Source organism: Spermophilus citellus, assembly GCF_964194105.1.
Source record: "Spermophilus citellus genome assembly, chromosome: 6".
Classification (NCBI taxonomy): Eukaryota; Metazoa; Chordata; class Mammalia; order Rodentia; family Sciuridae; genus Spermophilus; species Spermophilus citellus.
In genome coordinates this window covers 111,242,305-111,386,483 of record NC_138187.1, presented here as the reverse complement: position 1 = coordinate 111,386,483, position 144,179 = coordinate 111,242,305, and the positions used below count along the sequence as shown (strand labels likewise).

Genomic DNA, 144,179 nt, shown 5'->3' with positions numbered 1-144,179 from the left:
TTTTAAAGGATACCTAATATTTAAACACTATCAGGGAACATTTCGGGTCCAAATTCTATATCCTAATTTACAGCTAGTTGTTCAGAAGCAGAGGCAAAAATAACCTGGAGCTTGTGATTGGCATCTGAGGTGAGGAGGGGGCAATATTGGGGACTGAGTCCTCAATCTGTGGGATCTGACACTGTCTCCAGGTAAATAGTGTCAGACTTGAACCAGATTAGAGAATACTGAATTGGTGTCTTCTGCAGAATTGATTGCTTGCTGGTGGAGAGAAATGCCCAAACCTTGTGAAGTTGCAGAGGGATCTGTACTGTTGAGTCTGAGTTGGAGTTAGTGTCTTCTTCCATATAATCACACTGGGCAAAGTCCAAGATGAGATAGGTGCTTCTCTGGAGCACAATCTGGCAGGTTAAGAGATAGTGGGCTCCTTTGTAGTCGGCCCAAGGGACTGTGTAAGATCCTGCCATTGGCCAGCCACAACAGGGCCATCAGCTGGGCTCAGATGTTTCTCCAGAAGAATTCATCATTGGGTCCTGTTGTCATTTCCAGTTTGACAGAGCAGCCCCAGCAGATGGAGGGGCAGAGCCAGGCTGGCTTGCAAATAAGCCTCACTTTTGCTATTAATAGTTATACCCTGATCTATGCAGCCCTGGCGTCCTGCTGGTTAGGCTGTGCTGAATGGTGCCAAGCACACTCATTTAGGAGTCCAAATACTTGGGCTGCAGTCCACCCCTCCGGCTTGCAGCCATTGATGGGCTGGTCCATCTTTCAGGTAGAGGCAGATAGATACAATGAGTCTCCCCTTCCTTTGATACCACCTTTAAAGGTCAAGAACTAAAATTGCCTCCTTCCTGCTGCTCCCCCACACCCACTTTCCTCCAGCTATTAGAGCTTTGGGTAAGGTGTAAGACATCTGAAGTTGTTGAATAACAAGCGGTTATTATATTTGTCAACTCCATGTCTGCAGAGTACTTTAAGGTAATAATAAAGACAGCAATAATAATTTTTCATGGAGAGCTTTTGCTTTTAGGGCATTGCTACCCCTCTTATGTCGTTTATAAACTGTCAGATGATTCTACTAAACAACCATAAGTATTTATGGGGAAAAGAAACTAGCAGTCCTGGAGTATTATTTAACCATAGGCAGTGGGCTGGTTCTTCACACCTGGTGTCAGGATTCAGGGAGAGAAAATATTCTTGTCTCATCAAGTTGTGTACTTTTTTTCTTTTTTTGCAACGAAGAAGATAAATGAATTGATTCAAATTAAAGTCACTTGCCCAGGGCACACCTGTAGAATCCCCTATGCCCATGGTTCTGACCTCAAGCTGGGTGACATCTGAGGAAGCATTTATAAAAACAGGGAATAAATAATTGAAGAGTAATTTTCACCTTTGAATCTTTTGAAGGACCTTGAGGAAGCTCCAATTTATAATTCCAGTTGTTCACACAGTCACTCCATTTTTTTTTAAAGAGAGAGAGAATTTTTTTAATATTTATTTTTTTTAGTTTTCAGTGGACACAACATCTTTGTATGTGGTGTTGAGGATCGAACCCGGGCCGCATGCATGCCAGGCAAGCGCGCTACCGCTTGAGCCACATCCCCAGCCCCGTCACTCCATTTTCACCTCCTAACTCCACTCTTTCTGGTCTCTCCAGAACCCTGAATTTATCACCTGCCCCCAAACTTCCTCCTTTATTGGCCCAAGCACTGTTTCTTCCCCTCTTCTCTCTTGTATATTCTTCTTAATAATTTTCTTGAGAATTTTATACTTATTAGAATAGGTCTCTCGATCTTAATTATGCCATAGATCACTCTTGGGCATATGTCAAAAAGAAAGTATAAGGCTGGCAAGGTGGTACTCACCTGTAATCCCAGTGACTTGGGCGGGAGGCTAAGGCAGAAGGGTTACAAGTTTGAGATCCACTGCAGCAATTATGAGTCCTTTCCTCAAAATAAAAATATAGTGTTGGGGATGTAGCTCAGTGGTAAAGCATTCTTGAGCTAAATCACCAATTTTAAGATTTTTATTTTTAATTTGTGTGTGTGTGTGTGTGTGTGGGGGGGTTGGTTGCTGGGGATCAAACCCAGGACCTTGTTTATGCAAGACAGTGCTCTACCCCTGAGCTATATCCTCAGCCCTGTATTTATTTCTTTTTTTTTTTAAAGAGAGAGTGAGAGAGGGGAGAGAGAGAGAGAGACAGAGAGAATTTTTAATATTTTTATTTTTTAGTTCTCGGCGGACACAACATCTTTGTTGGTATGTGGTGCTGAGGATCGAACCCGGGCCGCACGCATGCCAGGCGAGCGCGCTACTGCTTGAGCCACATCCCCAGCCCTGTATTTATTTCTTATATACCCCACCCACAGTTTTTGTTTTTATTTTATTATTATTATTTTTTTAGGTGCTGGGGATGGTACCCAGAGCCACAGGCATGCTAGGCAAACATACAACCCTTGAGCTACACTCCCAGCTTTGTGAGATCATTTTGATGTCAGGGTTCAGCCTCCACCTTGCTTAAGAAATATAATAATTGCCATGCTTACTGAAAGCCTGTATGTCCACATCTCCATGACCACATCTCCATTCTTTCTGCTCTATGGGAGCTACTTCATAGAATTTTGTGTTTATCATTCCCTTGTTTTTTCTTTCACTGATTTAGATTTATTAATTAGTAAAATATGAACCAAAGAGGATGAATGTTTTTCCAGGAAACATATGAAAAGGTGATTATGCTTTATGCTAGGGTACACAAACAAGAAGCCTAGGATCTTTGAATTTCAAAATCATAAAATTTAGCATGTAAACATCCTTAGTAAAGTGATATTTATCCTTAACAACTGGCAAATTGTGGCATTAGATAAAAGCTGATCTTAATTTTTTTAAAAAAAATGTTTTCTTTGGCAGATAACTGATAGACTGAGGAAAATTTTAAAATAAAAACAAGCATCACAATTTCTAACTTAAATTGACTTATGAATTTCAGATTATGAGTATTTAAGAGCTTAATGGAGAATTCAAAGCGTACCTCAAACTTTTTTCAAAATCTGTTTGATTCCTAAATTTTCATTTTGCAGTCCAAATAATGAAAGTTCAGATAGAGAGGTAAGGGTTTCAAAGGCGATGCAATTAAGAAAAGGGGTATGGCAGAAACCAGGACACAGCTGGTTATGACAAGTGTTGGCTTGGTTTGAACAAAGGTAACTTATAAGAAAATAAAAGGCAGCTGAGGTAGAAAACAGATTAATCAAGGTTTTACTCTACTGTCAGTATGTTTCTGTCAGAATCTAGTTTCATAGTATTTCTAAATGAAATCACATTTCACTCATTTACTGATACAATCAAACTTAAAGAAAGAAATCATGAATGTAATGCATTCCACTATTGTCAGGTATGTAAGAAATAAATAAATAAGAAAGAAATCATGAAGCCTTTTTTATTTCTCACTCTCATAAAGATGTACCAACTATATATCTAAAACAAAAACACTGTATTAGATAACAATTTTCTATGACAACCAAGTACAAGCACAGCATTAAGTGTAAATTGTACCTAAGGGATAACATAATTAAATTCAGGATGTTTTGGGGAGAAAGAGGTTTTAGTAAAAACTGGCAAGAAAAATTCTGATGACATGACACACACACATCAGTGATAATAGTATCCAGTCCTATATGCAATAGTATTTATTTTTTATTAGCAATTATAAGACAAATCTTTTATATATGCTTGAAGATTTTATTTTTACCTAACAGGCTAAAAATTCTTATGACTTAAAATTTTATCTTACAGCAACACCATAAGTCTAAAACCTCTTTTTTTATATTATTTCTTTTTAGTTATACATGACATTAGAATTCATTTTGACATAATTATACAAGTATGAAATAGATTTTTTTTTCTAATTCAGACTACTTCTCCTTCCCCTTCCTCTTCCTACCTCCTATTCCCTTTATAATTTTCTTGTTTTTTTTGTATAGGTTATCAAATATATACCTTGTGCAATATATTGCTTAGTTTTATTTTTGTACTGCTCCATCAATAGAACTGTATCCTATATATTCTTCTGTGACTTATATTTTTGTTGTTTCATTTTGACAGCTTTATTGAGATATAACTCACAGATCACACATTCCCCTCATTTAATGTGTACATTTTATTGGTTTTTAGTATATTCACAAATATCTGCATCCATCACTGCAATTTTAGAACCTTCCCATCACTTCCAAATAGAAACTCCAGTCATGTGTCTCTTATCCTGCCAGCCATCCCCAGCCCTAAGCAACCACTAAACAACTTCGTGTTTCTATGGATTCTGGTCTTTGAGGTGAATGGAATCATATGATATGTGGCCTTTTGTCACTGATTGCTTTGACTTGGCATGATGTGTTTAAGGTTCACGCACATTTCAGCATGTATTGGTACACATTCCTTCTTGTCTCTGAGTAATATTTCATAGAATGGATATGCCACATTTTGTTGATTCATTTGGATGTTGGTGGAAACTTGCTTTTTGAATTTAACATTATGAGAGAGTCATCTATGCAAACATGTGTGGCTGGCTATTCATTTCCATCCAATCCTGTGTACACTGTGCACACGAAATGCATGATTGATTTTTCTGTTGATGGACATTGTTGGTCTGTTTTCTGTTGCCCATAGCAGCACCACAAACTGGGTAGGTTTTAAGGAAAAGAGGTTTATTTTGGCTTGTGGTTCTGGAGGTCCAAAGTTGAGGGGATGCATCTAGCGATATCAAATAACTTTGTTATTTGATATAAAATAATTTTGTGATTTTATTGCTGGCAAATGCCCCCTTCCTTCCTTCCTTCCTTCCTTCCTTCCTTCCTTCCTTCCTTCCTTCCTTCCTTCCCTGAGCATAAAGGAACATAAGTTCTGTTCTTGTTTATTCTATGAACTGGACTGAATGTCTAATTCAGGGAATTCACAGGGAGGGAAAAGAAAAGGAGATGAGGTGGTGGTGTGGCTTTCAGCCAAAGCCTGGAGAGCCAAAGCCTGGAAGGAGCTGAAACAGAGGACACTCACCTGCTCTACTGAGCGTGGGTATGAGTTGGGCTCCACCTGCCTGGACACTGGGGTCTGCAATGCAGTTGACATCACCAAATCCACTCTGAACACAGACTGGGCTGTGGGTCATGGGAAATTCAAATAGAAGCCAGCCTCTCACTCTTAGAATGTTTACTTTCATTTTATATAGTTTACAATAAAGAAAGCTGGAATGTGGTCTCAAGGGTTATTTGCCTGAGTCCTGAGCCCTAGTCCCTTTGTGGTTCCTTACTCTGGCTCCTCTGTGACATTTGGCCTTAAAGCTTCCAAGAAAGGGGGCCAATCATTATGGCTCTTTCTTGCAGAACTTGAGCTGATTGTGGGTTTTCTCCTTCTGACCTGTGAGATGTCCTGGAGTCCTTCATGGTGGGACAACCACAACTGCTTTCTGGAGGGTGTTGTGTTCTCTGTCTCCTGGGTTGTTCCTGTCCTTTTCCTTTTAGTCAATGTTTGTGTGTGTGTGTGTGTGTGTGTGTGTGTGTGTGTGTTAAGTGGGGATTAAACCCAGGGGTGCTTTACCTTTGAGCCACATCACCAGCTGTATTTATTTTTATTATTATTTTTTTAAAAATTTTGAGACAGGGTCTCCACTAAGTTGTCCAGGCTGGCCTTGAAGTTGGGATTTTCTTGCCTCAGCCTACCAAGTAGCTGGGATTGCACGTATGCACCACTACGTCTGGCCCTTTCGGTCACTTCTACTGGTTCCACAGCTGGTTAAGGACTGAAGGAAGATGATTTTTTGGTTGACTTGCCCCTTTCTCACTCTTTTCTTCACTCCCACCCCTATCCCGACTTTTACCCATCCTGGTGCAGAGATAGAAATTCCTCTTGCAGAGAGTTCTGTTCTTTTGTTTCTTCCTTCCTTCTCCACACCCCATCCCCCAGCTTGTGGTCACTCAGTCCAGTAGCATAATGTTGGGAGGGATAGAATGGGGCTGGTGAATGGTCATCATACAGACACCAAGGTTGACTGCCTCCGTTACATCTCTTCTGCTGATTTGGATAGAGTTTTTCTCAAACAAACAAGTGGTCCTCACCCTTGTACACTTGTGGCTGGAGGTATTGAACATGGCCTCTGCCCTGATGCTGTGAACCACTTAGGAGAGCCACGTTGATCTCTTATATCTACACATGAGCACACACACACACACACACACACACACACACACACACACACAGAGAGAGAGAGAGAGAGAGAGAGAGGGAGAGAGAAAACAAAGGACTAGCTGGCCCTGGGGGTTGTGGTGGGTGCCTTTTCCTCCTCTTCCTGCAGACTGACTTAACCTCTCTTTGGCTGTCAATCTCCATTTCCCAGGGCCTATCTGGGCTGTCTTCCTTGGTTCCTTTTCAGATTCCTGCAGCAGTACAGGAAGTCTAGTGTTAGTCTCAGGCTCATACTCTCCATAGAGTACCGTGCACTTGGCTAGCAATTTCAGGTTCTCTTTAGGGAAGTGGGGAGAGGGACTTAGTGAGGATGCCTTCCATTCATTTGGGACAGGATTTCTTCAAATCCAGACCCTTTGATCTCGGGTTGTGATGTCACATGTCTATAGGGACCACCATTCTCATAGAGCCATGTCCTTTCCTCCCTGATCCCTGTTGTGTAGCATCTCCTCCTCCCACCATGGCTAAACAGTGTGAAAGCAGAGCCTAGATGTGTCTTTGCTCCTCATTGCATCTTTGTAGTGCCAGTCACCTAGAGGCTCTCCACTAAAATTTGTTCAATGAATGAAGAAATGAAATTCTTTTGTGAATACCAGAGAGGTTCTTGCAGTTACCTGTGTTTTATTTATTTATTTTTTAATTTAAAAAAATTTAAAAATTTGTTCTAATTAGTTATTCATGACAGTAGAATACATTTTGATGCATCATACATAAATGAAGTATAACTTCTCAATTCATCTGGTTGAACAGGATGTAGAGTTACTCTGCTTGTGTTATCATATATGTACATAGGGTAATAAAGTCCGATTCATTCTACTATCCTTCTTACCCCCATACCCTCTCCCCTCTCTTCACTCCCCTCTGTCTAGTCCAAAATACCTCTATTCTTCACATGCACCTTACTGTGAATAAGCATCCACATGTCAGAGAAAACATTCTGCCTTTGGTTCTTTGGGATTGGCTTATTTTGCTTAGCATGATATTCTCCAGCTCCATCCATTTACCTGCAAATGCCATGATTTCACTTTTCTTTAAGGCTGAGTAATATTCCATTGTGTATATATACCACATTTTATTTATCCATTCATCTGTTGAAGGGTGGGCACCTAGTTTGGCTCCATAATTTAGCTATTGTGAACTGAGCTGCTATAAACATTGATATGGCTGGGTCACTGTAGTATGCTGACTTTAAATCTTTTGTTACCTGTATTTTTTTTTTTAAAGAGAGAGAGAGAGAGAGAGAGAGAGAGAGAGAATTTTAATATTTATTTTTTAGTTATCGGTGGACACACCATCTTTGTTGGTATGTGGTGCTGAGGATCGAACCCGGGCCGCACGCATGCCAGACGAGCGCGCTACCACTTGAGCCACATCCCCAGCCCCTGTTACCTGTATTTTAATGAGTCCAAATCTACATCTCCTGAAGGAAGATGTGGAATAAGAAGAAATGTTCTGTTTAACTCTCCCTTGAAGCTGCCTGGGAACTGCCTTAGTGGAATAGTTACTGATATCTACCCATTCTGTTTCACTTATAACATGGGGCAAATGGATATTAAAAAAAAAAAAAAAAAAAGGAAAGTCACTCTGCTTCCCTTGTTTTAGATGTATAGCAGGAGCTGTTTTCATTAGCTTTTTTGGTCACTGTGAACAAAAAACCTGACAAGTTTCTTTTGGCTCATGGTTTTAGAGATCCAGTCCATGGTTGGCCAACTCTGGGCCTGAGGTGAAGCAGACATCATGGCGGAAGGGTGTGGCAGAGGAAAGCATCTCAGTACATGATGACCAGGAAACAGAGGGGACTCTGTTCACTAGGGACAAAATAAAAACCCAAAGTCACCCCCGGTGACCTGTCTTCCCACAACTTACCTGCCTATAGTTACCACCCAGTCAAACCATATCAGTGGATTAATCCACTGGTTAGTTTATACCTTATGATCTCATCATTTCACCTCTAAAAATGCATGATTGTCTCACACATGAGCTTTTTTGGGGGACACCTCATATCTAAATCATAACAGGAGCTAATGCTGCCCAGAATTCTTGAGTTGAAAGGAAATGTTAAAACAGTGGAACAAATGTAAGGTAATGGTGTATTAAAGTTCTGGTGGACTCCTTCACTTAAGCAGACTTTTATTTTTTAAAAAATCAGTGTTGGGCTGGAGTTGTGGCTCAGTGGTAGAGTGCTCGCCTAGCGTATGCGAGGTGCTGGGTTTGGTCTTCAGCAGCACATAAAAAAGTAAATAAAATAAAGGTATTATGTCCAACTACAATTAAAAAAATAAAAAAAAAATCAGTGTTAAGGTCCAGATGGACTAGGGAAAGATTATTTATTTTACAAGAATATCTTCACTTAGCAAATAAAATTGACAGAGTGGCTCAAACAGTAATCTCTTCTAGCACTTTAAAAATGCAATGAGGGATTGGGAGTAGTTTAGTTGTGGAGTGCTTGCCTAGCATGCACCAGGTCCTGGATTCCATCCCCAGTGTGTATATATATATATATATATATATATATATATATATATATATATCACACACACACACACACACACACACATGCAATGCAATTTATAATTAAATATTTTCTAAATTTAGAAATGATTATTGTAAGATCGTATCTAATCAGGTCAATTGGGTGTGTGGGGGTATGTGTGGAGCTGTTCTTGAACAGGCTTTTGCTTCTCTTGAAAATTAAATCTGAAGGAGCCACAGACTTGGTCTGACACACCTAGACCTTCTGGCTCATCTGTCAGAGCCTGATATATCTGCAAAATGGGCACAATATAATTATCTTACAGCATCACCAGGCAGATATAATGGTGGTGGGCTGAACTATAGCCTCTGAAAATATCAAATCCTAATCCCTGGAAACTTCAAATTTTACTTTGTTTGGATAAAGAATCTTTGCTGGTGTGATTAAGTTAAAGATCCTGAGATGGGGAGATTATCCTGGATTACCCAGATAAACCCTGAATGTAATCACCTGTGTCCTCATAAGAGGAAAGCAGAGGAAGATTTGATCACAAATGGGACAAGGGGATGTGAAGATGGAGCTCAAAGAGATTTGAAGATTCTGGCTTGGGGACTGGGAGTGTGGCTCAGCAGTAGACCACATACTTACCATGTGTGAGGCCCCAAATTTAATCCCCAGCACAAAAAAAGAATTACTTTATTTATTTTTAAATAAAAGAAGATTTTAATAAATGAAATCAAAGAAGATTCCAGCCTTGATAGTTAGAGTGGTGTGGCCACAAGCCCAGGAATGCTGGTTTGTGGATTCTTTTTTAGAGCTTCTGGAGGAAGCACAGCCCTGCAGGCTCCTAGACTTTGGCTTAGGGTTACTGACTACAGACGTCTGGTTTCCAGAGTTAGTTTATATATACATATATATTTGGTACCAGGAATTGAACTCAGGGGCACGTGACCACTAAGTCACACCCCCAGCCCTATTTTATATTTTATTTAGAGACAGCATCTCACTAAGTTGCTTAGTGCCTTCCTTTTGCTGAGGCTGGCTTTGAATTCGCAATCCCCTGTCTCCAGAGACCGGATGACAGGCACACCACCGCACCTGGCTAAACTTCTGTTATTTCTGGCAATTTGTGATAGTAGCCATGGGAAATGTTACATAATATGAAAATCAAATAGCACATTGCTGGACAGAGGAGGTGTTTAGGAAGCCAGCAGATCTGTTTGACTACTCTACTCACTTGGCATGTGCTTTGGTAAATTACTTTATCTCACCCTAAGCCTTAGTTTTATTCATATGTAGAATGGGAATGTTAGCAATGGCTTCAAAGACTTCTTGTGAGGATTAGATGAGAAAGTGTAAAGTGCTTAGGATAGAGCAGATCTTCCAGTGTTGGTACTATGGATATTCTGGACCAGATCATTCTTTATTGAAGGGGGTTGTGCTGGACACTCCAGGATGTTTAGCAGCATTCTTGGCCTTTGCCTATTCAATCCCAGAAGTATTCCTCACTGTTCTGGTGGTGCTAGTAAAATAAATAAAGAAAGAAATAATAAATAAATAACTCATTCCAGAAATTTCTACCTGTTCCCTAAGGGAAAAATTGCTCCTAGCTAAGAACCACTAGTAATAGAGCCTGGCTCATGGAAGGTACTTAACAGATAGTAACTATTGTTATTTACAGAATGAATGGGTTGTTCAGGGAAGCAGTAGACCACAGTGTTTGGGTTCTGGCCTCAGGTTGCCTGGATTCCAATCCAAGCTCTACCACTTACCAGCTCTGTGACGCCAGACACATTATTTAACTCCTCTGTGTCTCCAGTTACTCATGTGGAAAAGAAAATATATAATAAAACCTACTCCATAGGGTTATTGTAAGCCTTAGATGAGATGATCTTGGTAAAGCATTTTGGATAGAATCTTCCATACCGTAAGCCTTGATCGTGCGGACTGTTATTGCTACCATTATTTACTCTTTCTGTATAAGTAACTGAGAATCAGAAAGGTGACCACTGCTGAGGCCTACAGTCTTAGGTGGCCACGCCACCCTCCCTCAGCTTACCTTCCATCCAGCTCTGCAGGAAGTCTGTCCAGATTGTCTCCTGTCTTAGCAGCTTCTCATGGCCATTCGTATTTAATTGCAATCTCTGTGTTTAGAAAGAATTCCCACAGTGGGCAGAATTTGTTCATACCATTAGTTTCATTCTGGCCTCGCCACCCCAGACCAAGTGGCATGGTTCCATCCTCTACAGAGATAGAGCACGGCTGGAGGGAGGTCCTATCCTCCAGGTCTCTCATACAGAGGTGGCTGTGAGGATGCTTGGGGCCAGACACATGGGCCAGGGAGGCCAGAATACCATGTTCAACAATAGGGGTAAGGATATGCAGGATCCTTTATGGGGTGATGACCCAGACACCACACATAAGCTGGGAACTTAGTACCTGCTATTTGCTGCTTCAGAACAAAGCAGGAGCTCAGGCATGAAAACATGGAAGGTACCCACAGTCCATAGACTAAAGGGATTGCAAGCAGAGTCATGAGGGGCTTGGCATGTACTTGGAGATGTTGTAAACCCACTTTAGGGGACTGTTTATTCAGGATCATATTTGCCAGCATAAAACAATAGTACATGTATTAGTCAGCTTTGTATTACTATAATTAAATAACTGAGGCAATTAACTTATACAGAGAAAATTTTTATTTAGCTCATGATTTTGGAGGTTCTCGTACAAGATTTGGGTGAACCTATTGTTTCGAGCCCCTATCAAGGGTGACACATTGTGGCAGGAGTGCATGATAAAGCAGATTGACTGTATCAGGAGCCAGAAGGCCAGGAGAGAGGAAGACAAGGGGGGGTCCCACAATCCTTTTTGTGGGCACAACCCTATGACTTCCCATTGGACCCTACTTCTCCAAGGTTCTACACCCTCCAAAGAGCACTACTCCTCTATACTAACTTTTAGCATAGGGTCCTTTGGAGACACTTGTCCAAACTACAGCAGTACACAAAATAACAGAAGCTTACATGTGTTTATTTCTCTCTTATTTATTGGGAAAGCAGACCTGAGTGAGGTAGCCCAAGGTTGATAGGCTGCACGCTCTAACGCGAGCCCTAATGCAAAGCACCAGGACAAAGGAAGAGATGGAGATGGGGGCATACCTCCTCTTAAGTCCTGCCCAGCACTTCTGCTCATTTCTCATGGACCATTGTGTAGTCATGAGGCCACACATAACTTTAAGACTTTGGGAATGGAGCTACTATCTAAAAGTATCAATAGACACCCTAAATAGAAATCAGAATTCTTACTGAGAAGAAGAGGAGAATGGGTTAGTTGGGATAGGCACTACAAAGAGGTCTTGTCACAGGGGGTTTGGTAAGTTTTCCAAGAAGGAGGTAGTTTCCACAAGTACTATGATTTCACAGAAAAATTCCACAGTCCAAATTTGTAAGCCAAAGGAGGTATATTTAGAAGGTAATATTTAGCAGGTAATAGAAGGGATTAAGTAAAGTGATTAGCTGCTGTTAAAAATTCCTTTAGAAATCAAATCCTTTCCCATCTAATCTTAAATCCAAATCAGATTAATAACCTATCCAAGTATCTCGTCCTTAACATTAACCCTGATTTCAGTCATGATTCAACAATAACCCCTAATCTAACCCCTAATACAGGTGCATGCCTGTAATCCCAGCAGCTGGGATGGCTGAGGCAGGAGGATTTTGAGTTTAAAGCCAGCCTCAGCAGTTTAGCAAGGCCCTAAGCAATGCAATGAGACCCTGTCTCTAAATAAAATATTAAAAGAGTTGGGGATGTAGCTCAGTGGTTATGTACCCCTTGGTTCAATCCCTGGTAATAACCACCACCACCACAACATAACCAAAGCAATCAAATAAACAAAAAAACAGAACCCACCTAATCTTAACCTTAAATTCATGCTGCCTGGTGGGCCTGGGTCCTGAAAGATCAGGTGTGGTTATGTATAATCCCTCTGACATTAATCTCATTGTGCCAAGGCAAAATCCTCAGATCTGATACCTATCTTAATCTCAAACCTAAACATTACCCTAACCCCAGCTCTAATCCTAACACTAACCCTGATAACTGCAACCGAATCCTTGCTTCCTCTAACCCAAATCCTGATCTTAACTTGTTGCAACCATAATCCCTATGTTAGTCAGCTTTCTATTGCTGTGACAAAATATCTGAGATAAATTACTTACAAGGAGGAAAGATTTATTTTGTCTCACAGTTTTACAGGTTTCAGTCAGTCCATTCTCACTTGGCCCTGTTGCTTTGAGCCAGTAGAACACCATGCTGGGAACATGTGGTGGAGGAGGCTGTTCATCTCATAGAAACCAAGAAACAAAGAGATAGGAGTGGCCAGGGTCTCAAATACCCCTTTTAAGGGCATGCCCATAATAACCTAGCTCCTCCCACTAGGCCCTACTTCCAAAAGGTTTTACCTCTTTCCAATAGCGTCACAGGCTGGCAACCAAGCTTCCAATGTGGGGCTTAATGTCCTTTGAGGGACATTTAAGATTTAAACCATAATAATTCCTAACTCACCTCCAATTCTACTTCTACTTCTAACCCCAATTTTAATCCTCATATCCTTTCTCTAATATTAACCCTAATTCCAACCCTAACTGTAACCCCTTCCCTAACCCTAAACCATAACCTAAACCGTAAACCCAGTCACAATTCCAACCTCAATCCAGATTTCAACACTAGTCCTAATTTTCTAATCCTACCTTCTCTACCAAGTCAACTTTACCTCTACAGGTGGGTTGGTCTCACAGGGCTTAAGAGATATGCTTGGTTGGTAGAGGGAGTCTAGACCACTGACCTCATGTAGGTGCCTTGCCTTGACCCACCGGTGTTAACCGCATGGGAGCTGGAGATGAATTTGCAGAACTACATCAGGAATGTTCTTTGCTGACCGAGGCCCACCAGCCTGCGTGAATATTGGTGGTAATTACTCTGTAAGATGGGAAAATCTCACAATGCCAGTTCACCAATTTGGCCTCACAGTTGAGTTTAAATACAATTCTAGCAAATTGTGCTGATTTCAATTTCACAGGCTTGGATTTAGTAGTTTTGGAATTCATCATCTAAATGTATGTAAATTATCCACTCTCACCCTGAATCCAGCAGTTTTGTTAAGAGGACTGTGATTTCTTTCCTAAGAGGACTATAATTTTTGTAGGAGGGCTTTACACCACCTCCTACTAGCACTGAGTAGCTGGGCCTGGGCCCAATGGAAGATTCAAATGAGACATGAAAGAGCATTAGCAAAATTCACAGGAACAAGAACACTTTTTAGAGAGCAGAAGAAAAGCAATAGATGGATTCAGTTCTTTACAATTCAACAAATATTTTGGGGATGAATGCAGGGCACGGAGATTGGCATGGCAGGAAATCAAATATGAGAAAGATTGTTACTGGGTATGGGGACCAGGGAAGTTGGGGAAGGGAAGGAGGACTGAGACAGGAACTGGTCCCTGAGCTCTCTGCTTCAAGGTTACAGTATCTTCTTATGCAGGCTATAAACATTACCACCCTTTTGTATGAGACAGGTCCACAGGATACAGAAGGGACAGGGAAATGCAACTAACTAGGAATGCTGAGGCACCCAGGACCAATGTTCCCAGACCTGGGCCTGAAGGTTTTAGAAGAGGAAATGGCATTATGAATACCTGGTTTGAGGTGGATAGTACAAGAGGGTGCAGCCTCTGTCACAGTTGAGGATGGGAGGGAGCAAGGAGAACACACCCGGAGGACTTCTCTCTCTTCCTACCAATTGTGTGTTGGAACTGGCTGGTGCTGGTTCATGAGGGCCAATTTTATGCAGCTCTTTCCAACTCTGGTCTCAAGTTGGTAGTTTGAAATCTCTCATGGTGGGAGTATTTACATCACAGAAATGGGCAAATGCTACGAATCAGGATGTTTTTCCCTGGAGAGCTGGCTGATTAACATTTACTGGCACGAGGTTTTACGGTCTCCCACGCTCTCATCGTCTCTTTTTGCTTCTCATTGGCTGATCCAGTAGCAAGTCAGAGGGCAAAGGAGCTTGGATAGAAGAGTCACTATGGGGAAGCCTGTAGGGACAGGGACCAGGGATCAAAGGGAGGAGAATCGGAGGGAGAGAAGGGCAGCAAAGGGAGAATGACTGGCATACCCCACCACCACTTTTTAATTCCCTTACCCTTTAAAAGGAACTTATCACCTCCTGCCATACTGCAGAGTTAACTCTTTACCCTTTGTCTCCCTCACTAGAATGGAAGTTTCATGAGCGAAGGGACTTTGTTTTCTTCTCTAACATGTCTCTAGCCCTTGGAACAGTGCCTGATCTTACAGATGCTCAATCATTTTTGTTGAATGGGAGACTACAAGGCAGAGTCTAAGTGGCTTAAGAGAAATTGGAAGTGCTGGGATACACAGAAGAGAGATTCCACATAGTACCAAGTATCAAGTGACCATGGAGCACCTAGAGAGAAATGCCCAGCAGACAATCGAAAATGCAGAGATTGGAGCTAAGATATAAACTTGAGTGTCTGATCACATAAACACCAGTCTGCTGGATATCACTGAAAGACTGGAAGAGGAGGCGACAAATGCTGAAGACAGTCTTGGAGAATTTTCGCACCCAAGAGGGAGCTTGAGAAGGGAGAACCAAAGAAGCAAGGTCTGATCAGAGAAATGGGAGAATTAGGATAAGGTGTGGAGTTTAAAAAAATGAGTATTTCAGGGTGAGGAGTGATGCCCATGGGGACTGGCATTTTGTTGATAATCCGCTAACGTCTGTGCTGAATGAGGTTTGAATTGGAGCTTGAGAAATGGCCTCTAGACTGCACAATGAGGAAATTACTTGTAACCAATACAAGGGCTATTTCAATCAAGTGGTGGGTTCAGAAACCAGACTCCAGTGAGCTGAGAAGTGAATGGACTACTTTGAAAATTTATTATAATGCTATGTGGGTAAACACTGAAAAACATTATGCTAAGAGAAAGGAGTCAGTCACAAAAGACTAAACATTGTATAATTCCATTTCTATGAAATGGCCAGAATGGACTAATCCAGAGAGACAGAAATAGATCAGTGGTTGCCTAGGGCTGGGAGATAGTGGAGAGTGACTGCTAGAGGGTAAAGGATTTCTTGTTGGAGTGATGAAATTATTCTAAAACTAATTATGGTAATGGTTACAGAATTCTGTGAATATATTAAAAACCACTGAATTGTGTGCTTTAAATGGGTGAACTTGTGTGTATGTGAATTGTATCTCAAATAAAGCTGTTACTAAAAAAAAAAATCAATGATGCAATACTTTGTATAGACAAATATCCTGTGTTGAATCTGCTCTAAGGCACTATTGATTGACAGAAGAATCATTATTACATGTACCACAATAAAAGATAACAACTACTAAATAAACTAATACCACTTTTTCTTATCATATTGATTGAGAGATGTGTCCTGATTTCAGAGAGGTTAGAGTTTTTAAAGATGTACCTTAGAATCAGTGAACTAAGGTGCATGGCACAGATACATGATTGTAGGGAGACAGGTATGTCTCGGCATAGGCCATGAACCAAGCAAACAAAAAGAATGAGCACCCAGGATGCCAATAGAATGTTCCATCAGTACTGCTGTTGCCCTTGATGTGTCTTTCCTAGTCCCTTCACTCTGTGGTGGCCACCATCTTGATTACTTTTTGTTAGTTTTTCTTCACATTTTTATTGGTGCATTATAGTTGTACATAATGATGGGATTTGTGTGCATAAGATGTAACAATATAATTTGGTCAATCTTACTCCCCAGTACTTCTCCCTGCCTCTCCTTCTTCCTCCCCTTATTTATTTTAATGTGATATAAGATGCAACATAAAATTTGCCATTTTTATCCACTTTTAAGCTATAGTTTAGTGGCATCAAGCACATTCATATATCTGTGTAACCATTACCCCCAGCCGTCTCCAGAACCCTTTTCATTTTGCAAAACTGAAACTCTGTGCCCACTGAATAACAACTCTCTATTCCTCCCTTCCTCCTGTTCCCTGGTAACCACTATCCTACTTTCTGTCTCCATGAATCGGACTGCTCCAGGTCCCTCATATGTACGGATTCAGTTTAATGCGACTGCAACAATCTCAAGTTGAAATGGCCACTGCCCCAGAGTAACCCTAGTCAGTTTTTCCGGTGTAGTTTCCCAGTAAACTATAAATAGAAAAAAAATGTTAGAGTGGTATGTGGAGTTTTACAACTGGACCCTCGTGCCAGGAATGTGCCTGACTTTGACATTGGCTTAAAATAAGCCAGGTTCATTCTGACTAGTCACTCTTCTCCTAATCCATATATATATATACAACCTTCCTCCTGACCCAAATTGTGGGAACCACTTGGTCTTGCTGCTGCCCAGGACCATGCTGCAGTCAGTAAGTCCCCAGTAAATTGTACTCTGTGAAATTCTACATCTGTCTGTCTTTTTCTTGGGTCTCATGGTGTTCCGGGGTGAATTCTCATACAGTAGAGCTGAGTTGTTCCAGAACATCACGTAGATGGAATCTTATACCATTTACCCTTTTGTGTCTGCATTATTTCACTTAGTATGATGTCTTTACCACAGTTCATCCATGTCATAGCATGAATGAGAATTTCCTTCCTTTAAAGATAACATTAGATTGTATGTATGCACCACTTTCTGTTTTTCTGTTCATATGTTATGGACATTTGGGTTGCTCCTACCTTTTTGCTGCTGTGAATATTAGTGTACAAGTATCTATTTGAGATACTGCTTTAAAATCTTTTGTATATATTCCTAGAAGTAAAATGGCTGTGCCAAATGCAACTCTATGTTTTATATTTTATGGAACTGTGATTCAGTTGTCTATGATGGCTGTACCATTTTACATTTCCACCAGCAAGGGCACAGTGGTCCCAATTTCTCTATATCCTTATCAATACATTTATTCTCTCTCTCTCTCTCTCTCTCTCTCTCTCATGATAGCCATCCTAATGGGTCTGGCTACTGTCCTGATTTTGAATGTACATTGCCTTTGCTTTTCTTTATTGTTTTACTAAAGATCTGCTTTCAAATAACATATTGTTTAATATTATAAGTTTTAAAATTTTATTTCAATAAATCAGTTCAACAAATATTCACCAGTCATCTGCTGGGTGTAGGAAACAACACTGAACAGGACAGGTGGGCCCTGCCCTGTAGGGGGTGATGCCTAATGGGGATGATGTTCTTTCTCCAGGGAATTAAAAGCAGGGTTCACTGCCCAAAGGGACTTGTGGGAAAGGGTTGTCAGGAAATCTAATCTGGCTCCAGGGGTCAGGAAAGTGCTTCTGAGGAGTTTGATAAAGAAGAGAAATTGAATAGAATGGCCATGTGGAAGGAAAGCAGGGTCAAGGGGAAGTTTTTGCTTGAGGAAGAGGAAATCTGTCCCCACAAAATGAGAGAAGGTGAGACTGAAGATGCTAGGCCCTGTGCTGCTCAGGTCCAGAGGAGGCAGACAGGGTGGAATGCAAGTAACTGAACATGTGAGGGGCGGTTACCTTTCTGCAGGACCTTGGGAGTGGTTGGAGAGGACCCAGGACTCAGGAATGTTCTCTGGGTTCCCAGATGAGGGCCTAGGGCTGAAAGAAGACAAGCCTATTGTGCTCCTTCGTCCTGAAGTCTCACCCCTGAGGTCTTTGCAGGGTCTCTGGGAACAAAAATCAGATTTTGAGTGAAGCAATTTATTTAAGTGGGCTGGGAGGCTAGGGCCAGGGTGCAGGGAGGGGAGAAGGAGAGCAGCAGCAGCAGCAGCAGAGTCTTTCACAACCACCCAAAGCTCAGTGCATTGCTGTTCCACTGCCCCTTGCAATCTGCTGCAGTGGCCGCCATATGTCTGGTTCTAGGGAGAGGCCCAGTGCATGTGTACCACCTCAAGATATGATAAAGTGGGAGTCTATTGAAAATTCCCTCCGTGCTTTTAATAGGGCAGAGTGCTGTGGGGCTGTAGGAGCTCATGTCTTTGTTGTTCCTATCCTTTTCCTTAGATCTCCTCCCCTCCATGCCCAATGGGAAGAGTCCCATGGGGATCCAAGGTGGCCAGGCCTTTCCATTGTGCTCCAGGCTTCCATTGTGCTCCTGTGGGTTGAAGCTAGGGAAGGTTAGAGGTATCTTTGTGCTGAGGAGCCTGGGGTACTTGGGATGGCCAGGACCTTAGAGGGAAAGCTGGACATCACAACACAGATCAGTGGAGCTGACTTTGGAACCAGACTTGAGTTCAAATCCTAACTCTCACTTTTGGATTCTGTGACCTCTGGGAAGTTATTAAATTTCTAAAGTAGAACTCACAGTTCTGTTATGGCTCAGATATGAGGTGGCCCTCAAAGTTCCTGTGTTAATGCAGGAATATTCAGAAATGATTGGATTGTGAGAGCTGTAACCTAATCAATGGATTAATCCATTTGATGAATTAATAATTTGAAAGGACTATTGTAATGGGTGGCAACTACAGGCAGGTGGGGTGTGGCTAGAGAAAGTAGATCTTTGGAGACATACCTTTGGGGATTGTTGCTTGTTCCCTGGCTTCTCCTCTCTTCCTGTTTCCCAGCCACCATGAACTGAGCAGCTTTCCTTCACTGTGCTCTTCCACCAAGATGGTGTGCCTCACCTCAGGCCAGAGCAAGGGAGTTGGCCAACCATGCACTAAACCTCAGAAACTGTGAACTCAAAATAAACTTTTCCTCCTCTAAGTAGTTCTTGTCAGATGTTTTGGTCACAGCGATGAAATCCTGACTGACACAAATTCTCCTTTGCATATTGATTTACAGATTAAAAGAGATAAATAATAACATATACACTAAGTGGTCCAGTGCCCAGCATGTAAGAAGCACTTAAACAGTAGTTACGTTCATATTATGGAGCACCACTCAGCACTAAGAAAGAATGAACTATTGATACATGCAGCAATATGGATGGAACTCAAAATAATTTGCTGAGTGAAAGAAGTCAGACTAAAAAGGGTACATTCTGTAGGTTCCATTTTTATAAAACTCTATCAAATGGAGACCTATCTCTTGTTATAGGCAGTAAACCAGTAGATGCCTGAGAATGGAGGAAGAGTTGGCAGGGTGATTATAAAAGACTTTGGGAAGTGATAGATACAACCACTATCTCAATTGTGTTGATGGTTTCATGGGTATGTACGTGTGTCAAAACTTATCAAATTGAAGATGTTAAATATATAAAGTTCATTTTATGTAAATTATATCTAAAGTTGTTAAAAAGAACAAAATGTGATGATGATGACAATGATGGTATTGAGCTGTCCTTATCTACCACTACCCTCCCCCTCCCTAGAGAATTACCATTATCACAACCAGGAGGGGCTATTAAAACAAACAAACAAAAAACAAAACATCAGCAGAATTCCTCCAGGTTCTAGCATTTGAGGGTTTGGGAAAGAAAAGACCCCAGAGAGGTTCTAGAGGTGGCTGGATGCAGGTTTGCTCTCTCTGAGAACTGTGGGCAGTGGGAGCTAAGCGGAAGGGCAGGTGCATCTTCCAGTTCAGCCATGGGTTTGGGGGCAATAGGCTGTAGGGCAGCTGCAGGAGCACCTCTATCCCTTTGAGCTGAGAGTGTGGACCTGCAGACAGTAGCTCTGGAGTTCTCTGGACCCCTGTGTTTCTCTTCTGTTTTGTGGACCTTGGTGTGTCTGTTATGACTACGGCCATAGCCTGAGAACAAGGAAGCCAATTATGTCACTATCAAGCTGAGACTAAAGGCACCAGAGCCCTGGGAGGCTGCTGCTACAAGGCCTAGAGGGCGAAGGCTGAGAAACCTGGAATTCCAAAATCCTAGGAGAGGAAGAGAAGGGTGTCCTGCTTAGGATGAATGAGAAACTTCTCCCTCTTTCACCTTTTGTCCACAGCTGATCACATAGTGTCTATCCACAAGGAGGGTGGATCTTCCCCACTCAATCTGCAGATCCACATATCAATTTCCTCTGGAAACTGCTTCACAGACCCACCCAGAAACCATGTTTCATGAGTCAAATAAGTGTCCCTTAATCTAGTCAAGTTGACACCTAAAATTAAGCATTACAGTTGCCAATGTGGAAAAATTAGGAGATTTCAAATAAAACTCCAGATTCCCAACTTCCCAGAAGATCCTTCATCACTGTGCCTAGCTAACTGAAGGACATTTGTGGTCTGGGGCTGAGTATCAGCTGATCCATTAATTAGAATAGCGAGAATAAGAACTGATGCTGTGCCAGGCACACTTTACATGAGTTTATTTATCGGGTTCCCGCCCAGGGCCCAGTTCTCAAATTTACAGTCTCACCTTGAGCCTAAAGGCTTCAGGGGACTGGTTCTACTCCAGAGGATGGGGGGAAAGTCTGGAGGAGCTCTGGGCCGCAGCCCAGCATCCAGACTGCTGCCCTGGGCTGAAAGATAGCATCTTCTGACTGTAGTGCCTGCCCCTTTGCAGATCCATTTCCATCAGCCTTTGATCTGGCTTCCCAGGGAAACAGAGGGGTTTCCTGTTGGGACCAGGCTTCCACCAAATACAACATAGGTAGGACTCAGGGACCAGCTTGTGGGGCTGGAGTTGTGCCATTACTTTGGGAGCCTTGAGAGGTAAAATTTTGATGAGATTTCCTGACAGGAAATCTTCATTTTTAGTCATGCATTTGATGAAATGTCCCCAGACATTGCAGCCAAGCTGAAGAAATGTGGGCCAGCTGATAGTAGGATTAAATGGATTTTTAACTAATGGAAAAACCAGACCAGACCACTGTATTGATTGGATTGATGTCAATGTGGGTCACTAGAGAGAAAACAGGAGATGTTTGCTGCATGTCTAGAGGACGAGGCCCTGCCATGCAAAAGTGAGGGGCCACATTTCTAGCCAGCCCCCCCACATTTTAGCTGTGTGACTATAGATGGATGATTTCCATCTCCCAAAGGTTGGCTTCCTCATCTACAAAGTAGGGGTGATAGCAATGTTATCTCTCAGGGCTGCTTCTGTGAGGATCAAATGGTTTGAGCCTTGGAGAGCACTTGGTAAATGTCACTTTGGTGGTGATAAGGTTCACCATGACACATTGCTGTGGAGAAACTGAGATACAGAAGAAGGCACTGAGGACTCTGTTGTCCTCTTGGGACAAAGGGAGATGGCAGATGGGAAGGAGGATCATAGGGTCTTGGGATTTCATTGGACACTCGGGGACATGGCTGCAGCCCAACTAATCATTGGGTGAGAAGAAAAAGGAAAGAGATTATTGTAAGCAAAGAAAAACAGGAGCTAGAAGAGGGGAGGAACAGAGAGAGGCGAGGGAAGGAGACGGAAAGTGACACGGAGGGGCTCCCCAGCCTTGCCCTTTCCGTGGTGAGTGTCTCTAGTTTGACAAACAGGGACCAGAGATCAGAAGGGACTGAGGAGGTTCTAGGAGTGGTGGGTCCTATGGGGAAGCTCACAGCTCCCTAGGGCCACCACTTCAGATCCACTTCAAATTTCTCAACTCCCAAACTGGGAGATTGCGAATGCTATTGTGCTTCCTATTCTTGGGGACACTGGCTCATCCCAAGGGGGTCAGCAGCCCATTTCTCCGCTTACTGTGCAAGGAGAACTGAGTTCATGTTTGCACTGATATGTTAACAGGGAAAATTGGAATATTTTTCTTGAAAAAGAAGTGTCATTTTTCTCTGAAGCCCCAACTTTCAAGAGCCTGGCACATAGAGGATGCTGGATAAATGTTGAACAAATAAAAGGAAAGAAGCCCAAATGGGAGAAAGGGCTAGGTGCTCAAAAGGGACTTGGAAGCCTATTCTGATGAGAAAGAGGACAAGAAGTGTTCCCCATATAACTAGCAGCACCCGCTGGAGAGATCAGAGACTTCTTTTTTTATACTTATCAAAGTAGTAGGGGAGCATTTTTTTAAATCAAGTGGTTTTAAAAGGCTTATAATTAAAACTGTAGAACTTTGGTCTTTTCTGTTCCACTCCCCAGAGATAATGCCATTAGCAAAATGACCTCTCATTGCAGATATGTATTGCAACATAGTTTGCAATAGAAAAAGGATGGAAATGAACTAAATGTCCATTAAAATATCAATGGATGTTATGCAGCAGCAGAAACAATGAAGAATCTCCTTATATACTGATATAAAATGATCTTGAGATACAGTAAGCATAAAAGGCAAGGTACAGATGAGTTTGCATAGGGTGCTACCAGATATATAAAAAGGAGGGGGGATGATATGAGTATTGCCATTTTATTGTGTGCTCAGGTAAGAGCTGGCTAAAAATATCACATTTGAACACAGAACTTCGAGAATAAAGAATGACCCATGCATTTGAGTACATATTATCATTTGTTAAGTCATGAAAGAAACTAGCCCAACATATTTGCTGCCTTTCATGGAAAAGAACTAGTTAGGAAATAAGTGTATGATGATTCATTATACTTTTTTTTTTTAATACAGTGATAGTTGTTTAATGACAGGGACATGGTCTGAGAAATGTGTTGTTAGGTAATTTCTGTCATTGTGTAAACATAGTACAGTGTACTTCCACAAACCACATGGTATAGGGCAATCATTTCACCTTGTCTCTTGATGTAACCCAAAGATGTAGTAATCACGAGATATGTGAACCTGCTGCCGGCATAACATAGCATCATGTTCTACAGTAAACTTTTTTTTTTTTTTGGTTGTTAGTGAGACTGCACTCTAAAATAATAAAAAGCAGAGCATAATGAATCCATGAACCAATAGTATAGTCACTTATTGTCATTATCAAGTATTAGGTACTGTGTTAGCTTTCTGTTGCTATGACAAAATACTTGAGAATATTACCTTAAAGGAGGAAAGCTAAAGTTTGGCTCATGGTTTCAGAAGTTTTGGCCCAAGGTCGATTGACTCCATTGTTTTGGACCTGAGGCAAGATAGAACATGATAGCAGGATGAGCATGTGGCAGAGGGAGCTACTCACTTCCTGGCACCCAGGAAGGAGCGTGGGGGCGAAGGGGGAGGGGAGGAGGGAGGGAGCAGAGGGGAAAAAGGAAGGAACGAATACTGGGGAAGAGATATGCCCTTCAAAGAATGCCCTATTAAACTGCCTCTTCCAACTAGACTCCTTCTCCTCTTCCAACTAGATTCCTTCACCTCCCAATAGTGCAACTAGCTGGAGATCAACACATGAGCCTTTGGGGGACACTCCTGATCCAAACTATAACAGGTATTATTCATAATTGTATTGCTCTTATGTGAGTGGCAGCATAGTAGGTTTATTTAAACAAGCATTACCACAAACATGGGAGTGATACATTTTGGTTACACCTTATGATGGCTACACTGTTACTAGGTGATAGGAATTTTGGGGCTCCATTGTAATATTTGTTTTTGTGTGTGGTGCTGGGGATTGAACCCAGGACCTCGTGCATATGAGGCAAGCACTCTACCAACTGAGCTATATCCCCAGCCCTCCATTGTAATCTTATGGGACCACTGTCATGTACACAGTCCACCCTTGACTGACACATTGTTATGCACTACATTACTGTATTTTGTATATATACTTATAAAAATAAAATTTGAGTCACTTCTTTGTGGCCAATAGATTTCTGGGTCATCCCAACGATCCCCCAACTTGGTGTTTGCATCCCTGAATCATGGCAGGACTTATGTGGAGAAGGAGAAGAGATAAAACTCCCATGATTATGTTATGTTATACAAGGCTCCATCTTAGCAGAAATAGAGTGGGATGAGAGGCTTTCCTGGTGGGTTTGATCAAGTCAGTAGCTATGTTGAAGAAGTAAGAAACTGTGCCACGAAGCTGTGGTGCCTTTAGGGATTTGGGTGGCCTGTAGGCCTGAAGGTGGCCTCCAGATGATAGACAGTAAAAAGCAGGTACCCTCAGTCATACAACTACAAGGAAATGAACTCTTCCAACAAGATAATGATCTTGGAATGGTATTCTTTCTCTGTGGAGACTCCAGCTCTGAAGGGGACCTGCTTGAACTGAGCTGGAACTCCTGATCCACTGAAACTGGGAGACATTAGATACATGTTCTTAGCTGCCAAGTGCGTGTCAGTTTGTTATGGAGTAACAGGAAGTGGATGCACTCTGAGTTATTTCTTCTGGTATCTATCATATAAACTGTGCTTAGATTGCTTTTCTCGATTTGACAAGTTTAGAAATTATCAATTGATGCTCTGGAATTGCAGACAAGGATTTATTCTCTTCCTATCCTTTTCCTTCCTCCTATTCTTCCAGGACAGTGACTTTGGTATTCTTCATTAAATCAGTAGTCAGTGCTGAATCATTATTACAGTGTCGATACTGTTTGGTGTGCAATGATTGTTTCATTATCTTTGTTTATCCTGGGATTAAAAACAGTCAGTCTTGTTTAAAAATTTATTTACTGTTCTGCATACCTTGCCTCATTTTTTATCCACTTGTTCCTGCTACTCTGGCAAATGCCCAATGACCTTATTTTTGAATGGTGAGACCTGCTAGCTACTATATTGATCTCATTTCCCCCTGGCTATCTCTTTTCTGCTCTAAATTGCCCTCTAAACAGCCCTAGGAACAGCTGCCATTCAGGGACTTGCTCTCACCACTCTGCTGAATGCTGTCTCTTCAGTCCCGTATCTTCACTTTTCAGTTTACAACCTGGTTTTGGTGGAGTACAATCTTCAACAGTTTCTTCAGACAAGGTGCATGGGAAGTCCATTTGTTAGAGTCCACGCACATCTGTAAAATGACTTTATTCTACTCTCAAACTGACTGATGGTGGCTGAATACAGAATTCCAGGTTGAAAATAACTCCCTCAGAATATAGAAGGCATCATTCAGTAGTCTGCTGGCTTCTAATGTTGCTTCCGGGGAGTCAATGCCATTTTTATACCTTAGGGTGGTATTTCTTATTGTGCCCTATTTTAACTCTCTAGAAGTTTTTTGGATCCTCTCTTTATTTTTTGGTTTGGTTGTTGAATGCCCTCTAAGAACCAAGATATTAAATCTTTGGTCCTCAGGGTGTTGCTATGGTGTGTGTGTGGGGGGGGGTGGGGGATGTCGAGCCTTTAAGAGGAGGGGCTTAGTGGGAGGTTCCTAGCTCACTGGGGACCTATCTTTAAAGGATATAGTGAGACCTCTGTCCCTTTCTCATCCTCTTTTATATTTCCTGGCCATGAAGTGAGCAGTTTTTCTCCATTATGTACTTCCGTCATGATGTTCTACCTCACCACAGGCTCAAAACCAATGGGGCCAACTGATGGTGTACTGAACCTTCTAAAACTATGAGCCCAAACAACCCTTTTCTCTTTATAAGTTGATAATTTCAGGTATTTTACTACAGTGATGGAAAAATAACTAACATATTTGATATTCTGAAATTTCAAAATCGATGCTAAATTTTCTTAAATTTCTAATGATCAGCCTTTAAGTGACTTTTTTTTCATGTGGAAATTCATGACCACTTGTTCTGGGAATATTTTGTATTTTAAAAAAATTTCTGCCCATCTGTTTTCTTTATTGCCTTTTGGATTCTTTGATTTTCCCTCTATCAGTTCTCTTTCCCAGCGGTTTTCACTTCAAGCATTGCTATTTTTTAATGTTCAAGAATTCTTTTTGGTTCTCTGATTACTTTCTTCAAAGAGTAGCCTTTTATTTCTCCAGTGTTTTTATTGAAGTATTTTTGAAAATTTCTTCTAGCCCTTGCATTGTCTCTGGGATCCTTTGATGCTTGCCTTAGTTTTGGTCTTTTTTTCTTGTTAGAATTCTTCCTCAAATGTCTGTTGATCTTTGACTAATCTTGTCTGTGTTTCTTGAAGTGGACTCACAGCTCTGCATGCTTTGGTGGAGTAAGAGGTCTCATGGATTTTTTTGACTCTGGAAATTGCCAAATGTCAGTATGTAGAGACCCTTTTCTCCATGGTTATTCAAGAGAAGTCCCCTCTTATCTTTGCCTTGGGCTAGGGCACATTTAGTGGAAGGAGAAAATGGAACTCTGGAATTCTTCCTGAAGCATTTAGATTGTAGTCTTGGACCTCACCCATCCCCCACTTTGCTTCGTGTCCCCAATTTTGAAGATTTCTCATCTACTTCACTAGAGCATAAGCTTTGGGCTAGGGGAAGAGGCGTGTAGGTTGCCTATCTTCATGGGGCAAAGGACAGAACTAGGGGGTCGGATCTTTTTCATTACTGGGACCAAAAGACCTTACCAGAAGCATGTGGAAGAGGAGAATTTTATTTTGGCTAATGATTTCAGAGGTCTTTTTTTTATATTTTATTTTTTAGTTATTGGCAGACCCAACACCTTTGTTTATATGTGGTGCTGAGGATCGAACCTGGGCCGCACGCATGCCAGGCCAGCGCGCTACCGCTTGAGCCACGTCCTCAGCCCATTTCAGAGGTCTTATTCCATAGCTCAATTTGGGGTGAGGCAGAACATCATGGCAGAAGTGAATGGTGGAGGAAAGCAGCTCAGGACATGGCTACCAGGAAGAAGACAGACAGAGCTCCACTCACCAGTTACAAAATATAAAGCCCAAAGACACATACATTCCCCAGTGACCTATGTCCTTTGGTCACACCCTCTATACTTACAGTTACCATCTAGTTAATCCTTATCGGTGGATTAATCAACTGATTAAATTATACCTCTCATAATGTATTGATTTCACCTCTGAAAATTCTTGAGTTGTCTCATACATGAATTTTTTGGTGATTCCTCATATCTAAACCCTAACAGGGTCTAACCTGGTAAAGTTGGCCCTTGATATTTGTGCGCTCTGCATCAATGGATTCAACCAATTGTAGATTGAAAATATTTGGGGAAAAATGCATTTTTTCTGAATATTTACAGATTGCTTTTCTTGTCATTATTTCCTAAACGGTTGAGATTAGCTACATAGTGTTCATATTGAATCAGACGTTACAAGTAATCTAGAAATGATTTAAAGTCTATGAGAAGAGATATGTAGGTTTTATGTAGATATTATACCATTTTATATAAGGGGCTAGAGCATGGGGATTTTGGTAGCCAAGGGGTGTCCTGAAATTTCAATTTTCCAAGGATACTGTATTGGTCAATTTTCTATCATTGGAACAAAACACTTGAGTTAATCAATTTATAAGGAGGATGGGTTTATTTTGGCTCATGGGTTCAGAGGTTTCAGTTCATGGCCACTTGGCCCTGTTGCTTTGGACTTTTGGTGGGGCAGAACATCATGGCGGTAGAAGAGGACTGTTACCACATGGTAGACAGGAAGTGAAAGAGAGAGTCAGGAAGGGGCTATGGTGCCAATATCTCCTTCAAGGGCACATTCTCAGTGACTTAACTTCCTTCTACAAGGCCATACCCCTTCAAGATTCCACCATCTCCCAATAGCGCCACAGGCTGGCAATCAACCCTTTAACATATGAAACTTTGGGAGACATTCCAGATCCAAACGATAGCAGATGCCTAGGGACAGATGTATACATACTCCTCCTATATATATCCCTCTTCTCTGCCTCACACTTGACCTTAATTTGCCCTGAACCTGTTGCCTCCAGGTCCTGAGTATCTCAGGCTTTCTACAGAGTGAATCAGTTCTCTGCTCATGTGGAACCTCCTTTTCGAGCACTTAGCTTATATCCTCCTCTACTAATGTTTCTCCTCCATCTGCTTTCTGTCTTCCAGACTTTGTTGAAATCTTCTATCTATAATTATCTCCTCTCATATTCTCCTAGTCTTTGGGTTTATACTGTCGAAAAACACATCTGCTTTCATTTTAGTGGGGCTTAGGGTGAAAGGACAAATAGGTAGTTGTGTTTGGTAGGGATTTGCATTTCTTATTCAAACTGGGGTTCCAGGGCTTCCTGATCATCTTCTGATGACTCTGAGCAGAGGCTTGGCTCTCTGGGGTGATAAGAACACCTGTTCCAGGTGAACCGCATTATTCCCGCACTCCTGATCCCTGTTACATCTTTGAAGTCCCATGTCAGGAAGTTAGAATATGCAAGAAATAAAATACTACCTCTGGCCCTACCCTGGGGACATTGTGATAGTGACTAGCAGAAGTCAGTAGATTTTTTTTTTCTGTCAGGGACACTTCCCAACAGTCTTGTAGCAGGGCATTGACAGAGTTGCTCAGGAGTATCTTGGCTTAGACACTTGGTCCATCTGGGAGAAGCCAGACAACAGAGGTTGGCTTCCAGATTGAGGGATCCTGGTAGCAAGCGACAGAAGTGACAGTGCGGGTTGAGAAAGTATGGGCCTGAGGATCCTCAAATACCCAGCTCTCAGTGGGAGGCAGAGGTCCCAGATGGCAGGCCCTCTGCACTGTGTTGGGCACACGCGGCAGCAGCCAGAGCTAGCGTGCTGGGCCAACAGGCAGTTGGCTTTAAGAGGTCTGACCTTGAGGAAGTCCAGCCTCCTTGAGGGGATTGAAACTCGAGGACTGGGGTCTGAGTGTGGGGAAGAAGGGTGCCTGCTCCCAAAGGATGTTCAAGGCAGGGATGCCTTAGGCAGATAGGTAGTATAAAGGTCAGTTCTTGGGATTGAGATTTGGAGTGGAGAGGGAGCAGGGGCCAGCCAAGGGCCCTGGAACTTGAGCTTGAATAGCCACAAATCAGACAGCACTGATTCCCAAGCCTGGGTCAGAGCAGGATCCTGGAGGTGATGTCGTGAGGACCCAAGGGCACAGGGGCAAGTGTTAGGTAGAAGTCTCTCAGCACCAGATCTGTGCCAAGGCCAGCTTGCTTCTTACTGAGGACTTTTCTCCAGGAGGGAACTGACTTTGACCTCCCACCAGCTCTGTGGCCAAGTGAACAGAAGGGGGACACCCTGTCCTGGGCTGGAAATCTGATATTTTGTTGACAAATCTCCTGGCCCTAAGAGCTGGATTATGGAAAGAAAATAAACTTCTGTTGAGCAGGTGCCTCACAGGCATTATCTCATTTAATACATCAATCCTCTGAGATGGTCTTGACGCAGTTCTCAGAGGCTCAGAGAAGTAGAGCAGTTTGATCAGGATCACGCAGTGAATACATGACAGACCCAGGATTCAAACCTGATCTGCATGAAGCCAAAGACAATCTCTTCCCATCCCACCATGCTGCCTTCAAGATGTGACTCATGTTGTTTCAAGAGAGAAGTGGGGCCCAAGCCTTGATTTCAGTACTTCATGCTATTGAAGTTGAACAAGGCTTGGGATCAGCTGATGGGGCTACTTCTCAAAGGACACAGCACTTCCTGAGCCCTTTGTATGCCAGAGGCAGCTAGGCACAAGTGCGTGTCTTGGATTTGGGGGAAGCACCCTCAGTCCTTTGGAGCCTATAACAAAATTTAATTTGCAAGCTCCCCTATGCCTGACAAGTTAATTGGGTCTGGGGCATCTGCGAATTGTAAAGTGTCTACATTATCCAGGGAGGGCTGGTCTCGCATGTCCTGTTAATATATTTCCAAAGTTTCAAACCCAAATCCATTTCCAGTTGCTGCCTGGAGCTACCTCTACCCGGGCTCCGAGGGAGATTCAGACAGAGGGAAAAGCTATAGAGATAGAGAGGTCACAATATAGATGTAGAAATAGAAATAGCTACACATGTAGAAATATGGATGAAGATGTAGGTATAGACATAGCGACAGATATGGATATAAACACAGACATAGATACAGATATATAGATACCACCAAAGATATCTCTAGGCAAAAGCACACTTTGAAAATAGTTACCACCCAGGGCTGGCTACTTCTTAGGGTCCTTCAGCTGTGGTGCAAATGGGGTTCATGCACAGAAGATGCCATCTACCCCAGGAGGCTCTTCTGAGCCTCAGGGGATTGAATACCAAGAGGATGGATTCCATGAGGAACCACGAACCTTAGCTCCTGCTGTCCCTTGCTGCTTATTTGTAAGTAATAAAGTCGCTTCATAAGATTTGTGGTGTGAGTGGTCTATCTCACCGGACTCAGGTGAAGGGTAGACATTACAGGCCAAGATTCGGTGGAACCATGTGGTACCCAGATCGCAGTGGACCCGCTTCACGCCTCCAGAGTGTTTTATAGGGGAACCTGAGCAGGTCTGAGGGGGTCAGGGAAAACTTTGCTGAGGAAATAGGGTTGAAGTTAAGGCCTGAAGGAAGAATAGAAAGTAGCAGGTAAAAGGGGGGAGGGGCTTTCTGCAGACAAAGGGGCACTGAGGCAGGAAGCCTGTGGGTTGGGACAAGAGGGAGGAGGTTTCGTGGGGAGGTCAGAAATTCAGGTGGGGCTCTTCCAAACCAACTGTGGTCTGCTGCCCTCTTAGCATGCTCGGCTGGGCCTCCCAGAGCTGTGGTCCTGAATTTTGCCAAGGGTTTTGGGGGTAGGAGGTGAGATCTGTCCTTCCAGGCGGGTCCTGCCACCCTCCAGCTGCTCCACAGTTGTAGGGACTGTGCCTAGCTGGGTCCCAAGATGTCACACACGTTACCTCTCTCTCTCCTCACAAACACTGTCCAGTTGCCAAATGAGTCCAGGCCACACCAAGATTATAGGACCCCAGATTATAAGTTAGACACCCTTTCAGTAGGGCTAGTTGCTCTTAGAACCTCAGGGCAAAAGAAAAAAAAACAAACAAAAAAAAACATTGGACAGCCCCCTTCAGCCCTGCTTTGTGAGATGGGATGAAATCCTGGATTTGATCTTCCCTGAGCTCTGCAGTGAACTCAAGAGCCCAGCCCTGATCAGCCCACGCATGGCCTCCCTGTGGGCTGTCCCCACTTTCGAGGGAGGGGAGGGAGCCACCTCTGAAACATCCTTGTGGGCACAAGGCTGGGGGAGGAAGGTTCAAAGAGAAAACAAGAGAGGGATGTCGTCACCAGGCCCTGCTGGGTGCCTCAGAACACCCCGCAGTTCTAGAACCAGATCCACTCTGTTATTTCCTTTGATTAAACTTCTGTTTTCCCTCAGCCCACTGGATCCATCTTTCAGTTATTTAATTCTAACTGTAATAAAAAATCCATTGAACTGCACACGAACACAATATGAGGCTCTGAGGCAAATAGCAGGTCTGGGAGGGTGGAATTGAGCAGAGCGGAATCCACAGGGCTTTGTCATTTTTATGTGCTCTGGTACATAAAATCGGATCAGATTTTGACTCAGGAGGTGGGGATGGGAGGTACCCTTGGTATAAGCCAGGGCCTCTGGGGGTAGGAGGTGAGATCTGTGCTGCCCTTATTGATAGCAATGTTTTGTTCTTTTCCTCAGTCACAGCTTCTTTCCCTGTAGGTTTTTGGGGTGTCCCAGGTCCTGGCCTCCATCCACCTGTGTCTCAGAGGCTGCTGGTCATGTTCCAGCACTGTATGGAGACAGGCCTGAGCACACTCAGAGCATTCACATCTGGAGGGGAACCCCATGTTCTGATCTACCTCCCAGGCCTCCAACCAAACTATTCTTACTCTTTCAGCTTCTGTCTTAGAGGCTCATTCCACACTCTCTGGCCTTGCCTCACCCCACAGACAACTTTTGTTCCATTCCAGCTACTGTAGAACCTATCTCCCCTGGACCCATCTTCTCACTAGCCAGGCTCCCCAAGGGGTCCTCAGTTCATGTTCATTATGTACTGCTTGGCCTGGTTACAGGATGAGAGAGAGAGAGAGAGACAGACAGACAGACAACTGCTTTAGTGTACCCTCTGCTTTGGGGACCACCCCCACCATGCCTGCAGAGACTAACCCCACAGCTGTGTTGTAGGGTAGCTCCCTGCTGGGGTCTGGTTTAGGAGGACTGCCTCATCCAGGTTCCAAGAGCTGCTTTCAGACCAGAAGTTTCTATGAGAGGGTTGAACCAAAAGGAGAATTTCAAAATAATATGTGGTCTGCACAGGAATGGACCAAGCCCTCATCAAACATGGATGTAGCCACCTTGCAGGACCAGGTTTAACCGTTGAATGTGAGCCCAAGGAAGTTCCTGGGTTCTAGAGGAGGGTTCTGAGTGGTCAGAGTGTTGGGGGCCAGGAGGCAGGCATCATAACATCAATCGTTTGCAAACTCATGTGACATGTTTTAGGTTTTTGTCCATAGGCACAGCTGTACTGGGCTTACCAGCCTCTCAGCAGTTCTTCTTTGTTCTGCTGAACAATTGGATGGAAAACAGGGTCTGAATTCTAGAGCTACTTGGCTTGAGGGCCCTATTAGAACCATATACCATAGAGTCTTCCCCAAGGACTGGTCAGGATGCTGATCTCAGCCTCCTAGTCATATCTCTAAAGGAGCGGAGGGGAAGGAAGGGGAGAATTCTACCACAGAGTGGCCAAGAGCTCAGACATTGGGGTCAGACTGTGCTGAATTTGGTAACTGGCTATGCATCACACAAGCTGTGGGACCTTGGGAGTGTTGTTTAACTCTTCTGAGGCTTGTTTTCCTCACCTGAAATATGGCATTCATCATGCTTCTTTCATTGGAGGCCCCTAAGGATTCAGCATGTTAAGCACCTGGCTTAACAGAGGAAGCACTTAACTAATGGGAACTCTTATAATAGTTCATTTGAATCTGAAGTCGCAAGGTTTTCCCCTTGACAACTCAACCATGCCCATACCCAGCCTCAGCTCCTCCTGGGAGCTTATCATGTGCCACACACTGTGCTAGACAGGGATTTCAGGAAGGTATACCACAGCTGAGTATTAAGTGTTACATGGAGTATAAATAAATGAATGAAGTACTTGCAGATGAATACCCCCACTATCCCTCATCTTCCCCCTCCTTGCCTACTTTGAATGGAGTCACCCCTAACCATAATGGTCCATTTCCCTATATTTCCACCTGTAAGTCAAGAGGGAGGTGGGCCTTTATCACACCATAGCCCATGTTCACAGAAGGCAAGGGGTTGCTGGCACAGAGAGGGGTCTGTGATCTTCCTTGGGGGAGGGGGCACTTAACAGGCGACACATGGGCAGCCAGCAAGTGTAGTGTGGGGCAGCACGGTTCTGGAGTCCTAGAAACTCACAGGCCAAGAATAGGCCTCTTAGGGACCAGGGAAGGCCAGGTCCAGCCTGGGAAGAAGGATGGATGAGTGCAAGCTATTTGTTTGTGGCCACTTTCTCCAGGACAATCAGACATCAACTGCATGGGGCAAGGCATGTTTCAAATGGGCCATTTACATTAGAGTAGATATGCTTTATTTCAGAGTTCTTCAAATGCATGCATTTACGTAGACCACCTACCCAATCTGTCTTCCCCTCTATATACCTAGCTAGAGAGGAATCTGCAATCATGTCTCAAATCTGTTCTCCCTGTTTAAACTGACGGCACACAATCTGCCAAGCCTGGAAGAATAAAGGATGGAAACCTCATTACCAGCAGCACTGTTTGCACTTGTAAACCCAATGCTATTTATAAGGACAGTGGAGTCCTCACAGCTTTGCAATGGCGACAAATGCTTACTTTTCTAACACGGCAAATTTGTAGAACAATTGTTGTATATATTGTCCAGGATTGATGCCACAAGATAATGTGAGAGTGGACTGATCATTTTAGAGATACCCCTTCCTTATGCCCCATACTGTCACCTGTTACCTGAGCATGCACGGTGCCCTGGGTGTGATGCACCTGCAGGAAGACGTTAAGATGGCACAGCCGTGCGCGGGGCCCATATGTTTCTCACATAAGGAACGTAAAGAGGTGAGGCTACAATTCCTGCTTGTCAAACACTAAAGCTTAATTGAGCCAGAAATACTCCCTGGTTCCTGCTTCTGCAAGACAGATCTCAGCTGTCACTAAGCATCTGTGGTACCCGGAAGGGACAAGTGGAGTTCTGTGGGCAGGAGGCTTGGAGAAGGAGCAGATTTTTCTTCCTCTGTGCCAATTATATGCATGGTGTTTAGTTTTCTTTGTGTGGCTGAACCTTTGGTTCCGTGGCTGATTCTGAGCACGCTTTTTTGGCCCTGTAGAGAAGCCCTGGTAACTTCAGGCATGAGAGTGAAAGGAACTCCGAGCAAAAGGGTGCTGCTCAGGGAAGCTTCCAGAGGCAGGCAAAATGAGCCCTGATGGGTGATGATCATGGAAGGGTGGGAAGAAGAGGGTAGGCAGGCTGGAGAAGCTGTAGGAGCCAAGGCAGGGAGGCAGTACACTCAGACATTCCTGTCTGACAAGTATTTATTGAGCACTTATTGTGTGCAGCAGTGATCAAGGTAGACTCTGTGCCTGCCCTGGGGGGCGGAGACAGACAAGCAAACATGTGGATTTGATGATATCTGTTAGTGAAATTTGTTTTGAAGGGAAATGAAGCAAAGAAAGGAGAGAGGGAGGGATCAGGGGCTGGTTTGGATGGGGCAGTCTGGGTAGAGCAGAACAGAAAGACCCGTGAGGTGTTTGGAGGATGGGGCAGGGGTGTGGTGCTGGGGACCAACACAGAAGGAGTTTTGATGGGACCAGATGGACAATATCCATTGATGGTACCCAAAGGGGCAGGGAGGAGGCTGCTAGATGTTTGGGCTGTCATCTGCTCTGTGAGGGAATCAGTTACCATATTCTATCCAATACCTTTAGGCCAGCACAGGTATCAGTATGTGACAGCAACCAATGATGTCTCCATTTAATGGAGGAGCAACCGAGACCAGAGAAAGGATGTGACTCACCTGAAGTCACTCACCTGGAGAGGAGGCAGGAAGCTGGGTCTTCTGATAGAGCTGCCTCTGGTTGGGGACTGGGAGCGGAAGGCAGCACAGGCCTGATGGCTTTTCTGAAGAAGATGGAAAGGGAAGGCATTAGGCAGACCCTGGAGTCTCTTGTGGAGGCACAATGTGGCACTGCCCAAGGTCAGTGCTCCTATCGGAGCAGACACAGAGATACCTTCCTCATCTTCCATTTTCCTTCCTCTATTCATGCCCTTTTTCTTTAAAGCCCTTTTCTGTATTTCCTACCCAGGGCCCACGGTGTGGGGCAGGGGCAGACTCACCTTAGCCACTTGGGTGTAAAAATTCTAAGATTCTGTGATTTCCTGAGAACAGGTCTGCCAGGACATGTCAGCCTCAACCAGATGCAAAGAAGAGTCTGACCTTGTCGGGGGGCAGGTCTGCAGACCCCACAACCTTCAATGCAGTGAAGTGAGGGGTGTACCTCAGAAGCCAGGGGGGTGCCTGTATCTCAGGCAGGTGCATGATATGACTTTTCTGTTCCTTACATTCTTGCAGGGGATGTTGGGCAAAGGCTGGCTCTGGTGGGAACTATTCATGTCTTGAATGTGGTCACAGAGCAAAGGCAGGTCGACACTGGCATTAGATCTGCCAGCCGGAGGGAACCTCCAGCTATGTGAAAACCTGAAAGCCTCTCCTAAGAGACATTAATTAGCCCCCAATTAATGCCAGACAGAAGCTCACCCTGGATATAGGGCAGGATGAGCTCCAGTTCTGGAGTCTGTCTGCAAATCACAATGAGGCTTCAATCCTTATCAAAAAAAAACCAAAGCAGCTAAATGTGGAAATTAAAGAGCTTTGGAGGTTCATTGATTTCTTTGGTGTCATGGAAGACTGTCCCCAATTCCTGTCTTCTGGTTTTCTCTCCCACTCCTTACCATGCCTAATCCCCAGCACCCAGAGAATCCTCTCCAGCAGCAATTTGGCTCTTTAATTAGCAGCTTTGGGATGCTAATGAAGGCGCCTCTAGGGAAGGGAGATGACAAGGTTTCTCTTAAGAATCATTCTTGAGTGGGTTGTTCAGAGGTTTCTGAGGCATGCAGTGCTGTGCTAGTGACCTCTCTGTCCCCAGGAGAGGTACCTATTGGGGTGTGGAAAGTGAGTGAGCAGAGACAGGAGAGGAAATGTGGCTTACAGGCCGGTTTTCCTTCACATCACGGCCAGCTCTCTGACACCCTTGCTGCTTTAGCTCCTCGGGGATTAAACAATGAATTAACCAGCCCTCAAGACTAGCTGACCAGAGTGGCCAGCCCATCACACAGAAGGCAGGACACGACAACAAAGACTTCATCAGATCTGCTCAGGGAGAAAAGTGTGAAGCAGGCCAGCTCACATCTTTTTCTTTATGTTCTAGAAGACCAGTGTCCCACGGCATATGTGGGACATGGGAGCAGGGGCTGGAAGAGGCCTTCTCGATCATAGGTAGATGTGGGTTGATGTTCTTGCCTGGGAACAACTGCTCCAGCAAATCCCAGGTGAGGAAGATTGTTTGGGTGGGGAAGGGTATCTTTTTTTTTTTTTTTTTTAAAGAGAGACAGAGAGGGGGGGGGGGGGGAGAGAGAGAGAGAGAGAGAGAGAGAGAATTTTTAATACTTATTTTTTAGTTCTCGGCGGACACAACATCTTTGTTGGTATGTGGTGCTGAGGATCGAACCCGGGCCGCACGCATGCCAGGCGAGCGCGCTACCGCTTGAACCACATCCCCAGCCCAAAGGTATCTTTTTAATATAGTTCAAGAAATAGAAATGATGGAAAAGAAGAGAAGGTCAGGACAATGCAAACCAGGGTGTGTGTGAGACAAACAGCCTTCCTTTCCTGACTCCCATCAGCATCCGAGAAACACACACACACACACACACACACACACACACACACACATCTCCCACAGGTATGCATGTGCACATACACATAAACTCAGTTATGGATGGGGGAAGACAGGAGTGAGAAATGAGAGAGGGAGACAGGAGGAGGATGAAAGCCTGAGTGGTGGGATAAACACTCATTCCTTCATAATAGCTCAATCTCAAACAATTAAGCAAATTGTGGCCCCTTGTTGATGCTTTTGAAATATGATTAGAGGTTGCAGACATGGAGAGATCTTGCATTAGTAAGCTTTCTGTTACTGTATACAAATACCTGAGATATCAACTTAAAAAGAGGAGAGGTTTATTTTGGCTCACATGGATGCTTGGCCATGTTGCTTTGGGCCTGTGTTAAGGCAGCACATCATGGTGGAAAACAGTTGGTGCACAGTGAGAGAGAGAGAGAGAGAGAGAGAGAGAGACAGAGAGAGAGAGAATGAATGAATATAGAGGAGAATGAGTTCCCACAAGTTCACTTTGGTATCACCCCCCCCCCCACCCAATGATGTAAGACCTTCCATTGGGCCCTACCTCTTACAGGTTCCACCATCTCCCAATAGCACCTATAGCTGGAAACCAAGCCTCTACAGTCCCTTGAGAGAGAACTGTGTTCAAGTTAGCAGTGAAAGTTGCACAGGGATGAGTTATCCAACTGGGAACATGATGTTCACGTTGAGAAATACCTTATGAATTTGCGTTTTAATAATTTTGGCATTAATTTTTTAAATAGTAGTCTATTTTCCAGCAGAAGTCTGAAGAAGGATAGTTTTCCTTGGGTTGGAAGGTTCTGGATAATTTCTCATGTTAAGGACCTGAGGGGCTTGGGCTCAGAATTCCTTGTCAGCACCTTTACAAGTAATTAGTGGCCCCCGTATTTGAACAGGGAAGGGAAACCATTTTATTTAGATTTACGTAGGCTATTTTCCATCTCACAGTTGGGCAATCTGAGTCCCCTAGTTTCTTCATCTCTTAGAATATTGTGAGCACACAAGTCTAAGTCCAAACCAGCTTCTCATCCTACAGATCCAGGTCCTCCAGTACTTGGATGGTCAGCCTTGCTGAGACTCTGTTCTTGGCAGGATGGAGGACATTTCTGCTTTTTAAACAGTGGGAACTTATAATGATACTGCATGTTCAAACAGATTGTAAGGGAACACAGACTACAAATATAATAAAAAAAGCATATACAAAAAATTACTCTAATGCATATTCAATGATATAAGCAATCTTCTTAAAAATTGGGTAATAGAAAAGTTCCCATAAGTGACTGGTTTTCAGTATTTTAATTCTCAATCTTGGTATTGCTCAGTCCTTCTCATAAGCTCCTGCCCTGCCCTGCCCTTTGGACTTGGTTGGTTGGGGGTTGCCTAGAGCTTAGCCCAGCCCTTGGGGCACCAGGGCAGCAGGACCCTCTCCACACTGAATGTAGAGTCTAGAACCTACTCCTGTTGTCCTGGGCTCAGGGCTCTCCTTGCAATCTGATTTAGTATTGAAATCTTAGTTGAGTATTGGTCTTTCTGGGGGGGAAGACTTTCCTCCTTACTGCAGCTCCTTTTTTGGCCCCTCTCAGTCTCTCCCACTTTGAGATCACAATCTCTGGCCAGTGGTAGACAGGTTCCCTTCTTTAAGGATGTCTGAATGCTGGTATTAGGCTCTGCCTCCTGCCAGCAAACCCCATTTCTTGATTACCTACGATTTGTTTGCAGTGATATGACCTTGGCATATGACCTTGACTCCCTGGCATCTACCTGCTTGGCTGGGCTTTTACCTGTGTTCTCCAGGTAGGTTGGTCCACATTTTCCTGCCTGTGTCCAGCCCCTGGGCCTGGAACTCAGCACTCTTCTTGGCTGGCCCTTGACCTGGCTTTTGCTAATCTCTCATTGGAGAATTGAATGTCACCTGTCTCACTCCTGAGCCTCCAACCAGAACCTGATGATGGTGCCGATGGTGCTAATGATGGTAGCTACATACATTACCTCTTTTTCCCCTTGTTCTTATGAAAACAAAAATTCAAATGAGTGGGGGGGGGGAGAGAGACAGACAAACACAAGGAGCCCCTATGTATCTATCACCCTACTTCAAAAATTGTCGGCTTGGAGTTGATGTTATTTACTCTGTTTACTCTGGTTGCTCATTCATTTGTTTACTGGAGTATTTCAAAGTAAATCCCAGATGTCATGTCATTGCAATCATAAACACATAATACCTTCATTCATTTTGAATTGATAATGAAGATATATATATCTCCAAGCCATTATCCCACCTAGCATAAATTTATTCAATTATCTCCACATAATCATCTTCACATAATTATCTCTTAACAGTTGGTTTGTTCAAATCAGGAATCAGACAAAGTTATACATTCATTTAGTTAATTCTCTTAGGAGCCCTTCAGTCCTTTATTCCATTAGCAACCCCTGCTGTCTTTGTCATGTCTTTGATTTGGGAGGGAACCTGGGTGATCTGTTGGATAGGATAATGCTTCCTTAGGATGTCATTTAACTTGCCTTTCTGTATTTTCTATATGCTGTTATTTAGACCTAGAGACTTGATCAAATCCAAGCAGTGGTAATACCAAAGAGGCAGAACCCTTAGGAATGACACTCCGGAGGGGAGGGGTACGTTATCATTGCTGTTGTTTGGAATTGCTGGTTTGTGATGACAATAAGAAGCTGACTCAGTGGAGCTGGTTTTATTATTGCTTAGATTGCTCTGCAAAGTGCCCTGCAGTTGCTTGAACATGAGTGGATGGGTCTCTCCCTAAGTCCCTCCTCTGGATTCTGGGGCGCTGGATTCAGGTTCCTCTTTTTTTTTTTTTTTTTTTTTTTTAGGTAGGAGAACTTCCTAGGTGTGCTGCACACTTCTTACCATCACAGTACAAGGCACAGGATGTCTGGATTGTCTCTCTTTTTGGGAACAAGTGGGATCAGGTCCCACCAGCCTGGTACTTCTAGCAAGTCAGGTTTGTTATTTCATTTGGGGTACATGGCTTTTCAAGTCTATCTTTTCTTCTGATTTATCATCCAATCATCTTCTATAAAGAAGCATTTTTTTCTCTCCGTTTAGTCACCAGCCATCAGAGGATTGGATGCCTGAGCAGCCTTGAGCATTGACTCATGAGTTTTGTTGCTTTTAATATCACTTGGCCACACAGATTTTTAAGTTTGTTTATGTTAGATATACTCTCATACTGTTTTTTTTTTTTTTGTACTAGGATTGAACTCAGGGGCAATCAGCCACTGAGCCACATCCCCAGCCCTATTTTATATTTTATTTAGAGACAGGGTCTCACTGAATTGCTTAACACCTCACCATTACTGAGGCTGGCTTTGAACTCGCCATCCTCCTGTCTCAGCCTCCCAAGCTGCTGGGATTAAAGGTGTATGCCACGGCACCCAGCTACTCTCATACTTTTTTAGAGGGAAAATAATCACAAGTTTATTTGATACTTTTAACTCAAATTTAAGATTACCCAGTTTTTACTTAACTTGGTTGAATTTACATTTTCATTTCTTTTCTCCTTGCTGAAAATCTTGGTTTTTAATGACTATGACATACTCACTCAATTGCCTTATTCCACAATATAACCCAAATGGTTTCAGAATAGCTATATGAATATTGCAGCTTAATAGTAAGATTACTGAATGCAGTATAAGATTTCTTTGTGGTTCATTTTGTCCTTAGAAGATATCCCACTAGGACTGCATAATCGAAATTCTATATTTGAAAGTAATTTAGAGCAATTATTTTCTCCATGTTTTTATGCCACTAACCCAATGTGCAGTTAGGCACATTTCTCTCCTTTGGCTTTCAATTTTAAAGTCTCATGTTTTTGTCTTTTTTGATTAAAAAAACTTGGATTCAAAGTCAAAATTATATAACAAAATATTTTTGGAGAAGTCTAGCTCCTATCCATACCTTCTTCATCTGGTTCCCTCTTCCTGCATAGGTCATAGTTTTTATTAGTGTTTGGTTTATTCATTCATTAATTTTCAAAACTATAAGCAAATGCATGCATATTCACATTCTCCTCTCCCAGTTTGTAGTCAATGATGGTAACAAATTTGTCATCACTCACCCCAGTGAGAGATGAAGATTCTTTCTCTTCTCCTTGAACCTGGACTGGTCCTGTGGTTGTTGGAATCATGAGAGTGCAGTAGCTGAAGTGACACTCTGTCATTTCCAGGCCTCACAGGGCTGGACGCCCTGGTTTCTTCCTTCATACACTCCCCCTTGGGTTTCAGGATTCAGTGGCTAAGTAAAAAGCCCAAGCTAGCCATGCTGAGACTGAGAGGTCCTCATCCCTCAGCAATGTCTGCCAAGGCAGAGACGTGTGAGTGAGTTGCCTGGTTCTGCCTAGCCATCATCTGCTCACAGCAGCATGAGGGACCTTGGGGGAAGCTAACAGAGCTGCCAATCAACCTGTAGAATCATGAGAGATAATTAATGTTCATTGATAAACCATCTTTCTTACACAGAGGGAAGCATTCTATTTTCACCACTCTGCACCTTGCTTTAGCCACTTAATGAATCCTGGAGGTCTCTGTGTTTCACCATACGTGGATTCTAATCTTTGTGTTGACTGAAGTTGTGGTTGTAAAGGGTGATCTGAGGATCAGGGAGCTTGAGTAGCTTTTCCAAGGCTGTGTAGCCAGAGTACCCATTTGCTAGGTCTACCGTCACAAAATAATATATTGGGTGACTTAAACAACAGAAATCTGTTTTATCATTGTTCTAGAAGATAAAAGTCCAAGATCTGGACTGAAACCACCATTTGACCCACTTCTCGGTTTATACCCGAAGGACTTAAAATCAGCATACTACAGTGACCAGCCACATCAATGTTTACAGCAGCTCAATCCACAATAGTTAAACTATGGAACCAACCTAAGAGCCTTTCAGCAGATGAATGAATAAAGAAAAATGTGATATATATGCACAATGGAATATTACTCAGCCTTAGAGAAGAATGAAATCATGGCATTTGCAGGTAAATGGATGGAGCTGGAGAATATCATGCTAAGTGAAATAAGCCAATCCCCCAAAAAACTAAAGGCCAAATGTTTTCTTTGATATGCAGATCCTAAATCACAATAAGGGGGTGAGGGTGGGGGATGCTAGGGAAGAATAAAGGTACTTTGGATTAGTAGAGGGGAGTGAAGGGAGAGGGAGGGTATGTGGGTAGAAAGGACAGTAGAATGAGTCAAACATTATTACCCTATGTAACTCTACACTCTGTACAACCAGAAGAATGAGAAGCTATATTCTATTTATGTATGATGTGCCAAAATGCATTCTACTGTCACGTATGACTAATTAGAACAACAACAACAAAAAGAGTCCAAGATCCAAAAAGAGTCCAAGATTAAGGTTTCAGCAGAGTTCATTTCTTCTGAGGTCTTCCTCCTTGGCTTGCTGGTGGCCAATTGCTTGTATGGTCATCCTCAGCTCACAGGCATTCCAAGCATCTGTGTGTTCAAATATCCTCTTGTTAAAGCGACACCAGTAAAAAAAGAACAACAACAACAACAAAAACAAAACAAAACAAAACAAAAACCAAAAACAACAAACAAACAAAAAAACAAAGGATACCAGTAAGACTGGATTAGAGCCATCCCTAACAGCCTAATTTTTATCACTTTTTAAAGCCTGGTCTCCACAGTCACATTTGGAGGTGCTGGGAGTTAGGGCTTCAACCTGTGAATTTTGAGAGACACAAGAAATTGTCCAGCAGTTTGTGACCATCTTCAGTCCTGCCATGATTGGGTTTAGATTATGCCTGGATCAGATCTTTTTGTGAGGCTATTGGAGATATTGGAGCATAAATTTTTAATCTCTCAAAAAATAGCCACCAAAGTAATAAGAATATGATGGAAAGAATTCAAATAATAAATTTAAAACTGATTTCAAGAGGCACAAGAAGAGGGCAGGAGCCTCCACCACCATTATGAAAGTTCAAGAGAATGATTTTTTAGGGAAGACTGCTGGGCCATAAAGAGGTCTGCCAAGAATTCTTCTGCATTGTAATACTTTCTTTTTTTTTGTTGTTGACAGACACTTATTTATTTATTTATACACGTGCTGACAATCAAACCCAGTGCCTCACACATGCTAGGCAAGCGCACTACCACTGAGCCACAACCCCAGCCCTGCAATGTGATATTTCTGTTTCAATTAGTACTTTTTAAATTTATATCTTCTTAAATTGGGGGAAAAATGTGAAGGGTGTTAACGGGGGCATAAGACGTTTGACAATATGTTAATATCAGTTGTCTCTGAGTAGTGGAACCAAGGGTGATTTCTTTTTCTTAAACTTTTCTGCACTTGTCCCTCCTTTTCTGAATATTTATTTCTTTGATAATGAAAATGATGAGTAACACAGGACTGTTTCAGGATAGACTTGGGACATCCTTTTTCCTGCACTTCAGTTTTATCCTGGTGAAATCTGGTTAAAGACAACAACGAATATGGGGGCGTAATAAACATGAGGGGGATGGGGAAGACTATCAGCTAGGCTCTAGTCAGGTCCACGACAGAAACTTCCATAGAAAGGAACCAGTGCAGCTCACTGAGATGAAGCAGCATGGGGACCGTGCATACAGCCATCCCCAGGAAGGGTATATGGTTTGCTTTCAGTGGTTTGGGGCAACTCCCAGGGAATGGAGTGTTCCCATTTAGCCCAAATGTTACTGGCTTCAACCCACACGGTCAGTTTGTCCTTTCACTCTTAGAGCCGCACCCTGTGTCCTCAACACTGATTAACTACTGAATCTATGATAGATATTTAAGAAATTGGCTCCCATGATTCTGGAGGCTGAGAAGTTCTAAGATGTGCAGTTGGCAAGCTGGTGACCCAGAATTGATGACAAAGTTCCAGTCTTAGTGCAATTCCAAATCCAAAGGCAGGAGAAGGTCAATATCACAGTTTGAAGATAGTGTGCCAGAGAGTGGATTCTCCCTTAAGTAATTTTTTTTGTTCTCTTCAGGCCTTAATTTGATTGGATGAGGTCGACCCACATGGTGGATGGCAATCTGCTTTAACTCTGCTACTAATTCAAGTGTTAATCTTAGCCAGAGCACCTTCAACGACACACCCAGAATGTTTAGCCAAATATCTGGGCATCCCATGGCCCAGTCAGGTTGACACATACAAATGAGGGGAGGGGGATAAGAAGGGGCAGCATGAATAAAAAACACAGACCCTTTCTCTTTAGGCAACCAGTCACCTATCTTAAGATCCTCAGATCCAGTTCTCAGAAGCCCCTCACTGTTTTATCCACAGCATAGCTGGCTTGGCCTTGCCTGAAGAAGACGCCTTACTGGCTTCCCATGAGGTCCAGAGGAGGGCCCCATCTGGTGATTAGGCAGCCAGAAGATGAAAGGAATGAGGCCAGTGGATTTGTGCTGGGCGCAGGTGTTTTCCTGCTTTTGAACCCCACAGTGGGTCCTCTCTGCTCTGAGGGGTTCCTGGAGCTCATGGCTCAGGGGAGAGTTGGGTTGGGAAGATAAGCAGAACATGCTAATGGAGGCAAGACCCCATTGGAGTGGGAAAGCCAGCCACAAGACACTTCCTGCTGATAAGGACAGTGATGCCTGCCCAGCCACCACAAGTTCTTATACTGAGTTACCTGCTCAGAAGCGCATCAAGAAAGTTCTGCTTGAATGACAGTACTCACTCCTTTACCTAGGGGCTCACAACCAATGCTAGCTTGGATGTAAAAGTCTTTTCTTCTAAGAAACTTAAAACCAGAAATGCTGCACACAAACCAGCCAGCACTTGGATTTCTTTCTTTCTTTCTTTTTTTACATTGTAAGAACAACTGATTTCCTTTTTTTACATTATCCTGATTTGGGTATTGGGCATGAAGTATTTGTTGACACAGGAAGGAGTGTAGTCCTAACAAAAAGTTTCATAAACATCTCTCTTGTCAACAACATTGTTATTATAGTGTCTCATGTTTTCCAAGCAAGGCCTTTTTTTTTAAAAATGCTTTTATTAGTGCATTCTGGTTATATATAGTAGTAGGGTTCCTTTTGACATAATCATACATGCATAGAATTTAATTTGCTCCATTTCAGTCCCCAGTGTCTCCTCTTCCCCTTCTCTCCTCCCTTCCCCTATTTCCCTTTTTCTACTCTACTGGTCTTCCTTCTATTTATTTACTTAGTTTTAATTAGCATCACTTGGATTTCTTAAGAACCACTTCCCAGGTGGTGAGATGTGCAGGTGGACTAGAAGTACCATGTTGGTTGATTCTGAGGAATAACAGTGTGTAGAAAAGGTGCTGGAGAACTGGAACTAACGCATCCAGGCTTTTTTAAAGAGAAAAAAAAAACAGATTTTAATGTCTATTTCCTGAGAATATGATGTCAACCCACAAGAAAAGGCTGTATAAATTGTTAGTTGATTTTTAAATGCTTACTGAAAAACAAAACAAAACAGTCCTCACTAGTCACCATTAATTGTTTATTAAAAATGAGCTCTTGCTGGGAATGAGTTTCAGGTGGTAATGCCTGAAATCCCGGCTACTGGGAAGGCCAAGCAGGAGGATTGCAAGTTCAAGGCCAGCCTTTGCAACTTAATTAGTCCCTGTCTCAAAATGAAAAGTCAAAAGGGCTTGGTTTGTAGTTCAGTGGTAGAGCACTTGCTTAGCAGGCACAGGGCTTTGGGTTTAATTCACAGAACTGGAAAAAAAAACCCATCCCTCCAAAAAACAAACAAACCAAAACCACCACCAAAAAAACAAAAAACAACCCCCCCAAGCAACAACAACAACAACAAAAACCAAAGCAAAACCTCAGCTTGTGTGCAAAGACAACTTATCAATGTTGGATTACAGTATCTTCCTTTCCTAGTCAATAAGTCAATATCAACACCAGCATTTATGGGAAAAGAAAATTATGGGTCCATTTCACTTATGAATATAGATTCAAAAACATTAAATAAAATACCAAAATGAGATTAAAAAAAAGAAGTAAAATACCAAAATGGTATTAAAACCAATATACTATATTTAAATTGGGTTTATCATGGATGTTTGGAATGCCATATTAACATACCAAAAATGTAACAGATGTTCCTTTGACAAATTTGAACACTATTTTCCCTAACATAACTGTTTTTAAATGAGGAATAAAGATCATTTGTTTGATAATAAGTATCTATAAAAAAAATCCTAATGGGGAAATACTAGAGCATTTATTTTAAAATCAAGAGTAAGACTATCATAAATTCTATTGTTTTAGAGGCCCTGGACAGTTCAATAAAACAAGAAAAAGAGATTAGAGGCATGAAGATCGGAATTTTGGTAATTTCCACTATCTACTGGTGATAGAATTGCTGCATAGGAAACCCAAAATAATTAACATGCATGTGTGCCCTAGTTTAGCAAAGATGCCAGATACAACATTAATATATAAAAGTTATCGGTATTTCTGTATATCAGGAGCAAACAGCCAGAAGAGTAATTATTATGATGACAGCATTATAGAGTATGAAGTGTCTTATAAAACTGGCAGAGATTATCAAGTATCTGCTAAAACACACGCCAGACCTCTACGAGGAAAATTATAAGATTTTGTTAGGGATATTAAAGACTTACATTAACGAAACTCTTGGATAGGAAGATGTCAATTCTCCCCAAATTGACCTATAAATTTAGTGCAATCCCTATCAAAAACTAAATCATGTTTTTCATAGAATTCCATGAAATCATTAAAAATTTTATATGTAAGGGCAAAAGGCCAAGAATAGTAGGGTACTTCAGAGGAAAAGCAAGAAGTTGGGGTATGCCTCATCAAGCATCAAGACTTGATATGAACTTTTATAATATTTATGAAAATGTGGTATTGGTGTAGGGACAACACCATGATCAATGGCATGGAACATGGAGCCCTCAAAAAAGCTATGCACATAAGGAAAGTTGGTATATGACAGAAGTCATAAATCTAGATGGAAAGAGGGATTGTTCAATAAACAGAACTGTAGAAAAAGGTTATCCATATGGGAAAAGATGAAATCAGGTCTATACTTGACACTGTTCCCAATTTCAGAAGAATTAAAAACTTAAATGTCATAAATCTTTAAAACTCTCAGTAGAAAATATGTTTAAGTCTTTGAGTAGTGAAAGGAAGCTTACCAAGACATAAAATATATTGACACTAATATAAAAGATCAATACACTTAAGAATATTTATTCTTTTTGTTGTTGTTGTTGTTAAATACCTTTATTTATTTATTTTTATGTGATGCTGATGATCAAACCCAGTGCCTTGCTTGTGCTAGGTGAGTGCTCTACCGCTGAGCCACAACCCAGCCCCAGGATATTTATTCTTAAAAAGTGTGTTAGTTAGATTTTCATTGCTGTGACCAAAATACCTGTTCTGAATAACTGAGAAGAGAAGAGTTTTATTTTGAACTCACAGTTTCAGAGATCTCAGACCAGGGTCGACTGACTTAATTGCTCTGAGTGTGAGATGAGGCAGAACATCATGGTGGAAGGGTGTGGTGGAAGAAAGCTGTTAGCTCATGGCATCCAGGAAAGGGGCGGGGAGAGAGAGAGAGAGAGAGAGAGAGAGAGAGAGAGAGAGAGAGAGAGAGAGAGAGATATCAAGGTGCAAGAATAAAATATAAACACCAAAGGCACAACCTTTGTGACCAACTACCTGTAGCCACGCCTACCTGCCTATAGATGCCCTACTTAGTCTAGGATGGACTGATTAGGCTACAGCTCTCATAATTTAATCATTTCACCTCCTGCATTAACACAGGAACTTTTGGGGGACACCTCATGTGTAAACCATAACAAAAGGATACCTTACAGTAAGCAAAAGTGAAAGATACAAGTTACAACTAAGATAGCTACAGCACTCCTAACGAAAATGGATTAGTATTAAGACTATATAAGAAAAACAATAAAAAACAGACTAATAAGAAAAACAATCGTATGGAAAATGAGCAAGAGACAAATGAATGAACATTTTGCAAAAGAAGCAACATGTCTGATTAATAAATCCAATAAGAGAGGTTTAATATTTTTAGTGATCAGAGAAACACACTTTACATTTTGTGTGTGTGTGTGTGTGTGTGTGTGTGTGCGCGCGCGCGCATGGTGTTGGAGATCAAACCCAGTGCCTTGTGCATTTGAGGCAAGCACTCTACCAACTGAGCTATATCCCTGGCTGGAGAAACACATTTTAACCACAATGATAATATGTTTTACCCCTGCTCAATTGGCAATTAAAGATCTGGTCTTAGGAAGTTTTGGAAAGAGGCCACAGGGCCTTTTATACTGGTAGGTGTGTATATTTATGAACCACTTGGGAAAAGATCTTGGCCTTATCCCTTAAAACTGAACCCTATGACTCAGCAATTTCATTTTTAGATATATATTCAAAAGAAACGTTCATACATCTAAAATAGGAGATTTGAGTAGGAAAAGATTCCTACCATCATTTTTCACAACAGCAAACCTGAAAACAACTTAAATGTCCATTAGTGGAAAATTAAATAGGCAATGTATATTCACGCAGTGGAATATTATACAGCAGTAAAATGTGAATGAACTCCAACTCAAAGCAACAACATGATGGCTGGGCCTGTGGCCCAGTGGTAGTGCACTTGCCTGGCATATATGAGGCACTGGGTTTGATTTTCAGCACCACATATACATAAAAATAAAGGTCTGTAAATAACTAAAAAAAAATCAAGAAAAAAACCCAACAACAACATGAATGGATAATCTTAGTGACCTAATATTTAGGGAAAAAAAGGAAAATCTGGAAAAACTATACATAATATCTTGTACTTTTTATAAAGCTTGAAATAACTAAAATTTTATAAAAACACATCTTTTAGAAGAACATATGGATGCAATAAAACTTATCTTAAAAGGAAAGCACAGGGTTAATGGACACAGGATTAAGAATGATTACCTGGGTGGGTGGAGTCAGAGAATGTGATGAGTGGGACCATATGGTATAGGCTATGGCCAGGATCCTAGCTTTTGTTTGGATCTGTGGGTTCAGGGGTGCTTATTGTATTATTTAAAAGAAGTAAATAAAAGCAAGCCATGTAGATACTAATGGGGAGTCTGTGTCATAAACCAAAGACAGCAGTCTATTCAGTTCTATGCAGTTGAATAGCAATAAAAGGAAGAAAAAGGGGCTGGGGATGTGGCTCAAGCGGTAGCGCGCTCGCCTGGAATGCGTGCGGCCCGGGTTCGATTCTCAGCACTACATACAAACAAAGATGTTGTGTCTGCCAATAACTAAAAAATAAATATTAAAATATTCTCTTTCCCTCTCTCACTCTCTCTTTAAAAAAAAAGAAAAAGAAGAAATGTAAATGTGATAATTGTTAGATGGAACTGTATCAAATTCTCTTCCCATGGAGGTCGGTTCAGTTCACTTACCATGTCTTTTATATTCCAAAGCTCTTTACTGAGCAATCGTAATGGATTGAAATCCATCTTGAGGGAACTGTCACAAGTCCCTTGGGAGGTTAACTCCTCAGACATACAAATGGCTTAGCTAGAAGGAGAACCCATGGCAGGCATCTGGGGTGACTTTCACCCCTTGGAAGAATTAACTCTGTTGCTTCTGCCCTTGTGGTCACTTGGCTCAAGATTCAAAGTCCCTAGAAGAGCTGAGAGTGTAACTGAATGGAGAACATTTGCCTAGCATCCATGAGGTCCTGGTTCCAACTCCAGGATCATGTATCCGAACCCCCCTCCCCCCACACCCCTCCTCCCAAATAAAAGGTCCATAGAAAGAGACCACCCATATGGCATATGCATGGCTCAGGTCTCCTCTGGTCTTTCCATGATTAGAGGAAGCACCTGCTGGGCAGAGCCTCCAGGAACCTCTGTGGCATCTCTAGTGAAAAGGCAGATGCTCACATTTACTCTTACCAAGATGGCACATCTGGAGAAGAAGAAAGGATGCTAGGTGGCTAAAACATAATGCAGATTCACTATATGCTTTAATGATTATATTGTCAGTGGTAAATACCAGACACAATTTATTAAGTGCCTACCATGGTCCTAAAACGCATCATTCCCTATATTGACTGTAAGTGGCCAGAGGGCAGGGTCTCAGTCTTGTTCTAGGCTGACTTGCTGGCCTTCCAACCAGAGCCTGCCGAGTTACATGCATTCAACCAACAATTCAATGACTTCAGTGAGGCAGGCACCATTCCTGACAGAAAGGCTGAGTACTCTGGTGCTGGTCCACTACCCTGGGCTGCTTCCTACAACCATCTGTCATGTTCCACCGATTCCATTCCTAAAGATGCTGCAGGTCTGGTCTCCCCAGCCTCCCTCCATCGCTCCTCCTAGCCCAGCCCCTATCCTCTTTTGCCTGGAATGCTGCCTGAGCTCTTGCTGGGCTTCTTGGCTCTGGGTTCCTGCCTTCATGATCTCTTCCCTGCATTGTCACTGGAGATTTTTTTTTTTTTTTTTTGTACCAGGGACTGAACCCAGAAACACCTAACCTCTGAGCTACACCCCCAGCCCTTTTTAATTTTTTTTTTTTTTTTTTTGAGATAGGGTCTCACTAAGTTGCTTAGGGCCTTGCTAGTTGCTAAAGCTGCATTTGAGCCTGCAATCCTCCTGCCTCAGCCTTCTGAATCACTGGGGTTACAAGCATGTGCTACTGTGCCCAGCCAGAGTTTCTTTTCTTCTTGTTTTTAATGAATTGCTGTGAAATATGTATAGTCATCTACTTTTTTTTTGAGAGAGAGAGAATTTTTTAATATTTATTTTTTTAGTTTTTGGCGGACACAACATCTTTGTTTGTATGTGGTGTTGAGGATCGAACCCCGGCCGCAAGCATGCCAGGCGAGTGCGCTACCGCTTGAGCCACATCCCCAGCCCCAGCCAGAGTTTCTTTAAAACAAAACAAAACAATAAAATGTTTTCTGATTTGCTGCTTCTATGGAGAGGGGCATCGATTTCTCAAAGGGGCTAGTAGATCATGCCAGGTGGACAAGCAGTACAGTTCACAGCAGAAAGAAAGAATTTTTATAGTACTATGTGTGGGAGACAGGGGCCTTTCCATGCAGGTATTCAGATGGCTGTTATTGGGACCACAATTAAAGAAGGACATTAAAAAAATAAAAGGATAGAAAAGATTACTGTTAATAGATTAAATGCTTTTGTAGCTGGTATTTGGCTCAGACTGTTTTATTGAATTCTCACAATACCCTTTTGAGGCAGGCTATCCTGCTTCCATTTTAGAGATGAGTCCATTAAGGCTCAGAGAGATTAGGAAGGTACTTAAGGTCACACAGCTTGTGAATGGTGGAGTTAGAATACCCCAATCCTATTCCATTCCAGATCTTTCTGGTTCCAAAACCTCCTACTCACAGATAAGTGCATCAGAAGTATGTATTCATGGCACTCGAGGAACTTTGGAGGAAACAGGCCAACAGACCTGCAAAAGAGAGTCAGGAGAAACCTTCATACAGGGAGCTCTGGGGCACTAGGAGACCCCCTGCCCCCCAGTCAGCAGTGCCTAGGAGAAGGCTCCTTCCTGGCTGAGAAGTTGGGTGAATGAAATATTTTCATAACCTTGCATTTCCACCTCTGAGTTATTTAATTCTTGTGGGTACATCTGATAGATGGAGGGAAAGGAGTCAAGGGAGAAGGTAGAAGCAATGGCTGGAAAAAAATGAATTAATTAAGGCAGTTAATGAATTTAGCTGTGAGTGGAGGGGCAGAGTTACTGACCTGACTATTGCTGGGCGTAGGGACCTTGTGGGTTCTAGTCCCCAGTCTGCTGTATGTGGTCTCAGGGTGGTATTCGTCCGTGACCATGTCACCTGTGAAATGATGGGGTTCTGATCAGATCCCGGGTCCCTCCCTGCGCATCTTCAGTGAGACTGACAAATGAGCAGAGATCACTGCTACAGTCCCCTCATGGGACTGACTGTTCACCGTGGCTTTATTTCCAAGGGCCAAACATTGGGTGTGGGGTTGGGGAAGCTGGACTCTTCGTTTTTTAAAAATTGTTATTTATTTATTTATTTATTTATTTATTTTAGTAAAAATGATTATAAATTGCCTGTGGCTGGGACTTGGAACAGGGAGTGACTGCAAATGGGCAGGAGGGATCTCTTTGGGGTGATGGAAATGTTCTAAAATTGGATGATGGTGATGATTGTATAAGTCTGTAAGTTTATAAAAACCATCGGATGCTATGTAAATTATGCCTCAATAAGGCAGTTAGAAAAAATTATAAATACTGGGAAAAAAAATATACACCCAATCATGGCGGTTGCCTCACAGATAACTCACTGTGTGGAAGGTATTCTGGGGAAGCGGTGATGAACGAGCTCCGCTCTGCCTTTTACGGAGCTAGTAAATGAGCCCAGGGAAGGGAGGGCTTTGAATACAAATGACTCCAGCACATGGAAGCAGGTGGTGAAGAAGGCAGAGCCAGAATCAGGAGGAGGGGATTTAGGAGAGTTTGATGAGATCCTAATGAGGATGGGAACCAAGGCTGAACCTGTGAGAGGCTGATAATGGAAAAGAAGGGCCCCGCTGTCTGTGCAGTGGACTGAGAGCCAGAAAGGGAGGGGTGGGGCAGGTCCTGGGGAGGGGGAGTGCCTATCTCTCTTTAAAAAAATTTTTTTTGGTACCTGGGATTAAACACAGGGGTGCTTAACCAGGGAGCCACATCTTCAGCCCTTTTTTATTTTTTGAGAGAGGGTCTCGCTAAGTTGCTCAGGGCCTCACTAAGTTGTTGAAGCTGGCTTTGACCTTGCAATTCTCCTGTCTCAGCCTCCTGAGCTGCTGGGATTACAGCTGGCAGGATCTATGTCTAGGTGCCTAGTGGACCATCTAGTCCAGAACAGCCCCAAAGTGACCATGGGGAGGGGAGGCTGATTGCTCTCATGGTGTTGAGAAGGCTGAAAATGGCCATGGTTAGGCTCCCTCGTTGAGGGTCCCAGAGGGCTGTTATAGTTTTTTAGTGTGTAGCCAAGGCCTACTGCTGTTATAGTTAGTGTGTAGTCAGGGTCAGAAACACTCTGATTAAGATATGTACTCAAGGTCAAAAACATTTGTTTGTGAGCACGCACCCACCTATGTAACCTGTTGGCCATGTGCCTTCTTTGTTTGGCCTGCATGTAAACAAGGGTCTATGGGAAAGACCTGGGGTGGGGGGTGGTAAATGGGGCTAAACAGAACTGACTGGGGCAAAAAATGAAACTGGCCGGGGGCTGCAGCTGAAGCTGGAGGCTATTGCCACCTCTGAATAAAGCATGTCTACTACCCTGTGTCTTGCATCTTCTTCCACCTGCTGGGATCCTGAATTTGTTTCCTGGGTCTGAGCCCCTACCCAACACACATAGCTCTTTGGCCACATGGTTATAGGGACCGTGTGCAAGACTGGGCTTTGTGACTGGGGAAGATGGGGGTCACTGGTTAGTAAGTGGCCAAACCAGGATTTGGATTCCAGAGTTTGGCTCTCAAGCTCAATCCCCTGTGACCTGCTTTACTGAAAAGGCTTAGACTGAGTGAGGCACCCAAGGTCACACAGCAGAGAGTGGTGAGGCTGTGATTCAGATCCAGTTCTGCCAAGGCGGAGGCTAATACCTCAAGCCTCACCTTTCCCGTGCCGAGGATGGGGTGAGATCAGCTGGTTCTGCTTTCTTTCACCCTCCAGGACTCTGAGTGCCCCAGTAAGAGCTGAGGGAGGGATGGAGGGCTGGCCATTCTTTCAGCGGAGGTCATGGGGTTTGGAATGGACAAGCAATCTCTTCTCAACCTGACTTTCTATAATGAGGAGAATTGAAGCTAAATTCTAAATTCCCCTTTTGGGGTGCTTGTCACTCATGCTGGCAGGAAATGGTCTGAAGAGACGCCTGCTCAGCATCTAAAAAGGCAGGCCAAGGAGAGAGCACTTTGCTGTGTTCACCCAACGAAGGAGAGGGCAAAGCTTTTCACTCACCTCCTTCACCCTCTGCCTTTCTCTCTTATAATTGGAGAGTTCTCATTTGCTCACTTAGTGGGATAACAGGTACTGAATGTACCCTAGAACCAGTGTCCCCTCATGGCCCAGTGACCAAATTTATCCCCGTTGGTGTGGGTCCTGAGCCAGGTGTAGATTCCATGAGAGACTGACTCTCTCAAGGGATCTTGGGAGATAAGTCAGGGACAGAAAGGGGAGGAAGGAAGGCGACACTATATGTCCTGGGCATTCCTGCTTCATCAGGAGGAAACTTGGGTGGAGAGAAGGGGACCTACTCCCTTAGTGAGGTGCTGGGATTTGGCTTACTTTCTTCCGCCTCCTTCTGTGCTCCTCTTCTGCCCTAATGCCTTCCAGTCCCAGGACAGCAGTGTCTGTGGGCTCCACCTGGTGTAGGTGTAATTCCCATGACTCTAACCTCTACCCTGGACTCTGCCTGTATTCCCACAGCTACTCTGCTTCCAGAGTCTTTTCTTGCAGTGCCTCATTCTCTGAACACAGCCTTTTCAATATGCCCTTTAGCTGAACTCTGCGGGAGAAAAGGCACATGCTTGGAGATTGGCCACAGTCTAGCCTCAGGGGGGGATTTGGTGCCATCCAGCAGCCATTTGAGCTGGTCCTCTGATTGATTCCCCTTCATGACTGTCCAGTTCTTTGTCACTTTCTTCAAGCCCTTTGCTCCATCAGTGTCTCCTCCATCACTTACTTTATTGAGCAAATTACATTGGGTTGCCCCATGTACCCGCCACATAGGTTTATATTATAGTTACCCCTTATACACAGGGAATGCATTCCAAGAGCCCCAGTGGATGACTGAAACTGCAACAGTACTGAACCCTGGATATACGTTTTTTTTTTTTTCCTCCATGTATACATGTATACCTAAAACACTTATAACAGTATACTGTAATAATAGTTTGCCCTTTGTTATTGCCTATTATTAAGTAAAATAAAGATTACTTGAACATGAGCAGTGCTATACTGAGACAGTCAATTTGATAACTGCTTAGTTACTAATGGGCAGGTAGCATATACAACATGGAGACACTGGACAAGGGATGATTCACATCTCAGGTGGGACACAGCAGGAAGGGGCAAGATTTTATTGTGCTACCCCAGAAGGGTGCACAATTAAAAACTTATGAATAATTTCTGGAATTTTCCATTTAATATTTCCAGACTAGGCTGACTCCAGGGAACTGAAACCATGGAAGGTGAAGCCATGGGTAAGGGGTACTAGTATAATGATTTATTTATATATTTCCCCAACTCAACTCTTATAATTGGAGAGTTCTCTTGGGTCTGTCTCTTACTCCTCTTTTTCTTCCTAATGCCTGACCCAGCACCTATAACTGCCTAGTGCTTAACTGCCTAGTGTTTTGGGGTGAATAAAAACAGGTTAGAGTGGACAAAGCAAGGGACACAGGCCTGTCAAAGGCTAGTGGCAGAGGCCAGCTCAAAGAGACAACCTGACACTTGTTCCTGTGAGCTGGGAGGAGCTCCAGAAGGTCTCCTGGGATCCTCATGCTTCTCAGCTGCCATTAAAATAAGGAAGATCTGTAACTGCTCTCTGCATTCTAAAATCCTACATTGGAAAATGAAATGCAAAATCTGAGGCCTTTTGATCTTTTACAGTGGGGTTTCCATGGTGACAGTGGCCAAGGCCTGCATGGGGGCAGCTGTGCCTCACTGGGCCAGGCCCAAGTTCCACCTGTATGTGTTTAAGAACACCCCTTTTTCTTCATTCCCACTGGGCCGGTGGACACAGGTTTCCAAGTCTCTTCTCTCCCACTCATTAAACAGCAGAGGAAGCCATTAATTTCCCTGTAGAGAGCTTGGGAGAGGGGGATGTTAGAGCCCTGACCCTGAAGGACCGGGCTGCACCTACACACTCTAGGCTTCTTGGTTCACCCTCAAGTGCCACCACCCAATGTCACCTGACCTGGTTGGAGTAGGGATTTTTTTTCAGCCTCTTTCTTCTGGGAGGGGGCTTCTCTGGAAGTGGCAGTTTTTGCTAGTTTCTTACCTCTATCCTACCCTTCTGGGATTCACCTGGGCTTGGCCAAGAACCAGCTCTTCTGGGTCTCAATTTTCTCACTTGAACAATCAGAGGGGCACACTTAATTAAGAAGTTGTTCTTGGGCTGGGGATGTGGCTCAAGCGGTAATGCGCTCGCCTGGCATGCGTGCGGCCCGGGTTCGATCCTTAGCACCACATACAAAGATGTTGTTTCCACCAAAAACTAAAAAATAAATATTAAAAAATTCTCTCTCTCTCCCTCCCTCTCTCTCTCTCACTCTTTAAAAAAAAAGAAGTTGTTCTAAATATATTGTGTTTCTGGGTGTACCAGCTTCCACCCCTTCACCCCACACCCCCTCTCCCTCTCTCCACCCACGTCATATCCTCCATCACATCCCCTCTCCCCACTCCCTCCTGTCTCCTTCTCAACTCCCTTCCCACCCATTTCCTGTGCACACCTGACTCCTGGGGCCCAGACCCACCTTTACCCACTGGCCTTCTGGACTTTTCTGGAGAGGCTCCTGGGAGTCTCCTCACCTTTCTGTGGGGCCTCTGAGCTCTGCCCAGGCCATCCTTGAAGATGGAGGGAAAGGAAGTGAACAGATGAGGCTATTATGAAGCACAAGTCTCTGTGACTGTCCCCAAAGTGCCCCCGACCCCAAGTCAATCATGACTTTCTCTTGCCTAGGGGGACGTGCATACCAGGGCCTTTCTCCATAATTTCCTATCACAACCTGGCCTGCCTGAGGTCCCTTGTGTCCCTTGCCTTGGTCATTAACTGCACAGAGGCGGGTGCAGGGGGAGCTTTGTGGCCCGAGCCTTTCAGCTCCTGCCTAGTGTGAGAGCTGTGAGGACCAAATGAGGTCATGTTAACAGTCGCCTGCTCAGGGCCAAGAAATGGAGCCCCGCCTCTGTAGATGAAAGCTTCTACTTTGCATTCCAAAGTTGAAAGCTCTGGTGGAACAGCAGGGGAAGAGCCACCTCCCCAAGTCCTGATGTCACCCTGCCCTCTCAGCTGGGCAAGCAAAGGGCCAGGAAGCGGTGAGGCCATTTTGGGTGGAGACTCATGGAGAGGTGACAGGCCATGGGGATGAGAGCAAAAGCAGGTGCCACCTAGGTCACCTTGAGCAGGTGGTTCTCTTTCTCTGTGTGACTTCTGACCACTTGATTTTCTTCATCTGTTCAAAAGAAGATAACACCCGGTTCATACAATTGTCTAGATGGCTACAGCAAGAGGACAATGAGAAAAACACCTAGAGTAACAGCTGTGTCTGAGGCCAAGCATTTAAGCTTATTCTCAGAGGAGGAAGATGTCAGAGGAGATGTGTGCAGGAGGACACTCCCATCATTCAGCGGTTCCTGCCTTCTCAGAAGACCCCCAGCCTGTGTGGAGACCCCCTTGGGACCTTGAGTGAGGGCCCAGGCAGCCACTGACTCAGCCATTCATGGTCTAGTGGTCCTTCTGTTTATATCTTATTATATTCAGAAATCTTGGCTGCTCTAGTCTTTAAAACTGTTATCCCATTCTATAGCTGAGGAAACTGAGACACAGAGAAGTCAGTAGTTTCCCCAAAGTTGTACAGTTGGTAATTGGCAGAGCTGGGATTTGAATCAAAGCAGTCCAATTCCAGAATTGACACTCTTAACCACTAACAGTATTTTGCCTCTACAGGTTGAGTATCTCTTATCCAAATGTTTAGGATAAAAAGTGTTTCAAATTTCAGATTTTTAAAAATAATTTTGGGATACTTCCATATGTGCAATGAGATATCTTGGGGAGGGGGCCCAAGTCCTAATAAGGAAATCCATTTTTGTTTTGTCTGCACCTTAGAAGGTGTAGCCTAAGGGGAAGGTAGAACCAGGCTGCTGAGAGAGACAGAGTCAGGAGAGAAAAGTAAGAAAGGGTAAGGTCGGGTGATTTTATATGATTCATTTATTACACTTGCATTTTGATCTGTCACCTGAGATCAGGGGTGGAGTTTTACTTTTGTGTCATGTTGGTGCTCAAAAAATTTGGGATTTGGGAACATTTCAGATTTTGGATTAGGGATACTCAACTTGTATTAAAAAAAAAAAAATCTAAGGGATGGTATCTCCTTTGTTTCTGTTTCCTCCTGTTTCTTTCTTCCTTCTTCTTCTTCTTTTCCTTTTTGGTGCTGGGGATGGAATGGGGGCCCCATGAACCCTACCCCTGAGCGCCGCCCCTGCCCGAACAGGGATTTCCCTCTCTCACCTTTCTCTCCTGAGTCTGTCTCTCTCAGCAGTCTGGCTCCACCTTCCCCTCCTTAAGACTCTGTGGTTTGGTGGACGAGGCAAGGCTTTCCAGACTTAGCTCTCCACGCAGATGACATCTTGTTTTCATCTCCTACCTTCGTATAAAGTAGTATGTTGGGAAAATGCCCAAAGCCTTCCTGGAATATTCTGTTCTGCTTTCCCATCCCAAATGCATCTGGTTCTTTTCTGCTTGTAGTTTATAGCAGGAGGTTTTCTTTGGGGGACTATATCCTGGGAAACTCTTCCTGCTCCAGCCCACAGAGCCACCTCCTGCTGACCACCAAGCCTCGGGGCAGGTCCTTCTCAGCCCCAGTGTATCATTACTCAATTCTGTTTTTCCTCTTTCCATACTTTAGAGTCATTATAGGCTAAACTCTTCTCATTCATATTCTTTTTTTTTCCTTTGTTTTTTAAACACCATGGCACATATTTCCTCTGGACAGAGTGCTTCTTTCTTCTTTAACTCTTGCTTGATTTGTTTTTATATGTTAGTTGTCAAAATAATGAATTTGTTCATTAGCATCCTCAGTTGATAGCCTGTTAGTTTCTTTTTCTTAAAAGTATCATGATCCAGAGTAATGGATTTAAATATATTTGGCCTGTTTCAATTTATTGCCATTACTGTACTTACTGATACATTGTCACACCTCTGGCCAGGGGAAGCCTCTTCCCCTGGACTCCTGAGTTCTTTTGACCTGACCTTGGTTTCTCCCATTGCTTCTTCAGTATCTGGGGTGACAAGTTGCTTCAGGCAAGTCACATGCCAAGGCATCATTCTCAGGGGTCTCTTATGCCAGGATGGTGGGAAAGTGTCTGAGGTTTTAAAGAGTTCTTTACAACATCCACAACAGAGAGAAGGGTTAGGAAGGTAGGAGGTAAATCTCTTCTGAATTTCCAGGTTATTTAGGGACTCCTTTGGATTTGAGGAAGGGATGTGGCTATGCGGTGAAGGACCAACCCAAAATGGAGTGGGGAGGAGTTTCCCCAAGAAAGATGAAGTGTTAGGGTTTTGGAAGGTGGCAGAGAGCAAGCCACATTCCCCTTTGGAACCTGGGAGCTGGCAGACTCTGCTGGGTGGCCGTGGTTGCAGGAGGCCACTCATAGGTAGCCGTGGACTTGACTCCTTCAGGGAAAATCCCTGTTCCCAGGCTTAGCCAGGCAGAAACAAAGCTGCCATAGACCACGCAGCCCAAACAATAGGCATCCTAGAAACCATCCCTTGATGGAAGCCTAGAGACTTCCTGGTTTCCTACAAGTTCTGCTTTTTAATCTTGCACAGGCTTTGGGGATGGGGCTCAACTTGACAGCAACTTGGAGAATGGCAGATTGCATTTAGTTTAAGAAAAGTCAGTTCTCACATCTGTGCGCAGTTGTCTGTGGCTAGGTCCTTACTTTTGAGGAACACTCTCTGACTTGGGACTTTTATTCCCTTGGCCTAGCTCTCTAGGGAACAGGAGGCTGTCCTTTCTCCAGATGTGAACAATAAGATGGGAGAACCTTTCCCTTTAAAGCCCTTATAAACTCCCCCCCACCACTGTAATCCCAGTGACTCCAGAGGTTGAGGCAGGAGGACCACAAATTCAAGGCCAGGCTGGGCAACTTGGTGAGACCCTGTCTCAAAATAAATATTAAAGCCCTTCTAAATGCCAGTGGTGATGATTTCCCTCTGTGCCTTCTTGTCCCCAGATCTCTAGTCTCATTCTGGTTTCTCTTTCTAGCCCTGCACACCAACCCTCCTCTGGGAAACACTTTACGGAGCTCTGTATACTTGGAACCATGTATAAATGGAGGAATATCTTACCTCTGGGTCTTGGTGCATGTAGGTACATCAGGTAAGATTAGGTTCAGCTGTCTTTTTTTTTTTTTTTAAACCAACAATAAAACAAATAAGTGGTTAAAGATGACGTTTATCTTTTGGCAGGTAAAAGAAGCCAGAGGGGGCCTCTTCGGGGACAGTATAGTAGCTCCACAGTTATCAAGACACAGGCTCCTTTTAAATACAGCTCCATCATTTTTAGTAGTGGCTTCCATCCTCAAGTTTGCTTTATGGTACAAAATGGCTACTAGCACTCCAGCCACCAAGCCCATGTTCCAGGCGGGAAGATGGAAGAACTAGGCTATATCTTCTAGTTGAGTTAGAACTCCTTATAAGAAACCCTAAAAACTTATATTTATTTCCCATTATTCATTCTTAGCTCTAAGGAAGTCTGGGAAATATAGTCTTAGAAATATTCACCAGGTGACAAGTTGTTCTAATTATAAGGAAGAAGAGATGGAAGGATGGATACTGGGCAGGAGCTAGTAATCTGTGCAATCAATGCCCTTTCTGTTTGTTGAAGTTGCTCTCTATTGACCCTTTAACTGTTGGCTAAGGTGTGTCTTCTTTAAGCATACAGACCTCTTCTAGGTGTTTCCCCCTGATTTTCTCATTACCGTGCCACATTGCACCCGCTGGTTCACTTGTCAGTCCCCCCCCCCCACGTGAACTGTGAGCTCCAGGAAGACAAGAATTGTAGGAGCTCAATAAATGCTTATGTAGTGGATGCTTGCAGGGGGCTGGAGCGGCCTTCACTCCAGAGCATTTCACACAAATCTCCCTGTTCAGGATGCTGTTATAGCCTCCCAGTTGATCTTGCAGCTTTCCCCCTCGAGTACCACAAACATGTACTCACATCTGTTTTTTTGAAAGAGAAATGGCCTCTTCCCACAGCACCCAGGGCTGGCATGAGACTTGCACCTTCACTGTTTTGCAGAACAACTGGTGTATACAAAACAGCATTTGAGGCTGCCTGGGCAGTGGTTGGTAGGCTAATAAAATAAAAATAAATTTATAAGTGGCAAGGAATTTGAACTGAAGCATGGTTCCATTTTGCGCAGGAAGCCAGGCTGTTCTGCGTAACTTGACATCCAGCCAAGGCTCTTGGAGTTGCTCAAGCCAAAGGCTCTTGCCTCCTTCTCATCTCTGTTGGCGCCTTTCAATTTAATTCCAAGTGGAGGGGCTCCCAGTGTCCCCAGTGCAGATGTTTACCATCTCTTGGCTGAGACAGCTGGTCTACATGGTTTTTTTTGCAAATGGCTAACCCAAGATGAAAATCTTGCCCTTACTGTCCCAGGAACTGGTTCCCAGTTTTCAGTTATCTATCACTATATATCATCCCATTCCAGTAGGGAGTGGCTTAAAATAACAGTTTGTCATCTCTCATTCTGTGGTTTGACTGGGCTTAGCAGGGGCAGCTCACCTGCTCCTTGGGTATTATTTGTTTCTCAAGCGTCCACTTTCAGCTGGGAGCCCACCTGTGGCCAAGACATTAAAACCTCTCCTCTCCAGATCCTCTCTCCACCTGGCCTCACATCATCCCATAGCTTCATTTGAGCTTCTTTCAGCATGGTAGCTAGCTTGCTGGGGGGAACTTTCTAGAAGGGCAAGCCCTGATTTGCAAGTGCTTAATTTATCAGGCCTTATGCGTGATAATATCCTGTGGGACAAAGCAAGTGGACAATCTGACAGTCAATAACACAGGCCATGAATACTTGGGCCCCAGTGCAATATTCTACACCAGTGTCCTCAGAGGAGACCCAAGTTGGGGAGGGGTAGACGCATCTGGAGAGTTTATATGACTTATTCTTTGACCCCCCAGTGGCAGAGCCAGTCAGGGAAGGTGACAGGGAAACAGGCCAATAGTGAGGCATCTAATTGTGAAAAACTAAGTTCCCCATCATGGAAAGTATTCAAAGACCACCTCTTGGTGGGGATGTGTGTGGAGGGAATTCTTGCCTGCGCTGGGAGCTGGACTAAATAATGGATAAGCTTCCTTCCAACTCTCAGTCTATTTAAAGCTCTCCTTGGCAGCCTGAGAGCATTTGTCTCACAGATAGCACATTCACGTGTCAGGCTACTTGCGAGGGGTGGGGGACTTTGTCTTCTAGGTGGGAAATACCAGTGCTGAGTATTTAGGGATTTGGCTTCTAGGAGCTGGGAACATTCTTTGTGCTCTCATTGATTGACAGCTGCATTAGGAGTGAGAGGGTGGAGCTTCCTGTCCTGTCCAGTCTTGTGAAAGACCAACAGGAAGTCCCTAGTGGCCCTGGACAGGTATGTCAAGTGGCCTTGCAAGAAGCACTTGGGCTCCATGGAGGAGCCAGGGGATGAGGCAGAAGTGGGGGAAAGGGCAAGGAAGGCTCTGGAGGGCTGGGAGAGGCCACTCCCCTTCCCCATCTTATCAGAGCAGCTCAACTTTTGCACCTTGCAGACAGTTTTCTTGTAGAATTTTTGTTTGGTTTGGAGAAAGGGGTCTAGGGTGGCATTAAGGGAGGGCTGCTGAGGTGAGAAGAGCAGGCAAGGTTGGAGGCCAGAGCCCAGTGTCAGCTCCAACACCAAGGCACAATTCTGGAACCCACTGCTCTGAGGATGCAGGCCTGGGATGCTTGGTGCTTCTTAACCAGTGGTGGTATCAAGTCCACCTAAAGGTGGTCAGAGGTCTGCAGATGATGGAGCCTGGGCCAGGGACACTAGGATGTCCATTCCCCAGGAGCCCTCAGGGAGAGTAAGGTACTGGTCCTGCACCAGATCTCACTGGAAAATCTGTTGCTTCTCCCAAGTTCCCAGAAGACCCCCTCTGGGTAAGCCTGGAGCCCAAGTCCTTTGGCTCTAGAATACCTGGGTTCCTTAAGGCTAAGGCACTTTGTGACTCAGGGAGTCCACCTTCCCACCTTAGCTCCAGGCAGGCATTCTTAGGGCAGCAGATCCAATGAACACCACACCCTTTCTACCTCAAGACAGAAACAGATGGGGCCAGTCAGGTGGTCAGGGCTGAGTGTGTTGGCCTGAGCTAGTGCCTCTGTGAGAAACAGGCCACTGCGCTAAGCTCTGGGCCTGTCTTGAGGACCTTCCTGTCACTGTTCCATGACACTCCCCTACTTAAATTCATCTTGTGTTGTCGTGAAACAGATGACCACAGATTTAGCGCCTTGAATTGACACAGATTATTCTATCGCGGTTTTCCTGGGCCAGGAACATACGCACGGCCAGCTGGTTCCCTTGCGCGGGGTCTCCTAGGCTGCCATCCAGGTGCTAGCTGCCAGCTTGCTCCTGGGGAGTCTCCACTCAGAAGAACCCACTTCCAGGCTCACTCAGGGTGTTGACAGAGCTGATTTCCTTGCAGCTACCCTGCTGGAGGCTCTTACTTTTTGATGGCATTGAGTAGAGGCTGCCTTCAGGTCTGAGACCCCCAGCTCCTTGTCACATGAGATCCTCAACCTGGCCGCTGACTTCCCTGCTGGCTCCCCTTTCCCCTCTTGAGGGCGCAGTTTCCCCCGACCTTTAAGTGCAGTGGCGTTGAGTCAGGACTACTCAGGACAATCTCCCTGTAGATGGACTCAAAATCAACTGCTTTGGGAATCTCAGGGACATCTACAACATCCCTTCACCTTTGCCATATGCTGTTGGCCACAAGTAAGTCACAGCTGCCCTCAACCCTCAGACTTAAGGAGAGGAGGTTATTTAGGGTGTGAAGGGCAGGGGGTGGGAAACTTGAACGCTAAGGGGGTCACCCCAGGCTCCAGGACCCTAATCCCTTCCCTCACTGGCTGATTGGGACCTCTCCCCTCTACTTTCCCTTCACAGCTCATCCTGACCTGCTTGACCCTGCTGGTAATCTAAGGTTCATTTTTTCATCTTACCTTAGAACAAGTTTTCTCCTAGCTGTTGAACAAGGTAGAAATCACTGGCTCAAAGAAGAAGTCCTCCAAAGTGGATGGTGCATTACTACAGTGTGGGGCCTTTGCCTTACCCCAAAGAAGTGACCAGTGATGGATAATTTAGAGATCTATGACTAGTCATTAGAAATGATGTATTCAAGGGGCTGGGGGTGTAGCTCAGTGGTGGAGTGCTTGCCTAACATACCTGTTGTCCTGGGTTCCATTTCCAACACTGCAAGAAAAAAAAAAGACAAAAGAAAGATGTATTTGGATGCTGGGAAGGCCACTCTTAATTGTTCAGTTTAGATGACCACTCATGGGGCTATCTATTATAGAGTCTTGGGGTTGTGCATCCCTCCTCCTGCCATTCCAGAGAATGGCCTGATACATCATCTGCATTTTGTGTGATTGGCAGGTTCCTGGTACCAAGGGAAATTGTCCCAGTCTCTTCTTCAAAGTGTTAATAATGATAATGGTAGTAGATCTCATTAATTAAGCACTTACTGTGTGCCAGGCATTGTGCTATGCATTCTATATAGCCCTTGATTAACTCTATGAGGTGGATATTTGTCCCCATTTTAGAAATGTGAATGTCTGAGAGTCTGAGCCTCAGGTCCAAGGTCCCAAAGTTGGTGAGTGGCAGAGGTAGGATCAACCCGTCTCAGGAATGTCAGACTGCAAACCTGTGTGATATTGCCTCTTAGGCACTGAGTGTATCCTGCCCTCAGTGTTGGTATGCATGCACCCTGCACATCTCCAGTCCCAACCACGGATGGGACTCTCTGAGGCAGCCCTCAACTGGCCTAAGGGAGTGTGAAGGCAGGGAGTATGGGGCAGAAATGGCTGCTCCTGGGCACAGGCCAGGGTGGGGCACCATTCTGGGTCCCTTTGCAACACAGCAGCCCTGGGAGCCCCCTGAAACCTCAGAGGTACTGACATAAGTGCCGAGTAGTTAAGAGAGAAACAAATCAACCCACGCCCAGGAACTAAATGCCAAGAGAGACCAGTCTGTGGTGCCTGCCAGAATAACAGAGCTTCATGTCCCCATGTGTCATCACAGGAAATATGAGACCACGCAACTGGTGCAAAAGCAGCCCAGGCCTAGTGTGCTGCCTCGTGAGGTGGGAGAGAGGGGCTGGGCAGTCTAGGCTGCTGGACAGAGGCTGCAGGGCTAGGCCTCCTGTTTTAGGGCCAGAGGGCTTGTGGCTGATGGGCTTGGAGACAGATCACTAAGGAGACAATGGGTCTCTGCTGTGACCCATCTTCAGTATTTGAGAATGCCCAGGACTGACAGCAACTGATTTCTTGGTTGGTTGGACTTTGTTAGTTTTCTTTGTTTTTTTTTTTATTATATTAATTTCATAGATAAATGCTGATTTCATAGATAAGTGCGTATATTCCCACATGATCTGCTAGAGTTTGGATTTTGAGTGTTCCCTAAAGATCCGTGTGATAAAAGCCTGGTCCCAGGGTGGTGCTACTGGGAAGAACCTTTAGGAGGTGGATCCTTTTGAGGGGGATCTTTAGAACACTGGGAACTGAACTTGAAGGGGATTGTGGGACTCCCAACTTCTCCTCTTTAGCTTCCTGGGCATAAGGTGAGCAGTTTTGCCTTACCATGTGATCCCACCTGGATATGCTGCTTCACCACAGACCCAAAGCAACGGGCCAACTGAACATGGACTGGAGTATCTAAAACTGAGTCAAAATAAAACTTTTTCTCTTTATAAGTTGATTATCTCAAGTTTTTTGTTATAGTGATGGAAAGCTGACTAACAACCCTTGGGACCGGGTAAAGATGACCTTCAAGATAAAAGACATGTTTTCTCTCTCTCTTTCTCCTTCCCTCCCCCAAACCCACTTCTGCCTTTTCTTCTTTCTCTTCTTCCCTGTTTCTCTTTGAATTCCCCCTGGCTTCTTTCATCCAGGAGCGAGTCATCAGTTCTGGGACTCCCACTGCTTCCAAAAAGACATTAGCGAATTGGGGGATGTCTAGGACAGTTGAATAATAAAAATTGCATGTGGAGACACAGGAGTTGATTGGTTGCTTGGATGAGTAGGCGAATTCAATTCACATTGATGAACATCCAGGATGTGCCAGCCTGTGTGCTTAGCCCTGGGTGTGGGAGTGTGTATTAGGGAAGAGAAGGTGGGTCTTGTGGGGAGATTTTAGAAGCCCAAGCCTGACATTAGGGATGCTCAGAGGATGGGGAGAGGAATGGTCAGAATCCCTGTCCTCCACAGACTCTCCTTCTTTCAATTCCACTTGGGTCTCTAGAGATGGGGAGAAGAGGGAGACCAACTTTCAGATTCCAAGTCCTCTTCATCATCTGGCCTTCTTAGCATCCCTCCCCCCACACACACCATTTTTGGTCCCCTCTGTCATGCCCACGGCCACCTGCAGTCTCTTTTTGTTACTGCCAGAAATAGCCTCAATCAAAGGAAGTTTCCAGTTAGGCATCTGACTGTTCAGAAAGTGCTCCCTCCCTGGTTGTTCCCGAGTGGAGGGAAAGAAACCTCAGGAAACGGAAGGAAGAAGTTTTGTTACCTGAGACCTGGGGGAGGTGGCATTCACGTGAGTGTCGGGATTAGAATTCTGAGGCTTCCTACCCATCTTGGAGGTGTCTTTCCCTGAGACTGTCCAACTCTTGTCCTCTAGCCTGAGATTTGAGAGGTTCCCACACACTCAGCTCAGGGGCTGGAGAGAGAGACAGTAGGGAATCACACAGATGTGGTCAAGGCCTGGCCAGATGAACCATGAGAGAGAACAAATGGGGTGTTTTAAGCTAACCCCATTTTTTTTCTGCTCATGAGTTTGATTTATTGTTCAGGTCTTTGGTGGTAATTAGTAATTACAGGGAAACTCAAGACTTAATCACCACCAGGTTTAATCAAGACAACTGGTTTGTGTGTTGATTACGACTAAATAGATTTATTAGAAGTTGAGTGTGGTCTGAGTGAGGCTGGGCTGTTGCACTGGGAATTAGAAAAGAAGAATGAAAGCTAAAAGCTAGGAGGAAGGTGTGTGTGTGTATGTGAGAGAGAGAGAGAGATAGGAGAGAAGAGAAGAGAGGAAACCAGGACATTTTGAAAGGAATAAGCAAGTAGAATGGAGTGAAAATTGAGAGAAAGCTTTTGGGATGAATCTTTCCAGAAATTCAAAGGAACCATGCAATGTTCGTTATTTAACTTTTCTGAGCTGCTGTTTCTTCACTATTAAAATGGACATAATTAATACCTACCTCATGGGGTGGTTGTGAAGGTCAAATGAGATTGTGTATATGAAAAAAACTGAACATGGTACCTGCTATAGTTTGGATCTTAAGCGTCCCCCAAAGGCCTGTATGTTGAGGGGTATGGGAGGTGGTGGGACCTTTACAAGGTAGGGACCTTTACAATGGGAGGAAGTGAGGTCATTGGGGGTGTGCCCTTGAAGAGAACAGTGAAACCCTAGCCCTTCTTTTTTCTTTCATTTTGCTTCCTGGCCACCAGGAGGTGAACGGTTTTCTACCCTGGGCCCCTGCCATAATGCATTGTGCTGCCACAGGCCCAAAGCAAGAGGGCCAAGTGACATGAACTGAAACTTCTGAAGCCATTAGCCAAAAATAAACTCTTCTTTCTTTTAAATTAGTTATCTCAGGTATTTAGTCACAACATTGGAAAGCTGACTATCACAGTGTCGACACCTAGAAGAGGAGTGAGTGAATAAAGGAAGGGGGAGGAGACAGAATGATAGAAGTCTATAGAACAGAGAGAAAGGTTACATGGAAGAGAATATTGGTAGAGACTGATTCAAGTGCTATATATAACTGTCATGGGAGAGATAGCTACAAGCCCCCCAACGCCGATTCTTCCCTGCTTCTATACTAATGCAATTTTTATTTTACAACAGAATAAAGTTTCCCAGCCTCTTTTGTAGTTGGATGAGTCCATGCCATAAATTCCAGCCAATGGATGTAAATGGAGGAGATCTAGAAATGTCTAGGGGCTGCCTTTGACAGGAAGACACAAGCCCTCTTCTGTCTCCTGCTCACTGGTTGGTGTGCCATCCTGCACCATGCAGATCAAATAATACCTTAGGAATGTCAGCGTGCTAGATGGAAGGAACCCAGATCCCTGGCTCTACAGGCACCATGGAAGCACAGTCAGTCCTGATGATTTTGGGGAAATGAGATGCTTCACTGACCTAGACTTTGATGCAAGAGAAAAATAAACTAGTATCTTGTTTAAGCCACTTTGATGTTGCACCTTTGTCATACACAGCCCGAATGACTACATTCTAACTCAGAACTGCCCAATCAAACTTTCTGAAGGGATGAAAATGTTCTGTATGTACTCTGTCCAATATGGCAGCCACTAGCTACAAGGGGCCACTGAACCCTTGAAATGTGGTTAAGGTGGCTGAGGAACTGAATTTTAAGTCTTACTGAATTGTGATTATTTTAACTTTAAATTTAAGCAGTCACATGTGACTAATGGCCACCATATGCAGCAACATAATAACTCAAACAAGTGTCATGTGGACTGTAGGCTACCGGATCCTCTCTGGAGACAACCCTTTTGCCCTTTAAGCTACTTCTCCAAGTAGAGAAGAGACCTCTGGGGAAGGACTGGTCCTCTTTTGCTTGTGCTGCAGCAGTGCAGGGACCTAGGTGTCCTTGATTCTTCAGAGAATGCAAATATGTCCAATTTCAACTGCTTTATTATTTATTTATTTTTTTTAAAAGAAAGAGTGAGAGAGAGAATTTTTTTTAATATTTATTTTTTAGTATTTGGCGGACACAACATCTTTGTCTGTATGTGGTTCTGAGGATCGAACCCAGGCCGCACACATGCCAGGTGAGCGCACTACCGCTTGAGCCACATCCCCAGCCCCAATTTCAACTGCTTTTAGACCAGCAGGGCTTCTGTAGGCTCTCCTGTTCTCTCTCACAAGAGTGTTCTGCATTTTTCTTGATAACCTGTCTGCAGCTGCAGCCTTACCAACTTTAGAACAATGTAAAAAACTGTTTGCATAAGAAGCAGAACTTGCCAGGGCAATGCTTTTGCTCTGAGTGTCTGCTGTAGGACTCTTAAAGAGATAGTAGTTTCCTCCTTGGCCTTGCTGGAACAATCTCAACATGTTTTTCTCATATCATCAGACCCTAAGTTTGGTGTTGCAAAGTTTCTTTCTTTGGTCCTTAGATACTGAACAAGGCAAGAATATGGTCTGACAGTGAGCCTGGGGCTTACTCTGGGAATATATTAGTCAGCTTTTATCACTATGAGAAATACCAGAGGTAATCAACTTATAAAGAAAAAAGGTTTATTTTAGCTCATAAGAGTTTCCAGTCCTTGATCAGGTGGACCCGGTGCTTTTAGGCTTATAGTAGGTATGAAGATTGGCAATGGTAGGAGCATGTGGCAGAGTGAACTGCTCACCTTATGTCAAGAAATGAAGAGAGAAGGAGGAGGGGGCCAGGGTCCTATAATCACTTTCAAGGGCACACCCCCAATAACCTAAAGACCTCTTACTAAGCCCCACCTCTCAAAGACTCCATCACCTCCCAATAGTGCTAACCCTGAGTATCAAGCTTTTAACATATGGGCTTTTGGGGGACATTTAAGATCCAACCCATAGCAGAGTCCTAGGGGCCTTCTGTTCAGAGCTGCTGCGTCCAAGCTCAGCCTTCCAGGATGGATAGATTCTGTCACCCTTTCCCTCTGACTTCCTCGGAGCACTGAAGTTTCCAAAGAATTCCATAAACAAATCTAGACTGCCTTATCTGATTGTTCTTCTACAGACAAGATCCCTGACCCTATTGTAAAAATATAAGAGACCCACAGAAAAGAGGGCCTTTCCACTAGAACAGAGCCCCATGCTGAGAACAGCAGGGCACTTGATAGGAGGATGGGGCCCTCAAGTCTTCACTTGTTACCCTTGACTTCAGAAGCCTTTCTTCCCCCTTATCCTGCTCCTTTCAAATATTACACCATTATGGGCTTCAGGGGCTGAGGGCGGAGAGCAAGTGTCTCTTTAGGAAGGAGGAGAAGAAACCTCACCCACAGAGGAATCAGAGAAATGAACCAGTTGTCCCAAAGACCTGAAATAATAATACTCTTCCAAATTATGATCTGATTTCACAGTCCTGGTCTTTTGGGATGGGAAGGCTATAGACATGTAAAGTCTATATATTAGGCAAATAGATAAGGGAGGCACAGAGAGATGATTTGGTCTGACCAATTGCAGCTGAGAAGAGTGCAAATGTGAACAGAAACCAAGCTGGCACTCTGTCTTTAAGATCACATCTCACATGAGTAGGCTGTGTCTTAGAAAAGCACTCAGAAGATGGGTCACTGGAAGTCAGCATGGAGAAGGAAATCCAAACATGTGGTTCATGTAGTTCCAAGAGACTTAGAAGGTTAATTACTAAGCAGTCCACTTACTGTTTTTGTAGTAGACTGTGGTTACAATAGTTATGTTTGTCGATAGCATGCATCCTAGTCCCTTATCTGGTACCATCTATTACAGTACCATCTATCTTTTTGGAAGCAAGTCTGTGTACTTCTCAGGTTTGATGGAGACTGTGTCAATCATAGTATCCTGCCCATTACAGCACATGTCAAACTTGGTACTCAACCCCAGCACACTGGCAACAGAGGCTAATTCTAGAGGTGGGCTCATTACCCAAGATGGAGTAATCAAATTGCTTTTCTGTGAGAAAGAAGTCTTTTTTTTCTTGGGCTTGCTGGGCAGGATGTAATTCTGCGTTTTCAGAGGTCATTTTCCTCTGTAGAAGAGCCAGATTGAAGCCACATACAGAAGGAAGCAGGAAAGAGGTGGCGGAGTGCGGGTGGGGGAAATTTCAGACCTCCTTTGTAGTTTGCAGTCATGTAAGGCCATTATATCACCTAGAGTTCTACCAGAGAGGCAGAAGCATCGGGATCAAATAGATGATACATAGATGAGTTTTAGTCTCTTTTCTGTTGCTATAGCAAAATGCCTGAGACTGGTTATCTTGTAAAGAATAGAAGTTTATTTGGATCATAGTTTTGGAGGCTGGGAAGTCCCAGAGCATGGCGCCGCCATTTGTTCGGCTTCTGGTGAGGTCCTTAGGTCACATAATAACATGATGGAAGGCTTCACATGGTGAGGCAGAGGGAGCAAGCCAGAAAGAGCTTGGTTTTATAACAAATCCACTTCCACAACAAACCCTAACTCACAAATAAATTCATCCACTAGAGTCCACATGACCTGATCAGCTCCCAAAGTTCCAGCCTCCAAATACTACTAACGTGTAACTTTGGGATTACATTTCCAACTCACAAAATTGGAGGGACACATTCAAAGCATAGTAAATTGATAGGTAGACAGAGGGTGGATTTCTTACATGGAATTAGCTTACACAATTAGGGCCTTGCTTAGGGCAGGCAGTCAGTAAAGTGAAAGCCCTAAGTGGGCTGGAACCCATGGCAAGGATGGAAGCTTGATGGTATCCACAGGTTGCAGGAGGATCCAGGGGCACAGGACTGCAATTGTTGACCCAGCAGCTACTGGGAGTGTTTCTGTCAGGGAAGTCCTAAACCTGCTTTTAAAGAGCTTAAGGCAGGCCCACCCAGGATTATCTCCTGTTAATTAACTTGAAGTCAGCTGATTGGGGAGCTTAAATCACATCTGCAGAATTCCTTCACCACAGCACCTGAAAGAGAATTTGACTCAAAGTTCTTTAGGGTGTGTGTGTATACCTCAAAATGGCTGCTGACTACCTCAGTTGAGAGAAAATGTTTCCTGTAGTGATTTCTAACTGAAAACAACTTAGAAAGGGAATTCTGGGGGCCTAGGCAAGTTGACATATCCCAAAACGGGATGTGTCCCCTGTCCCTGTTTTTTTTTCCTTTCTCCCCATAAGCTAAATTGAGTTGGGTTTCTATCACTTGGGGTAAAAAAGGTTCTGATTCAGTTGCCATTGATTTATTGAGTGCTTCACACATATTATCTCACTTCGTGCCCACACATACCCAAATGAGGCAGGTATTATTTACTGTTTTAGGGACTAAGATTCAGAGATGTTATGAAACTTGTCCAAAGACACAGAGCTTCAAAGTCTGTCTTTCCACTGCCCATGCTGCAGTACCAGTTCTTGCCCAAGGAAGCCATCCCAGTTGGAATGCAAATTCCTTATGCAGTTGGAAGCTGACTTAAGCAATTTTTTTTCCAGGTAAAAAGAGAAGTCCAAAGCTGATGTGCTTTATTCAAGCCGATGACAGAACAAGGCCAAAAAATAGATTTTTATCTTCCAGACCCAATGCTTGGCCTAGATGAATTATTTGGCTGATGGAAGCAATCGTTTGATCTGTTTCCCTTGTTGTGTTTGTGTCTAATTTTTTTGAAGATTATGATTTAAGGTTTTTAACTTTTATTTGGAGGCCTATTCTTACATGAAATAAACTCTTCTACAAATGTCAGCCATCGTCACGATGTCAAACAGATGCTTGAGACACCTCTTGCAAGACTTTGAGTGTTTCACACATATTCAAGAGAAAAAGGAAAGTGCAGAGGAACAACATCAGGTATGAGAGAGGGGGCTGCACTGAAGATTTGACAGATATTCGAAAGATCACAAGAGGTCCTAGGACGAACTGAATGTCAACAAACCCAACAACTTTGATGAAATGGATGAATTCCTTGGAAATGGACATGGTGGGGGAGACCCCAGAGAGCTGAACCCCCTACTTGCCAAATTCAATGGGTATTTGAGATTATGTGACCTTTTTGTGGCACTTGCCACTGCTGACAGCATCCTCCTTGAAATCTTCCTATTTTGGCTTCTGGGCAACATGTTTCTCTATTTAAACTGCTTCCTTCCTCTTCCTTCTTTCTGCTTAATTGCAGAACCCTCTAGTGACTTTCTTTGCCCTTACTCCACATTTACATACAGGGCTTTAACTATTATTAGCATATGTCGATGCCTCCTAACTCTGTGACCCAAATTGCTTGGCTGAGCCTCAGTTTGATCAAATAGCCAGCAGCCATCTGGACAATTATCTATGCTAGCCATTTAATCAATGAGGACCTGCCCACCCCCACTTTGTATATCTTCAGACCCCTCAAACTCAACATTTTCTCTTTGTCTACTAATAATAACCAGTTATGATTTGGGGCATCTTCTCCCATTCTGCATCCTTGAAGGTTGGGAACAGCTCTCCCATCCAGACTCCACATGGGCACCCCACAACCTATCCTTCTCACTATAGACCAAGTGCTCTTCCCAACCAATACATCTTATAATGCTGGTTTCAAAGCCTGGAGTCCTCTTTCTTTAACACTCCCTCATTGAGAGGTGGGCTTATCCTTAAGCAGTCTTGTGACTTCTTTGATCAGAGCCCTGCACCAGTGACAAGATGTGTGACTTCCAAGGTGAGGGCAGCAAAGTCCATGCAGGTTCCACGGGCCCTGCAATGCTCATTCTCTGGAGACCTCCTCTCAAGAAGTTCTCTGACAGAACCCAGCCGCCATATTGGAAAAAGCCAAGTCATATGCTTTGCAGCTGAGCCACTTTTCAAGTTCTCCCAGTCCAGCTACCAGACCTGAAAATTCTTTTAGAAGTGAATTCTGTGGCCCCAGCTGTTCAGGCCACCAGCCATTTGAGTGTTCCCAGCTGAGGCTCTGGATACCACAAAGCAAGGAAGAAATGTCTCAGCTGTGGGTTGGCCAATCTCCTGACCACAGACTGTGATCATAAATAAAATGGTTGTGCTAAGCTGCTAAATTTGAGGCTAATTTGTTACATAGCAATAGTAACTGGAACATTCATGTCACTCCCTTGCTTAAAATGTTTCAGTGATTCCCCATCTCCATCAGGATGAAGTCCAAGTTCCTTTAACTCCTGCCCACCTCATCAGATACAGCTCCTGTTCCTGCCCATCCCAGCCTTAGTCCCAGCCATACTGCAATTCCTGGAATATTCTCTACTTTCTTAGGCTTTCAGACCTCCTATGAGCTGTTACTCTGGCTGGATATCAGGAAGATGACCAGATATTCATGAGATCGTCTGGGTATTGTGGGATGCAAATTCATTTCTTTCTCTGAAATCCTTTTTTTTTTTTTCCAGGAATAAAAATCAAGTGGCTCTAAAACAGTCCCTGTATCCTGCAAAAGAATATCTAGATCTTTGAATAAAATAATGGTTATGCAAATGGATTCCAAAGCCAGATTGCCCGCATTCAAACCCCAGCTCTGTCACTTCAAGTGGATGACTCTGTGCAGGCTACTTAATTTCTCCGAGCTTTAATTTCCTGATCTGTAAAATTGGGTAATAAATAATACTTCATAGAGTTGAGGTAAGAATTAAATGAGTTAAAGGGTGTAAGATGTTTAGAATGGTGCCTGGCAGAGAATGCTTGGCTAAATAAGTGCTTGTTTAAAATAAAAGAAATCTGTTTACTCTTGTTCAAGGCCTGCTGAGTGTCACTTTTTTGGAGAAACCTCCTCTGATGTCTCCCGATACTGGCTGGTTTCACAGACAGGTCCATGTTGTTGCAGCACTTTCAGCATGTCACAGCTTGGCATTTGTCACTGCCTCTGTAATTCTAACACTGTGGTTGTCAGTGTCCCCCAGTTCATCTAACTGATTCTTGAAGGCAGGGGCTGAATTTTATTCATTTTTTTTATTTCCCTAGAACCTGAGTCATAGCAGGCTTTCCATAAATGTGTATTAAATAGAATCTTGCTTTAGTTTTACAAATGCAGTAACTCAAGCCCAGGAAAGGCTAGATGAGTTCTTCTAAGCTATACAGGTAATTAGTGGCTAAATAGAAACTAAAACATTTTTTACTGCCAGGCCTAAACTAGTTATGTGTGTGTTAATATCACCACTAATCCCTGGCCATTTGCTTTTAAAATGATTTATCAGATACTTATAAAATAATCCAAGTGCTTTTAGCATCTTCTGAGTCCCTGGACCGATTTAGCATAAATCACTATTATTCTTGGAAAAAAAAAAAAAAGAGGATTACAGGGAAGGAAGTAGATTTGTCTCCTTCCAATTATTTAGACGATTTGCTGAATATCTGGATAATTCTGAAGCCTTGAATCTTCCTCATGTAAGAGGTTACTTTCATCCATTTACTCTTTCCAGATGCAGAAGTGAAAGAGGTATTATTGAGAAAATTAAATTCCATAGGGGGTCTCCTGCTGCCGTCTGGGACACCGCCAAATCTTGCTTATCTCAACTGCCAAATTGTCAACACCAGACGGCGCTGTGTCCTCACTCGGTCGAGTACACAAAAGACTGTGGTGACCCCCCTCCCACCTCGCCCACCCCCGCCAGCACAGTCCAGGGGATGCTTCCCAACACCCGCACCTCTCCTCTACAGCAGGCGCATTTCTTTCCGCTTTTCGAGTCAGTGCGTGGACGAGAGTGTGTGGTGGTGGCGGTGGAGATGGTGGTGGCAGTGGTGGGTGTGGGTGTGTAGATCAGTGTCTCCTGATCTACACACCTGGCTCTGTGTTTGAAAAGCTGTATCTTCTGCTGGCAGCTCTATCATGGAACCCTGGATTGCTTTTTCTTCGTGACTTGAAATACATTTAAGTCAGAACGAATCGGAGGGTTATTAGGTACCAGGAGCTTCGTATCCCGTGCTCCCTTCGCCCTAGCGTTAAATGCATCCCCCAGAGGACGGGACTCAACCTTGACGCTTTGCCAACGGTGTCAGCTTAGCACGCACGCCTAGTTCGTGCTGTTCCTTGGGCGAGATTTGGGGTTCACCTGTCCGGGGAGGGCGAGGTGTGTTCATCCCACGTGGACAGCCAGCTGTCTTTGCGTTCCTCTTCTACTTTCTTCCCTTCGCCCTGATTTTTCATTCCTTTTGAGTGATGTGTTTGGGGGGGAGAGGGGTTAAAAGGGGGGCGGGGTTGGGACCCAGCAGGGAGGGGCGTCGGAGCGCTGTCACAGAGTGTCACGCTGCCCTCCCCGCCCTCCGCCGGGGGTGTGGAGCGCGGCAGAGCGAGCTGCAGAGGGCCAGGCGTGTGGGGACGCGGGAGGGCGGAATTCTCCGGGAGTCGCGCGGCACACGGAGCCCGAAGCCGGCGGTCGCCTGTTCCTGTGCGCTGGGCGGCATCCCGGGCATCGGTAGCCCGGCTCCCGGAAAGCGTGCCTGGCCATGGAGTCCTCGCATAAAGACGCCGAGACGGCAGCAGCGGCGGCGGCGGTGGCAGCGGCAGACCCCCGGGGGGCGTCCTCGTCGAGCGGGGTGGTGGTTCAGGTCCGCGAGAAGAAGGGCCCTCTGCGCGCCGCCATCCCCTACATGCCCTTCCCCGTGGCCGTCATCTGCCTGTTCCTCAACACTTTCGTGCCAGGACTGGGTAAGACTTGGTAGCTGTGACCCCTGAGACCCGGGGCCAGCCTCAGGAGGGCGGGTGGGAAAGGGTCTGGGCGCAGCTGGAGACACTCCGGCGGCGCCCACCGACTGCAACTGCTGCGCCCGCGCTCGCCAGTCGGTGCTCCCAGTGTCCGCTAGCAGGTGGCAAAAGAGTGTGGAATGGGCACTCCGCAGGAGAGGTGTCACTCCCAGGTCTCCAATCCACAGGCGAGGTGACTGGGCTTGGAAGAGCTAGAAACTTTGTGAGGAACGTTGGAGATCGCGGGCGGTGGCCCCGACGGCTCCCAGGGCTCCGGGCTAGGCTCCTGTCCAGGCGTCGGGATTTCTGTCCCTCCTTTCCGTTGTGCGCACCCATTTAGCAATCCGTCCGGCTGCCTGGCAGGGCCCTGGTGTCATCGATATTCTAAATATTATGCAAGCCCATTCCTTCCAGGAGAGTGATGCCAGAGCAGGAGGGGCTCTGGAGCTTACTTGGTGGCTTTTGAGGAGTTGGTGGATCTAGGGGAAGTGGAGGCAAGCAGTGTATAGGGGTCACTCTGCAACCCCCTCTGCGTTCGCGGAGAGAGAGCTCTTTAACCAGTCTCTTCCACCTCCATCCCGAGTGCCAGCACCCCCGCAGGGCTCCAAGAGGATGGTGGGCGATTTTATTAGTTTGGATGCATGTGGGTTTGGACTGTATCTGCCTGGCCAAAGGTGATCCACAGCAAGCGGAGAGCGTGCCCATGTAAGTTTGTGTTGCATTCAGGCTGCCTGGAGGGGCTCTGGTGACATTGATATTCTAAATATTAAAAACAGAGGTCCATCACAGAGGTAGTGATGCAGGATCAGTAGAGGTAGAGAATGAGCCTTTTCCCTGACCCTCCTTCCCTCAACCCCAAATCTCTGCCTATACCTCCTCCCCCACCTCCAACTTGACCACTAGCCACTGATCTTGTGTGCAGAGATGTGACCCCTCTCACTGGTACTGGGGGTGGGGGGAGAGGCTGACACCTATTGCTTTCACCTCTGGAGAAAGCCTGCCCCTTTCCGGCTAGCCAGTTGCCAGCACAAGGGTCCGTCCGAGTTCCCAAGAGCAGAGGTCAGCTCCAAGTGGTTTTGTGTTTTACTTTGGCCTTTCTCACGGCCTTGCCCTTAGCCAGCTTGAAGGGACCTCACGGTAGTGGTCACCAAGAACATGCCCACCGACAGAGGACCTGTTCATTTTCCCCTTGTCACATATTTGTATATGTGCCCCAGGGGGCTGTGTTGCCTGAGCAGAAAGTTGAGTAGTCTTTAGTTGGGCTTCCCTCTTCAGACATGCCTTCAGCAACCTGACTGCGTCCCCTTGACCCGATTCGGTGTCATCAGACCAGCCCTTCTTGTACTTTAGAGACTGTCAGGAGGCAAGCTGATGCTAATTTAGTTGTGTCAAAAATTTCTACCTGCTGGAGTAAAAAGAGACCTCCTGTCATCTTTCTGGAGAATGTAAAGATCATAAGCATCTGGTTTCTACTTTTTTTTTTTTTAAGTGGTGAAGTAAATGCCACCCTATAGGCTTTTGAGGAAACAAATGCATTGGTGCCAGATGGGAGTGGTTGCAAAAATTCCTGTTGCCCAGGGAACCACCCCTGTGGGAGACCTGCCACAGGAGATAGCAGCTGCCCATCCATGCACCTTGCATGCCCAGCTGGGTCTCACTGGCTAGGTACCTTTTCTACCCTTAGTCTAGCTTCAATGACAGGATCCATTCAACTCAACCCTGACACGTACTCCCAGCATCCAGCTTCAGTTCCTTCACAGTTGGCTTTGTTAGATCAGAATCCCATGGGATTTTAATTAAACACACACATGCGCGTGCGTGTACACACACAACTTTCTAAGAAGCCAGGAGAAAATAAAGGGGAAATAAGCAAACTGCAAAAGTAATGAAACAGGTGAGACATGGGTGTAAAGACTTCTGAATTTCCAGTGACTTAACCCAGGCTTTCTTCCCGCCCCCATTTTGCTACAGTATAGTTTCTTGGGTGCACGGGTCCTGTCTCCTGTCCACAAAGAATGTGAGCTCCCTGACCCTTGGTAGTGTTTCTTATCTGTAAGTCAGGGACACCTGTCTCACCAGATTGTTGGGAGGATGAAATGTGATTACCTAAAGCCCAGGGTCAGGTGCATAGGAACATGACCAGAGATGGTGGGTCTATCCTGCTATTTTTGCTCTTCTGCAGAGCTGAGCCCTCTTCCCATCTGCAGGTGGGGGTTGCTGTAGCAGTGGCTGCATTGCTTCTAATCACTTCTGTTCTTTCTGCTCAACTCTCCACCTGTAGTGGGGAGACCTCAACAGATCATGCAAATCTTGCAGGTAGTTGGTGTTTTGTTTTGTTTTGCCCCCCTCTCCTGTCCCCCTCACCCCGACTACCTCTGCCTAGGAATGGTTTGAATTGGCCCCAGCTCTTGGTATTCCTCTCCTTAGCCCAGATCTTCTCCAAGTCCTCTTGCCTTATTGGAATATCCAGTGACAACTGAACATCCATGCTGTTTCTGCTCTCTGATGAAATGCTGCTCCTTTCAATGTGTTCACTCGTTCATTGAGTCAACACAGACATCTACCAAATGCCAGGCAATGGGGTATATGAGAATGAATGAATCAGTCAAGATGTCCTGGACTGTTAAGGAACATTGATAAAACTTTGCTGAGTGCTATGGGGGCAGGGAACAGAGTATTTTAGCAGCAATTAATTGCTCCTGAGGATTGGAGAGAGCACCTTCCAGAAGTAGTGGTGGGTTAGAACCTTCTGAGGAAATCTATCTATCTGCCATCCTCACTACAGCCCCACTCCCTGGGAACTATGTAGACCACTGACCCAAAGATTCCTTCATTTTTCTAGAAACTTCCTTCCTTAAAAGTCCTCTTCTTGTTTGCCAACTGGATGAGAGAATAGGCTTTTTTTTTTTCTCTGATGTAGGTATCTCAGGTCTACCTAGTCTTCAGGACCTTGGAGAAGCCCCATCCTTAAAATTCCCCAGATTCTTCTCTATCCAAGCAACAGTGCTTATCAGGATAATGTTCATACCATAAAAGATGTTTCCTCTCCTGAGAAGTGCATGGGAAGGAGATGTAATTTATGATCATCTGACTCCTCATTAGAACATGACAAACAATTTCTTAAAATGGACTATTGTGAGAGAGTGATCCCCAGCCCTGTTTATTGAAATTCTGCTGATTAAGATCATTGCCAGTATCTTCATGTCCAATAGAAGGTGTAGATGTATATATGCCATTTTTCATGCATGTAATGAAAATTAATTGCTATGCCCCCAAATGGTCATAGAATTTGTCAGTGAAGGATTATAACTGTGCTTCCATATTTAAAAATTATATCTATTGTGATTTGGAAAGACAAAAATGTTGATGACTCAGATAGGGACAGGGAAAGTGGGAAGGAGGACTGGCCATTAACCACTCCATCACACTGATGCTGGCCATTAATCTACTGTTCAATATTACACATACATTTAATCTATCCCTAATACACTGCTTACTCGTTGACACCATTAAAATCTTGTTTCTCCAGTAAGAGCACCATAGGCTGGCTCAGCTTCTATGTCTCTTTCCTTTAGGCCTGAGACTCAAACAGATGATTAATCATGCCTACCTTGTAGCATCTTTTGTATTGATGACCTTGTGTTACTGTTCTGAGAGTTCATTCTTTGCCTAGCTACATAGATTGTAAATTCCTCGAGAGCAGCAACTATTTTAAATTTCTCCTTGAAACAGTTTGCTATAAATGAATACACGTTGACAGAATTATACTCCTGGAACAGGCGTTAGAGATCATCTGGTCCAATGCCTTTCTTTTATCTATAAGTGAAGTAGGCCTGAGGATGCATGGACCAAGCAGGTTTGCCTCCTCTCAACCCTACTTCTGGCAGCCATAAAAAGCCACCCCAAGATGAAATTAACCTAAAGGGCAGTGAGTTTTCATTACAGTGGAAGGATGGTAGGCTCCAGGAAAGAGGTTCTCTGAGGATGACATGAGATGGTAATAGTCCATATAATAGAGACTATTATTGGGACACTTCGAGAAATCAAGATTTCAATAAGAAACAGAAATAAAGCAAAACCCATAAGGCAATAAAGATAAAAAGCTATGCAAAATCATTAAGATCCCAAGGTGAAGCAAACTGCCCAAAGAGATCAGAAGGTTATAGGTTTCAAAAAATAATAGGAAGGTGCCAAACAATAATTAAAGTGAGGAAGGATTAGGAAAATATTAGGGCTATGATACACAAGGCATATGTTTCTTCTGACAAAGGGAAAAAGGAAAGGTAGTCATAAACTTCAGGAAAACAGAAAAAACATTTTTATGAAAGGCATAACTCAAATATGAAACAGTCCAAAATGTGGCCTGATTTGCAGTAAGTGGTAGAATTTAAGATAGATTCTTAAATGCACAGGTCTGTGTCATTGGAACAGTGGTACAGGATATGGGCTCTTTTACTCTGCAGTCAAGAACATTTGCTTAGTCATAATGATATAAATGCTGCTCAGTGCTTTTCAATTTCTAAAGCCAACAGCAAACCACTGAAGACTCCTTAAGAATAGCTACAAAGGAGCATATAAAGATTTCCCACCTTGACAATGTAAAATGAAAAACACAGCTTGCAGAAGTTGGAGAATGAAAGAGGAGAGAAGTGGAATTGTGAGAGAGTAAAATTATTGTTCCCAATCATTCACTGTTCTCCCTGAAAGGGGATGATTGCACATTCCCACCTGATGCCATATGGCTTGGCTGCCTCTTGTAGGGAGAGAATACTTCCTTCCTTGCTCATTGATAGCAGGCTTCCCATGTGACTTGCTTTGGCCTATGAAGTAGGAATAGAAGTGGCACAGGACACATTGAACTGACACTGTAAGAGGCATTGTTAGATTCTGCCATTGTTCTTTCTCCTTTTGCAAGAATAATGGCAGGCCTCATAGGGGTACTGTGTTTCCGCCTGGTTCCCAACACATCAGAAACAGGGTATAACAGGCCATGTAAATGAGAAATCAGCTTGAGTTGCTGAGATTTTGTTGTTAGCATTGTTACTGTCCCAGAATTATGTGCCAAAGCTGACTAATATGTAGAGTTAGTGTAGAGACATGAATAACCACTTCACATAAAGTGGGGAATCAAGTGATGTTGGGTATAGTTGACAAATTAATAAATAAATAGTACCAAAGTGATTGGTGAATAAACTGCACTGGTAAAATTGGGGCCATGGAACAATAGTGATGTGGCTGGAACAAAGTTGGAATGAGAGTAACATGGAGATAAAGTGTGGTGTAGGCAAGCTAACTCTTAAGTGTCATAGCATAAATTCAGTAAGTGATGCTTCAAGTTGATGAAATATGAAAGAGTAAGATAAGCACACTGGAGATTAGAGAGAAACTGCAGAATTACCACTGTATTGGCATCACTGATTTTCCTCTGTCTACTGGCTCATTCCTCAAAGCATATATACCTGCTGAAATTATCTCTCATCTTTTAAAAATAGTCTTTCTTGAGCTTGCACCCCTCTTTGGTCATTGCGCATTTATTCGTCCCCCCCCCAAGAGCAAAATTCCCTGTAAGTCTTCTCTGTTGTCTCCAGTTTCCTCTCTGTTTCTTGTGAATCCTCTCTATTCATGTTCTACCCCTATCACTCAGCTGTACTGCATTTGTGAGGGTCACCAATCTCTTCCAAGTTGCTAAAGGCTGTGGTCAATTCTCTGCCTTCCTCTTCTTGGCCCTCTAGGTAGTGTGGAGTTCTTGCTCCTTAAAATGATTTCTTCACTTGGCTTCTGTTTCCTTATATCTTGTGGCTCCTTCTCTGTTTCTCTTGCTCTTCTTAACTTGGAAATTCCCCAGCACACCATCTTCTTGACTTTGATCTTCTCTCTTCTACCGATACTTACTCCCTTGATGTCCTTGACCAATCTCTGGGCTTTAAATTGCCATCTCATGATGATGCCTCCTAAATTCAGATCCTCAGCTCAGCCCTCTGCCTTGAACTCCAACTGTCTTATATCCAACTGTCTTCTTCACATCTCCTCTTAGAAACCAAAGATATCCTAGACTTGGCCAAACTCTTGGTCTTCTTCCCCAAATCTGCCTCTCCTTCAACTTTCTTCATCTCAGTAAAATATCATCCTTCCATTGACTTGGAACAAAAACTGGGTCTCGTCCTTGAGTCTTCTTTTTCTCACACCCTATACCCAATCTGTGAGGAAACACTCTTGGCTCTGCTTTCAAATTCTATTAATTATCTGACCACTTCTTACCACTCTGGCTCAAGCCTCCATCTTCTGAATTATTTCAATAGCTTCTTAAATGGTCTGTTTGCATTTATTGATGTCCCTTACAGTCTGTCCTCACCATATCAACCAGAGTGATCTTCGTAAAACAAAAGTGAGTCATATCATGTCACTTTTGACCCCAAATCCTCATGATTCCCATGTCATTCAGAGTAAAACTCTACACTACCATAGACCAGAATCTTCCAATAGAAATATAATCTAAATCACACATGGAATTTAAAAATTTCTAGCACTTATATTATCAAAAGTAAAAAAGAACAGGCAAAATTAACCTTAGTAATATATTTGACTTAAGGTAATATATCCAAAGTGTTATCATTTCAATACACAGCACAAAATCATTGATGGGATATTTTGTGCTTCCATTTTTGTGTAATGAGTTCTCAAAATCCAGCATGTTTTATCTACTTGTAGCACATCTCAGTTTGGACCTGTGTAATTTCAAGTGGATGTGTAAACAAAATTTGCATTTCTTCTGAGATGTGAGGAGGAAGATAGCCATTAGTAGGAATGGATGTGGTCAGTAAGAGATGTATGTTTTATTTCAATGAAATGTAGACAGCCTGCTAAGCAAAGGAGAATGACTTCAGCAGCATTTCTCTCTCTCTAGACGTGCTTTGTGCTCCTACTGTATGCCAGGTCTGTGGCTGGAGCTGGGGTGCAGTCAAAGAAGATGAATCCCTGACTTCCAGGAGCTGACAGGCTAATGGGAAAGCAGACTCATGAACACAGATGGGGGTTTGTGCTTTCAGGGAGCATGCAATTCAGTTTGCCTGGGGCCCATGCAATTCAATCTGCAGCAGTGAGGGGATGCTTTCCTAGCAAACTTGGAAACTTGGGAAATGAGCAACTGGCTGAACAGAGTGACCTGAAGGACACTGAACTAAATGATTGCAGTTCTGTGTCAGATTCATGATGCCACAAAGCCTCATGAAAAGGGAGGTGAGCCAGGAGGAGGAGGCTTCAAGCTCATTCTGATTTCTCAGTAGCATGACTGTGAGCAGGTCGCTTATTCTGTCTGACCCTCTGTTCCTCTGTTGTAAAAATGGAAATAATAATCTCTGCTTAGATGCCTCACAAGATCATTATGCTCTGTTAACTGCAAAACACTCCATGGTTGTAAAGTGTTATTATAAATTAGCATTCACGTCAATTGACAGTTGCAAAATTGCCTTTATTCCCAAGATCATTCCTGGAGTCTTCCTCAGGGTGACACCAGCGGACAGATGTGCTGTTCAACAAGCACTTCCACCTTTTTCAGCTTCTTGGTCCCACACGTCTGACAGAGCTAAGACCTGGAGTTCCTTCTGGCATCTTTGTTAGTCAGTTTTCTATTTCTATAACAAAACAAGTGAGATAATTAACTTATAAAGAGAAGAGGGGAAAGGTTAATTTTTTCTCATGGTTTTGGAGATTTCAGTCTGTGATTGATCGGTCCCATTTCTTTGAGCCTGTGGCAAGCAGGAGCATATGGCAGAGCAAAACCATTCACTTCACTGCCAGGAATCAAAAGGGGGGAAGAAGAAGGTCCCACTGTGCTCTTTGAAGGCATGTCCCCAATCACTTATGGTTCTCCCACAGGCCCCATCTCCTAAAGGTCCATAGCACCTCCCAATAGTGCCATCCTGGAGATGAAGCCTTTAACTTTGGTTTTTGGGACTCATTCAAAATCCAAACTATAGCACCTGATCAACATCACACACCTGACACATTGGAGTGAAGGGCAAGAGCCCACATCCTCTAGGTTTGGTTTAACACACTAAGTGGAAGGTTTCTACATGATCCTCTTCAAACCCTGGACCTACGCAAGGGATGTGTCTTTGAGGGTAACTTTATAAATTGTTAAAAGGTTGTAGGGACATTGCTGTGGTGAATCAGTGTATATGTTTAGTGGGGTACAGAAATCTACCCATAGGCTTTACCAATAGTTATTTTACTATAAAAATTAGAGGACAGTTCTTGTTTTTTTCCCCATAGCCTCAAGACATGTACTCACCTAATCTTGAAACCCTGTCACTTGGGGCAGTGTGGGGTGGCGGGTTCATTTTCAGCAAGGGACTTTTTTCCTTGAGAATGGAGTGCTAACCCTCCCTGGCGTAGGCCGAGTACATTTTCTCAAAGCCATGCTAGGGGAAAGCTGATAAGGGGACAATATTTTCCAAATTGAAAGGCAGAACATGGGGATTAACTATGTCTTTATTTTATGAAAGGTCTTGAATTACTTTGGGAAAAAAGTCACTTTTCTGAACCAACTAAAAAGACATGATACTAGGGCTGTCCTTGAACCTAAATGTGTGGAAGTTCTCTCCAGGGTCCTCTGTTTAGCCAAGCTCTTGACCAGTTCTGTTGACTGAGAAGTTTGACCCTGAGGCCAAGAATAGTTTGACTTTGCTGGTGAAGAACATTCCAAAAACTTCAACAAAAAGAAAATGATCCAACTTTCCTAAGGCCAAGGAACTTTAGGGCCTCTTGAACCCTCTTCAATTTACAGACAAGAAAAGGGATCTCCCATTTATTCCAGGGTCTTCCCCAGAATCTCACCTGCAGTTACCCCCGTACCCTGGCCTTCCTGCCTGGTTTGATGTAGAGGGTCAATTCATATTTGCTGAATTAATTGCATGTTCCAGAGTAAATAAAAATCTGGGGAGGATTGTGGACAGGTCAGAGCTGGCCACCAGGACCTTCTCCTTACTGCCCTAGCCTCTCCCCATCACAATAAATGCTATTGAGAAATATTTACTATACTAGATTTTAGATATTATATTTATTCTAGATAAATATTTATATGTAAATATTTACTATACCACACAAGTCTGTCTCTGTCTGTCTATTTCTTTCTCTCTCTCTCTCTCTCTCTCTCTCTCTCTCTCTCTCTCTCTCGGTTTTGGGGATTGAAACAGGATGGGGGAGGTGCTCTACCACTGAGCTACATCCTCATTCCTTTTTTTATTTTATTTTGACACAGGGTCTCGCTAAGTTGCTTAGGTCCTCCCTAAGTTGATGAGGCTGGCCTGTGACTTGAGATCCTCCTGCCTCAGCCTCCCCAGCCTCTGGGATTGCAGGCATGGGTCACCATAGCTGAATCACAAGTCTCTCTTTCAAATTGTACATTGGGTGGTCTTTAGTAAATTTGCAGCTTTTTGCTCATTCCACAGCCCTCATTGCAATCTCACTATTTGACCACTTCTCTTTCAGAACCTCATAAGCTTCCTGCAACAAGAACTCCTTAGAACAGGTGCTCTTGAGGAAGAGGGGTTGGTTGGAGACCCATAGCCTTGCTCTTTCAGAGTTCTACAGAGGCAGGATCCCCATCTCAGAAGATGAGGCCCACCTTGATTTTCCAGGTAGACCAAAAGAGTCCAGAGGCAAGGGAACACTTTAGGCATATTATGTTTTACAAAGAAGCATCTTTGTAAAACACTCCATTGGGACATTCTCTCAATGGAAATGGAATAGCCTGGTGCCAGTGGCATCAGCTGGATGGCAGGTGTGACCATGGGAAGGCAGCCACTTTCTCTGGGAAAAAATGGACTCTCTGGTTCTGGTCAGGGGTGTAGCGCTGGTCTGTGAAATGTCACTCTTGGGGCAAATTGCTGACAGATTCTCCAATAGCCATTAGATGGAAATGGAACTTCCCAGGTTGTACCTGGGGTGGCTGTGGTATTACCTTACCATGCCAATAGAATTTCTATGTTAGCAGATTAAGCACATCTCTGTTCATATCTCAGCTCTGATCATTGCCTTCTATTCTGAGCTCTTCAGTAGCTCCCCACTGTCCACTGAACTAAGTTCCTATTCCACATTGGACCCCTCAGGGTCTAGTGAATGTCACCTATCTTCTCTCCCTTTATTTATTTATGCATGTTGCTCCTGCTCTACTTCCTGCCTGGAACACCTTCCCCGCCATCACAGTCTAACTTCTATGTAGCCCTCATGGCATATTTCAAATGCCCTCTTCACCACTCCAGTGAGGTGGGCTCCTTCTTCCTGGAAAGATCAAGTCACTTAGAATGGACATTTCTCTTGCTCTGTCTTAAATTCTGGTTCTTTTGTGGTTGCCTTAATCCTCTTGTGTGAAATCCTCTCCTTCAGGGTGAATGCTGTGGTTTACTTATCTTCTACCTCTCATAGCACCTGCTGCTCTTCCAGTGAGTATTTGTTAAACTGAAGATACATATACATTCTATTAGTTGGAACGATGGAGTCAAGAGCAGATCTGCTATTGTATTGAAGCATCCTCCAAAGGCCTAAGTGTTCAAGGTTTGGTGATGGAACCTTTCAGAGAAGGAGCCCAAGGGGAGGAAGTTAGGTTATTGGGGGCATGACCTAGAAGGGGATATTGGGACCCCGGTACCTTCCTCCCTCTTGGCTTTCTGGCCACCATGAAGTGAGCAGCTTTGCCCCACGCATGTTTCCCATCATGATGTGCTGCCTCAGCACAGGCTCCCAAACAACTGAGCCAACCAGCCATGGCCTGAAACCTCCGAAGCTGTGAACCAAAATTAACCTTTCCTACTTTTAAGTTAATTTTGTCAGGTATTTTGTCATACAACAGAAAGCTGACTCACATAAGCTCCTTGCTCCTTTAGCCCAGTGCTATCTTACTCAAGTGGCACAGCTTCCATGTCACTTCTTAGCTTGCCTATCTTAGAAGGAAGTAGAGTCAGGATCCTCAGGGCTCCACACAGGATAGGGGTGGCAGGGAGCATATTGTATGACAGCATGCATGTCTCTGAGGAGTCCTTGGTGCCCTAATCCCTCAGGGCAGGAACATGGACCAGAGTAGAGGTTTGAACTGTTATATCTCTGGGACAGGCAGCCTGCTCTGTTGGAGACTCACTGGAGCAGTTATGATGTGACTGAATAGGCCCACAAGCCATAATTACTTTAAATAATTACATAATTATTTAAAGTCATGTCACTAATGATAGATAGGTGTCAGGGGAATGATGGAGGTGACCAATCTTAGCAATTCTTCTTAATAATTAAGGGCTCTAACCATCAAATGTAAATCTAGGGAAAGAGGTTTTTGAGGAACAGGATATTTATTTGTATCATCTTAAAATATCTCTCATTGGAATACTTATAACTTGCAAGGGGGAAAATCAGAGTGGAGAGACCATTGGTACCTTGACTGGGTGAACAAAATTTAGATGCCCTAAGCCTTGAAAAAAAAATCATGCTACATGAATGAAGCCCATCACACAACCCACATACTATGTGATTTTATTGATTTGAAATGTCCACAGTGGGCAAATCCAGAAAGACAGAAAGCAGTTGCTGGGGAATGGTCCTGGGGTGGGAGCATGAGGAGTGACTGCCACTGTCTTGGGTGATGAAAACATTCTAGATGTTCGAACGTCGATAATGGTGCTGGTCGCAAAACTCTGAGTATACTAAAAGCCACTGAATTATTGAATGGAATGAATTTTAGGATATGTGAATGATATCTCAATAAAGTCATTAAAAATTAACATCATCGATAATGGACAGACAGATGTCTCCTGCCTCCTGATGTGATATCCTGAGAGGGACACATCAATTTTTTAGTGTACCCGCCAGTGGTAATAACTTGAACTTATTCATGTGAAAACATCAGGCAAACCCAAATTGAGGGACATTCTACAAAAAGCTTGTCCTGTAGTCTTCAAAAATATCATTGTCATGAAAGGTTGAAGGGGACAAGGACATGACAACTATATACAAAAACATGATTTTGAATTGGAACCCGTGGGAAGGGGAAGAGGATACCAAGAAGGGCATTCTTGCGACAATTGATAAGATTGGAATATGGACTCATTTTTACCTAATCTAAATAAAAAACACTTTGTGGAGGTGCCAGGGATTGAACTTAGGGGCACTCAATCACTGACCCACATCCCCAGCCCTATTTTGTACTTTATTTAGAGACAGGGTCTCACTGAGTTGCTTAGCACCTCACTTTTGCTGAGGTGCTTTGTACTTGGGATTCTCCTGCCTCAGCCTCCTGAATAGCTGGGATTACAGGTGTGTGCCACCGCGTGGAGCTTACATAAAGTATTTTATTAATATTAAGCTTCCGGAGTTTAATAACTATACTGTAAACATATAAAAGAATATCTTAGGTAGGAATTCTGGCAATAATGGCTAAAGAAAAAATTATGTAACATTCCAGAAGGCACTAAAAGAAAACAATTTTCTTAACAATTTATATTACCTTGAAGAGAATTATTAAATATAATGAAAAGGAAAGGTGAAAGTAAACAAACAGATCTGTTAACCTCCTTTTTTGTTCACATATTAAAACAATCCTCAACAGGAAATACACACTGAAGTATTAAGGAATAAAGGGTCATCATGTCAGCAACTTATTCACAAATGGTTTGGGGAGGGGAGAGAATATAAATAAAGAGAGAGAATGTTGTGGAAAATGTAGTGAAATGTTAGAAACTGATAATCTGGGGCTGAGTTTGTGGCTCAGTGGTAGAGTACCTGCCTCACATGTGTGAGGCACTGGGTTCAATCCTCAGCACCACATAAAAATAAATAAAATAAAGGTATTGTGTCCATCTACTATATATATATGCACATATATATATGCACATATATATACATATATAAATATAATAAAAAAGAAAAGAAACTGATAATCTGAAGAGTAGACATTTCTCTGCATGATTCTTGCAAATTTTTTGCCAAGCTTGAAATTATTTTAAAATAAAAAAATTTAAAAATATAGGCAACTAAAAGCCAAACTAAGTACTCATGACATAGTAATTGCCCAGAAATCCAAATTACTGTACCCTAAGTCAGTCACATCTTCTTTCACTTAAGGTCTACCAGTTCTAACTAAATCATGAGCCATCTGGGAGGCTACAGGAAGAAAGATATGGCACAAGGAGGCGTTAATTTGCAAGGCCAAGGTCTCCAAAGGAAATTTTGGACCCCTATCATTAAAACCCTAAGGGCGCAACAAGTTTACTGCAGCCATTTGGGAATCTGAGGTGTTCCTCGGCTCCATCAGCATATGCTTGATTATAACTGAAATTAGCTTCCCAGGAGGCCAAGGCCAGAGCACACAGTTGGATTCCCTTCAGTGGCCCATGGGGTCTAACAGGCTGTATTTGTAGCCTTCCTTTGGGGCCAGCCAGGAATCTGAGTGCTTCAGCCAGAGCTGGAGCATATCCCAATGCTACAAAGCTATTTTGGAGAAGTCTGTATTTTCTTAGTTATTCCTCTTTTTGACATCTCAGTTGGGGTCCAAGAACCATTCACAGACCTCAAAGAAACCACTTCAAACCACCAACCAATATCTGTGCCATGCATACCAAGACTGGGCATGGGAGAGCTGTCCCCTAGTCTTGGCTGCTCTGAGGGGTCATGTGGGTGAAACATGCAAGTGGAATCCTTCCAGGAATCATCCTGTGGCCTGACTCAGAAGGGAAAAAAGTAAACATAACCATCTTAGGACTAAACAGCTGGGGTTCTGAGGCCCAAGGCAGAAAGGGTAGCAACCCCAACTCATCCATGCTCCCAGGTTGACCTTGGCCAAAAGGCTTGGGTAGCCTTAAGTCTGACTCCTAATGGCTGGACTCTAAGACTGACACATTCTGAGAAAAGGAGCCTTGGTGCTTGGGAATTGATTTGGGCTAAAGAAGAAGCAAACAGAAAATCTGTGGGTCTGGCAGGATACTCAACTGCTTGGGCCCACTCTTGGGACTACTGTGTGGCTTATTTTTCTTTTAATTTCTCATCTGAACCCAATACAGCTTATGTCTCAGGATGGTTGCAAACTCCATATGTGGGTTCCCCTGAGGACTTGAAAGCAGAGTCTACCCCGTGTCAGTATGCAGGTACTCAGGAAATGCTTGGACATTCACCAAAGCCCTCCTCAAACGTAGACACAGGGGAGAGAGTGAGTGAATGATTATGTTGCCACAGGGTTGTTTCTATCCCCCCCATTTCATATTTTAGGGGGTCCCCACCAACCATCACAGACCTTGGGGCATTGGCACTACTACCATTCATGAGGGGAATTGCAAGTGATTCTTAACATATATCTGAAGGCAATTCACCTATGTTCTGAAGATAGCCAACATTCTAAAGGGAGATAGGGTGATGGAGAGAATATGCATTAAAATCAAGCATCTGCTCCTCAGGATTATCTGGTCTACCAACTACACACCTATTTTGTCTTTCTCCAAAGTGTGGCGCAGTGCAGTGCACCCAGTGGTATCCCTGCCATACTTACTGACTGATCATGGACTGGGAAGTGTGCCTCTTCCTCAAGGAGACTGTGGCCTCCTTGGATTGAATTCTGGAATCCTGGCTTCTGGCTCCAGTACTGTCGTAACTGCACCTGAAAGTGTTCATTTGTCTGTACCTTGGCTCTACTTGGAGCTTATTTGAAACAGAATGGTTATTATTCTTGCTTCTTTGTTTGTGCTGAGGAAATAAAATCAGAGCTATATGCACCTTGACATAGGAAGTGTGTGAAGGTAGGCTCTAGCTTCTTTTCCTGCAGATGGGAAATGGAGATCCACATCCTGATCCATCCCATTGAACATGTGAGAAGTCTTGTCCTTGAAGAAGTGGGCAAGAAAAGAGAACTGGAGCTTGGGTTAGTTGGCTCCCACTTCCTTGTCAGTTATCTATCATTTCTGGTCTGCTCTGGACCCAAAGAGCTGACTTCTATGACTTGAATCACTGGCTCCCTGGACCTCCTCATTTCCTGTCTATAAGCATGGCTTCCATTCTGCAGCCCCGACCAATATCCCAGTGCCAGCACTCTCCAGACTCAGTCAACCACACCCTTCCCTCTGGATGCCCACGCTCAGGCCCAGGCAAGGCAATGGTCTCCTGATGCTGCTAATCACAAGCATTTCAAGGGTGAAAGCCTTTGGTTCCTGCTGGAAGCCCCTGTGGCACAGAGAAGATTGTTTCTGGCACCCCCCCCCCCAGTGGACTGTGAGATCATGAACCTCCAGCCTTTGCACCTCACTGACTACCCCTCACCCCTCCCTCTCGTTTTCCTGAAAAAGTCGGTTTCAAACATAGTCTTCCTGGAAGCTCTGGAACACCTGGTACATGAAGCCAGAGTGTGCTGTCATCTGAAAAGCATAGAAGTCCACAAATGGCTCTTGGAGCTGAGGAGATGCCATAGTCCCAAGTAGGTTGGGGGAGGGGACAAATCCAGAGGTGGGTGAAGTTTGAGAAGGGGCCAGGTGGGATTCCTCACCCCCAGCTCTTCCTCGGATAGCTCTGGACCCTGGAATGTGGCTCAGAGATTTCTGGTCTGTCCCCTCTTGTCCTGAGGACTCCCCAGTGGCATAATCCAGGCTTCTGCCCCTTCTCATCTCAGATGGCTAGAAGCTTTGGTATCCCCCAGGAATTCTATTTCCTGCTCTTTCTTGAAGCCCTCATTCTGGAAGATGCAACATCAGCCTAGTTTGTTGCTTGTGTTTAGACCTAACCATCTACTCCTCCTTGCTCGTCATGCCACAGGGAAAAGCTATTGAAAGTAAATCATCTGTCAGTCCAGCGTAGTCTCCACTCCCTGTATTTATCATTTTGCTTTTTCTCCCCCTCCTCCCTTCTGTTCCCCCCACCCCACCCCCGTGGAGCCTGAGACCAACTAACGAATGAAATCATCAGTTGCATGGTTTGATTTTTCTTCCTGCTCTCACAAAAAGAACCTCCACTATTTGTATTGTTAAAGCCCCCAATGATTCCTTGTTATGAGAAGAGTCATCAAAATACGCCTATTGCATTTTAAATCTTACAAAAGACACCAAAAATTAGCACATCATCTGCTTAAAAGATCCCCTTTGATAGCCATACCAATTACATATTTTAAAAGCAAAAAAGGTTCTGGTTGGTACTTCTGATTCTGTGCCCCCCTCCTCCCTGTGTGATTTGTGTGCAGACTTCTGAGAAGTAGGTTTGTAATAGAGATTCAGCCAGGCTAAATCACAGCAGCAGAAGCTTATGCAACTGCTAAAAACCTATGAGTTAAAAATGGAATAGTCTTGCAGAGTGGGGAAGGTAATAATATCAGTGATGTGAAAATAGAAAGTAAGAAATTAGTATTTCAGTGGTTCAGGTGTCTTACCCACATTTTTCTGCACCAGAAGATCTTGGAGTCATTTTTCAGCATAAATCCAAAGTTCAACCTCTTATTAGAAAAATCAAACTTTGCTTTCAAAGACTCAACCCTCTGCCCTCAATTAATCCACAGACAGGAGTCTTTTTTTTTTTTTACTGACTTCTTTGCCATCGAACACATTTTGTGTTTGTTAGAATCTCTGTGTTCACTAATGCCCATAAAGGAACAGATTTTAGGTTTTTATAAGTGGGTTTTGTTAATTTGCTATTTTAAAAATACTTGTGAGACCTTTACAGTTGCCATGGCGATATAATTTCCATAAACATGATTTTTGTGGGGATTTTTGCACATTGAAGGATGAGGTTGATATGCAGTGTTGGGGGGAAAGTAGGTGGTGAATTTGGCAGCCACCTCATGGCTCCTTCCCTCAAATGCTGCAAATAAATTCCAAGAATTCATGTTATGGCAGGGCCATGGGTCTCCAAACACCGCTAGTGACACAAGAGACTTCTAGAAAGTGAACTGATCAACTCAGAGGGAGACCAGCCTGTTCCTGAAAAGAAGCCCGGTGAGGTACAGGGTTCTCTGTTAATCAATGGTCCTCTCCAGGTCAGATGGACCTGCAGTCTCTCCCCAAATCTCTTGGTTTCAAAAAGCCTTTGCAGACTAGATATCTTGCAGCCATTCAAGGGGTGGTGAGGAGTCTGAGTGCCCTTTTTTCTCTTTCAAACAGATTCAGGCAAAAGTCTCACTGAATGTACAATACTGCTAAAATTCTGAACATTTGCAATGGAAAATAATGGGAAGTAAATACACAACATTCATTAGCTGTTAAGCAAAACAAGAAAACATTAAATAAGAAGTCTTTTTATATTCATCTTGAATATCAACGGGTGAGGAAAGGTAGATTTAATTAGAAGAAGAGGTAGATTGTCCCAATGGCACTAAATGACATTGTTTTTATCAATGTTGTGAGGCATTTGTTTTGGCTCACAAACAGGAGCTTACCATTAAACTTTATTTCCCAGGGAACAAACTATACTAAGAGTTGGTGGGAGAGGCAGAGCAAATAAGAGAGAATTTTCTAATCACTAAAAACCACTTTGGAAAAGAAATAACATATACAAAGAATCAAAAGTGGAAGTGTGTCCACATGATCCCACCCAGGGCTCTCTAGGAAGTAGGTCAGGAATTGGTGACAGGCACTTCCTAATTGAGCACCTGGGTTTAGCCAAGGGTTTGAATCATACAGAATTATGAATCATAAGGAATTATGAATTACTAGAAAGCCATTGTGTTAACTGACATTATTTATGTACTTTTGGAAATGTGAACAGGGGGCCACCCAGAGGAGGTGGCAGACAGTGTCTGGCCAAGTGCTGATCACCATGGCTTGGAAGCCAAACGTGAGATAAGAGGAGAGGTCATGTGGGTGCCCCGTGTATGCTCATGTGAACCTGCATGTGTATCATCTGTGCCTAGATCAGTGCACGTTCAGAAGTTTGCACAAGGTAGAAAGATGCAGGGCACCAGCCCCAAGATGCATTGTTTCATCCTTCACACCAAGGGAAAGGCACAAGTTCTGTCCCATCTCCAGACTTTGCAGACTCTGCAACGACAGCTGGCAGCTGCTTCCACTTGAGATTTGTTAAGCACAGTTTTTGAAAAAGAGTGATGAACGAAGGCGCCAGGCAACATTCTGTGCTTCTAGAGCAGCGAGGGACAAATCTCAGTTGAGGGTGCTCCAGGCTGTGGGTTTCTCCAACGGTTCAAGGTGACAAGGTGGGCATATTTGCAGGCAGTGGCTCCCCTGCCTGAGTTCTGGGGACCCGCTGACATGCCTTCCCCCAGCTAGCTCTGCTACCAACCCAGGGCGGGGCAACTTGTTCAGGGTCTGCCTGAGCTGCCCAGGGGACTTCCCAGGCAATTTTTGTTTGCTCAGAAATAGCCTGCAGGAATTTGGCAGCAACAGCCACAGGAACGTGGCTCCCCTCCCATCCAGGGTGGAAGTTGGAACCAGAGCGCTGCAGCAGCGCAGCTCCAGCCTCTTTCCTCAACACACATTTAATTAAAAAAAAATTTTTTTAAAGCATCAATAGCAGGCAGCTTGGCTGGGGCTGGTGGGTGGCCAGGAGAGGAAAGGAGCTTATTGAGGAAGGAACACACACTTGGGACTGGCTGATGCCACACTGCTTGCTGCCCACTCTGAGTGCCACTGCCCAGCTGTGGGGAGGAGTAGCAAGTCCCCTGTGTTTGGATTTCCAAGGTGTGAAATGCAGTGGGGAGCTTCACCCAGGGGCATTGCCCTCTGAAGTGCACCTCTGCCCCTGCTGGGGTGTGTGTGTGTGTGTGTGTAGATGCATGTGCTTCCCCAAATTCTGAAGATCTTTTTTTGTTTGTTTTTTGGATAAATTTCTTTTTTAGCTGAAAGAATACTCCCTAGATCCCACTCTGCCAATGTTAGGCTGTATGACTTTGGGGAAGTGACTTACTGCTCTGTGCCAAGTTTCTTCATCTGAAAAATGGGCATACTGATAGTACCCATCTCATCAGACTTGGTCGAAGATGAAATGAGTTATTCCATATACAGTCCAAGAACAGAGCTTTGCACATAGGATTAAATAGGATTTTTGTTATTATCCTTGGGATTTCACTGTGTTAAAGCCAGCCCTCTCTACCTGCTGCCCCAGTCTAGCTCTCAGAGCCCTGATGCCATGTGGACCCACTAGACTGAACGCATCAAGTGGAGGACACGTCTTCACTCAGCTCTGTACTTCCAAGCCTGGTAGCTGGTGCTCAGTTATTTTAGAGAAAATTAACAAGCCAGGGACATGGTTGATGTGGTCTTAAACTGTGGTTCTCAGGGTGCATCAGAATCCCCTGGGAAGCTTAGCAAAACTCCCACCCACAGAGAGGCTGATTTAGTATAAGTAGGTGTTATGGTTTGGGTATGAGCTCCTGTGTGAATGCAGGAGTATTCAGAGGTACAATGATTGCATTGTGAGAATTGTAATCTAATCAGGCCGTCCTGGCTTGAATGGACTAGCTAGGTGGTAACAGTAGCCAGATGCCGTGTGGTGGGAGGAGATGGATCACTGAGGATGTGTTCTGGAAAGGTTTCTCTTCCCCAAGGCCCCCTCCCCTTATTTTTTCTCTCTCTCTGCTTCCTGAGGCACCATGTCCTGATTCCCTTTGCCATACTCTGCCCCCATGATGTGCTGCCTCACCTTGGGCGAAGCGCAATGGAGTTGGCCCACCATGAACTACACCTTTGAAATTGTGAATCAAAATAACCTTTTCCTCCTCTAAATTATCATTGTCAGGAATTTTGGTCTCAGCAAGGAAAATGACCAACAAAGAGTGGGGTGGGGCTGGGGAACTTACATTGTCTGGCAAGCACCCCATTTGAAGAACACTCTTCAGCCTAAGGGGTTCTCAAAACCAGAGGCTGGCGGAAGAACCAGGGTGACCTCTTCAGGCAGAATCCTGGCTGCCTGGCCCTTGTCTGTCTTTGGGCAGGGTCCCCTACTGGAGCTCTGGCCTGAATGGTCTGGTAGAATCACCAGGAAGACTGGAGCCTTCCAGGGCTGAATTTGGTTTAAAGTGTGTTTAATTGGTCAATGATTGCATTTGGTTTGAAGTGTGTTTAATTTGAAGCTCCTCTTCAGTGAATGGTAAGGTCAGTGTCCTTAGAGATACTAAAAGCAGCCTGCAGGATAGTGCAGCAACTCACCAGTCCCTCCAGGGGCCTGCTGCACATCAGGACCCTTCTGGTCCTCCAGGCTGGGCCTGTTCTACTCCCTCCCCACCCCACACACCCCTGCTTGATGTTTGCTGGTGGCTTTGACTACAACAGTGTCCTTTCTGCCCTAAGCCATCATCCCAGTGTGGAAAGTGTTTCCTCTGTTCAGGTAATTGGAATGGGACTTGGATTTTCTTGAGGCTCAAAATGTGGCCTTTGGTGAGCAGTTGTTAGAATAACCCAAGTGGCCCAGGAAAAGACGCCGGTGGAGTAGAGTGAGGAGGAATGTGCTTTTGTGGAGCTGTGTTTAAAGATACCTCCGGGATTTGTTTCTTAGCAACAGGACTTCATCCAAAGCACACTGGCAATGTCAGAACATCCAACAATGCCTGATGCCTGCAAGTGCCATGTAAAATAAAAGAAAAGCCTACTGAGCTGGAGAAGAGAGCCTGAGCATAGCTCCTCCAACAGGTGGAAAAACTTGGAACCCTGAACAGATGGAGTTGCCATGGGTTTAGTCTAGGGAACATCAGGGTCAGACTAGTTCCAACCCCGCGGAGGGCAGGCTGACTCCTAGGCATGACTCCTCAGCATTCTCACCAGGTCCAGCTTTCCTCCTTGGAGCATCACATTGGACTCTCCTCTCAGGCTTCCCTCCTTCCCTACCCCCTAGGGGGCCCAGCATCCTAATAGCCTGGGTGAAGCTATTAGAGACCTAAATCCAGAGGTTCTTAACTTTGTTTTGGTGCCATTGGACCCTTTAGCAGTCTGGACCCCTTCTCAGATTTGTCTATTTTTTTAATGTATTTAAAAATATATTTAATACACAGACTTCCAAAAACATCCCAATGATGTTAAAAAAAACAGTTATTAAAATATTAAATTTATACATAGAAGTACTGTAAGGTTGCATTAAATACCAAGATCCAGCATCAGGTCTAATGAATACTATAACTTTGAGATCGTGGTGTCAATGATAGTTTGAGAAATCAACTTCTCACCTGCAGTGGGGTGTGGAAATGTCTGTGGTTTCTGTCGGTGATGAAGACCAGGTTCTGCTCATGTGGCCGAGGTTGCTGCCTGCATTCTAAATGAAAGGGAATGCTAAAATTGAGTTCAACATTAGTGAAGATTAAGATGTCGTTGTTTTTCAGTGTCAGGTCCTGGATGTGTGTGTGTGTGGGGGGGGGGGGCGTGGAATAGATGGGCCAGGGAAGCCTCCTGAGTTCCCTAAGTCTCTGTATCAGCCAGGGGGCAGCATTCCTGGGACCCAAGCATAAATTCCCCAAGCTCTGAGAAAATGCTGAGCACCTTCCGAGTGCTTCTGTCTTGGCAGGAAAGTTGTGGGGTCCATGGCACTGGCACAACTTTCAATGACTTTTTTCTGTCTCACAGATCAGGGCACAAAAAGTTAGAGCTGAAGAAACCTTGGGGAAACACTCAATCCAAGCTTCCCATTTTATAGATGTGGATACTGAGACTGAGGGAAAGAGCAACTCTCAAGGCCATCGGGCTGAACCAGGGCTGGAATCTAGGGCTCCTGAGCCCGATCCCTGAGCAGGATTAGGGGGAGGTCATGCCTTACGCTGTGGGGAGCCACGGGGATGAAGATGAGTTTACACCTATTGCAAGTTATGGGTTTGACTTGTTGCTGTCCTTGTTTTAATGTAGCTATCCAGAGAGTCAGCCCCATATCCCCGGTGCTGTTTCCTGAGTGGGTCTCATACTAGTGATCTGAATCCCTGCATAAGTTAATTGCAACTTCCAACAGGTTTTTCAAAGAGGTACATTAGTCCTGCCATCCCTGACTCTGCCCTTTCTAATCTCAGCCAGGTCAGTTAAGCTTCTTCAGGCTTAATGAACCTGATGTTAAATGAAACCCGTTACACAGGCTTGTTGCCATAAAGGAGTTAATACTCATAGAGCATTTGTGACAGATGGTGGTGGGTTAGTCACGAATCTCTCCATTAAAAATGTCAGGAAACCAACTCAGCTGGTTTGAACAGAAGAGAGGATTTGTTGGTTCATAGAAGAGTGAAGTCTAGAGCATAATGGATTTCAGGCCTTGATGGATCTAGTTGCTCAAAGATATCCTCATGGCTCATTTCTCTTTTCAGCTCTTAGCCCTGCTTCCATTAATCTGTTTGTTCTTAGGTGGACTTTTTCTGCACAGTAACTCTCAGGTGCTCCATGGTGACAATGTCTTTGAAACTGGCAATTTCAGTGAAAAAAAAAAAAAAAAAAAAAAAGAGGCTTCCTAAAAAAAAAAAAAACCTTATTATTATTTTTTTAATTTAAAAAATTTTCAGTGCAAGGAATTGAACCCAGAGCATCTGGCATGGTAGATAAGCAGCTGGACCACTGAGTCATTTAAGAAATATTTTTAAAATAAAAATTGTTTTATATGTAATATATAAATAAATGGGGTTACCAATCAGAGAGGAAAATGGAGGATGACAGTGAAGTCATATCCATGTAAGAGTGACCCTTTCATTAATGGCATGTCATGTTAATATGTTAATCTGCTTGACTGAAGTATTGGTTATCATTACATATCTGTGTATATGTGAAATGAGTCGTCAGACAAATCCATACATGAGATGGCTACTACAGTAAAGTTACTTAGCTCATTCATCATCTCCTACCTTTTTGTGTCAACGGTGAAAATGCCTGAAATTTACCCTCAGCAAATTTCTAGGATACCACACAGCATTTCTAACTATAGTCCCATGCTCTAGAGCTCATCGTCCTACATAACTAAAGCTTTGTGCCCTTTGACTATCTTCCCATTTCCCCTACCTCCCTGCCCCTGATAACCATCTTTCTATTTTCTGTTTCTGTGTATTTGACTTTTTAGATTCTACATATAGGTGAGAACATGTATTTTGAGTATTTTTCTTTCCGTCTGGTTCATGTCACTTAGCATAATTTCCTCCAGATTCAGCCATTTTTGCAAAAATGGCAGGATTTCCTTCAACGGGAGGGATGTTTCCCCCCTGGTTGCCTAGCAAAATTTCCTTGAATCGAATCTCATTGGTTAGGCTTGAATCATGTGACCATCTGTGAACCAATCATGTGCCCTGGGGGAATGAGATGCTTGGCTTAGCCAGATCTATGTCATGTGACTACCTTAGGAATTGAGGGTCAAGGTCAGTCCCACTCAAACCACATGGCCTGAGCATAGGGAAGAGGATGCCAAGAGAAGTTATGGGCACAGCTTTTTAGAAGAGGGAGTACTAGTGTGAGGTAGGCAAAAATAACAGGTGACCAGAGCTGACAAGGGACATGGTGACTTCACATAAACATTCGCATCTAAGTGAGGCTGAGGGTGGGAATCTTGTCAACTCCCAGAATGGAAAGGGCTTTGCAAGGTGGATAAAAGGGACTGCAACTAGACTGAAGACTAAGAAAATAGACACCACGTTAGAGAGATTGCCTCTGATATGAACCCAGAGGCTGGGTAGAGGAATTTCCTTGGGGAACTTTTCACTTTGGGAGGTATAATTTGGCCTACAGGTCTGGTTCCTGTCTATCTAATCATTTCGTCACATGAACAGGCTTTACAGGGAGATGGTGGTGGGGCCCTCCAAAATGTATTTTGTAGTTGGGATGTCTAAATGTCACCAAGGCTGTAGCCAAGCTGGGGATGTGATAGGAACCTTGAAACCCAGAAAAACTGGGAGACTGTCTCTTGCAGGAAACAAACTAGAGATATAGAACAAAGCATCAGGCTGGGGTACAGGGGACCCCAGGGCCACAAGTCTCACTGCCTCCCTCCCTCAAGGGAAGGCCTGCTCTGCACTTATGGGGGACAAGTGAATGGAGCAGGTGTGGATCGTTACCCCCATCTCATCATGAGTTTCAGGCAGTGCCAAGAGGGTGTCCAGCATCCAGGTGACCACACAGGTCTGGATCACATGCCTGAGCTCCCTGCTCTTGGTGCTGCCTGATTGTCCAGGAACTGTGTGTATGTTAGGACACGGCATCTGAAGTGGGTACAATGAACATCACCCTTTCTAGCAGGAGGAGGACCCCAGAGACCTCAAAGAGCCTAATGGCCTGCCCAACATTAAAGAGAGGCATAGCCAGCTGAACTCAGGCAGCCTGGCTCTGGGAGCAATGGCTTGACCTCTGCCCTTCACATCCTCCCTCACAAGTTCTGTCCATCTAAAAGGATTTGTGAGGACCAAAGGAGGCCTGCATGGCACAGGACCTACATAGAGTATGCACTTGATAAAATTGAGCATTGTTGTATGGCCCTGTGGCACAGGTACTATGGGGGTACCCAGTAAAGTGGGATCAGAAAAATTGGGGATCACCTCTCACTGGGGGATAAGTGTTCCCAGAAAGTCACTTTGGCCTGGACTGGGGCTCCAAGAGGACTCCCTCCAGTCCCCATGTCTGCAGAACTCTCAGGGCTGGGGAGGTAGAAGAAGAGGTGGTACAGGAGGTGGTGAGCCAGGTCCCTGCGCTGAGCAGCTCAGCCCAGTTGGTCGTAGGGAGCTGAGTTGGGGGTGGTTGAGTGGCAGCTGGAAAGTTTGGGATCAAGTGGGTGAGAAAATGGACTGAAGGGCCAACCTCTCAAACCACATGGCCTGAGCACAGGGGAGAGGACATCATGGGAAGTTATAGGCACTGCTTTTTAGAAGAGGGAGTACTAGTGTGAGGTAGGCAAAAATAACAGGTGACCAGAGCTGACCAGGGACAATCCTTGTCAGGGAAAACCAGAAGGTGCTTCTTGGTGTCGGTATGAAGACAAGATTTTCCAAAGTGCCATTTCTAAGAGGGAAAATGAAGCAATCGTTTCTACAGAAACCACAAACTATACCCCACCATCCATCTTTCAGTTCCTTTTAGGCACACTGGAGCCTGCAGTGGCTAATTTGAACCATCAAAACATTAAAGGAAATACACCCTGAATGCATATTCTGCCTTTCACGTTTGCCATCTTCTTGCCCTAATAGGAAATGTCTGCTAGTGAGTTCTCCCCAGAGTCTGCTTTGGCATCTGGCCAGGGGCCGAGTCTTGCCTTCTCCTCCCAGGAGCTGCCTGCTTGGTCATTTTCCTGCTTGTTTAAAGTGCTGGAAAAGGAATGTGCTGCCGTGGGTTGCAGAGTCCCAGTTAAATCTCCCTCCACATAATGAGTTCTGCTCTGAGAAATCCATCGGTCCCTCAGAAGCTACCCTGTCTGACCCTGTAATCCCCTCCTTGGCTCAGCAGTCAGACGGAGATATCCAGAAAGGGACACAGCAGGTCCTCTTCCCAGCAGCAGCCTGGCAGGTGGATTGATGGGTTGTCCTTACTACAGGTCTCAGAAGCGTCTCATTAAAGGGAGTGACACACAGTGACTCTCAGAGCTGCTGGCTGGGGTTGCTGCAGGAGTGGGAAGTGAGAGTTAGAGGGACAGAGCTGGTGCTGGGGGCCAGGGTAGGTAGGGGTTTTAAGGTTCCCAGCCAAAAAGTAGCCCTGGTTACTGGTAGCCCTGATTTTAGTGTTCATGTGCTACCTTCCTGTGCATTGGGCTTCATTTGTTATCTTGACAAAGAAAAAGGGATTCTCCCTATGCTCCAAAGCTGTGATGGAATTAAATTCAGCCTTGATCAAGGCTCCCTGGTAGCTGTTGTGACAGGTGTGGCTGTTCTAGGTAAAGACAGCCTCTTGGACTGGGGATGTGGCTCAAGCGGTAGTGCTCGCCTGGCATGCGTGCGGCCCGGGGTTCGATCCTCAGCACCACATACAAACAAAGATGTTGTGTCCGCCGAAAACTAAAAAATAAATATTAAAAAATTCTCTCTTTCTCTCTCTCTCACTCTCTCACTCTCTCACTCTCTCTTAAAAAAAAAAAAAAGACAACCTCTTGCTCAAGTTGCCAATGACTAGTGAGCATACAAACCAGTGGAAATCCAGTAGGGACTGGGTTTTCAGTTGACAGAGAAGAAATGAAGCCTCTGATAGTGTCAAGGTCATCCAAAGGGATTGGGTTAGCCTGCTTTCCATTACTATAACAAATACCTGAGATAATCAATTTATAAAGAGAAAAGGTTTATTTTGGCTCACAGTTCTAAAGGTTCTGATCTATGTTTAGTTGGCCCTGTTGCTTTGGACCTGTGGCGGTACAGCACGGTGGGAACCTGTGGTGGAGCAAAGCTACTCATTTCATGGCCAGGAAATGAAAGAGAGAGGGAGGGCATCTAGGTTGGTTCCACAGTTTAGCTATTGTGAATTGTGCTGCTATAAACATTGATGTGGCTGTGTGCCTGTGGTATGCTGTTTATAAGTCCTTTAGGTATAGACCGAGGAGAGGGATAGCTGGGTCAAATGGTGGTTCCATTCCAAGTTTTCCAAGGAATCTCCATACTGCTTTCCATATTGGTGCACCAATTTGCAATCCCACTAGCAATGTATGAGTGTGCCTTTCCCCCCACATCCGTGCCAACACTTATTGTTGTTTATCTTCATAATAGCTGCCATTCTCACTGGAGTGAGATGGTATCTTAGAGTAGTTTTGATTTGCATTTCTCTAATTGCTAGATATGATGAACATTTTTTTCATATATTTGTTGATTGATTGAATATCCTCTTCTGAGAAGTGTCGGTTCAGGACCTTGGCCTATTTATTGATTGGGTTATTTGTTTTTTTTGGTGCTTAGCTTGTTGAGTTCTTTATATACCCTAGAGATTAGTGCTCTATCTGACATGTGAGAGGTAGAAATTTGCTCCCAAGATGTAGGCTCTCTATTCACCTCACAGATTGTTTCTTTTGCTGAGAAGAAACTTTTTAGTTTGAGTCCATCCCATTCATTGATTCTTGGTTTTAATTCTTGCACTATAGTAGTTTTATTAAGGAAGTTGGGGCCTAATCCCACATGATGAATATTAGGGCCTACTTTTTCTTCTATTAGAGAGTCTCTGGTTTAATTCCTAGATCCTTGATCCACTTTGAGTTGAGTTTTGTGCATGGATTAAAAAAATGTGTCATATATACATATATATACAATGGAATATTATTCAGCAATAAAAGAGAATAAAATCATGGCATTTTCAGGTAAATGGATGCAGTTGGAGAAGATAATGCTAAGTGAAGTTAGCCAATCCCCAAAAAACAAATGGTGAATGTTTTCTCTGATATAAGGTGACTGACTCATAGTGGGGTAAGGAAGGGGAGCGTGGGAGGAATAGACGAACCCTAGATAGGGCAGAGGGGTGGGAGGGGAAGGCAGGGGGCAGAGGGTTAGCAATGATGGTGGAATGTGATGGATATCATTATCCAAAGTACATGTGTGAAGACATGAATTGGTGTGAACATACTTTATATACAGAGATATAAAAATTGTGTTCTATATGTATAATAAGAATTGTGATGCATTCTGCTGTCATGTATTTAAAAAATAAAAGCAATTAAAAATAAAGAAAGAGAGAGGGAGGGGCTATGGTCCTACTACCCCCTTTGAAGGCCCACCCCCAATGACGTGAAGACCTCCCCGTAAGCCCTACTTCCTAAAGGATCTACCACCTCCCAATAACACCACCCTGGGGACCATGTGGCTATCCTGCCCAGGCCAGTTCCACGCAGCCCAGCAAAGTATGCTGTCTGGATTGCTGAAAGATCACTGGCCCCTGTCTGGTGGATGGTCAAGCCATTGTTCTGTGTCACCTTCTTAGTGTGTTTCCCTCTTTCTTTCATAAATATCTTCTCTTTTCAGCTCAGGGGATCAAACTCATGGCCTCATGCTTGCTAGGCAAGTGCTCTACTGCGGGGCTACTACATCCCAGTCCCCGTCTCAAATACCTTTTCAAATAATAGTCTTAATCTTAAATGTTCTCACAGTGAGTTAGTTCCTTTGTAAAAAGACAGCTATTTCCTGTGCTAGCATTGGGGTCCCTTGCTTCTGCCCTGAAGTGGAGGAGGTGATCCTTAATAGGAATGGGGAGGGGCTGATATTCAGCAGCTCAGGAAAATGTCCTTTAGATTTGGGGCAGGATTTATTCTCCCATCTGCTTCCCACATTCCCAGTGCTGAACACACGGGTCCCCAGACCAAACGTCTCTTCTACTCTCCAGAGCCTCCCTGGGGAGGGAGTCAGGATCAACTGGAAGGGTCAGGTATAAAGGGCCCACAGTCACTTTAGTGGTCGTGTCTCCAGGCAGAGGCTGCAGGCCAAGCTAGTCCTTGAAAGGCCCCCCTTCCCATGTCTGAGTCTTGCTTAGCTATTCCCCCTGCTCCAAGGTTTTTTTTTTCTTTTTGATTTCTCTCTCAAGTAATGAAATAAAGTGATGCTGAAGTCTTAGGGACTTTATTGAAAATAAATTTGCATCTTGCAAGAGAATCATAGGTAGCTAAAGGTACATAATGGCAAGAAGTAGGTGCTACAGCTGGAATTTTCTATTTCAAAGGGGCCCATATCTCTGCCTGAGGAGTCTTCTGGTCAATATTAATATGTTATCAGGTTTACTTGTCCACTGTGCCGGTGTGGATGGTGGGTTCTCACCTGGCCCATTCCAGTGTGTTTTGTGGGGCCTATAGCTGTGATGTATACAAGGCTTGCCAATTCTTTGAGAAAAGGGTAGTATCCTAATCTCACACTGTTCCTCTGGCAAATGACAGGGGTGAAATGACTTGTCTTAGCAACATGGTGGAGAGAAGCCACTATGAGGTGTTGGCTTAGTGAGAGAAGGATGAGGGATAGAGGGGGATGGGGGGGGGCGCCAGGCCATCCTGGTAAGGGCTGTCAGTTCTGGGCCAGGTGCTGGGCAGGGTGCTGGGGATACAGTGGTATCAGCCAAAATTTAAATGACCTCTGTCCATGGGGCACTTGCTGTCTCTTGGAGGAGACTGACGTTACATCAGATAATCCCACCCATAAATGTGACATTGCCATGATGAGGAGCTTTGGGGAGGAGAGGCATTGGGAACTGTGAGAATGAGGACCTATGCAGGGCATCCAGAGGAAGCCACACTTGAAAGGTAAAGGGAAAGGTAAGTTGGGTGGGGCAGATCGGGGAGGTCATCTGTGGAAGGCGTTTGTCTTTATCCCACGAGCCATGGGAAGCCACTGAAGGATCTCCATGTCATCATATCCACACCTTGAAAATATCTCTGTGATTATTGTGGGCAGCACGGGGGTGGGGAGACTTGTTAGAAGCAGCAGTCCAGGAAGGAGAGGATAGGAACTTAGACTAGGAGGTAGTGCCAGTAGAGCTGGAACAAAGTGAATTTAGAAGTAAAATGGGATTTAGAAGTCAGGTGGCAGATTTATCACAGATGGGCCATGGGGACTCTTGGTTTCTGGCAGCTGATGGTGAGGTGTTGACCTCTGAGACGAGCAAGAGGCCAGGCTCTGTGCAGAGACAGGCTGATGAGTTTGTTCTCATACATGTTTTTTTGAGATGTTTTGAAATATCTGTGGGGAGGTGTCATCCAAAGCCATCGTCACTATGGGAAGATGAGTGCTGGGGAAAGGAGGTTTCAATCATGTGCCCTGGGTGGTGGGGAGGACCTCAAGAGAAGGTGTATCTTGAGTTGAAGAGAAGTCTAGGACTGAATCTGACCTCTCATTTTATGTTCCATGTTGGGAGTGGGGGAGGACAGAGGAGGACAGGCAGTCCCCTGAATGTGCCACTCTTCATGGCATAAATGACATCCTTTCTACCTGCCCAGGCTCCTTACTCATCCTGAGGTCTCCCCTTCATCTAGGAAGTTCCACCCCCACAGACCTGGGTCAAGTGCCAACCTTTGCCCCTCAGTTCCTTGTGCTGCTCACCTCAGCCCTTATCACACTAACTTGCAAATATCCATCTATGTGTCTGTATCCACCTCTAATCTAAGGGTTCTGAGTCTTGCTCACCATTGTTCCCCCACTGTCTAATACAGCATTTGGTATATGGTAAGTGTGTGAGTTAAAGTGGAGTAAATGCATTAGAAATCCTGTGAGTATTCTTCATACAGGTTCTACCAAGACCCAGGATATATCCTAGTCCCTGAGGTTGAAGTTGAGTGTGTTAGTCAGCTGTTCATCACCATGACAAAATACCTGAGTTAATCAACTCAAAAGGAGGAAAGGTTTTATTGAGGCTCATGGTTTCTGAGGTTTCAGTCCATGGTTGCCTGCATCTGTGGCAAGGCAGAACATCATGGAGGAGAACATGTGATAGAGCAAAACAGCTCACTCATGGTGGCCAGGAAGTGGGATGGGGGAAGGATGGCAGGGTCCCAATAGCCTCTTCAAGAGCATCCTCCCAATGACCTAATTTCCTTCCACTAGGTCTCATATCCTGAAGGTTCTACTCCCTGGACCATCAACTAACAACCAAGCCTTCAACACATGGCCTTGTGGGAAATTTAAAATCCAAACCATAACTTTGGGTCACTGCTTTCAGTCCATAGGAAAGGAAAAGAATAAAGGACAGAGAAGGCAGCCAGATCTAATCTGGAGATGACCCAGACATTTCTCGGATACATTACTTTTGCTTACAGTTCATTGGCCCAGACTTAATCCAATCCCCTCTCTTGGTTGCAGAGGAGGCTGGGAAAGAAGTCTCCAAATAGGCCTAGATAAGTGTTCAGGAGTAAAGAGAATGGGATGGGGTGTAGGTGTGCAGTGACAACTAGCAGCCTTCCCAGGCAGTGGGCAGTAAATACTCATTGAATGGATGGATCGTTGGTTGGTGACCTGCATGACAAGACCTGGGTCACAAAGACAAATGAGATCTAGCCCCTGCCCTCTGGGACCTTAATTGGGTTATCAATAGATTTTTTGTTATTTCAAGATTAAGCTTAAATTTTTCCCAAATTTTTATCTCCTTTATTTGAATATAAATAATTTCCTGAATTCAGGCTACAGAGTATAGTGGAGAAAAAATATGTATTTGATATTATGGTCTTGCCTCTTCTGATATGCAATTGTGGGTATAGTATTTAGTCTCTGAACCTCAATTTTTTCTCAACTATAAGATAAAGATTATTGTATCATTGGCATGTGATTATTGTGAAGATTAAATGAGACCATATCTGGCAACTTTAAAAAATTGTTTTTGAATATGATGGTCCTAGTAAATACTCTGTAGTGGATGCTTGGAGGGTGCCTGAAAGTGAACACATAAGAAATGATTCTTCAGGTTGCCAGATGGTCTGCAAATAAAATTTCAGGATGCCCATTTAAATGTGAGTTTCAGATAAACAAATGCAAATATTGCTGGAAATTTGAACTTCAATTTCAGATACACTAGGAATAATTTTGTAGTATAAGTATGTTCCAAATATTGTGTAGGTTATACATATACTAAAAAAAGTACCTTGTTTATTTGAATTCAAATTCAACTAGGTATGCTGTATTGTATGTGATGATCCCACTCATTCTGTGCATAGCATTTAGTAGGTGCTCAGTAAACCTCAGTTTTTCTTTCCTCCCAAGGAGGGCATCTCTCTGGATATAGAAAGCTAGGTATACTCATATATCTATTCATGGACTTCATGCTTAGAGCTAAGCATGGAAGCTTGGGTTCAGCTTTATCTTCATTCTTTGTGAGGATTTCTATGTGTTACTGGAAAAAAATACATACTTCTTTCCCATACATTGGTCAGCAGTGAAAATAATATCACATCTAGAAATATAATGTCCTATGAAAGGCTGTTTTGGGGACCAGTGGCCTGACTTTGATTGCCAGTGTGACTCATCTAGGATCCTGTCAAATTCCACAGACCATGTTAGATCAACCACTTTTTGTATCCTGAATATATTTATTCTTTACCAGGTAATGAGCAGGCTTGATTAAGAACCAGGAGATGCATTTTCTTATTTCATATTCATTAAGACTTGCTATTCAGTTGCATTAGATACTCCAAGAGTATATACTGCATGCCGATTATTTTTCTATGTTCTGTAGAGGTCTCAAAGATGAACCAGACAAGGTGGGGACCCTCAAAGCCCTTATATGATGGTGAGAGAGCAGATCTAGGCTTTTAATACAAAGGGGCCATCTGAAAGTGTGTGTGTGTGGGGGGGGGGTTCGGGGGAAAGTGTGGGTGGTGTGTGGAACAGCCTGGGCTCCAAGCTGGAGTGCTCAGTGGGAAGGAGTACTTGCAGAGATGACGGTGGGGGAGGACAGAACGCCAGTTAGTAGGTGGGGAGAATTGGAAACCAGCAAAATGGGCTGAGAAGAGGCTGTGGGAAGAAAGCTGGGCAGGCTGGGAGGAACTGGTGCAGAGGGACTTGTCACTCTCTTAGCAGGTTACATTCTGATCTGGAACTGGCCTAGCTCCACTTGTGTCTCAGGTAGGTGCATTTTCATGGGATGTGCTGCAACCAGTCCTCTCTGAAGGATTGTGTGCAAATCCCTTTTGCAGCTGACAAGTTTTCTTTGGGATTCCACTAAAATCTTCCTTTTTTTTCTGTTTGTAATTGTAGCCTCCCCCCCCGCCCCCCGGCCCAGCCTCTGCCTCTCCATCTCCCCACTCATATGTCTTCCTCAGGCATCACAAGCTTCTGAGTCCCCTCCTCTTCAGTTCCTCCTAGGCTTAGTCACCCTGCCGCCATACTGGCTTCAAAGCTGTCCAGCCTCCTTTTGGAAGCTCTGGTTCCTGAGATTCTACCCACAGCTCCACCACTACAGACTCAGGCTCCGTGTTTTAGTCATATTTTTTGCTACTATGACCAAAAGACCTGACAAGAACAATTAGGGGAGGAAAACTTCATTTGGGGGCTCATGATTTCAGAGATCTCAGCCCATAGACAGCTAGCTCCATCCCTGAGGGCTCCCGTGAGGCTGAACATTGTGGTGGAAGAGCATAGTGGAGGGAAGTGGCTCAAGACATGACAATCAGGAAACAAAGAGAGACTAAGCTCAGTTCACCAAATATATACCCCCAAAGGCATGCCTCCAAGGACCCATTCCTTCTGGTGACATAGTTACCACCCCTTCTACCAGCCTACAGTTACCACTCAGTTACTCTATATCAAGGGATTAATGCACTGGTTAGGTTAAGGCTTTCATAACCCAATCATTTCCCCTCTAAACTTTCTTGCATTGTCTCACATGTGAGCTTTTGGGGCACACCTAATATCTAAACCATAATACTCTGGAACTGCTCTCCCAGCCCTGCCCTGGTGAAGGTCAACTCCAGATCTCCTGGACCTGCCTGAGGGGAAGGACTCCTTATGAACAGCTGATTTTCATTCTTGGTTCTTTTCTGAAATCAGTTCCTGTTAAAAAGTAAGTTTTTTCAAATTCATTCGGGCTCTTTACCCTTTTAAGAAATCAGCAGTGGATCCTGAAGATATCCCCAGATAGTTGGTCTCTTCTGGCAGCAAAGTGTGAGAACGCTTTTATTTGTCAGTCATGTCTCATAGTCTCAGGGCAGGCTTCTCATGAAGTCCAGTCCATCTCTTCCCTCTTGCCTTCTAATGGATCTCAGAGGCCATGGGCCTTGGGGCTCTCACTTCCCCTTCCTGGTTGCCAATAGGTTTGTGAAAATAGGCACAAGGGTGTCTCAGTTAGCTTTTGCTGTGTAACAAAACTTCCCCCAAAATTCAGTGGCTGAAAGCAACAGCTATTTATTTAGTTCTCAATTTTGTGAGCTGGACTCAGGAGGGTAATTCTTTGACCTAATTATTCTCAGCTGGGATGACTGGATGGCTGGGACCATCCCCACCTGTTCTCTCATATCTCTAACAGGTTACCTTGGGCTTGTTCTTGTGGTGGCTGCACAGAGCTTCATGGGAGCAGGCAAAAGCATGCGTGACTTTTATGGCCTTGGCTCAAAACTGGCACAGAGCCACTTCTACTATGTTGTGTTGACCACTGAAAGTCAAAATGCTAGCCCAGCCAGGCACCGTGGTGCATTCCTATAATCTCAGCAGCTTGGGAGGCTGAGGCAGAAGGATTGCAAGTTCAAAGCCAGCCTCAGCAACTTAGTGAGGCCCTAAGCAACTTAGCAAGACTTGACTCAAAATAAAAAACAAAATAGGATGGGGATGTGGCTCAGTGGTTAAGTACCTCTGGGTTCAATTCCTAGTATCCACACTCAAATAACAAAAATCAAACAAACAAAAACCAGCCTAGATTAAAGGGGGTGGGGAGGACAAGACTCTACTTCTTAATGAGAGGGTCTGTAAAATGACATTTCAAAGGGCATGGATATAGGTGTTACTAGAAAAGCTCTGGCTCCAGGAGTCCCAACTGACCAACCTTGACCACCAGTCAGAATCACCGGTTGTTCAAAATGATGAGTGATGGTGAAGGTGGCCAAGAACCTTATTGTCAGTGAGACCATGCGAGGAAGAACAGAGAAGTCTAGTGACTTAGGATCTGTCTTTGAGGGGCTGACAAGAGCTTTGAGGTTTTATAGAAAAGGGGGACAAAGACAAGGATCTGAGGTTTGCAGAACTGGCACAGTATATCATCTTAGTCTGGCCATGGTCAGGTTGATCATTATCCCAGACAATTGTCTCAGGTTGGGCCATGTATAGCTTTGTTAGCACCAAGAGGGTCACTGTTACATGAGGGGAGTTTCAGCCTTCTGTCAAGATGTGTATCGATCGTACTTGTGTTTCTGGACTCCAAGGTGACTGCAGGAGATAATGATTCAGGGGAACTTAGGATGAAAGAAAACAAAAAGTCAGAAAAGCAAGATGGAGAGTCAGAGTCAGAGAAGCAAACCAGTTGGTTAGGTCAGTGACTGGGGCCCCTTTCAAAACCCTCCTGTCAGCCATCATTCCATTTCTACAGGAAAAAGGCTCAAGGCCTTGAGAGTGGTTTTTTGTTTTCTCTTTTTTTTTTAAGTTCTGTAACTACTTCCTCTTGTTTGGGGGTGGGTATGTAGGGATTTTGAAATGGAAAACCTTGACAGGTAAGAAAACTTTTTTTCTTGTTCCTTTTATGGGGACCGTGACAGAAGCATTTCCGTGCTGGAACAAATAGTACAAGCACCATTCTTACAAATTCACTAAGCTAAACTTCACCCAAAGAGCAGAAGGGAAAGGAAAACAACAAGTGCTAAACATTAAGTATCTCCATTTAGAAAGAATTGTCTTTATCAGTTACTGAAAGGATCTGGCGGAAGGTATCAACAGTGACAATGCTTGTCTGAGTCCTTCATTGCTTTGGTTATACATTTTTTGAGTAACTGGGGATAGTAACACAAATTCCTTCATCCTCTTAGTGAGATCACAAGTTCCTCCTTGGGCAGCAATCAAAATATCTAAGGCCATCCAATTTTGGAGGACCACTTTTGGGATATGTGTGGCTTTGACACATACAAGGGTGCTGGTCTATCAGGGTGGGATTAAGAGTGGTAGCTGTGTGTTTAGTTAGGCCTCCTACCTGCAATTCCCCATCAATAGAGGTGGCTGCTAGGGAAAACGCAACCAGAAGGTAGAACCAACCACCAAGAGGCTGTCTTTATGTGGAGTCTGGCTTTCACAACATCCTGGTTGTGTGGGACTGCCCATAAATGGGAGACAACTTGTTCTGGAAGGTATGGACAACCCCAGGTGTAGTGACCAAGTATGGGGGCAAGTAAGGCCATCCATGGCTTCCTCAAGTCCCCTGGGGACAGAATTGCCCCTGTCTTTATGGGGTGCTTCTGTCAGTGAAGCCATATGGATTCAGTTAAAGTGACAGACATATCACACATTTGTCAGGGGGTCCAATCTGTTGCTTGGGGAGTCCGTGAGAGTCATTTGGTTTTTCCATGCACAGAGTGCTATTTCTCCTAATTGAGCAGGTAGCCATTCAGCTCTGTTGTGTACTCCTAGCCTACCCCAGGAGTGGCATTAAGTTGTTCTCACACCACAGCAGACACGTGTTGCTTTGTTTTCAGCTGTTGTTAGAAACACCTTAGGGTCCTCTTGTTCAGGGGAAGGGAGAAGCTGTTTTTTATTGGATGAGAGGAAAATGCACTCTTCTTGATTTTCATAACTGTTTTCCGTCCGCTTTTTCACTGCTGCAACTCAAAGACCCAACCAGAACAATTGTAGAGGAGGAAAAGTTTATTTAGGGGCTCACAGCTTCAGAGACAGTCCATAGACAGCTGGCTGCATTCCTCAGGGCTCGAGGTGAGGCGGGACATCATGGGGGAAGAGTGTGGCAAAGGGAAGCAGTTCACATGATGATCAGAAAGCAGGGATAGAGATTCCACCCTCCAGACACAAAATATATACTCCATAGACATTCCCTCAATGAATCACTTCCTCCAGCCACATCTCACCTGTCTCCAGTTACCTCTCAGTTAATCCCATCATGGATGAATTCGTTCATTGGGTTAAGGCTATGATGCAATCATTCCTCCTCCAAACCTTTTTGCGTTGTCTCATATGTGGGCTTTTGAGGGATACCACATCTAAAACATAACACATACCAAGTAGAGAACCTTTGTCAAACAGTCAGATTAGCTGCCTAAATGTTCTAAAGCAGTTCATTAGTGCCAGAAAGAGGGAGCCCTCCACATACCCAATAGTCAGCCTGATTATGGACTCAGAAAATGTCAGAGTTCAATCTGCAATCTGGTGGGGGCTGATCTAGAGTAAGAAAAAGGCAGAGAAAGCAAAGAGTGACCGTACTAAAATCCATGGTTACCTAGTGTATCTCATCTGACTTTTATCTTTTGAAGAGATATTTGAGGTCTTCGAGGAGATTCATGGCCCAGCTGGACAGCTATCCATCCCAAAGAGGGTCAGAAGGGTCTCTTTCTGGTACCAACCTGTTCCCTAAAGTGTGTGGCAGACCCATGTCTTGACACCTGCAAGTTTTAAAGAAATATGAATGGTGAGGAGTGTATCACAAGGGCATGTCCACTCTTCTGTCAGCTGGTCTTGCAGGTTCCATAGTTTTAACAAGATTCAGTTTTCTGGTTGAAAAGAGAGTCCTCAGTTAAGATCTTATCCTAGAGGAAGCAAACTCATGCCTTGAAGTTAGAACTTGATTAAGCTGCTGTACACAACGCTTAATTTTATTTTCATGTTTGAAGAGTATCCCCTTTATGGAAGGATACTCCATATCCTTCCATAAAAAGGTCCACCATATATAATTTCATAAAGATTCAATTGTAGCTCACTTCTAGGAGCCACCCCTCATGCAGAGCAGGGCAATAGACAATCCTCCCCCCTCCCGCATTAAACTAATCTCTTGATGTATTTTTACTAAAGTCTTATTTCAAGGATGATTTATTTTCTCTAACCTGTCTGTCGAGGTCTCCAGGCAGAATGAATTCTCTCCAGCAGATTCCCAGGGCTTTCTTCACCTGGTTTGTTACCATAAGGACAAAGTCAGGACCATCATTGTTCTGTATGGAGTCAGGAATGCCATACCTGGGGGTGATGACCTTTAGTAGCACCCATGTCATTTCTGAGGCTTTCTCCATCTTAATGAGATAGGTTTCAACCCAATAGGAAAAACTAGTACATTTGGAAATGCAAATCAAAAGTACACTAAGATTTTGTCTCATTCTTGTGAGAATGACAGTTATCAAAAATACAAATAATAATAATAAACGCTGGTAAGAATATGCAGGGAAAGGTACACTCATACATTATTGGTGGGACTGCAAATTTGTACAACCACTCTGGAAAGCAGTATGGAAATTCCTCAAAAAACTAGGAATGGAACAAACCACCATATCACCCAACTATCCCACTCCTTGTATTTATCCCAAAGAACTAAAATCAGCTTACTACAGTGACATAGCAGCACAGTTCACAATGGCCAGCCCAGTTGCCTGTCAATAGATTAATAGATTGAGAAAATGTGCACAATAGAGTTTTCTCAGCCATGAAAAATGTAATTATGGTATTTGCCTGTAAATGGATAGAAATGGAGAACATTATGCTAAGTGAAATAAGCCAGCCTCAGAAAATCAAGGATTGAATGTTTTATCTGTGGAAATTAGAGCAAAATAAAGGAAAGGAGGGGGAGGTTTGAATATCACAAAGTGATAGGGAAGATCAGCAGAGGAGAAGAAAGAGATCAAAAGGGAAGGAGGAAGGATGAGAAAGAGGAGGAAATGTAGAATGGATTTAACAAAATCACATTATGTGCATATATGAATATGCCACAGGGAATTTTACCTTTATTTATATGTAGAAAGCACCAATCAAAAATAAATAAGTAAGTAAATGAGTGAAAGGAAGATCAGTAGAGTAGAGGAATGGCTGGGATCATTTCCACCTCAGGAAGAGGATGAAGATGGGGTGGAGGGGAACAGGGACTAGTAATGGAACCAACCACCATATCAACCAACCACTCCTAGGAATTTCCCTAGGAGTAAATTCCTAGGATTTACTCCTAGGGAAAATGGAGTAAATCAAATTGAACCCAACTACTATGTGTAACTATAATGCTCTAATATAGATGAATTTGCTTCTGTTTCTGTGAAAAACGAAACAAAACAACAACAAACTAGTACATAGTGGAAGTTTCCAGCAGCCTTCGGCATCTGGGTGAGATCCACCTGCCAATCTTCAGAGGGTTTTGGCCTATGGTATGGAACCCCCTGAATGTTTTTTTTTTCTTGGCAGATTTTCCATTTTGGGGTTGTTCTTAGCATAAAGTTGGCATCTCTGAGTTACCTCTACTGCCCGATATCATCCTGTCCCTCCAAGGTATGGTCTAACAAATTCCATTAACACAAAATACCCGTGACAGCCTTGCTGAACACAGGTAGCAAATAAGAGATTCTCTGGTACCAAAAAGGCTGTGAGAGTTTACCTTCTAGTAAGAGGAAGAGTCCCAATCTTAAAAAACCCTTAAGAATGGAGGCCCCAACCAGTCTCTCTCCTTGTCTGCTTCTGAATATTCAGGACAGAAGGAAGTCAGGTAGCTTTCAGGTATCTGCTGGGCCAAAAACACAGTTGTTTTATGCAGCTGACTTGGTAGCCTGATTGGCTAGGTAATTTCCCTGGGATATTATGTAGTCTCCTTTTGGATACCCAGAACAGTGGATGATATAATAGCCACCTCTTTTGGCATGAAGATAGACAGCCTCCAAGAGCATGCACATCTCCTGATTATGGTTCTTATTATTAGAGGACATCTTTTCCTATGGTCTCATGGGCATGGAGAATCAAGAAGGCATATTTTGGGTCAGGATAAATGTTAGCCTTTTTTCCTTTTTGAAAGCTGAAAGGCCTGGGTAAGGACTATTAATCTAGCCTTTTGAGTGGATATGCCTGCCAGAGGGGAATTGACTTGATGACCTCTTGTAAAGTCACTATTGCCTATCCAGCATGGTGTTTCCACAATCCATGAAACTGCTTCCATTTGTGAACTGGTTATGGTGTAGGATTGGAGGCTTGGGACCTGTGGGCAGCAGGGCAGCTGGGTTTAAAACTGATGTAGCTTGAAGAGTCACATTAGGGTCATCTAACAAGGTAGCTTAAATTTAACTAACCTCCCAGCGGTTAGCCAATATCTGCCCTTTCATTTTATCAAGGTGAAGACCTGATGTGGCACATATACAGTAATTGGCTATTGCAGTGTAAATTTTTCAGCTTAATTTAGCACATGGCATGTAGCTGCTATTGCCTGGAGACAAGGAGGCCCTCCCTTGACTGAGTGATCTAATTACTTTGAGAAATCAGCTACAGGCCGGGGAACTTCCTCCAGCAACTGAACAAGAACCCCCAGCCCAATGTCTTGTCATTTATTCACATACAGTTTAAAGTTGGTCAGTCGCAAAGCAGAGGTCAATGTCAATCAGTTCGTGAGAGTTTTAAAAGCAATTTGACACTCCTTTGTGCAAATTAAGATCTCAAGATCTGACCCAATTAGAACTTTATGGGCTCATAGGGGCTTTGCTCTCTGCCCAAAGTTTAGGTAGCCATATCCTCCAATAATCTGCCAGCCCCAGATATCCTCTTGATTGCAGGTCTTGGGGACCTGCATGCTGGCAAAGGACATTTTTCTGGACAGTTGCTAGTCTTCATTGACCTTCCTGATATTGGAACCCCAGATAAACAAGTTGTTCTTTGTAAGTCTGTGCCGTAGTGGTTAAGAGTCTGGATGGAGTTTTCTAGGCAAATTTCCTAGGTCCAACTTGCAATCAACATGTCGTCATCCACATATTGTAGCAGGGTTCCATGGTTTAATCATGACATTCTCATTCTTTAGCTAATATTTCTCCAAAGATTGTGGGTGAGTTCTTGAATCCCTGAGAAAGTGCAGCCCAACAGTATTGGAAACTTATATTTGAGTGGGGGATTTGCCCATTCAAAAGCAAAAGGTAGCTAGGTGTGGTGGTGTAATTCTAGCAGCTCAGGAGGCTGAGGCAGGAGGATTGCGAGTTCAAAGCCAGCCTCAGCAAAAGCAAGGTACTAAGCAACTCAGTGAGACCCTGTCTCTAAATAAAGTATAATATAGGACTGGGGATGAGGCTCAGTGTTTGAGTGCCCCTGAGTTCAATCCCTGGTTACCCCCCCCCCCAAAAAAAAAAGGTAAAAGGATATTATGATTCACTTTTCAGTGGAAAACAAAAGAAGACATCTTTTAGATCAAGGACAATAAGCCATCTACATTCTACCATCAAAGCATTATTACTAGTAGCATTAGTATTAGTAGTAATAGTATTTTGTGGAATTGGGGATTGAATTCAAGGACACTCTACCACTGAGCTACAATCCCAGCCCTTTTTTATTTTTTATTTTGAGACAAGGTCTCACTAAGTTAGTGCCCAGGCTGGCCTCAAATTTGCAATCCCCGTGCCTCAGCCTCCTGAGTTGCTGGAATTATAGGTGTATTCCACTGCACCTGGCCCAGCAAAGCATTTAGAAGAGTATAAGGATTAAGCACAGCAGGGTGAATGTCCTGGACAATTTCATTAATTCTCATAAGCCTTGAACAAAATGATATTCCTCCAACCTGGGCTTTTTTTGGGCAGAATAGGATATTATAAGGTGATTGGCAGAACTGGATAAAATTGCATTTTAAGAATTTTTGAAGCATGAGTTGGATTCCTTCAAGGGCCTCCTGCTGCAGAATATTAAGCAGGAAGTTGGTTTGGCCTTCCCTTAAAAAAAAACTTCAATAGACAAGGTGGTTTTTGCTTTGCCTGGGGTCCTGTTAGCTTTTGCTGCCTGGTTGATAAGTCGGTGGACCTCAAGGGGCATTGACTCACCCTCTCATGGCTTCTCCTGGCATAACCGATGGCAGAAACTTACAGAAAGCTGTGTGTTGGGTGCAGGTCACCCACACTGCACTCCAGGGGCATGGAAAAGCCTGCTCTGGGGCTTTCCTGATACTCTTGTGATAGGCACAATTTGATTAGACCTTTTTGTCCAAGGAGTTGTTAAAACCAAACACGTGGCCCCCATGTTGACCATGAAGTTTAAGGTTTGTTTTTCACTACCAGTTATAGCTGGGGTTTCTGAGGGGAAGGAATGATCAGAACCAAAAGTGTTGGGGGGAGCCCTTGGATTTTAGGTCCTCAGTAAAGTCCTGCCATCTGATGCTTTGGGTCTTTGGTACCAGGAATCGAACCCAGGGGTGCTTAACCATTGAGTCACTTTTTTATTTTTTATTTTGAGATAGGGTCTTGCTAAGTTGCTTAGGGCTTTGCTAAGTTGCTGAGGCTGGCTTTGAACTTGTGATCCTCCTGCCTTAGTCTGCTGAGCTACTGGGATTATAGGTGTGCACCACTGCCCCCTGCTGAACTGGTCCCCCTTTTTTTTTTTTAAGAGTTTGGGGCAGTTTTTCTTCCAATGCTTGTTCTTATTACAGGGTGTGCATTGATCCTTCCCTAAGGATCAATTTTCCAGGAGGGCCTCCGGTTCCAACCCTGAATATTTTGCATGAAGATGGTGGCTTGTTAGGCCTTTCTTATTTCCCAGTCTTTATAGACCTTGTAGGCTGTGTTTGCCATCTGAGAAGGGTTCATACCCACAGTCCCCTCCCTCAACTTTCTGTAATTTCTGCCTATTGTTAGGGCCCTCTGCCCAGTGAGGGCTTTATTGACCATCTGTACATTTTAGGGGACTTCTGGGTCTACGTCAGTAAATTGCTTGTAAGTTTGATTGTAAGTTTGATATATTCTTTCTAATCAGGCTGAGGGATCTTCAGTTGCTCCCTGTTGGAAATGTTGTGTCTTTTTTTTTTCCTTTTTTTAGGATTATTTTTTTAGTTATGCATGGACACAATATCTTTATTTTATTTACTTATTTTTATATGGTGCTGAGGATTGAACCCAGGGTCTCACACGTGTGAAGCGAGTGCTCTACCACTGAGCCACAACCCCAGCCCCAGAAATGTTGTATCTTATTTAAGCTTTCTGACTTACGCACCTCTGTCAGAATCCTCCCAGATCCAGTTGAAGTCTGTCATTGTCACCATTTGGCTTTCAGTTTGGTTCTGCTGGTGTTATTGCTACTGTTAGTTAGATCTGGGGTGTTTTGGAGGTCAAGCAACCTGCCCAAATTGGTTACTTTGACAGGTCTTAAAGGGACCATTCTGGACTCAGCAGCATATTGAGGAAGTGGTGTCTTCCCTTATGCCCTGGTGGCTCTGTTACCCGGAAGTCTTCTTGGTGCAGCCAGAGAGGGTAGAGGACTTTTTAGGAGTGAGGGAGATGTGGGATTTAAAGCAGTGACATGCTTTCTTCCCCTCAATATCTTTGTTGTCATCTGGGAGGGGTTTTGGCTTTGGCATCTGGGGGTCTTTGCACAGGAGTTTGATCCTTTCTTCAGAAAAAAACTTGAATGTGTAAAACAATAAAGGATTAAATATATGGCACCTCATCCCATTTTCCTGATCTTTCACAACTTTAGTTGTGAGATAGTATAATAATTTAAAGATGCATTTACACCCATCTGTCTTTTGAATATAGTGTATACATAGGCCATACCATGTTATAGTAATAAATTACCTTTTACTTAGTCATAGGTTCATAGCTATATGTAGACCAGTCACCTAAAATTCTCTGTAGGGGGCTTCCTGTAGACTTAGTATTGCTATACAAATTATAATAGAGATCTCCCAAGCACCCTGATTCCTCTTATGTCTCCTCTCGCTATGTAATACCAGGTTCCTACAGAACTTCACATTTCCTTGTCAAAACAAATGATCTAAACCCAGAATGGAACAACAAAGTTCAAATGACAAAGAAAGAGCAAGGGTTTGGCTGTCAGAGAGGATGCACTAGGGTCTTCAACTAAAACCTGCAAATCTCAAGGCCTATTTATTTGCTTTACCAAATAGCAGTAGAAAGTAGCCAAGGCTGGCCTGAAGTGGAAAAAAAAAAAGTGAGGACCCTGAAATACAAATAATTTTGGCTTCTGTGTGGAACCATTTCATCCTTCCTGCTTGTCAGAGGTTGGCTAGCTGCAAGTGGCTATTGCCCCAGGGAGTCTGGCCTCCTGGCTGGCTCGACAAAGTTTGTTAGTAGAGGTAGGGGAAAGTCTAGGGGGTCCAACTGACCAGGCTCAGCCACCAGTTCCAGAAAGCCAATCAAGAGATGAGTGGTGGTGAAGGCAGGAGAGGAAGAAAGTCATATTGGGAAGAACAGAAAGGTCTAGTGATCTAAGATCTGTCTTGGAGGGGCTGATAAGAGCTTTGTAGTTTTATAGTCAAGGAGAACAAGGTCAAGGATTAGGGGTTTGCAGAGTTGGCACAGCATATCATCTTGGTCTGGCCATGGTACGGCTGATCATTATCCCAGCTAATTGTCAGGATTGGCCATGGGTAGCTTTGTGGGCACCAAGGAGGTCACTGTTACATGGGGGTGGAGGGGGCAGGTAATTTCAGTCTTCTGTTTTAAGATGTCTATTGATTAGATCTGTGTTCCTGGAATCCAAGGTGACTACATGAGAGAATGACTCAGGGGAACTTAGAAGAAAAACAAAACAAACAAAAAAATCTAAACAAGTCCAAACAGCGAAATGGAGTCAGAGAGATAAAATGGAGTTAGATGTAAAACGGAATGGGCCCTCCTTCACAGCAAGTAGAGAATTGGGACCATTTCTGAAATCCACTAGAGTCCGTTAGTGCACCATTCACTCTAGGCCTGTCTTTATTAAGACAGGATGATGATGTGGCATTGTTGTGATAATTAGGTGAGGTGATATAGTCCAATGCTAATCTCTAGTGAGTACTCTGTGTATCACATATTAGTAATAATGATGACGATGGCTATACCTTTGACAGCTGGAAGGTTATAGATAATCAGACTCATATGTCTAGCCCAAAGGACAGCCTAAAGCAATCCTCTGATATTTCTTCTCAGTGGTTCATTTGTCTGTCCCTGTCCACCTTGAAAGTCCCTCAGGGAGTCTTCCTCACTGGCCCTTTTTCTCTTTTCCCTCAGCCCTGTGTCCACTGTAGTCCTTCTTTCTGCCTCTGACTCAGCTTCTCATCTCTAGATGGAATGGGAGTTGGAAGAGGAGGCAAGAGAATACAATGTTCCATGATGAGCAGGTGCAGGAGTCAGAGCCACCTGGCTACAGGACAGATAAACCTCTCTCTTCTCAGGCCTGCAGCCTCTGGCTGTGTGGATTGTAGGTCATACAATGCATCCCTGCCAGCCTTGTCATTTGATAATATTGAGTATTTTCCCATAGCATTGATTGCTCCAGTGTGGTGTTATCCTAACAGAATCTCTGACTCACTTCAGTTTTTTTTTTTGCTTGATTTGGCAGGGCTCTGAGAAGGAAGATGGCAGTAAGTGCATCTGTGCCCAAGAGGAAGCCCTCTAGGATTTTAGTCAGTTGTTAAATGATTGCAGTGAGAATCAAAGAGCCTGCCTACTTCCCATTCCCTTCCCTACCATCATCTTGTTGCCCAGTGAAACGCTTGTACCAGTTCTCTATTGTTGCCCAGAAAACTATCCTAAAGTTTAGTGGTGTAAAACACAATTGAGCATGCACATCAGTTCTGTGGTCAGGCATTTGGATGGGAGGACACAGTGTGATATCTTATCTCTGTTCCAGAATGTCTGGTGTCTCAGCTATGAAGACTCAAAGAGCAGGATGACTTATTGTTTGGGGGCTAGAATCATCTGGAGGCATCTTCACTCACATATCTGGTGGCTGGTGCCGGCCATCTGCTGGACCTTACCTGGGCTATTGGTTGGACGCTGTCATGAGGCCTCTCAGAATATTTCATGTGGGCTAGTTTGGGCTTCCTTCCAGCATGGCAGCTGGGTTCAAGCGTGGAAGCTGAAGATGCAGGAAGTGAAAACCATTAGTCTATTGAGGCTTGATGAAGGGAGCTAGCACAGTACTTCTGCTGCCTCTGGCTGTGTGGATTGTAGGTCAGATAATACATAGCCTGGAAGCCATATTTTGTTGGTGCCCAGTCAGAGAACACAGTTTTAATAGGAAAAGATATGAACCAACTTCTTGATGGAAGAGTGTCAAGGAATAGGGGGAAATGTTTTAAAACTACCATATTCTCACTTGATGGTCCAATTTACCTTTTTGCTGCTTGACTCTATTTCACATTATTAGTGAACACTGCTGATCACTCACCTAGCATCATTTTACCCTATTCCCTTTTACCAATAAACCCCAGATATTTTCACTCAGGAACTCATTCCTCCTTCACACAGGCTGGGCGTTGTAGAAAGATGACCCCACTTCTAGCTCCAGATATGGACCCCATTGCTTAAGCCAATCAGCACATTCCATTTCCATTGCCAATCATTGATTCAAGGGTGGGCATATGACTTAAGCAGTCCGATGTAGGTATATCCAGGACTCCTGCTTGGAATGCTAAGGCAGAAATATTCTTTCTTCTTTGGATATTTGGTATGTAGATGTGAAACCTGGAACCTCCATGATCATTTTGTCACCATGAGGGATGCTAGACTTGTGATAAAGCTCACAGTATGGAAGACAGAGCAGAGAGATGGAAAACGGTGGCTCCTTGTTGAATCATTGAGCCAAGGAATCAAACCAACCCTGAATTCCTAATAATAATAATAACAAAACAGCAATCAGTCATTCAGCAGTTGAGCATAATCGTTATCAAACCTCTTGAATACCCCTGCCTAGATATGGTAATTATCATGATTACAGGTAAGGCAACTGGTCCTAAAAGGTTTAATGAGGACTTAATCTTCCCCAGAGGTAGAGTAACTTGCTTAAGTTCATACAGCCAGTAAGTAGTCAAGTCAGCAATGACACCCAGCAGTCTGAACTTAGAGTTGGTGCTTCTAACCACTACTCCACATTTCCTTTCTGGGCTTTTCCAATTATGTGAGTCAGTAAATCCTTTTATTTAGCGTCTATTCACGTTGGTCATTTCTTTTTTTTTTTTTTTTAAAGAGAGAGTGAGAGAGGGAGAGAGAGGGAGAGAGAGGGAGAGAGAGGGAGAGAGAGAGAGAGAGAGAGAGAGAGAGAGAGAGAGAGAATTTTTTTTATATTTATTTTTTAGTTATCGGCGGACACAACATCTTTGTTTGTATGTGGTGCTGAGGATTGAACCCGGGCCGCACGCATGCCAGGCGAGTGCGCTACCACATGAGCCACATCCCCAGCCCCACGTTGGTCATTTCTAAAATAAAGATCACAAGGGAGAACCTTCCCTGCAAGTGTGGTATGCCCCTGAGGTATAAGCAGCAACGTCAGCTCCAGCTCCTCCGCATGGAGGGAGTCCTTCTGAGCCTGATCCCATGAGTCCAAGCAGGAAGTTGTCCCTGTTATGGGAGTTTACATGTGGGCCTCCCTGCAGGGCACAGCTCCAGGAAGAAGCAAGTGTGTCTGCCAGGGCTGTGGGGAGCCACAAGTCAGACAGGGAGCACCTGAGCCTGGGCCAAGGTTCCTTCCACTTTCCCCCACTCTTCCCTGGTCCTTTGGGAGGTTGGGGCGCCCGCTCAGCTGAGCCACCTCCTTTCTCCCTGTTGTTACCCTGTGGCCATTTAAATGAATCTACAGTAGTTCTTTAAGGTCTCTTAGAGCTGGGGTCCTTTCCTGGCTTCCAAACCAGAAGCCTCAGTGTCTTCCATCTCTTTCTCACCTCCACACCTGCCATCCACCTAAGAGGCCCGTTTTGCCTAGTTACCCAGGGTTGGGGGGCATGCTTAGAAGCATGCTTAGAAGTTCAGGGGCTTTTGTCACAACCTGGCATGGCTCCATGGCATCATCTATTTTCTGTGTCAGGTGTCTGTGTGCCATCTGTCCCCCAGTTTGCTTAACCACTCTATCACCTTCTGTGCAGCCAGTAGGATGCTATTTGGTAGTATTAGATCCCAACAGGTACTTAAAACTCTTTTTTTTTTACTGAAAAGAGAATTTGTCTTTGAAAAAAAGGAAAAATTCACCAATAATTGGTATGATAAAAAAATTTTTATTTTGCTTAGTATACACCAGTCCTTGTCCACATGCATAAATATTTTTAAATAGTCCCCCCAGCATAATATAGGTACTATTTTTGTAATTTCACTTAAAGCACTTTCCCATCTCACTGTGTGGTCATCATGAATATAATTTTTACTGACTGTATAATACTGTGGCATAGGGATGAGTCCTGAGCCTCAGGCTTTATGAGGCTGGCGTGGTGAACTTAGCAGTTTTGATAATTTTTTTTTTTAACAAAAGGTACAGTGGAGAATAGGGCCACTGGCTACAAGCTGCTACAAGAACAGCCTTTATTGAAATCTTCAATTTCATATTCATATTCATATTCATACATAACAGCCAAGATTCTTCTCCAGTCCTGCCTCCTGGGAGGGACCATTCTGTCAATCACCCTCCTAGTCTGGTAAGGGACCTCCCCAGGTTCCCAAAGGGTCTTTGTAGCTCTTGTTGTGTTCTGAGGACTTTACAGCATCCCTTAGCCCTCCCACCCACCCTTGAGGTAGGAAGGAGAAACTGAGGCTTATCTTCCATAGCTTATCTGTGAGATTGAAATCTTGGCAGTCTGGTGCTAGACCCCATTGGTGGCCCTGGTGTCCTGCATCTCTGCCTCAGCCCCTTCACAGGGTGAACCATACAGCACTGTATTCCATGGACTGTTTCTCTCTCATGCTACCCTGTGGGAGTCTTAATGGCCAGGACACTGTCTTTTTGTGATGATACATGTGGGTTTGGCCTGGTCCTTGACCCCAAGCATGTGCTCCATAAATATTAACTGAAAAACATGGAAAAATGAAGGGATGAATGAATTGGGCATCATTTTTAGGAAGAAGCATGGCTTAGTTGGGGCTGCTATAACTGGGTAGTGTATAAGGAACAGACATATTTTCTCTCAGTTCTGGAGCTTCGAAGTCTGAGAAACCTCTTCCTGGTTTCCTTTCATGGCAGGGCAAGAGGGGAAAACTGGGAGAGTGCTTGGGTGTCTTTATCCCTTTATTTATTTTGTGGTGCTGGGGATTGAACCCAGGGCCTTGTACATGTACCTCCTGTTTTAGTCAGCTTTTTTTGCTGCTGTGAATAAATGACATAAATGGCACAATTGTAGAGGAGAAAAGGTTTATTTGAGGCTCACAGTTTCAAAGGTCTTAGTCCATAGAAGGCCGGCTCCCTTCCTCAGGGCTCAAGGTGAGGCTGAACATCATGGCGGGAGAGGGTGGCAGAGGGAAGCAGCTCACATCACGGTGATCAGAAAGCAGAGAGAGACTGCACTCTCCAGATACAAAATATATATATCCCAAAGCCATGCCATGCCCCAGCAGTACCCTACCACTTTAATTACCACTCAGTTAATCCCATCAGGACTCTCACAACCCAATCAATCTCCTCTGAACCTTCTTGCATTGTCTCACACATGAGCTTTTGGGGGACACCTCACATCCAAACCACAATACCTCCCAAAGGCTCTGCCTCCAAATACCATCAGAGTGAAGATCAAGGCTTCAACGTGTGAATTGGAGGAAAGGATGCAAACATTAATCTGTAATATGGCCACCTTGCAGCTGGGAATGCAGGTGTCCAGGCCCACCTGGCATAATTGGGATTGTTCCACTATCCCATGTGATACATGTCAGAGGCCCACTGAGGCTTCCCCTTGCACATGGTCCAAGGGCAGGATGCAGAGCACATTGTTCCTTCACATACTCAGTATGTACAAGTACAGTCTTGGGCGCCTGAAGACAGCTCTCCCCAGAAGCCCCAGTGACTTCCCACACCTGGCCATGAACATCCATTGATGCCTGGCACACTTGGACTCAACACACTCAGGTGCTGGAGTCCCAGGTAAATCTTACTCCCCTGGTTTGGGTTGATAAGCAGTAGGTGATTGACTTCAACAAGCTCTATGCTGAAACATAGTAGGTGTTTCATAAATGTTATCTGTGAATTGGGCAAACAAATGGGGTTTAGCTATGAACTCTGATGTCTCAGCTTAGCCCCAGTGAATTAAAAGCACATCAAGGCAAGAGGTCAACTAGGGGACTCAGGTACTGCAGTGTCCCCAGAAGAGCTGCCTCTGGTCTCATCGTGCCTGTCTCTTACTGCCTTTGATCTCAGACAGCCTCCCTGGCAGCCACAACTTTGGGCAGAGATCCTCTGTGTTTTTAATCTCAGTGTGTACCCACCCATAGAAATGTCATCTTGTCGGGTTATAAATTTTAAGATGACAGAAGCCATGCCATGCTCTCCAACAAACGGCACCCCAGTTACCCTTTGCCCATCTTTCTACCTGACCGATTGCCCTCAAAACCATACCTGCTGGACTGTGGGAGGACAAAGCCAAGTCATCAAGAGCCTCATCACCATTCCCTGTTCTGCTCATTACACAACCACCCTCCCCTGTCTTCCCAGCCCATCCTCTAGCATATAAGCCCAAAATCTGTTGTGACAAGACTCAGATCCAGGAAACAAAGACATTCCAGGTGGTTAAATTTCTGCTCAGGTTTAACAACTTGGGGAGACCCCGAGAGAGACCTAAGGTGTCCATCTCTCTTCTGCATCTCCTAGTCTCTCCACGCTGGAGGATCGAGGAGAGGAAGGCTGAGGACAGAGGAGATTTGCTAACAAGCACGGGGAGGCTGACGCAATGCCCAGCACCATTAAAATTAATGATCAGTTCCAGTCGACTTAGCCTCCAGAGGGACAATCAACCTCCAATCAAGGTGGGGGCACTGAGAAGGATGGAGGAAGGAACTTGTCTCATTTTCTCTGTCCTTGGAAGGAAGGACAACTAGGAGCTGCTTGTTACAGGAAAGATCCCCCAGTTACTGCACTGAAATGATAGACGTCAACCAAACTCTGGGCGTCCCAGTGGGCAGTTCTAAGATAGCTCCTCTTTTTGCAATGGTGAAAACCATTCACAGACCCTTTCTACCATTGCCCCAAGATACAGAGATCAAAGGCACTGAAGGTTCATTCTGAAGAACTTTGAGGGTGGACAGGATGATGCCAATACCAGAATTGCCAGAGTTTTGCCTTGCTCATTCTCAATTGGTCTTGGATTCCATGATCTCTGTGCTGGCTAGGATGGGAAGCTGCAGACCTGTGCTTCTATGAAAGGCTTTCTTGATGAGCTACTTGGTGCAGTTTGAGAGAAGGACGCAGCTGGGAGGTGGGTTTCTGTGTATGTGTTCTGTGTGTGTGTGCCAGGAATTGAACTCAAGGTCTCAGCATGCTAGGCAAGAACTCTCCCCCTGAGCTACACCACCCAGCCTCTGATGCCTCTTTCAGTTACTACCTTCCTGCCCCCCAGCACAGCTTTCTTCGAAATCTCTGTTCCAGGGTATCTGAGCTAAAAAGGATGATAGTGCCTTCCCACAACACAAAGAAACACACGGTTCGCCAAATCTACCCCATTCTGTGAGAAAACAGACATCAACAGGGTCAGCTCCTGCATCCCAAATGGGGTAGGGAAGTGGGGCAGGATTCTGTCCCTATTTTCTGCAGACTCCCCCAGCTGACTTAGGCCATGGCCACACAGACCCTGTTTATAGGCCCTATTTGCTCTCAAAGCTATACTGATCCTGTGTCCAGGACTTTTATCCCAAAACAATTGTGAACTTGAAGTTTTCTTTTCCTTGCTTTTCCTTTTCTGGTTTAAATAATTGCACAATGATGAAAAGATGATGACTGAATCTGCCAATTAGAATCTTGAGGTGTCAGGGCCCAGGAAGGTGTATTTTTAGCACAATATCCATTGCTTATATTCCCAAAGGTTTGAGTATTGAATCTTCATAGGGTTGAGTTTGACCCTGAACTCAGTGTGAATGAACGAACTCCATTTATTCTCCATGTGACCCTGAACGAGGCAACCTTTACTTGTGGGACCTATTTCTTGGGGTGGGGCTTTTCCTTCCAAATTAGCTATAGAGTTGGGCCCAGGACTTCCTTTGTATTTCCTTCCTGCCTCCAAATCTCATATTCAGGGAAATTCCCCAAAGAAGACTCAACCAGTTTCCCCGGAGGAGCAGTGGAGGGCATCAAGGTGTAATTTATGGCCACTGACAAGCACCACATCTTAATGACTGCAGAGCCGGCTGCAGGTGACATCTGGGATTGAGCTTGTCTTACTGGCCTAAGTCCCAGGGGCACTTTTTATTGGAGTAGTTGCTTCAGAAGACAGTCATTTCAGGCTGGCGTTGTGGCTCAGTGGCAGAGCGTTTGCCTGGCACCTATGAGGCACCGGGTTCGATCCTCAGCACCAAATAAAAATAAAATAAGATAAAGGTATTGTGTCCATCTACAACTAAAAAATACTTTAAAAACCCCCAAAACACAGCAGCTCTTACCTTCTCCCCTTGAGTTCCAAGAGGTCTGGAGATCCCCTCTCTGAACCAAGCCCCTTCCACTGCTCCCACATGAGTCGTGCAAGAAGCCGAGCTCCCACAAGATTGCAAAGGACGGTTCCAGCCCCCAGGCTCTGTCCCGTGGGAGCAGAGCCGCCCCCTCTCCTGACAGGAGGCTGCACCAGTCCTCTGCTGGCTGCTTCTGTTTTTTTTTGTGCCTGACAGAAGCAGAGTAGGAATGTGAGAGCTGCGCTCCGGGAACTCTGCCCAGAGTTCAAGCCCAGAGAAGCCCTTTGGGCATTTCCAGGATGGAAGAGGAAGGACCCTTTCTCCTCCCACCAACTTGGCTGGGGCCTGAGCCCCTTGAGCAATGGCGGCCAGAGAGACTGTGTTTGCAAAGTCCAGCTTAGCTGCTTCTTTGCCGTGACTCTCCACCAGAAGACCTTCCTCAGGCTTCTCCTGCCTGCCTTTCTTTCTCAGGGTCATGGAAGGATGTGCAAAGAATGAGTGTGTGCCTCTAGTCCAGGTGTCTTATAACAAACTGATTTGGAGGCTTGATAGTACAGTTTATTACAATCATTTTCCCTTGTGCCAATTGGTGTTGACCGAGTCGTGACACTTCCAGGAGGGATATGCCCGGAGCCCAGTTTCCCTGGCTGTGCTGCAGAGGAATGATCTGGAGTCATCACTGAGTCACAGGGTTGGGGGAAGCTGTTGGACCCAGTGAAAGGTCAGAATCGTGATCTAGCTACTGGTAAAGTTGTATGTGTTTCTGGTTCTGGACCTGCAGAGTCTCAGTCCTACCTGTCCATTAGTCCATTAGGACATTTGCTTATTTATTTATATATTTTTGGTGCTAGGGATGGAACCCAAGGTCTCAAACATGGTAACTAAGCACATGTTCTATACCCCCCCAACCCATTTTGTCTTTTTGGCCATGCAGTTCTAGATCCATCCCTGTGTCTTCAGTGGTCTTGAGGTGGGACCCTAGAATCTGCATTTTTATGAACCTCAGTTTGAGAATTCTGATGCACAACCTGGTTTGGATTCTGTCTCCTCACCACCTTCTCATTTTACCAAGAACCTTGACGTCCACTTGTTCCCTATCTGGTTATATATCTTCATCCTCCTCCTTCCCTGAGCTTTTCCTTAGCTTATAAACAAACTTGTGCTTTTCCCCCTTAAGGAGGAGTGGCCTCTCCCACGTCCTGGAATCCTCAAATCATTCTCTCCTCAGACCTCAACGTTGTGCTCCAAACCTCCTCGTTCTCCCATCCTCCCACCTGGGGCCGCTCATGCCTCCTCAGATCTGATTCCACCTGTGTTCTGGCGCCCTATTCCCCACATCCTCCTCCTGTAGACCCTCCTTTCCTGTTTCTAGGACACCCTCCTCTGTCCTCTGATGGGTCCTCCGGCATCCCCTTTGGGGTCCTCCTAACTTGCTCACCTCTAAGATCTTCATGTTCTGAGGATGACCTCAGTCACTTCTAGGTAACTTCCATGACCTGAAATTGTCCCCTCCCAAATTCCAGTCTCCCCATGGACATGGCCCCTCTGGGTTCCCCATCTGGTCAATGACTCCACCCTCACCTCAATGTGGACTACTAGAAACCCAGAACCATCCTGGGCTCCTCCCTTACTCCAACAGCCAGCAGGACATCCAACCCAAGGACGCCATTGCCCTAGCCCCCTTGGTCTCCCCTCGGTCCCTGCTCTCTGCCGCTTCCCTGTGTCATCTATCCTGGGGCTTTCAGCACACCTCCCCATCCTGCTTTCGGCCTCACCCTGCTTGACCCATTCTCCCCTTGGGGTCACAGTGTTTGTTCTAAAACTCAAACCCAATCTCAGAGCTCTTTGTTTAAATCCTTCCCAGGGCCTGTCCATCACAGGACTCCAGATCAAGCCCCTCGGGCTCCTCCCTGGCCTAACCCCTATCCATTCCATTCTTGTTTTTCTTAATTTATGTAGTTTTGACTGAAGTATGAGCCAGCCACATTGGGGTCCTCCTAACCTGCACGCATCCTGTGGCCAGCTCCAGCACCAATCAGTCTCCGGACAGATCTGAGCCTTGGGTTACTCTTCCCTCCGTCCTTCTTTCAATGAGCTCCTCAATATGGTATCCTCTATAGTGTCAGCTTCTGGGATCCCTGCCTGCATTCCTGTAAAGCCTTTCTTGCTACAAACAGAATTATCAGTGTTCCTTGTGTGACCCCGTGTCCCGACCACAGTGGAGTCCCCAGGCAGGGGTGGGCCAAGCCCCCTAACCTGTTGGGTCTCTGTATTCAGAACTGGCATATGGCTGGTGCTCAGTGGAATGAATTAGAACTGACACATTGTAGTTGGGTGGAGATCTTTATTTAGCAAGTAAGACTCATTTAAAATAATTAACACCTCTTTGTGTAAAAATGTGCCAAAATCATTTTTTAAATTTACTCCTGGAGAGATTAAAACCATGTGTTTATAATATCAATTCATTTACTTACTTAATCCTTACCTTTTGTGGATTTTTTAAACCTTCTATGGCAAAAGGGACCTATTATCACTATTCCCTTTAAATTAATGCCACTTCAGATAATAGGTGTACATGTTGTACAAGTAGATTATGTATAATGTGCTTATCTTTTGATACAGTAAGAATTATCAGGACTATGTCAAGATGGGTAAAAGGGAGAGAAATTACCAAAGACCCCTCCCATGCCACACACATGTTAACGAGGTCTCTTTTTTGACATAGAGTCCAGCCAGCACATTTTTTCCTAACATATAAGCCAGAGCCTTTGCTGATGTCATTCATTTCTCAGGCCCTGTGTATCTGCAGAGCACTGGGCTCACCAAGCCTTTCTGTCTCTGAGGCTAGCATGCAGGTAATGAAAAGATCCGTTGGCCCCTAATTGTTTTGGTAATTCTGATGAGATTCGATCTTTTGACAGGGGGATTGAAGGGTAAGCATCCAACATGAAGAATCTCTGAGTTCAGGGACCGTTTCTTCATGCTGAAAACTTTCACAAACAAATGAAGCTGAACCAGGTGAAACTGCTATTATGCAGCTGCTCTTGACCTACAAAAGTACTAACTGGATATCATTCATAAAAACATGAAAGAGCATTGACCACTGTTCCCTTTCCTTGTCAGGAAGATTGAGGCAAGGCTACAGGCTACAAAGAGCAAAGGATCACAGGATCTCAGCCAGATCCTGCAGAGTCAGGATACTGCAAGCCAGAGATGAGGGCAGCATCTACTTTAGGGCCTCCTGTGGTACACTGGCTGGGGTAGGGTGGGGTAGAGTAGCATATTTTAGGAATATTTGAAAGTCATTAAGGATGAAGGATTTTTTTTTCTTATTTTTTTCAATGTAAGAATGTAACATCCCAGACTGAAAACAACTTAGACTTCTAAACTAGATTGGGGTTCAGAGTGGGTTCTGCCATGTGGACAAGTCATTTTGTCTCTCTGCGCCTCAATTTCCCCATCTGTAAAATGGGGATAATAACAACTACCTCTGGTGGTTTTAAGAATGAAGAGTAATGTAGGTAGAGAGAGGGGAGCTTGTGCTTAGCACCCCATAGGTGTGCAGTAATTGGCATCCTTGTTATTTCTACCTAATGGTTTCATTTTCTTCCATCTGCAGAGGTCTGTTTTGAAACAGTGTCAACTCGTGCTCACCTCCTGTGACACAGACATGTTAGTCCACCAGAACAAAGGACAGTAGCACATACTTCCTGATGGTCCCTGTGCCCTTCCGTGTTCACTAGTAAATCTGAGTCCATATCCATGCCATTTCTCAGCAGCTGCCTTCGCCTCCCCGTCTGTCTGGCCCATCTCAGACAATTTGAATCCATCAGCACCCTGCTGACAGATTTTCTTAAGTCACTTCTCTTGCATCCCTGTCCGGCTCAGAAGTCTGTGAGACCCCCAATTCCTGCAGGTTAGGAACAAACACTTATTCAGGCATCCAGAGCCTTCCACAAACAGTCCCAGTCAGTCCTACCCCAGCATCCCCATTACTTCCCCATGTCCCCACTCCTGCCCCCTGCAGCATCTCCACCATCCTCATCCAAATGGGAAGAGGCTGGAGCTCAAGTCCCAGCTCCATAACCTTCACCTCTGCAAACCTATACGAGCCCTCAGCCCCCTTCTCCTCTGCCAAGTGGGGATGATGAATTTGCCCAGTACTGTGAGCTCCTAAGGGCAGGGACTGAGCTCCCTAGTGTCAGTCCTGAATTTAGTCCTGAGTGAACCTCCACAGAGGTTTTTGAGTGGCAACCCAGCCTCCACACACAAAAAGAGGGTCCAGCAAATGCTGTGCCCCTGGCTAGACTGTCATGGGATGGACAGCTTTGCCTCTCCACAACTCCCATAGGCCCCTCTCCCCTGGGTTTGGTGCCAGGAACACTGGATAGGCTGGTTAGCAGCTTGATAGATTTTGAATCTGTAGTTCTCACACTTTAGTGAACTTCGTCATTCCTTGGGGTAGGGATGGAGCTTGTTTAGGAATGCAAATTCCTGAGCCACCTCTTAGACATGCAGGTGGGGCCCGGGCACCAGCATTTGTAGCAAATACCACAGGTGGTGATATGGGTGGTCTGAGTCTGAGGACGCCCTTGGTGTTGGTTAGTCTTTCAGATGTCCACCGGCCACCTGCTGTTTTCAAGGCACAAGGCACTGTGCCATGTTGGAGGCATGAAGGTGCAGGCTGGACCTCAGGTCAGAGTTGATGGCGGTTGTTAAGAGGAGGGAGAGGATGGGTGTGGCCAGTATGAGAAATCAGCCTATGGCTTTTGCTGGAAAATGGATGGAAATGGAGAACATCATGCCCAGTGAAATAAGCCAGTCTTGGAAAATCAAAGGTCGAATGTTTTGTCTCATATGTGGAAGCTAGAGCAGAGCGGCGGTCAGAAGGAGGGGAGGGTCAGCTTTCACAAAGATATAAGGAAGATGAGTGGAGGAGAAGAAGGAGATTGAGAGGGAGAGAGGAGAGATGGGAATGGGGAGGCCGCAGCTTGGGCAACAGAGGAACACACCATTGACATGACACAGCAGTGTGCTCAGTGCCCACCTGCGATGATGACCTTGAACAAGATGCTTAATTCCTGAGTCTGTCTGTCTCTCTCTTTCTGCAAAGTAATGGCCCCCAAAATATCCACTTCCCAATCCCCAAACCTGTGACGATGTTATCGTAAGTGGTTGCACAAGTGATTAAGGGACTCTGATCTGGGATTATCCCAGTGCGCCCTCATAAGAGACAGGCAGGAAGATGAGGGTAGGTAGAAAGAATATCACTTCTCTGTGATGATGATGGGGTCACAAGCCAAAGAAATGAAGGGACCTCAAGAAGCTGGAGAGGGCCAGGCAATGTACTTTTCCTTGGGGCAACCAACCTTGAAGTCCCACTTCAGACTCTTCTGACCACCAGAACTGTATAAGAATAATTCATGTCGCTTTAAGCCACTAAGTTTGTGGCAACTTGTTATAGCACCCACAGGAGATTAGAATAGAGATGCAAAGAATGCAGCATTGGTGCCAAACTCAGAGCCCAAGTACAGAAAGAGCTTGGTTCAAGTGCAACTCAGTAAAGGTAGCAATATTAGCCACATTAGGTAAGTCTTAGACAAGGCAAAGGATGTGAGTATACCCCCATGTTTCTTGGTACCTTGTGGATGCCCGGTAGGTCCCTATCCTTCCTCTGAAGGTCTGGGTGGCTGGGGGAACCCCACCAAGGAGAAGTGTAGGAGACCTGCAGTGGCTTGTGCCCTCCCCACCCTTCAGGTCTCTGGGTCTGAGCTTCTGTCCTTTGGTAATCAGTGTGTGTGCTGGGGGGTCATTCCCTGGCCCTCCGACTCTCCTGAATTTGCTGCTGTTGTTGGTTTCTGTCTCCCCAATGGTACCTACTCTTACATATGACTCTAAAGCCCTTGGAATCTTTCCTGCATGAAGTTGGTGCTTTTCCAATTGCTATCTCTTGTCCTTGCAGGTGGCTGCTCTGTTGCTTCTTCATGGCACCGGCTGCTTGTCATGTGACTTCTTTGTTTCCCCAAAGGCTCCACGACTGTGCTGGGCCCTTGGCAGCCCCATGCCACACCTTCCCCAAGGAGTCCACTGTCCTTTCTAGTTTGGAGACAACAAGATGTGGTCCAGGGTCTGAGCCGGGCATCGGCTGCTTCTGCCTGAGCTCTCAGAGGGTGGGCTGCTGCTGGGCCCAAGCCTGTGAGGAGCATGTATGCCCCTTTATCTCCTAGCACCTTCTGAAGGCTGTCCCCTCTGGCCTCTCACAGGGACCTTCGTCTCAGCCTTCACTGTGCTGTGTGGGGCCCGCACTGACCTCCCAGACAGGCACGTGTGCTGCGTCTTCTGGCTGAACATCGCAGCGGCCCTCATCCAGATCCTCACAGCCATAGTCATGGTGGGCTGGATCATGAGCATCTTCTGGGGCATGGACATGGTCATCCTCGCCAGTGAGTAGCTGCTAGTGCCACGCCTTCTTGTGGGTCTGGAGCCTGGAGGGATGTGAGGGCTGAAGGAGCGGCTCAGGGACAGGAGGGACTTGGGAGGCCTTCTTGGCTGATCACAGTCCTGCTCACCTCCTAAGGACAGGTGCTCTGCGCACTCACCCCTGTCCTCCTCACGACTGCCCATGGCCACTTGACTCAGGGGGCATTCCCCACCACACCTGGCCAGGACACCTGTAGGGAGCTGAGTAGGCAGAGTCTCCTCTCAGATGGCGGAGACCTGAATGTTGCTTGGTACCTTGTGGATGCCTGGTAGGCATCCTGCAGGCATTTGTCAAGAAACAACCCACACTCAAGTCTGTGTAGCCCTGGAAGTGGCCTGAGTGAGCTCAGCCCCTTCACTGACTCCATCCTACAGTTTCCAGAAAGAAGGACAAGGCCACTTGCCCACAGGAAACCCTACACTGTGTTTCTTACGGCTAAGGCTGTGTGATTCCTTCTCGGGTTAAACTGAGCTCTTTGTTCATTGATGGTAAAGCTTTTCTAGTCTCATTTGGATGGGGCTGACCTTCACCAGTCTGATGCAAACATGCTTCAGACACAAAACCATTTTGCCAAAGGGTATAAAGTTACAAACTCAAATTTACCAAAGATGACTTGATTACTATTTTTAAAATTACCAAGCAAAACCTAAATCAGACATCACCTGCTTTGAGCAGCTGCACACTTCTCCCTTTGCCACTGTCCAAATTCTCATGAAGCTGTAGCTCCTCAATAATCAGGACCCCATCTCTTCGGGCATTTTGCCCTACCCTACCCCAGCCTGACTCCATACTCCTCACTGGGTCCCACACCCAATGAAACCATTCATAGGTGGAATTGCCAGTGCCAAAGGCAAGCTGCCCTAGGCGAGGGCAGCAGAGGCAAACAGGGAAGCCCAGGGTTCAAGGAACCTAGAATGATCTAGAATAATCTAGAATGATCCAAGTCAACAACCTGAGTTAGGGATCCTGTGAAAATCCAAGACCTGACACACACACAATGCCAGGGACAAGGCCAATGACTAATCATGTCACCAGGCCAGAGAAGATGCAAGTACCTGAGCCTGAGTAATACCTGCAGAGCCAGTGTCTGAGTCAGGCTGCCCAGAACGGGTCCTCCAGGAACACCGGTAAGGGGAGGAAGTGGGTTGGCTGGACTTAGGGCATCTCAGAATTAGAGCAAACCAGGCACATTCTGGGCAACCAGGGGCAGCCAGAAATGGGAAGAGGCACAGCAGGCCTGGCCAGCAGCTGAGTGTGGGCTGCCCTGGTGAAGGATAAACTGATAAGCAGTAAGAGAACTACTCCTTCCTGCTGCAAAGGGCCTTTCTGGGGCAGTGGCTGCTCCTGCAGGTTGGGCTCTGGGAGGTGGGCCTGGAAGAGTCAGTAGAGTGCAAGGCAGGCCGGTACAGCTCTCCAATGGAGACCTGCCCTGTGTTCAGGGGCCACTTACATTTTGTACTGATTCAAAAGAACGGCTACCCGCCTTCTGGTGAGTCCTGAAAGCTGCCTGACAATTTCTCAGAGGGAATTGGGGTACAGGCTCCTGACCTCGTTTCTAACTGGAACCTTGGAAGACCATGAAGCCTGCCCTGGCTTCACACCTATAAACCCCTCTTACTGGTTCATCTGCTCATCAAACCAAGGATCTGGCCAGGTGCTGGGACTTTCGTGTGTTAGTCAGCTTTGTGTTGCTATGACAAATACCTGACATAAATAAACTTATAAAGAGAGAAGTTTTATTTTGGCTCACAATTCTGGAATTTCAACGTTTTGGTCCATGGTCAGTTGACTTCATTGTTTTAGGGTCTGTAGTGAGGCAGCACCTCATGATGGAACAAAGCTGCTCAGCTCACAGCCAGGAGGCAAAGGAGAAAGAGGAAGTGACCACAGTCCCACAGTTCCCTTGAGACACACCCCCAGTAACCTAAGACCTCCCACCAGGTCCCACCTCATAAAATTTCTTCTACCTCTCAATAATGCTGCTGTGGGGACACATGGGCCTTTAGGGAACATTCCACACTTGCAGGATGAGCAGGTACATCTCTAACTCCAGTCTTTCCCCCTCCCTTCCCAGAACCCTAATCCCTTCCTGTGGATGAGAGTCAGCTCCTTAGACGTGTGGACGCTGGCTCTAAGGAGCTGTCTTTACATCAAACTCTGTAGGGAGCACATAAGAAAAATAGTCACACGGTAGCCTCATGCCCACCGACCCTGCCTGACCACCAGTGTCACTCCCCCATCTCAGCAGGGGATGGCTTTGCACTTTTTCCAAAAATTGCACCCACCCTCCAAGGACACGTCTTGCCACTTGTGCGATGGGCAGAGATTGCTCTGAGCAACAGTGGAGTGTGTGTGTATCTCAGAGTCGCTTCTAGAAAGGAAAGGCCACAATCCACTTGTCTGTCCTAGTAGACAGTTGGATAAGGCTGTTCTTTCTGGTGTCACTCCAGGCCCTTCCTGTGAAAGTGAAGGAAACGTTTCAATTGTGACAACACAGGTTGACTTTTCACATGGCACCCTCCAGGGTGTTATCGGCAAGAAAAACTCCTAATAATCCAAAATAAATGGGAAAACTGGGGGTGGGGGAGGGGGTTCTGAGGAATGATCAATAGAATAAATGAAGGGGATTGAGGAGGGTTGGGATAAGGGAAGAAAGGGGGACTGAATCCGACTGAACTTTCATATGATGTTTATGAGTACGCCACAGTGAATCTCAAAATCAAGTATATCCACAAGACACTAAAAAAAAAACCTGTAAGTAAATTGCAGAGAGATCAGTAAAGTAGAGGGAGGAGATCGGGAGGGAGGAGAAGGGAACGGGAAGGTGCTGGGGACTGAATAAGAGCAGATTATAATCCGTGCTTTTGTGATTATGTCAAAATGAATCCTAATGTTATATATAACTAAAAAGAATCAAGAAAAAAAAAAAAAAAGAAAAGCTCCTAAGAGGGAAATCAGAGAAATATAGACAAAAGTACAAGTGAGAGTCAAGAATTTACCAGCCTGCTGCCCTATTTGTATTCATCATAACAAATAACAATCAGTAATGGCCTGTCTTGGGTCACAGGTTAGTAGGTACTTGGTAGCTGTCTGGAGGGTTCCTTCTACAGCTGTACCCATGACAGATGTTGCTAATCCATCATGACACTGTCAGCCCAGGGCTTCAGGCAGTTGATCCAAGATGTCTGCATGGTCATTGGCCATCTCTGAGCCTGAGTATTTTCCCAGAGCATTAGGTTTTATATATGTGGCTCCTGTCCATACAGAGGGCAAAACCACATGGCCCAAAGAGCAGGGTGGACACCAGAACAGTTCACCTCCGTATCTTTAGGTTGTCACAACCAAACCTGCTCTACACCCATCACTCCTGAGATGCATCCAGAATTTATCTCAAGGCATGGGCTGGGGAGAAAAAGAGAATGAGGGCAGGAGGTGAGCAGAGGTGTGGCCTGGCTGGGATGTGGGGGCTGGGGGGGCACTGGACAGAGTGGCTTGGCAGAACTTCTGTGTCTCCCCTGCCATTCTAATGGGCCTACCACTGGCCACAGTGACTAGTCACCATGACCAGTGAGCACCCCTTGTCAGAGGACTGGACTTCTAGGAAGTCACTGGAACAGCGCCTATTCCGCCTCCCGGGACCCTCCCTGGGTCCCCTCCCATCGTGTATTTCAGGCATCTCTGTGGCTTCTGTTTTTAGACTGTATTTTCTTTCTCTCTTCTTCCTCCTGCTGCCTCCCGTCTCTATGTTGCTGCAGTTTCTCAAGGTGAGTCTGCTGATGGGCACATGGACCTGGGGCTGCCCGGGGGCCCTCTCCTCCCTGGGACCACCACTCTTGCCCACAGACACCCCACTCTCCCAGTTGGTCAGCGGTCTTTTATTTTTAACTTTATATTTTGGAAAATATAGATGAAGCTCACACCAGCTTCAAGCAGTCACTGCCACCCTGTTTCATCCATTACTCCCACCGTCTCCACACCCCCGCCAGCACTGGATCATCAGCACCTAAGGTTAATGAGTAATCTGCTAGATGAAGAGGGAAAAGCCCAGTTATGTCCATGGACGCTCCTTCTCAGACTAAGATAATTAGTGGATGGGGATAATGGCTCAGCAAATCCACTCAGATAATTTCAGCCCTGTAATTCCACCCAAACATATTAGCAGTGATTCCTTAACATCAACAGTGTTTGTATTTTCCCAAAGGTGGCTGAGGATGTAGCCCAGTGGTAGAGCGCTGACCTAGCACACACCACACAGATACACGCACACATGGGTTGAACATCCTCATGATGGTTGTTTCCTTCCAGGTACTGCCTTCCTCCTTTCTTCCTGCCTCCTCTCCACCTGTGCCACAGGACCTACACTTGCTCACTCACTTGCCTGGACTTTTCCCCAAGGCTCTGCATTTTGCCATCACACCAGGGCAATCTGGTGGAGCCATTTTTATGCAGCTGCTTCTGGACTATGAATTCAGGAGCACATCAATAGCCTTCCAACCTGCACCCTAAACACCCCTTCTCATCTATTGCACAGTTCTTGATTCATCCTTTCATTTTCTAATTAAAAGCCAATGCCCTTGGGAAGTCAAGTCCTGACATAGCAGTCATTTATACCATAGTATGAATTAACTCTCGCGAGAATATTCTGGTCTACAGACATCTCCTAGAGAATTCTTAAAGGCCAAGGGAGCCTAACCATCTCTCTCTTCTGCTTCTTCCTCACAGGGTACAAGGAGCAGGGCATCCCACAGCAGCTGTGAGCCCGCAGGACCCACCAAGGAAGTCCCGGGGCCCTGCAAGGGCTGCACCAGGCAGCTTGTGGCACAAGGACCTTTACATGTTCTTTTCTGCCATTTCCTGGATTCGGGGTGGAAAAGGGGGTATTTTTAGAAATATTATTTATTTTGAAATCGCATCTGCTTTTCTCAGCAGGCTCTGAGGGCTGCCAGCCCCTCCTACTGCCCGGGAAAGCATGGTAGGCTCAGGCATGCGGAGCGCTGGGGAGTGGGGCAGAGATGGGCATGTCGACAGAGAGGCTGGGATGCTTCTGCAGACTCACCTTCACCTGGCAGTGCCCACCGCCCACTGCAAGGGTACTCCAGAGCTGCAGGGCTGGACTGCAGTGGTCCCTGTCCAGGTGATTGGGGCTTGCTAAGGGGGCGGGACTGTGGAGGACACTTCCTCTGGGTCCCCATTCCTGCCTCAAATATCTGGTGCCCCTAGTGTTTACTCTGTGGTCTCCTGGGGGCAGCGCCAGGGTGCAATTGAGGATGGCCAGTTGCCAGTCCAGTGTGGAAAGGTCCACTATGCTCACAGCTGGCATTGGGGAGAGCATGGGTCCCCATGGGTCTGACCACAAACTCAGTCTCCTTGCCGCTGATATGTAATGGCAGAGTGTGTTTGGTCCATTATTTCCCTGGGTGGGAGGGCAGTGGCTCTGTCCCTGGGGTGAAATTGCTGGAATTGCCAGGCTGAGGTGTGAGTGGGTACGAACTGGCTGCTTTCCTCATGATGCTTAATACCATTTCTGGTCCACAGTCCTTTTTTTTTCTGAAATCCTTGAAGCCAGATGTGTCTCTGAATTAGGAAATTTTGGATTTGAGAAAGATGGTATGATCTATTTTCTGCATATTTCCTAACACCCTGGCAGAGTCTGGAACAGCCCACCCACCATCCAGCACATGAGTATTTCTGCAGAGAAACATGTGAATAGTCAGATTAATTGGGATCAATAAAAAATGTAAATAGTGTTGCCTATTCAGGTCAGACTAGATAAGTCCTGGGAGAAAGACTACCACTAGATAGATGGCTTTTGGAGTTTCAGAATTTCAAAGCAATTTAAGGAGGTGGTGGACCTCCATCTGAAAAACCCGACTTGCACACAGATGCATTGGAGGTGAGATTGTTGGTGCTGCACAGGGACCACAAGGCTCCTTTAAGCCACTTCTCTGAAATCGATGGTTGCAGATTAGATTTTAGTGGAACCAGGAATCAAGAGAAGGCGTGCTGACTGCTGCCAATCAAGTACCAGTCTGAAATTAAGAGAAAGGAGATCCAGGGACTGGGGTTGTGGCTCGGTGATAGAGAGCTTGCCTAGCACGTGTGAGGCCCTGGGTTTGATCCTCAGCATCACATAAAGATAAAATAAATAAAGGTATTGTGTCCATCTACAACTAAAAAGATGCTTTAAAAAAAAAGAGAAAGGAGATCCAAAATGGATATTTACATGTCTGTTTTCACTCTCTAACACAGGAAGTGATAACACATGGAAACTGGCCCCAACGCTCAGGTTCCAGACCCCTCTGGGCTTTGAACTGTTGGATGTGTCCCTGTTTAAGGGACTTTTCTCATCTATCAGAGGCTCTGTCAAAACCCTGTCAGGGCTAGAGCAGGAACCTGGCTACAATGCGGGATGCGGGCTCTAGGGAAGTGGCGCCCACTGCTCTGGGGGTCCCATCCCACCTACCCCCACTAGTGGGCTATCTAATTACAGTTCTGCTGGGGAGCAGACTTTGAGATTCCCCACAAACTGAACTGTCCCCTGACCTCTGTGAAGCATGGGGTCCTGTCCTGCCACTTACTCCTGGCCCCTACTCTGAGGCAAGTTCTCTGCTCCTACTCTGTCCTTCCCACGGTCTGCCCCTTAGTTTTCATGAGCCTCTTTCCTTTCATTGATGCCTGGGGCTGGGCTGCACTTTCTGAGCACCAGGCAGTGTCTCAACGTCTTCCTGGGCCCCTTTCTTCCTGACCTCAACCCCAACTTTTATTGCTTTTTCTCCTATTTGGAACCCTCTAGACTTCAGTCATGGGATCAGATTTGGTTCCACCCAAATAACCAGAGGCCTGCAGCCCGCCGCTCTCCAGGAAGGTGCATCAGAGAACGGGGACACCCCTCAAATGAGAGAAAACAGCATCAGCAGAGGTCCCAGCCACCCCCTCCCACAACCCACCAACCCACAGCCCTTCATCCCCAACAGTCCCCCAAAATTGCCTGACTCTCCCTGAGTGCTGACAAGTCTTGGGAGGGGGCTGCCCCCACAAGTGAGAGAGCAGGAGCTTATTTTCCTGGCTGGGGCTGAGGGTGGCTGCTGAAGGAGTAGAGGAGAGGTAGCAATTTGTGTTGGGTGTTTAGTGACATGATCCAGATGCGGGTGGGATATTCTTGAGTGGCAGGTGTCACCGTGTGTGGGATGGCTTAATACAGGGGTTTGTGAGCTTGGCAGGCCACCTCCTCCCCACCCCGCACCGTCCTCTCATCTGAGGGCTATGTCTCTGCATTTGGGAACACATCAGGCCAGGAGGAAGCAGCCACTCTCCAGGTAAAGGATGTGTGGGAGAAGGCAGGGGGTCCCATCTCCTGAACAGCGAATCTGTGAGGGTGGCCATGTGGGTGGGAACAGCTCAGAATAGAGGTCTTCTGAATTAGACCATGGTCATAGCATTATCAGGAGATAAGGACAGCGGCCAGTTTACTCCAAGTCATCCAAAATGGCCATTTGGATGGTCAGAGTTCATTGATTAAGCAAAATGGAAAGAAGGGTCCTTGTGCCAATGAGTGCTTGACTGACACACAGCCCTTTGGTGACACAAACTGGAGCTTTGCCTGGATGGTATGGCACAAGGCTGATGGTTCAGGAGTGGCAAGACACGTTTCAGAGTTCAGCAGGATGCTCCCTGGCTGGAGGGTGTGGGGCAAGAGTCACAGGCTTGTAAATGAGACCCTCCAAGGACCTAGTTGTGACACTGTGATCAGGGTGGCCATTTCCCTTTGGCCAGAGTGGGACCCTGGAGCAAGAGTGAGGCACCTGGCACCCTGGGTATGTCCTAAGGATAGTAGCAACTGTCAGGCCAGGACAGCCAGGACCCCATGGGTACAGCAGAAGCAGTACAGTACCCCTGTACTGGTCCTGGCACCCCTGGGGCCTGCTGTGCTGCTGGGCCCCAGCCCCAGCCCCAGCCCGACAAGCCGCTGGCCTTTCCTTGGCCAAGTCTCTTTGAAGGAACAGAAGGAAGGGACCTACAGCATGGTTTCCCTCCCAGACCCCCGTGCCCAGCTCCAGTGAACAGCCTCCACATGAGGGACCCTCACCCGGCATTTTTATCTCCTGTCACCCTTCTCAGCAGCCTGGGAAGGGAGATCCTGGTGCTGAGTTCTCAAATGTCAAAGTGAGGCCTCAAGAGAGTAAGTTCCATGTCCCCAGATGTATGGCTCATGTGGCAGAGGTAGGGAGTAGCCAGGTCTGGCTCTTCCTACAACCAGAGCCAAAGAACTCCTGGCAGCCCAACCTGGAGGAGGAAGGGAGGAGGAAGGGATTGCAGGGGGCCTGGGAAGGGCCCCCTCAGAAGTATCAGGCGTTAACAAATAGAAAGTAACCTTCCGGGAAGAAACCATGGGGCCTCCAACCTGTCCCACGTGCTGCCTGTTCTCACCATTTTGAGTAGCCTCCAAGCCCACGCTCCCTTGCTGGGGTCAGGTCCAGAGGGATGCCCCTTATGGAAAGATAAGATGATGGTGGCCAGGGAGAGAGCGAGAGCTGGTATTGGGAGTTATCTGACCCTAACTCAAAAGACCACTCCTTTCCCATCTGGGGGGTTCCAGCCTTTCAGACACATGATGGAGAGTAGGGGTAAATTTAGCCTCGTGCAGGATGCTGTGGGCTGAGGAGCCCTGGGGAGAACTCCCAGGGAATCTACAGAACTACAGTCTCCCCGGGAAGGAAAAGGGGCCTAGATGTCCAAATCAACCACACCCCAAACACGGAGCCCAAGGCCAGCACACAGCAGGGCCGAAACCCCAGGACCAGGGCAAGGGCCCTCCAGAGCCCTGATGTTCCCGATGGGGAAGGTACAGCTGAATGACAATGAGCCTCCTGCACCAGCTTGGACTTTGAAAACAAACCTAAAACCCCACTCTCGAACTTTTCCTTTAGCTAACCCCTTCCCTGGGGTGAGTTTGCGGGGGTTCGCTTCAGTTTGGTCTGGACACAGAGTCCGGCCTCTTCAGGGCCCCATCCTGGCTCCCAGCCCCCGGCTCAGGTTTTCATACTCTGAGTCTGTTTTCTTACTGTGTTTAGTGATATTGGCAAAGAAAGCTTGGAACGATGTGTAAACGGCTTGGAGATGGATAATTGAAACGTACATTCTGCACTTAGTGGTTGGAGACATTATTTACAGTTATTATTAGTCCCTCTTTCTGGCACTGTGTGGAGGGCTCCCCTCAGAGGGACTGGAGCTGGGGAGCCTTTGAAAGCCCCCCTCCCCCACCAGCCCAGTTCTCCGTGGCTTTGCATGTGGTTGGGGGCCTCAGGCTTGGGAACAGTTAGAAGTTGTTGCTGCCAGCCTGCTGCCCACCTCCCCACCCCTGGACAGAAGTGGGCCTGGGGCTGAAGCAACATGCCACCTGCTCCCT

At 44.8% G+C, this 144,179-nt stretch overlaps 1 protein-coding gene and 1 long non-coding RNA gene across 2 annotated transcripts; both read left to right on the top strand.

Moving 5' to 3' along the window:
* Positions 1 to 65,294: 65,294 nt before the first annotated feature.
* LOC308652519 lies at positions 65,295 to 65,902 on the top strand. The gene is made up of 2 exons (XR_014022805.1): positions 65,295 to 65,480; positions 65,756 to 65,902. It is a non-coding gene; the product is annotated as an uncharacterized lncRNA (long non-coding RNA).
* A 10,233-nt stretch (positions 65,903 to 76,135) lies between these two features.
* STUM (stum, mechanosensory transduction mediator homolog) lies at positions 76,136 to 141,729 on the top strand. Its single transcript, XM_081298433.1, has 3 exons — positions 76,136 to 76,515; positions 134,556 to 134,735; positions 139,496 to 141,729. Exons 1-3 carry the CDS (start codon positions 76,314 to 76,316, stop codon positions 139,528 to 139,530), a joined length of 417 nt encoding a protein of 138 aa, XP_081154559.1. The 5' UTR covers positions 76,136 to 76,313; the 3' UTR covers positions 139,531 to 141,729.
* The last annotated feature ends 2,450 nt before the right edge of the window (positions 141,730 to 144,179 follow it).

What these genes read in the sequence shown, in the direction of transcription:
- STUM (XM_081298433.1), top strand. Translation starts at nt 76,314, where the DNA reads ATGGAGTCCTCGCATAAAGACGCCGAGACGGCAGCAGCGGCGGCGGCG. An exon ending in CACTTTCGTGCCAGGACTGG is followed by an intron (nt 76,516 to 134,555) that starts GTAAGACTTGGT and finishes GGCCTCTCACAG; the next exon opens with GGACCTTCGTCTCAGCCTTC. An exon ending in GGACATGGTCATCCTCGCCA is followed by an intron (nt 134,736 to 139,495) that starts GTGAGTAGCTGC and finishes TCTTCCTCACAG; the next exon opens with GGTACAAGGAGCAGGGCATC.